This window comes from Cajanus cajan, chromosome 5, assembly GCF_000230855.2.
Source record: "Cajanus cajan strain Asha chromosome 5, NIPB_CcT2T_4, whole genome shotgun sequence".
In the NCBI taxonomy this organism is placed as follows: Eukaryota; Viridiplantae; Streptophyta; class Magnoliopsida; order Fabales; family Fabaceae; genus Cajanus; species Cajanus cajan.
The window spans coordinates 58,986,276-59,107,838 of NC_138521.1; the positions used below are offsets into that span (position 1 = coordinate 58,986,276).

The window sequence follows — 121,563 nt, forward strand, 5'->3', positions numbered from 1 at the left end:
GTACGTACGTAACTGCCTAATAATCTAAAAAAAATTATGGTGGTGATCAGGTGGCCTTAATTTAATATCCACTAATGGGTACATACAGTGTGTTAAAATAGTAGTTTGAAGCCAAGTTGTGGAGAATAGTGTAAGGTTGACCATTATTCGTCTGATAGATGAAGATTTCAGATTTAGTTTGCATTCATGCATGTGGCCCTCATCCTTTGTGCGCTTCAATATATTTTCAATATAAAACAATTAATCATATATATACTTGATACACCTATATGATTAAGATTTAATTTGTATACATAATATTTGTTAGAAGATAAATTTCAGTATCTAGAAAGCTTAGTTTTTAATTTTTGAAAAAGAAAAACCTTATATATATTAATAAAGATAAGGGAGTAGCTAGCCCATGTGTCGGAGTTGCATTAGATGAGATTAGAAAATGGTTGGTAGTGTAAGAAGTTTGTCTGGTAGCTGCAGCTAGCTCAATTTGGATAATATATCATACCTTCACTCTTTGGATTCCTATTTGGGGTTTTCTTCATCTCAGTTGCTATTTCTGTTTTCGTTATTAATGCACACTGAAATATATCTTGTCAAGTTTGATAGGAACACTGTAAGAGACATACATATCAAATGGTAATTTATTATAGGGATGTAAATGTTATTTTCTACGTCAATAACATCTAATTTAGGACAATTTATTACATAATTTTATAATATTTGTTTGATTGATGTAATTAACACCAACTAATAATACAAATTAGACACGTGCTGTTGTTCATATCCGAGTGTTTATGGGTTGAGTTGTAGGGTTTAGGTTTTAATTTTTCCCCCCATATGAATCCATCTTTTAGCTTCTTTTCAATTTTAGGTTTTATTTATTATATTTATTTATAAATTAAATTTTAATATATTTAAAATAAATTATTAAAAATCAATAATAATCTTATGTTACAATATAAATTATTTGTTATAAATATTAAATATAATTTATATGTTTAAAAATATCTAATTGTATAAGCTTTAAATATAATTTGTATATATATATATATATATATATATAATATTTATTTATATTTCTTTAATCTTGTGTTAAAACCTTACAAGTAAATAAAATAGAAAGAAAGGAATATTGTTTAACTTCAGTTCAACAGAAAAAAATAGTAATATTCCATAGAGGAAAAAGATATGGTATCAACAAGGATATCATAATAAAATTCAATCTAATAATGCTTTTTCTTTTGTGGCTATTGTTCTACACGTTTTATTAAATGTTTAATTTCACATCTTCAACGTGATTTTTCAAATCTGAAATATAATTTTATAAAATTAATAATAATTATAATTTTGACATTAGAAACTTGAAGGGTACTTGATTTAGATTTTTTGGGTTGGATATTTAGATTGACATAGTTAGTTGTGCTTGAAGGACCTAATAATCTGTGAGTTGGTATTTTTTGATACTTTATTTAGGATGATAACTTGGTAGTTACTCCATAGTGCCTAACGTGTAGGTTTGTAATACAAAATAGAAAGTTATGGATCCTAGGTAATGTGTAGCATAAGTTGCGGATCTTTGTAAGAACCTATTGGTTGACGAATGGTTTATAATTATATTTACTTTTTGGTTCCATTGTATGACATTGTAATTTGATTTAAGATCTTCACATCCAATGATTTTTTGACATATGTAATTCAGAATCGAACTCAAAATTTATATTGTCGCCTCTTTTCATAAAATCGATGCCTAATGACAGGCCAGGATTGGCTGTAAAGTGTCCTGTCATCTTTATTTTATTTCTACTTATGCCCACAATCCATTAGTTTAAATATGTAATATATTTTTTTACTTAAATATAATTTTAATATCTTAAATTTTTTAATAAATTTTATGCTCTTCAAATTTTATAACTATTTTTTATTTTTGTAATTAATAAAAAAAATTTAGGTGATCGATTTATTAACAATGTTTTGTTAGAAGGATTAAAATAATTTATTTTTAAATTTGAAAAAAAACTTAGAATAATATCATATTTAAGTCTATATTTTAATATGACATTTTAAAATTAATTTTATCAACATTTAAAATAATTGAAATACTAAAAAATAACAAAGAGAAACTTTATTTAGCTTTAATATAAATACCTTAAATTTTTAAATTTTTAAAATTAAATCTCTAAAGTAAAAATAATTCTTATTGAATATTTGATTTTATACAATTTTATTATTGGATTCCTGGAATTAGATTATCACGAGTTGAAAAAGATAAAAAAAAATTTATGGTGATTTTACTAATTCTAAAAACTTAATTATAATGGTGTAAAAAAACTGAATTATAAAAATTATAATAAAACAATAATTCATTTTTTAGCTTAAAAATAATTTAAAAAATTTAAAAGATTCATGCATTAAAACCCCTCAAATAGAAATGTGGAAGAGCTTAGCCATAATTGTTCAATATATTACCGTGGAAATATGGTTATATCGAAGGTTTTACAAACAATATAAACCTAGGATTTTTCCTTGTCCTTTGCTACTCTAACATTGTCTGGCGTTCCTCTTTAATAATGTCTTAAACCATTATTTTGTAAAAATGAGTTTTGTATCTCACACATATCAATTTCACGGATAAAATGGAATATGAGAATAAGTCATTAAAATATTATTTTAGTTATTTTTAAATTAAATTAAAAATTAAATATTATTTTTTTGTGTATCTAAATTTACTTAGTTTATAATTGTTAATTGAGCATGAGATTAATAAAATTAATAAACGAATATAGCAAAAATACTAACTTGTATAATAAAATTAAAATTTAAAAATTTATATACTACAAAAACTCTTGAAATTTTTACAATATTTCAAAAATCAAATTGAGTGTTTACTATTTAATATTGTTGAGTGTTTCAAAAATCAGTACCTAAAATATTTTATTGATTTTTTTTTAATGTAATCAGTGTTAACTAAATTCAGTTTATATTGTAGTATTTTTAAGTAATAATGTAAATCATTCACTCATTTTATTATTATTATTATTATTATTATTATTATTATTATTATTATTATTATTATTCATTAAAAATAAAAAGAATTGCGTAGTATGACCATAAATGAATGGATATATTCGGAAACTGGTTTAAAATTAAAGAGAAAATTTGCACGAGATAGTAGGGGTGAGCAGAAATTCCGTCCCCGACCGAATCCGAAGTGCCCGCAGGTAAGTTCCTTTGTGCGGCCGGTTTTTTGCGGTTTCTCGGTTTTTCGGGTTTGTTAGAGTCGGTTTATTATGGGTTTTGTTGGTCGGGTTCGGATTAAAAAATTTGAATCCGTAGATATCCATACCCGACCGACCCAAAATAATTCAAAGGTGTTGTTGAGACCACTCGAAGTGAGAAGACTCGAAAACAGATTGACTAAGGGCATTACCTCAAGGCTACCATACATGAAAAACTTATAACCAGCCCTAAAAGGGGATACTTGAGACAAGGTCGAATTAAGATTCAAGAGCATTCGAGTTGAAAACAAGATTTTACATGGGAGACATTCAAGATAGGGTCGAAAATAACGCACTTTGGAAAAGTCGAAATGGCTAAGCCATAAGCGGTTATCAAGGAAAAGGATAAGAACACGTGGGAAGAGCGGTTTAAGGAAGTTATTCTGAACCACGTAGCAAATGTAGTGGGTAGCAGTTATGGGTTAAGAATATACGTGTACAGAAGTAACTACCCATTACATCTCTATAAATACAAAGATCACGGACTTCTTCAAGGTCCGAAAAACTCATATCTAATAGAACTCCCAAGCATTCACTGCCTGCGAACATGGCTTCTGCGCGAGGAATCATCTTTGGGTATGATTGCTTCTGGACCATTTTTTACTTTGCATTTTAGGAGTAGGGTAATAGTAGTTTTCCATTCTTGTACTCACGTAGCGTAGTTATATGGTTCGATCAAGGTACTTTAACGTGAATGTAATCAACCTTCAAATGAATCATGATTTGTATTGCTCGCATTATGATTGTTCATTCGATTCATTTAAGCATTCATGTATGTGAAAATAGTTATATGTTAATCATTGATGAATGTTGGGAAATGGGTAATCATTAATCGCTCTATCTCTCTGACGTAAGTAAAACACACTTAAATTGAAACACTCATTGTGCTAGTCTAAATAAAAAGAACTCATAATTCCACCGTAAACAAATTGGCACGCCCGGTGGGACTCGTTTAATTTAGAACATAATTGGACTAGTTTTAGGTGTGTGAATTGCATGAGATTAAGGAGTGGAAGAACTATGTCTACGTCTGATAACATGAACGTAAACCATAATAATGTAGATGTAGAACAGCCTAACTCCAATCTTGATAATGCCACCAATGTGACCAGGGGGGCAAGATCTCCTCCTGTGTTGCTTGAAAACCATGCTAGGCATAATAATACCACTCAAGAGTTAGTAAATGTTACTAGAGAGTACCCTTGGGGTATGCCACCTAATTGGCGAAATACCCAACCTGCGTATGTCGAAATGTCAATGCCTTTTATAGGGCCAAATTCACAAATGAATATATCCCCACAGGGATATAATCCTGGGCCAAGTGGACTGGGTTTTGTTATGCAAGACTCGTATCAACATGTAGGAACAAGTCAGGAGGGTTCATTAATTCGACAAGGTAGTTACATGCCCACGGGTATTAGTAATCAAGCAATGATGGCCCTTCGACAACAAATGGACCATAGTAATCATGACATGGTCAATTTGTTGTCTACTCAGATGCACAACATCATGACACCCCTTTATGAGCTAATAAACAAAATAGGAGATAAGTTGGGTAATGGGCCTCCTTCGAGAGCAATGAGTGTGAATTTGAACGATACAGAAAACCCTGGGGGGCATGGAAATTTGCAAAACATAGTTCGACCTAACAGGAACCCTAATGATAATTTAGATCAAATGGTAGAAAGGATATTGAATAGACATGGATTTGATGTAGGTCGAAATGAACGCCCATACTTTGTGTCAGCCTTTCCAGATTATATTACACAAGTAGAATTACCCCGTGGAGTGAAAGTCCCAAAATTCTCGAAATTTGCAGGAGAATTAACTGAGTCAACAGTTGAACACATAGCTAGGTATGGGGTCGAATGTGGGGATTTGGCTAATAATGAATACTTGAAAATGAAATATTTCCCAAGTTCGTTGACTAAACATGCTTTTACCTGGTTTACTACCTTACCTCCTAATTCGATACATACTTGGGTACAGCTAGAGGGTAGCTTTCATGAGCATTTCTTTCGAGAGGAAACAAAGGTTAGTATAGTCGATCTAATGAATATCAAAAGGCAAAGTAATGAAACATTAGATGACTATTTAAATAGGTTTAGGCAATTAAAATCTCGATGCTATACTAATATTCCAGAACATGAATTGGTTAGAATCGTCGCAACAGGTTTAGACTTCTCAATACGCAAAAAATTAGTAAACGAACAATTGAGGGACATGGCTCAACTCGCTGAGAAAGTGAGGAGGATTGAACAAATTAAATTAGAAAAGGAAAAGTTGATGAAATTCAACAAGTTCGTTCGAAAAGAAAAGATAGCGTATTTAGAAAGTTCTGAGTTAAATGAGGATTCTAATTATGAAGTTGTAAGTGAAGATTTCGAGATTAATTTGGCAGAATTACGCCCTGGACCTACGTACCAATGTCAAATGCTAAAACCAGGAGGTAATATAGAAGGGAATTCGACTAAGAAATATAGTTTTGACGTTAGTAAGGCAGAAAAGATATTCGATACCTTGTTAAAAGATAAACAGATTATACTCCCAGAGAATCATAAAATTCCACCTTTCGAGCAAAGAAAAGGAAAGAAATTCTGCAAATATCATAATATGTATGGACATTGGACTAACAGTTGTGTGCGTTTCAGGGATTTCATCGAGAAGGCGATTACTGATGGTCGCCTGGCTTTTGAAGAGAAGGAAATGAAAGTAGATGTTGATCCATTTGCTGCCCATACTGGCTATGTCGAACCAGTTTCGATGTCCATCAACATGGTGGAAGTTGCTGCTGAGGACGATGATAGCATTGAGCCCATTTCTGACGAGAAGCTCGAAGAGTTAATGGAGGATTTTGCTAAAGAGCAAGAACCCATGTACCCAAAGGAAGGGGATAGTCTGGTGGATTTTCTATCGAAGAAAAAAGAAGCTGATAAAGAGGTCATGTTGTGTCCTCGATGCAGTGCTGTCTTCGACAGAGCAGCGGTTAAGGCTTTCGAGGAGTCTGAAATAATGAAGAATTACAAAGCTGAGAAGCTGCGTGAAAAAATGAAGCCCAATGCTAGGTCGAATGCTGGTTTGACCATGAGGCAAGTTCATATGCCTCAATATAATGCCCCGGCCGGGAAGATGGAGATGTATAACTCGTCTAGGTTCGGCAATACTTTTGTGCCGAACGCGAATGTACCTGTCGGGAGATGGAATGCACCACCTAGGCCTATGATGGGTCGAGGTAAACAAGTAATGACTAGCATGGGAAACCCGGTACAGAGAAATGAAGGAAAATTTTCGAATTTGACTACAGGGAATGTTAGAATTCCAGTTGGGGGATATGGACGTGGCTTTCGACAGCCATTTAACAACTTAACCAAAACCCAATGGAGGAGGCAGCAAAGGATGCGCAAAGCAACCTTTGAAGGTATGGGAGGAAATCGTTTTTCGATCCCAGTTCCTCAAAAAGGGGAGTCTTCTGGAAAGTTCATCGAAGACGATGAAGACATGATAACAGACTGCTTCGAGAGCGGTTTCGAAGATTCTTTGGAAGATATTTGTGGGGTAGTTTCCATTCTACCTTCAGAGTATAGTGGTGCTATGGAATCCGTGAATGAACTAGAGGACATGCAACGAGAAGATTTCTTTGATGACCCCAATTATGAATCCAAAATCATATGGGTCAATCAAATCTCGAGGGTCATCCCCAAGTTTAATTCTGCTGTCTTCGACTCTCCCACAGAGGAAATGAAAGGACACCTTAAACCCCTATTGTTAACACTGATGATTGAGGGGCAAGAGGTAAACAAAGTCTTGGTCGATGGAGGCGCAGCTGTGAATATTTTGCCTAAGACAATGCTAAAAAGGTTTGGGAAATCCTTGGCTGATCTGAAACCCCACAACATCATGATCTCTGACTATGCAGGCAAGTCTTCACATCCTGAAGGTATGATTCTGCTCGATGTACAGATTGGAAGTGTGAAGAGGACTACCATGTTTATAGTGACACCTTCCAAGGCAAACTTCAACGTGTTGCTAGGTCGGGAGTGGATCCATGGTGTAGGTGCTGTTCCTTCGACCGTACACCAGAAGGTTTTCTTCTGGAACGATGATGAAGGTTTAGAGGTTCTCGAAGCTGATCAGAAGACTTATGAAGTTGGCATGTATTTTGCTGATCAACAACTGACAGCATTTGCCAAGACCAAACCTTTCGACGCTTACAACTCTGGGGTGATGGATGAAGAGGAAGGTGTCAAGAAAACCTTTTGTTGGGATGTAAAGAGAGGATTCGTGATTCGAGCCGAAAAGAATTCGGCTCCACTGGATACATGAAGGACGAAGATCCTTACTCGAGCTTCTTAGCTCGAATATCGGCCTACGTGGCCGATCAAACGGCCAACTTGGCCGATAAAGATCAATTTGACAATGAGGTTAGCACGGCCATGTTGGCCGAAGAAAAAAAAAAAAGAGATGGATTTCGAATCAATAGAGAAAAAAGAAAAACAACAAAAAGAAAAGGATTTCGAAATCGGGAAAAAGAGGGAAGAAAAGCAAAAAACAGAAAATCAAAGGGACGAAGGAGTCTTAGATAAAAATGAAAAGCAAAAGGAAAAAGCAGATCTAGAGATCGAAAGGACAAAAGAAGGTAAAGAGCAAGAGCTAGAACTCAAACTGGACTGCATTTTTGATGATTCACCTTTGGGTTTCGAGAGGGCCGCTAATGAAGAGCATAAGTTAGAATCCCAAGATCCGCTCGAAGAGGTTAATCTGGGAACTATCGAAAATAAGCGGATCACTTACATTAGCAAGTTCTTGCAAGGGGAGCTGAAAGGGGAGATAATTCAAGTTTTGCATGAATACAAAGATTGCTTCGCATGGGATTATGATGAAATGCCAGGTCTGGATCGAGAATTGGTGGAACATAGGCTACCAATGATCCCAGGAAGGAAGCCCGTGAAACAAAGTCCTCGAAGATTTGCTCCTGAAGTGATCGAGAAAATCAAGGGGGAAATTGAGAGATTGCTGAAGGCAAAGTTCATCAGAACTTCGAGATACCCTGACTGGATCTCGAATATAGTGCCGGTTATAAAAAAAAATGGGAAACTCAGAGTTTGCATTGACTTTCGAGATCTCAACATGGCAACTCCCAAGGATGAGTACCCTATGCCCATTGCTGAAAATATGATAGATGTCGTTGCAGGTAACGAGATTATGAGTTTGTTAGATGGTTATTCTGGATATAATCAAATTTATATTGCAGCTAATGACGTGTCGAAAACTGCCTTTCGATGCCCAGGTGCCTTAGGCGTCTACGAATGGGTGATGATGCCATTTGGTCTTAAAAACGCTGGTGCGACTTATCAAAGAGCGATGAACTTAATCTTTCATGATTTGATTGGTAAGTTCGTGCAAGTTTATATTGATGACATAATTGTTGGCTCAAAACAAAAGAAAGACCATTTATATCATTTGAAACTAGCCTTCGAGAGAATGAGGAAATATGGTTTGAAAATGAATCCACTGAAATGTGCTTTTGGTGTCATAGCAGGCGAATTTCTGGGATTTATTATACACCAGAAGGGGATCGAGGTAGATAAGAACAAAACCAAGGCTATCATGGAGACCAAGCCTCCATCGAACAAGAAAGAGCTTCAATCTCTCTTAGGTAAGGTAAATTTTTTGAGGAGATTTATTTCGAATTTGTCTGGTAAAACTAAAGCATTCTCTCCTTTGTTGCGTTTAAGAAAGGAGCAAGAATTTCGATGGAATGAAGAGCACCAGAGAGCATTCGAAGAAATTAAAGCTTACTTGGCTCATCCTCCAGTGCTTGCACCAATCTCTGAAGGGAAGCAACTGAAGTTGTACATTTCAGCTAATGATTCGACTATTGCGGGCATGCTGGCGCAAGATGATGAAAATGGCATCGAAAGAGTCATTTACTATTTAAGTCGAATGTTAGTAGGAGCAGAACTTAGATATACCCCTTTAGAGAAATTATGTTTAAGTCTTTATGTTGCGTGTACTAAGTTGAAGTACTATATTAGGACTCGTAATGTTGTAATACTTTGTCGAAGTAATGTGATAAAATATATGTTGTGTAAACCTGTGTTACATTCTCGAGTCGGCAAATGGGCACTCGCCTTAACCGAATACCCATTAACTTTCGAGCCGCTAAAAGCAACTAAAGGACAAATAATTGCAGATTTTCTTGCAGATCATTCGAATGAAACTGAAGAAGTTAATTACATAACCACCAAGCCTTGGCAATTATATTTCGATGGCTCGAAACACGAGTTAGGCGCCGGAATAGGTCTTTTAATCATCTCTCCCAAAGGGGTCCCGACGAAGTTATCATTCAAAACAAATACAGGATACTCGAATAATGAAACTGAATACCAAGCACTGATCACTGGACTTGAGATTCTTAAAGAATTAGGCGCTAAAAATGTGGTAATTCGAGGAGATTCACAACTGGTCATCAAACAATTAACTCGAGAGTATAAGTGTTTAAATGAATAATTAATTGAATTCAAAACTCGAGCTACACAGTTACTTGACACGTTTGGTGAAGTAGAGTTACAACACATTCCTCGGGACTCAAATCTTATTGCAAATAAATTGGCCCAAATAGCCTCTGGATATAAAATCAGTAAAGAGTATCTCGAATATCTGATTCATACAGAGAGTGAAGTGTTAGACTATCGAGAAATTCTAAGTATAGGTTCAGCAAGTCAACAAGATTGGAGGAGCGAATTGATCGAATACTTGCGAAATCCTAACATAAAGGTCGAAAGGAAGATTAAATTCCAAGCTCTTAATTATCTCTTACTAAATGATGAATTGTACAAAAGAGGCTTCGACGGAGTTTTGTTCAAATGTCTGGGAGACCATGAAGGTTATATAGCAATGGCAGAAATTCATGAAGGCATTTGTGGAGCACATCAAGCTGGAAAGAAGATGAAATGGGTTTTGTCAAGGAAAGGCTTATATTGGCCTACTATGATTAAAGATTGTATCGAATTCGCAAAAAGTTGTGTGGAGTGTCAAAAACATGGACCAATAAAGGTACCGGCAAGTGAGTTGCATTCGATCATCAAACCTTGGCCATTTCGGGGTTGGGCAATGGATTTAATCGGACAAATACACCCACCTTCCTCGAAGAACCACAGGTATATACTAGTTGCCATAGACTATTTTACAAAATGGGTTGAAGCTATTCCTTTAAAAGAAGTCGAGCAAAAAGATATAATTGATTTTATCGAAGACCATATTATTACAAGGTTTGGAATTCCTCAAACAATCACTACTGATCAGGGTACGGTTTTCACGGGTCGAAACGTTGCTCGATATGCAGAATCAAGAGGAATTAAGTTGGTAACTTCAACACCATATTATGCCCAAGCTAATGGTCAAGTTGAGGCTGCTAATAAAGTGGTAATTGGTTTAATCAAAAAACACATATCAAATAAACCTCGAAGTTGGCATGAAACTCTCGTCCAAATACTATGGGCATATAGGAACTCACCTCGAGATGCCACGAAAACAACCCCATATAAATTAGTATATGGCCATGAGGCTATTCTTCCTATCGATATTAACTTACAATCAATTCATATACAAAAACAAAATGAATTACCCGTGGAGGATTATTGGAACTTGATGTATGATGAGTTGATCTCTTTAGAGGAAGAAAGATTAATTGCGTTACAGAATATTGTTCGACAGAAAGAAAGAGTCGAGAAAACTTATAATAAGAGAGTGAATATGCAACGTTTTCGAGTCGGAGAATTGGTATTAAAAGTTATACTTCCCATGGACCAAAAATCTTGATGTTTGGGGAAGTGGTCATATAATTGGGAAGGCCCATTTCTAGTCGAGCAAGTATATTCAAAGAACGCATATGTAATTAAGGAGATAAATAATTCAAGTGCAAGCAAAGTCATAAATGGGAAATATTTTAAAACATTTCCATAAAAGAGCAGAAGAATAATTGTTCAATACAAGGCAAATATAAACTGAGAGGTTGAAAAAATAGACAAGAAGAACGAATTATTGCAAAAATTGCTTCTTGAAATCCTCGAAAGCTTTGTAAGCCTCGTCCAGATTCTTTTTGCGAGAGGCACATTGAGCCTCCAAGTGCTTCTTGTGTTCCAAGGTCTTTGCCAGCCGAGAAGAAATAGCCTTGCCCTCCTCTTTAAGTCCTGTTTGGTGCTGCTTGACCTCTTGGCTCTTCACTTTCACACCGTCCTTTTTCGAGCGAGTGTTCTCAAGCTCATGTTTCAGAGCCTCGATAGCATGCTCAATATCAGCTTCATCCTTCTGCAATTTCTGCAAGTTAGAGATCAGTTCTTCTGTAGATTTCCTAATGGAAATCAATTCATCACGGAGTTTCTCGAGCTTGGCACGATCCCCCTCAGTTTCGACCTCAATCTGGGCTACCTCTTGATATGCAGTAGACCACTGAGATCGAAGCTCCCAGGCACGGCTGAAGGGCTTGATAAACGCTTGAAGCTCCGAAGATATATTAGAAGGGAGGTCAGAGTAGCTGAGCAAATCATCGAGCATCTGCTGCACCTCTGTTTTAAACTCAGGGACGAGGAAAGCTTGGTCAAGATCTTCAACGTAGGCTTTCGAGCGAAAAGATTCGAGCAGAGGCTGATAAGAAGGTGTATTGGGAGTTGGCTCAGCAACCTGCAATTTTTCTTTTTCTGACCCAGAGGGACCGCTCGTCCAGTTATCCAAGACCTCGAAGATATTATCGAGATCTTCGTCCTCATCGTTGAAAAAGCTCATCAAATCCAAATCGGGAGAAGGGGTAGAGGAGAGGTCTTGGACAGAAGAAGTGGCACCTCCTTGGGTCGAAGGAGAAGTGGTAAAAGGTCTTGGAGACTCAGTGGAACCTACACAAGGAGGAATACATAAGAGATCTTCATTAACAAGTTATCATATCAAAAAGTAAAGTCGAAAGAAATATACCCTCGTGTGGACTCAAGGGAGGTCGTAACTCAAAAGAGGGTTCACCTTGAGCAGAGTCTGGTTGCGTCTCCACATGGGTCAAAGGCTCTAGTTGGAAAACCCTATCCTCTTCAGCCTGAAGAGGAACCTCTATCGAAGCCATAACTGAGGCCAAAATTGCAACATCCGCCGGGGAGGTAGGCAACTGATGAAATGAAAGGGCAAGTTAAAAGATTAAGTTAAAACACCAGAAAATTCGAAGTCGAAAGGTATGAGAACATGAACCTGTTGAGTTACTTCAGCGACAAGAGGTACGTTTTCCTGTATCTCTCGAGACATATCTTGAGAGGAGTCCAAGGGGATAATCTCGATACCCTATTGAGTAAATGTTAGACAAATCAAAAATACAAAGTAAATGAAAGTAAAAATCGAAATACCTTTGGAACAGATTTCATGGCGTCGCTGAGTAGCTTCCCGCCAGAAAGTTTATGGGATTTCTTGGGAAGAGGTAAGACCATCTTCGCTTTTCCCTTGTCCTGCTTTTTTGTGGTCGAGACCTGAATTGAAGAGAATTGAAAGGTAAGTAATTGATTATGAAATATGAGCATGAGAATAACCTTGTTGTTCGAATTAAATTACTTACAGTTTTGGTACTGTCCGAATCCACTCTTGGCTTTTTCGAGGTTTCTTGTTTCTGTGAGGTTTCGATATTCTGTGAAGTTGAAGCTCAAAAAGAGTGAGATAGAATAGAATATTAATGGAGAAAGGTTGCAATCGAGATAAGTCGTACCTTCGAACGTAAAGAAACCTTGTCAGCAGCGGTTTTTCTTTTCCGACCTTTCTTCGAAACACTTTCGTCTTCATCACTCTCCCAATCGGGAGTTGGATCAGGATGTTGAGGAACACGCTGAGGAATAGCAGCTGCAAGGTTGGACCAAAGAAGTGAGACAGGTTCGAGGTATACTCGAAAAACAAGTAAATGAGAAATATTTACCAGGAGGAGGGTTAATGTTATTGACCCAACATAATGGCCACCACTTGTTTCGAGGAAAATCGTACACGGAACATCGCGCGTAGGTAACTTTATCCTTTACGGGAATTTCTTTGCGTTCAAGGTAAAACGGGTCGAGTGTTTTCACCCAAGGAGGATGAGATACATGTTTAACCAGGCCAAAAAGGGCATTTGGAAGAGGAGGTATATACTTTGGACAAAATTTTTCGAAATTAGTTTTACCGAGAGAGTTTATTACCTTTTTCGAGCGTATGTTCCGTTGTACCATTTTCGATAAGGACACAGAAGCGTCAAAGATGGTGTGGTGTACGTTGTCAGGTCGATAACAAACCTTAAAAAATTGTTCAAATTGATAAATGATAAGTTGATTCTTGAAAGTACCTGGTTGTTTAGGCCCATGCGAACAAGAGAGAGGAGAGTTGATCAGCTTCTTCAAAAAGATATCGAAAGAGATAAGCTTATCAGTACAATACTGACACCACCAACGAAGGTAACATCTAGAAACTAAGAAAGAAGGTGAGAAGTTGCAAGGGGTAAGTGTAAGTTTCTTGTCAGGACGCAAAATGAATTGTAGAACCTCTTCATAGTTCCCAGATTCGACGCAGATGTCAGCGTCTATGCCTTCTTTTCGACGAAGGGGAAGAGGTTTCATTTGGCACAATCCAAATTGTCGGGCAAAGAGTTGAGGGTGGTAAGGGTAAACTCGAACATCTCTTTGCCTCATACCAGAAAAAAGTAGATCCCATGATAAAAAGCCAAACCAAGTCTCAATCATATCTGAAGCAATATCCCCCACTTGGTTGTTTTGTTGAAGCCAAGAAGGACCTATTAGGGTAGGTCGAATGAAAGGAGTTAAGTCTTCACTGAACTCCGTGAAGTCGAGGATAGTCTTTACGTAAACTCCAAAGTTATTAACAGAACGTTTTCGAGGGGTCAGAGTGGTCAGTCGAGCCCCTTCAAGTTCACAAGTAGAGTTGAAGGTCGAAGACAGAGAAAGCTTCTTCTCAAAGATGGCATTGAGCCATAGTTGAAGTAACCAAAGTGGACCAGAAAGGTTTCGAGGGCCTGATTCACGAAATAGACTCTCCGAGGCTTCATCGAGGCAAGTATAAAGAGAAGCCAACAGTAGTTTACTCAGATAGATTCTCTTCTTTAAGTATAAGGCTTGAGCAAGAGCGTAATAATACTTGGGTACTTGAAGGGAGGGTGTGCAAAAAACACAAGCTGACAACCAATATAACAAAAATGCAATGTGTTCAGAGGGCGAAACAGGGGTCCCAGGCTGTCCCATGTGCGCATTGATGAAAGCCAAATAGGTTTTCTTATCCCAAGTGATAGAGAGATCTTTAATCGAAAGTTCATCTTCGAAAACATCAGGGTAAAATCTATCGCCTAAAGGGGACAAGCCAGTTATAGCAGCGATATCCAGAAGAGTGGGGCAAACGAAACCACAAGGAAACTCGAAAGCTCTTGTTTCCCTATTCCAAAAGAAAATAGCAGAAAGAAGCATCTGGGGATCGAAGAGATGTAAATCGAATTTCGCGAGTTGGATGAATTCGAGAATACCCGTTTCAGCCCAAGAAGAACTCATATCATCTTCCACACGAAGTAACCATTGAAGGTGTCTATCTTTAATAGGAGGAAAAGCTCGAAAAATCTTGGTAGTATCTTTAAACAGAGAAAGGTCTATGGAGGGTGAATGGATAAAAGGTAATGTAGAGGAGTCCTCAGGGAGCAGGGTATTACCAAATTTTTTCTTGTTTTGACCTAGAAATGACCCTAAGAAAGCATGCATATTACCATTCTCAAGAGAGAAAGGAAGGAGTACCTGAGAGTTGAAGATCTTGAGGCTGGCCTCTTCCATACCAGGGATGGGGATGAAGGTTTCAGTGCCCTCTGGAATGGTATGTACTCGCGCGTTAGCCATTAGCAAAGAACTTGGTTGGGTGGAAGTGGCAGTAGCCATAGTGGTGACCGCGGTGGTAGCCATAGTAGTAGACACAACCGGGGATGAAGCAGCCCCAGTAGCAGTGACAGGAGACACCAGTGAAGTAACAGGGGAAGGGGTTGAAGCAGTAGAAGAGGCCATGATAGCGGAAGTAGTTCAGCAAAGATATCACCGGAGAGAAAGAAGGAAGCTTGGGCGTGAAGAAAGCAAGTGAGGAGCAAAGAAAGAATACCAACGAGGAAGAAAAAGAAAGTGGAAACGTGAAGGAAGGTAAGATGGTAAAAGTTAAAGGTAAGTTTAACCCTAGGGTAACAAGGTATTGGGCCTCAAGCAGAATGGGCTTTTGGAGTAAATTAGAACTTGATGATTGTAACGGCCGCCAAAACAATTTGGTAACAGTAAAAAAAAATAAAAAAAAAAGAAACAGGCACCGTATTTATCATCAATACCTCAATACAATCTCAACGATCAGAGGCAGTAAATGTGATAGGACAAGGGAAAACAGGGTTTCATCGAAAGAGAATACTCCTCTTAGAGATATTAACTAAAGGGGGCTTAGATAGGAATTCAAATCTTTCTATAACGAACAATCAAGATTGAATTCCTAGGGGGGCATTTGTTGAGACCACTCGAAGTGAGAAGACTCGAAAACAGATTGACTAAGGGCATTACCTCAAGGCTACCATACATGAAAAACTTATAACCAGCCCTAAAAGGGGATACTCGAGACAAGGTCGAATTAAGATTCAAGAGCATTCGAGTTGAAAACAAGATTTTACATGGGAGACATTCAAGATAGGGTCGAAAATAACGCACTTTGGAAAAGTCGAAATGGCTAAGCCATAAGCGGTTATCAAGGAAAAGGATAAGAACACGTGGGAAGAGCGGTTTAAGGAAGTTATTCTGAACCACGTAGCAAATGTAGTGGGTAGCAGTTATGGGTTAAGAATATACGTGTACAGAAGTAACTACCCATTACATCTCTATAAATACAAAGATCACGGACTTCTTCAAGGTCCGAAAAACTCATATCTAATAGAACTCCCAAGCATTCACTGCCTGCGAACATGGCTTCTGCGCGAGGAATCATCTTTGGGTATGATTGCTTCTGGACCATTTTTTACTTTGCATTTTAGGAGTAGGGTAATAGTAGTTTTCCATTCTTGTACTCACGTAGCGTAGTTATATGGTTCGATCAAGGTACTTTAACGTGAATGTAATCAACCTTCAAATGAATCATGATTTGTATTGCTCGCATTATGATTGTTCATTCGATTCATTTAAGCATTCATGTATGTGAAAATAGTTATATGTTAATCATTGATGAATGTTGGGAAATGGGTAATCATTAATCGCTCTATCTCTCTGACGTAAGTAAAACACACTTAAATTGAAACACTCATTGTGCTAGTCTAAATAAAAAGAACTCATAATTCCACCGTAAACAGGTGTATATTTATTCTTTTAGCACCGCGAGAGGAACCCTAGCCGCTGCTCACGAAAGTGACGAAACCTTCTCTTCTTGTGCGCAGAAAACCTAACCACCGCCGCTCAGCCTCAACGCCCTATTAAGCTTGTTCTGAAGAACAAACTTGTCCTTGATTTCAGTGGCGACCTTGAGGCGGTTCAGAAGATCGCCAACATTCCCACCGCGTCCTTCCTTGTGTGTCGGAGATATAAAGCGAGTGCATCGGAAGACTGGGGAATGGGTTGAGTAAACTCCCCTGGGGCCGGAAGGGAAGGAGGTCCTCATACGGAGTCGCACACTTACTTGAGCAGTGCGGAAGACTGGGGAATGGGTTGAGTAAACTCCCCTGGGGCCGGAAAAATAACAGACGAAGCCGCCTTGATTTTGGCCATCCACTTGAAGGCGTCGTCTAGGGTTTCGGCGTCGGTGAAGCTCTGGAGGAGGTGCTGGTAGCGCTCGAACTTGCGCTCGAATCCGACTAGACCGACCCGGTTAATCCGAGACTCGACAAATCCGAACCCGATAAACCCGAAACATTGTTAGGTCGAAAATGGGTTAAATTTTTTTTGGTCGGTTTGGATTGGGTTAAATATTTTTTACCCGAACCCGTCCGAACCTGACCCGTGCTCAGGCCTACGAGATAGTAGTGTTTCTGTTTATTGTTTTTCAGCGTAGTAGTTGGGCTTTTATTATTAGGTTGTAAATTAATATGTTGGCTAAATTATTTTTTGTTATACGTTTTTGTCTAATTCATAATTTTAGTCCTACATTTAATTTAATAAACATTAACAGTTAAAAATTTAAAAAAAAAAAAAACTTATGAACTATTAAGTTACCTGATATGTAAAAATAATTTATTTTAAAAATATATAAACAAGGTTCAATAATAAAATAAATATAAATAAATAATTCCTGCATATATTCTTATATTTATATATATTATATTATTAAATGTCACCTATAACAATTATAATAACCTATCATAATCGTTACATTATGTGGGATCACTTCTGTTAGTAGTAGTGAAAATTAGATAAATAAAGATATATCAATTTTATAGAAAAACTAAGTATATGTGAACATATATAATATAACTATAAAAGTTAAATACTCGTACTAATATAAACTAGTTATATGAACTTATGTACATTAATCCCAAAATGGATTGTATATCTTAATGTCGATCAAGCAAGTAAAATTATAAAATAGGGTTTATCAACTGATCGCAACCACTCCTTCAACTTGGCCCTGATTTTCTTCTTTTTATGGATAATTTATATATTTGTTAGATCTTTAGAATTTATGAATCGTCATAGTTCATGCACTATAAATTGTAAAATTGTTAGAAATATACTGTCCAAGTCAATCTATTTGAATATTGTAATTATTATTTATTATTATAGAAGGATTATAAAAATTAATCAAAGGATAAATTCAATATCAAACAATCACAATTTATATTTCAAAATTTTAAAAAGTTAAAAGATTTCATATTTATTTAACTCTCTTTTTCAATTTAATAACATTCTTACGAATTTACAATAAAAAGAAAAATTAAATATTAAATAAAACTTTTCTAAAAAAATAAATATTAAATTAAATTAAATTAATAATGTATTTATAAAAAAAATAGGATAAAAGACACTAACCTCGATAGGACAATTTGTTATGACATCTTTTTTTTTTTGTTGGTTCGTCCATGGAATATCCACCACCGATAACAGTGACTAATCTCCTCACTAGGTTGGAGGCACCTCAAAAGGTAAGATAGCTGGCCCCACGTAGCTGCATACACAAGACAGGTTGGAGGCACCTCAAAGGGTAGGATAGCTGGTCCCACGCGGCTGCATACACAAGGCAGGATTCGAACCCCTGACCTTGCTTAAGCGTGGATCAACCCCTACTACTGAACCACACATTTGAGATTATTTGTTATGACATCTCATATGCTTCTTTTGCAGAACATTTTCATCTACATGATAATTTATGCTTCTCTAATAAAAAACTTAAAAGAAGAAAATAATTAAATTATAGGCATAATATTTTCCAGACTCAAAAGAAAAAAAATTAATAAGCTTAATATTTTTCATTAAGCTCTTAAATTCTTTTACTATAGATATATATATGTTTCCATTAGTCCCAATTTAGATACCCAACTGTTGAAAATTTTGTTATGTATGTTCAAGGCTTAAAGTCTCTTCTTTATATAAGAGGAGGAGGAGGTGCATGCTATTATTATAGAAAAGTGAGACTTTTGATCGAGAAAAAAATAAAGAGAGACTTTATCATATTTTAACAAACCACCTACTTTAAGATTGATTTTCATTAAAATAATGATAAATTATATTAAAAATAACAATTATCAATTTTATTGTCAAAATTTACAACAATATAAAAAAACATCTTAAATACATAATTATAGTAAAAACGTTGACATTGTGAACTGTTGAATATAAAAATTTCAAACCATTTTTTATTTTTTATTATTTTTTTTTTAAATTATTCACAAGAGTGTACACACATTTTACTAATTATATTTTCATTTTTATTATATTTTATATTCTTTTTTTAACCCTTTTAATTATTTTTTTTCCCTTTTTAGTGTTTTTGTGAACGAAATTAGATTACTACAATTATTCCTCTTTACTTAATTTTGTCAGGTAATATCAACAACTCATTCACAGTAAATTGGATGATCCAACATTACATTTAGACAGTTTAATTTTAATACATTATTATTATTATTAAGGTTATTTTTGCATTATCATATTCACTTTGAGTATTTAATTTTAAAAATAATGAATAGAAAAGACAAGAGTGTAGTATTATTACATAAAATAATTTATAAATTAAATTTAAAAACAGCAATAATATTTCGATGAGTCAATCTTATGTGGCAATATACGATAAGGTAATTAAGTGTTAAAATAACAATTAAAAAATTTATAGATAAAATGATTTGGAATTAATAAATGGATGATGCATAATAATGAAAGTCGTAATTTATGGATGAATAGCGAATAATAGTGTAATTAAAATTTTGGGAAAAAATTATTGTCCACATGGTTGCCACCTCATTGGCGTGGGAGAGTGAGTTATATTAAACACCACGCACTCATCTTCTTCTCTTCCTTGCCTCTCCTTCGTTTTCTCTCTCCCTCTCTCCGAGTCACGCTCCGCCACAACCACCGCCCGATCTCACCATGTCTCGCGCATGCGCTGCCGCAGACTCCGCCGCCTCCGGCGAGATCATGCTGTTCGGCGTCAGGCTCGTCGTCGATTCCATGAGGAAGAGCGTCAGCATGAACAACCTCTCACAGTACGAACATCCTCAAGACGCCAACTACAACAACAACAGCAACAAGGACGCTCTCGCCGCCGGTTACGCCTCCGCCGACGACGCCGTTCCTCAAAACTCCGGCCGGCATCGCGAGCGCGAGCGGAAGCGAGGTTCGATCCGTCTCTCCGATCGGTTATCGTATTTTGTTTTTGATATTATTGTTTTCTCGTGTTTAATCGATTGATTGAAACTGTGAAACGCGATGATCGATTATTAGGTGTTCCGTGGACGGAGGAAGAGCACAAGCTGTTTCTGGTGGGATTGCAGAAGGTAGGGAAAGGTGATTGGAGAGGAATCTCCAAAAACTATGTCAAAACACGAACTCCGACGCAGGTTGCAAGCCACGCGCAGAAGTACTTTCTCCGCCGAAGCAACCTCAATCGCCGTCGCCGTAGATCCAGCCTCTTCGACATCACCACCGACTCGGTAATTAATTAATCAATTCCATCGTCATATTCCTTTCATGCTGTTACTTTATTTTAAATATTCTCTCTAAATTAATTTCTCAAAAGAACAGTTTCCATTTAGAGAATATTGAGATGCGTTTGATCTTAATTCGTGTTGGATTAGTTATATTCCTAATCATAGGGCGTTACGGTCTTGCAATATGTCATGGATTGTTTCTCGCTTCTCAGCAAGTTCTGGTCAATATTCAAGCCTTGAATAATGAATACTGTTACTCTTACCATATTAGGGATTTGACAAAAATGAAGCAAATGAAGCTTCTGCTGTCACGTGTTTCTCGTTGTGAAAAAATTAGTGTGTAAAATAGATTTGGTGATTTGGTTCCCTGTATTCTATAATTGGAAGAGTTGACAAAATTTTCATGACCTTGTCAATTTTTGTGCCAGGTTTCTGCAAACCCCATGGAGGAAGAACAGGTCCAGAATCAAGACGCGCTGTGTCATGCAGTGCCTGAAACTAATGGATTTCAATTTCCAATGATGCAAGAATATCAGTTAGGGCTAAACTCTGGAGTCCAAGGTGGGAATCGAATGGAAGAACTGACTCTGGGACATGGAAACGTGGAACAGAATGTTGCAGATCCTAAGGGTTGCACAGTGTCTCCCAGTTCTAGTTCAGTGGTTGAGCCACCGACACTGTCCCTTGGGCTCTCCTTCTCATCTGACCAGAGGCAGACATCGTCAAGACATTCAGCTTTACATGCCATACCGTGTTTCAACAATGGAGATAGCATCATTAGTGTTGCCTGATTGTTGAGTACCTTGGATTCACAGATTAATTAAATATATTCATCTCTAGTTTCCTGTCTTTTTGGTGGGAGAAAGAGAAAGAGAAAGGGGTTGAAGGAAAGGGCGATGGATTAGAGAAGGCAAGTTTTAACTAAGTGAATGAATTTGATCCTTCTGTTCCTGTTGTACAGACCCGGGAAAGGTCCTGTCCTGTTTCTTCTTGTTTGGTTATGACTTTAGATTCTTGTTTATTTGGCCGTTTATGTTTGTAGTTGATGTAACTGAAAATAACAAAGTACTCTCTGTTCTGTTCTTTGCTTATAATGTATTAATGTTGGATATGGACTTCACAGATGAGTGGTGAGTGGCTGTTTGGGATAATATCAAGTTGGGTTTAATGGTTCGCAGTTAGGCACGTTTTTCTTTTCCGATGCCTAAATTTACGCCTACTCACTTATGGACTGTGTCTGTGCTAGTATCATAATTGTTTTCTTCCACCAAATGGATTATCTTATCTACACCGAACTCTTCCTTTCATCTACAACTGAAATTAATTTAAAACTTTGTGATTCGCTTTTCATTGCAGGATTTACCGTTAAAATTAGTTTGAATGCATATTTTAATTATGATTAATAATCTAAAATTAAATTCATTAAAATTTAAAATAATCAGTCACCAAGTATTTGGTGTTTTCGGTAAAAAAAAAAAAAAAAACGTATTCGGTATTTATTTGCTTCATCGGATTATTAGATCTTTAAAATTTGATTCAATCTTTTTAAAATTTGATTTCATTAAATATATTATTTTTAAAATTTGTTATATAGAAAAATTTATTAAATAAGATTACGTAATGAACTGTCCTAGAGCTGCTAGGATTGACCTAATAGGGAAGTAGTAGGTATGGATCTACATTAGTGGATTTAGAGGTAATTATGAAATTTTATTTTTTTTCTTGATATAATGTATACGATTTTTTCTATAATTTGAAGTATAGTTAAAAATATAAGTTATATTTTGAGTATTGTTTCCACTAATTTATATACGTAAGTATTGCTTTCACAAATTAAAATTTAAAAATTCACAATTGTTATTAGAGTTGTACGATTATGAGATCATATGTTTTGATTTCAATTTATCATTTGGAAAAGAAAAACACTAATGCACATAGTCATTACAAAAAAAACAAACACTATTGCACATTGACACGCAAGTTTAAGTTTTTGATAAATTAAAAATATGTAATTTTAAAGTATTGTATAAATTTAATATAATTACATAATTATATTATCATCCTTGCATTATTTATATTTATTTAAATAAGTCAGTTTATTACATTTTAAATTTTTTTTCAAATGACCTTGAAGTTTGACTTTTGTAACTAAATAATTTTTAAAGAAGTATTGACCCTATTTATTTAACAAATAGGTCTAATTTGGTTTGGGATTGGATTATTTTGGTTATAGTTCCGACGAGTGGTGGAATTTTTTCTTGATAATAATATATTTCTTAACATATTTTTTTAGGAATTTAATTAGAACTCGTCGATATCTGAAATGATTTTCAGATTTTTATTTATTTATAAATTTATAAATTATTATATCTGATATGATTATTTATTAAATGAAATATGTTTACCTTTTACTTGATTTTAAGGAAATTTCTATATCGAATCGATAATTTAACATTTGATCAATTTATTTATCGAATCGATAAATTTGTCTCCGTAAAATTAATTAAATATTTATTTATATGTCTAATCAAATTTTATAAATTTATAAATTATTATATATGATCTTATTTTTTTTTATTTTTTTGATAAAAAAAATATAATATTAAAGGAAGGAAGTACAAAGGTATTCCAAACTATATACAAAATTAAGGCATATGATCAGATTTTTTATTATATCATATTATAAAATTTAATGATTTCGTCATTAGATGAAATTTATTAAATGAAATGTGTTTACCTTTTACTTGGTGAGCAACACTGCTTCCTAAACTCTAAGCTTTTACATGAATTTCATTTGTTGTTTACTGCAAGGGACGAGAGCCACGTTTGTATAGATATACCCTTCAATATATATTATTGTTTTATTATATAGGGATCACCTTAGTAGCAATGGGATTTATTAGTTACATTAAGAATTATAGAATTTTTCCCCCATTCTGTAATGTCATTATTTTACCAAAGGAGAGGATTTGGATTAGTTATTCATGTGAACCTCTTCAAAACACTAATTTCAGGCACATGGCTGGTGATAATCTCTATTTTACTCCATTAACTAGTGCTTCCTCTTAACAAAATTTTAGTTATTAAGAATCAAAGAATTTACAACAATTACTCTAGATATTTTCAATTGATTTTAAGGAGACAAATTTATCGATTCGATTCTAATATCAATTTAATCCGATCAATTTAACATTGAAATTCTTAATAAATTTACAAAAACTTATTTAAAATAGTATCATAAGTGCATCTCTTTATTTTAGTGTAGCTGGATCCGAGATGGTTTTTTTATTTTCTTTCAAGTTAACTATTAAAAACATGATAGTTAAAAACTAGTGTATACTTTTAATTTAAGGAATTACCGTAACACAGCTGGATCGATTTTTAGAATTGAATTAAAATCCTAATCAGTTCTAATAAAAAAATAATTTTTATATTGATACCGTCATTCAATAAAAATAAAAAAAAAGAGGTATTATTTGAAAATAGTTCTTTTAAAAGTTAATAAACATAAATATCATGCATAACAAATTTGATCGAAAAAAGTAAAAACTTTGATGCTGTATAAATTGTTCTCTTTAAAATAATGTTTTTATATGTTTTAGTTTTTAATTTTTCAGTTATTTTTGTTATAGTTTACATAAAGTTAGATTGATTCAAGAACACATCTATTTTTGACCTGATGAAAGACAAGAGGTAATTAACACATTAGTAAAGTGACAAAAAAATTTGAAGACTTTGTGACTCACCTTTTATTTTGTATATGTAAGCATTTTTCTATATTAATTTGGTTTCATTAGTTTGAGAATTATTAGCTGAATGGAGATGTTTTGTTGGGCTATAACTATAATGCTAGGTTCGTAGGTGTTATTATTTCACTGAGCTTTACCCATTCAGTCAGCAGATTTTATTAATTCTAGTTGGTAGCTGTTTCTGTGTCATTGTCAAACTTGGTACGTTTGATTATCTGGAAGGACAATGTCCAATATTATCAGTTGAAATTTGAAAAGTTGTAGAAAAATAAAAATAAAGAATCTTATTACTTATATGGTGCCTCATCCTCATGAGTCATGTTGGGATGTTCATGTCTTGTTTCATTCAAATCACTACAATTTCACTGCTCACCTCACATTGCTGCTCCACTTTCTTCATTCAATGCTCAATGTTTCTTCCGATTAACAAGGTCACTCCAAAGAGTACAACTATTCTTCAAAAAATATATAAATAAAAAAAACACTTTAATAACCTCTTATTTTGTTACTAGTACTTGTCAAGGAAAGAATCTCTCCGTCCCTCTCTATTTTTTTTAAATCTAAAAAATATATATATATATAAAAAGAAATAAAAAATTTAAAGAAGTAATAAGGAATAAAATAATTAAAAAATAAAGATATTGTTTTTATTACTAGTATAAACTGGCTTGGGTTTGCATGCAAAATTAGGCCCAAAAGAATAAATACCAGGTGGTCCGTGGCCCACTCACTCTAGGTCCTTTGCTTGGCTTATATATATATATATATATATGAAAGATTTATTCTATGAGTAAGTCTATCTAGATTTATTTTATTCAATAACTCATATTTTACATCAAATTTCAACCGTTGAATTTAAAGTTCTTAATATATTTAAAAAATTTGAAAATCACTTAATACTTCATTTCATTAATTCAAATCAATGTATGAAATAATTTATAATTATCGGTCAATTTGAATTAATGAAATAAAGTATTAAATGATTTTCAAATTTTCTTAAAATTTTCATATTTGATCTATTCTTTAAGAGTTTTAAATTAAACAGCTAGGTCGTTGAAATTTGATGTAGAACATAAGTTATTGAAATGGAGTAAGTCTAGGTAGACTTATTCATAGAATAAACGGATTTCTCCTTTTATATATATATATATATATATATATATATATATATATATATATATATATTGAAAGTATATTATTTTACATATTTTCGTTCCAAAACAGTAAATTTAACGTTCTAAAAAGTATTTTTCAAAAGTGCTATTTTACATTATTTTAAAAAGTACTTTTCGAAACACTAAATTTATTATTTTGAGAAGTACTTTTCGGAAGTATTTAAAAATACAATTTCGAAAAATATTTCTGGAATAATAATTTCACTATCCTAAAAAATACTCCAAAATAGTGAAATTAGTGTTCTAATAATATTTTTTTATAACACTAAATTTAATGTTAAAGTTTTAGAATTGTGAAAGGAGATGAAATATTAAAAAAAATGTGTGTCTATATCAATAGAAACTATCAAAGAAGTCGCACGTATTTATTCTTTTATCGCACCGGTTCTACAGTTTGGATATATATGAAAAAGTGAAAAAAATAAAAAAAAAGAGAGAGTAATGTAAAAATCGAAAGAATTAAAATTATTTATTTATAAGTGAAAAGTCAGACAAAGACAAAAGTGATATGAACATTATAAAAAAAATGTATATAAAAATTGAAAAAGAAAAAATAAAGAAGATGTATTTATTAAAAAAAAAAGTGTATACACCATGAAGGCATGAACCCCTTCGCTTATAATTATATTTTGGGTAAACAGGCTTTAGCCTTGGTAGAATTAATAAGGGTGCTATCTGCTTACTAATTCTTTTTTCTATGAAAACGACAAAATTTAAGTTCATTCTATAACCACAAATAAATTGTCCAAGGTTGAATTTTTGCTGGTGACAACTGACAAGTGCTTGTATTTGGTATCCAATTAAGATTATCTTCAAAGAATATGAAAAACAGAAAAGAAAAAAAAAAAAAAACAATCTCTTGCGGACTTCTAAAATAAAACCATGACAGTCAGTTAAACTAAATTTGTTTGTATTTAGATCATTTATATAATAAAAAATTGTTAGATTGAGTGATTTGATTCAACACTTATTTTCTTTAATCGAAAGTTTAATTTTGATTATTGTCTTGAAAATGGAGTTACCAGTAAAAATACTATTTCATCTTTATAAGAATTGATATCGTGAAAAAGAATTACATAAGACTTTCAAATATTATACATAACACTCAAATCTTCATAAAATGTGGGAAGCAGATTTGTTGTGAGATTCACGTCCATCTGACAAAGACTTGTGAATATGATACTCGTAAAGTCCAATTAATTGCTAGTGTTTGAAATTCAGACAAGTCTTATTAAGTGCGTGTTTGAATTAAATTTTGTAACGTGATTTTTCAAATGAAACAGAAGCAATTCTTAGTAATTTCTGCGTAAATATAAGATTTAAACGTAAAAATTTATCACAGAATTAAATTTTGTAACATGATTTTTCAAATGAAGCAGAAGCAACTCCTAGTAATTTCTGCGTAAATATAAGATTTAAACGTGAAAATTTATCACAGGACGCGGAAACAAACACGCACTAAATGCACTATACCTTTTAGTTTTATATAACGCCTTCCACTTTTACATGTAATGAGTGCTACTTCTCATTTAGTAGGTATTAGAAATTAGAACGGGTTTTGTTGTTATTATTATTATTATTTTTTTAAAATGACTAATAAACTTCGATTTTAGCTTAAAAAATAGTAAAGCATTAATGATTAAAGTAAATACCTTGTACAAACGACAATGGCAAAAGACATTTTGTATAGTAGAAATTAAAAGTGAAATTTGCATATATTAAAGGCTAAAATGAAGTACACTTGAAATTGAAAAGAATAATGGACGTACGAATGATGTAAAAAAAAATTACATTGTTTATTTTATCTTAACTTATTATCAACATACTTTTGTCACATGAAAATAGATTGAAAAATATAACTTGTCACGTTTTGACTTACCAAATGTTAAAATAGTAGTATTAGCAAGTCATGAAATGACATGTTAAGTCATCAAAATTCAAAATATTTAAAATAAAAGAAAAATAGCAAAAATATTAAAAAGAAATTTATTTCTAATACATCACTCATTTTATTTAATAAATATGTACAAACAACTTATTTAAATAGTATAAAATACAAATTTATTATATATAAATAATTATATATCCATAGATTAGGGATGGTTTAGAGGAGAATTAGACATGTCAACCCTATCAACTAATCTGTCCCACTAACCAATCTATTAAATTGATAAATTACGATAGATTAGTGAGTTAAACTATATAAATTATCTTATTATTTTTTATAATTAAGCAGATTGATCTTATGAGTTTAACCTATTTAATCACATCTAACACAATCATTTAATTATAAATTGACATGTATGATAAGTTTAATATATACTAATTACTTTAAAAGTTATTTACAATATACATATTTTTAGTATAAAAGATATATAGAAATTAAAGTGAGAATTTACTCCTTTTAGAAATGAATGAAGCAAAATGCAATTGCTATTCCCTGATGGTGTGAAATGTACAATTAATGTAACCATGAACGGAATATAAACAATTTTCCTATAGATTCTCGTGAAAAATTTGACAAAATTGTTGACTTACTTCCCCTAATTCTGTCCAAGAACAAAAGGTGTAGATTAGCTTTCTTTTACTTTCTAACCGAACAAAAAGAAGGTAGGATTAACCGAATGCATTATTAAAGAAGAAAATGAATAAATGTGTGAATTGAGATGGAAAAATCAAACGCTATAGCAGTATTGGTGATTGGCTCCAATATGTGTTGATGAGGTAATGACATAGATCATCAACAATCATCATATGCTGATGTAATTGACACTTGTAGTGGGGATTGTGGAAGATTTGGTTCAGTATAGAAGATGTAGACTGTAGAGTAACCCATCACTTAGGACTCGGATTCCCATTTGGCTACAGCCATTCCCTTCAAAGGCATAAGTTCCTTGGGCACACATGCTGCATTACTAATTATTCAATGTTTTAAATGGCAGATATTTCACGTTTAATAAGATGAAAATAATATATATAATTAAGACATAATTCTTATTTTCAAAATTAGTTTTATATATAAAGTTAAATTATGTTTGAAACTTGTATGTTAAGATAACATTAAAGTTTATTTAAATGATTGTTGATAAACTTATCATATTATACATTAGAGTCAATGACATATGCACCGCCACTATTTGATAAACACACGTCTCTTCTATTTTTTTTCTTCAAAAATTTCTTAAATATTTTTAATTTTATTTTATTTTTTAAAATAAACTTTATTTCTAAAGATTATCTTTTTCGTCCATCTCTTTTTCTTCACCCTTCTTCATCTATTGATTGCTGCTGTATCTATTTAACATTTTTTTATTGTTGATTTTTCTCTTTTGTTTTTTTCTTCTTCTTGATTTTTCTATTCAATATAATAATTAAGATACTCACACCTCATAATTCCTTAAACTCTATTTTTTAAATTCATTTTCACTGTTGGTGAATGTTTTGAAGGCACTCCCGATGATTTTCCAAGGTAGGATCCTCGTTGATTTTACATGATACGATTGACTACAATCAATTTTTTTTAATATTACCAAAAAGTAATTTTTGAAGCCATGTATTATGCCTGATAAAATATACTTTCATAAAATATTTTTTGAAATAATATACACACATATATATCAAAAAATAATTTTGAAAATTATATTTTAAAACATATTTTCAAAAAGTACTTTCTTAATAGTATAAATATTATTTTGAAAAATATTTTTTAAAATTGTGCAATATTAGAAAGTATTTTCCAAAATAGTATATATATTATTTTGGAAAATATCTTTTGAAAAAATACACTTTAAATTATATTTTCAAAAAGTATTTTTTAGAATAATATATTATTTTAAAAAATATTTTCTAAAGCTTTACATTTTCCTTTAAAAAACGGTGTCACATATACGAATTGGTATATTAATAAAGGCAAAGAATGTTGTTGAGGAGAAAGGAATTAGAGGTGTGGATCCAATGGAAAGAGGTGTGTGGAGGAAAAAGAAGTGAGTATTTGAAAGAAAATTAAAAAAAGGTTTGAAATAGTTTATGAAAATCTCAGTTAAAAATAAAATATTAAGATATTTATGGAAAATAAAATGAAAAGGGAGATATATTATTAAATATAAGATGTGTATATATCAAAAGTTCATCCAATATTAAGTTGTAATTAGATCACCACTATACTTAGTCTTATAAATTTCGTGTTCTCTCATCTTCTAATATGATTTTAAAAAAATTTAAATATGATTTTCGTTCGTATAATTTATCACTTTTTACTTTTAGTCCCTATAATTTCTTTTTGTTGTTTCATCCGTAACCTTTTATAATGTTTCAAAAATAGTCTTTGTTGTCAACTTTCGTTAAAAAAAATCCATATAAGAAACATAATACATATTATATTCGTTATTTCTATTATACTATTGTCATGTAGATAAATTGATTTTAATTTTTTGACAATTTTAAAATGCACTTAACTATTATCACTTCATCATACTTTTCGTGGAATATCTTGTCTTGTTAGTCATCAATGATAGAACTAGACCACTAACCTTCCTTCTTCAATTAGGTGTCCCACTCATCGTTATTGTGGCGGTCATGATAGGTGGCAAGTGTCTTAATGATCTTAAGTCAACCGGCACAATTTTCCTTAACTTTGGAGGATGCGACATTGGTGGTGGTGCTAGTAGAGTGGTGAATGCTCTTGCAACACATGAACTCTTGCATGATAGGGAAATAGTCGAGTGTGAGGTCGAACTCCTCCATGGTGGAATGATAGTTGGTGGTAACCTTGCAGAAATAGGAATTGTTGAGGATGAACTTAGTGTCATTATCGAGATCATAGATTTTGAAAAGTTGCTCCTCATCGGGAGATTGAGAGGTTTAGGATTTGCAGTATCAAATTTGGATCAGAGAGAGGAAGCGCAATCACAAGGGTGGAGATGAAGATGTAGTAAAGGGCATTTTGAAATTGTCTAAAAAAAATTAAAATCAATTTATTTACTGGTGAAGTAGAAAATAACAAATATAATATATATTCTTTTTGTTATGTAGAATTTTTTTTTAATGATAATCGATAGTAAGAAATATTTTTGAAATGTTATGAAAAAATGAAATAAAACAAAAATTTAAAGGGACTAGAAGTAAAAAGACGATGAATTACATAGATGAAAAGTATATTTAAACCTCTTTAAATATTGAACAAATGTTTGTAGCTGACATCAGCAAAAAAAATTGAATTCAAGACATGCTATGTGTTGGTCATAGTGTATACTACTTCTCACAAGATGTCACAAGAAAATATATATAGCTTAAGGTGAGATAATTCTATAGAAATCGAGGGAGCATGACTCACGGGATTTTTAATAGGCAAGACAGTAAAATCATTTTAAAAAATATAATCATATAGTCAAAAGAAAAAAGATGCTGAAACCTATAGTGAGTGGAAAGCAATGGTTGGCTGGTGAAGTATACGGCAAACAAAGTAGCATCTCTTTACTGGTAACTTGAAAGGATTAAACCAGCTTATCGCATAAGGCATCTTCATAAGCTTTTGACTAAATTTGTTTAAATAAGTTGAGTGTTTTAGTAAGTTTATGCAAAAAAAACTTACAGAATTAACCAAAATTATGTGAATGTAATGAGTCATTTTTGTAAGATAAAACACCTCCTAAAACTAATAGGTTGCTATATGGTTCCATGAAGCCAGCGCATGAATTACTGCAGTTACTACTTTTTTACAGCATAACGGTCTTAAGTTCTCTCTCTCTCTCTGTCTCTGTAGTCTATAATGATATATATACCCGTTTCAAGCTTAACAAAATTCGGGGATTAATTAGAAGCTTAAATGTTGGGGTACCTTCCATCAGGAGGTTTAGAAACCATATTCTTGAACCACTTGTTCACGATTTCTTATTACTTTATCTTTTTATCCACATGTATGTTGGACCACCACTGTGACTGCAACACTCATCAATATCTATATTTTATTCAATTTCCCCGTTGAATAAATAATATCTTTTTTGCTAAGAGCCTAAGCAGCTATTGAGTAAGGAAATTATTTGGATAGATGTTACCAAAACTAAATGAAATCATTAATTTAATTCATACAAACTCGTATGTTGAAAACCATCATCTGTTGTATAAATAAACTAGCCTGCATATAATACTTGTCCATCCAGCAAAGAATATTAAAGAAAGCATCAAGGAAAAAAAAAAAGTTGAGTTAACCACATCATTTCTTTCAGCTAGAAATCTCAACAACTAAGTTTGTAACAGCTGGTTAATGCAAACCAAAATGTCTGCTTATGTAAGTAGTAGTATGTTTGATGATACATGAAGCACATAAAGCTGTAAGACAATAATAGTTTTACTAGGGAGTACACAAAAGAAGATCTTCAAAACCAAATCTATTATACACCACGCCCTAGCTTGTTACGTATCTTACTGATATAGTCAGAAGCCAATCCATCAACACACTGCTCTTTCTTTTGGTTAACATCACTAGGGACTCTCTCTTGATAAATCAGATGTTCAGTTGATTCATTGCTCCCAACTGACTTGATCACATATGTGGGGTTTGCACGGCTTTGTGGCTGTTGTGACCTTTTGCTTGTAGTTGGGAATGGATCAGGAACTAGTGCTTCCTCATCAGGGTCCATATCAGACCCTGAACCAGCCTTTCTTGTATTGGTAGCTCCAAGAGTCTTTTGTGCTATAGAGAAAGAGGATAGCCTAATCACATTTACTACAACCTTCATTGATTTCTCACAAAGAGACTTCTCACTCTTGGACTTGATTCTATCCATAATCTTTGGCTTGAGAAATCCTTGGTGTCTCAAGAGATGCTTGTTGCAACATAAAAGACAAGGAAGTTCTATTTATAAGCATAGGATGTAGATGGGTGAATTGGTCTTTTTTGGGTTCTTTATGGTTTCGTGTAAACTCTCATCCGACATATACTAATTTTAGTGGGTGGATCCCTTGCTCGTTCAGTTAAATGAAGGTTCTTTTGCAAAGAGTAGAGCCTACGTAATATAGACAGAATCTTGTTGCATTCTTGTCTGAATGACAAGTGAAAGCATGAAGTAGCACACATATCATTGATAATTGGTTTCCGAGTTTGGTCCCTGGTTGCACCATTTGTAAACCCATCAAGATTCTTGGCTTTATAAAACTAAAAAGTAGGTTTTAGTGACTAGTACGTGTACATGTGCCCAGAGATTTGTAACTAAGAATTTACCATGATCTTAAATTAATCACGTAATTCACATGTTGCTGAGGTTTGATATTTTATTATGTTTGTGTTACGCATAGTCTAAAGTCGAGGAGAATAAGATTCTTTGAAACTGCTAATCTCCTAGATGTGTTTTCAGATTGCTTCTCTGGTTGTTTGTTTCTTAATGCTTGACTTTATAACTTAATAGCTTAAATTTAGAGTAAATATTTTTTTGTCACTCAAATCTAAAATTAATATTTTAATATTTCTAATTTCAAAACAAAATTATTTTAATTCCTTAAATCACCGATTCAATACGTAACCGTCACGTATTTAAACAATTAAAAGACATACACTAAATTTAATAAGATATTTTCATTTATAAAGACAGATGAATTTTGTATGATAGTATTTGATACTAAAAAATTAATTTTAAATTTGAGAACCAAATTTGAAGAATTAAAAACAAACATAAACTTATTTTAAATAATAATTTTCATCTCATTCTGGTCTCTCCTTACTCGTGACGTTTTTGGGGAATCATCTCTTCCTGTGTATCTGACTACTTGTCAAACATGCAGTGTTGGACGAAGCAGGTCCATCCAAACAACCACACAAAGACATGACCTTGTTAGTTAGATTAGACAGAAGTTTTGTAGATACTGTTATCTTGTGTGTTCCTACTGCCTAATAAAACGTGCGCTTTCGAAAGGAAGGGGACACAACCGAAGATATTGGGGCCAACAACTATCTATCTTACAAGATCTTATAATCAGAACATTTGATAGTCACGTGTTCAATAGCTAATAGTTACATATAGATATACATAAGGAACTGCGATAAAATGCATCAACCTTTGAGTTGCGTTGCTGCCAAAAATAGGACAAATTTGACAAGTGCAACTTTTTTGATGAATAAAAAGTCAATATGCTAACTCTTTGCCCCTCTTTCAGGCACTAGCGTAGTCAAATATGTTAATATTGACATGGATGGAATTGGAAGACAAAGCAGTTCAAACCTTTTACCTTGGTTTAAAATAAGAACTAAACCAAGCTGCACAAACATGAAAGGTCATATCAGAGCCACTCAACATTCTCTATTTTGTGCAATGAGCAATTACAATTTACATTTAAGAGTTAACTTTGAAAAACATAAAGGGTGGCATCTTTGTGAGAGAAGATTTGGATTACTTGCAAGCTAAGAAAGCTTACAATCAGAAGGTTTGGGTTAGTTATCTTATTCAGGTCATACTTTGATTCTTTCATCCATGTACAGACTTTCTCTTTCAGTCTAGTGTGCCAGATGAAAGCCAAGGGTTGGGTGCCACGTAAGTATAGCCCTGGAAATGGTCACCTGCTGTAGGTGTGGGTGCTGGTGAGTCATCAGCAGGCATTGCTGTCCAACATTGGTCAAAATTAGCTGTACAGTCTTTCCCAGATACATCTGGTTTGAACTTTGGTTCCAGTTCTCTTGCCTCCAATTTTTTCCAATTGATTGACCTAAACCATTTATGACTTTTGATCTGGTTATCTCCATTTGGCCCACTTCCTAACCTTGCGGATGGATCCTTTTGCAGCAACTGTAACAAGTAAACAAAAAAGTGCAGTCTTTAGCATTGGACCCCTCTGTCTCTCCTTAACAATTTTAATCTAAAATATATAATAAATATTTAGAGAACATGTCCCAGAGCAAGACTTTCACTGCATCCCTGCGTTCTATTATCTTCTTTTTTCAAAGTTATCCTTTGAATGATCACGCTTTGTAATGAAACAGAAACTACAAAAATGGGGTCATCAATGTTTTTCTTTTTCTAGAAGTTGTCATTAGGTTAGGAAGTTGATATATATTCACAGACCGAAATGACAATATGCGATTAAATTTAAGGACTTATTTGACATTTTAAAGATTTATTTGACAATTTGTTAATTTCAAAAAGACTAGAATGACAGTGTCTTCCAAATTCAAGGACCAAAGTGAGTATTTACTCAAAAATAAATAAAAACATTGGCATTAGAAAAGGATACCGACAAAATATCATGTTTAGGAAACAAGCATATTATAGTTGTACGTATACTATAACAGGAGAGGAGAGGGTAGAGAAACAAAAAGGACAAAAACCAGAAATACTGTCGTCTACTTACTCCTTTGAGCAAAGAGTGAGCTTCACTGGTAAGGAATGGTGGAAGTTTAACTTTCTCTTTAATAATTTTCTCCTGAAGTTTCTTTCTGTTAGTGTGTGTAAATGGTGCCTGCCAAATAAAACTCAACAATCAGGTATAAAACAAAGTACACACTTTGTAAAATAGCAAAAGCCCTTTGTCAAGAGAGAATCTGCAAAGTGGTGCTAGATGTCCTAGAGTAGAGAGCATTCAAATGCTGATAGTTTTACCTTGTTCTATTACATAAAAAAAAAAAAATGAAATAGAAAAGGTCCCTAAACAGCAAATAAACAGATTCATTAAGATGTCAATTTCGAAAGAAAAGATTGATCCTCAATAAGGTCCACCTTGAGATAATGCAGTTCACAACTTTCCATTATCATATAATTTGAACTTACATCAACCTCATCCCTGTAAGGTAAAATCCAAAGTCATGTGCATCTGCTGACTCTACCATCATCTCACTTTTTTCATATTGCATAAGCAACAAAGCCTTGGCCAAGACTTACCTATATCGACTCCTAATGTTCTCTATTCAAGACTTGATTGCCAGAGAGTAAGAGACATAATAGATTCTAACTTTTAACTGTGTATATTGTTACTGTATACCCACATATAATTCCAATTATTAAACTTTGTGTACCTTGACACACAACCTACACATAAATACAAATAAATGATGCAAGATTTGGCATTACCTTCCCTGTTAGCATTTCATACAACAGAATACCAACACTCCACCAATCAGCATCCTTGTTATGGCCTTTACCCAGAAGGATTTCAGGAGCCATGTATTCCACAGTCCCACACAGAGAGTTGGATCTTCCCAATTCATCAATCTCTTTTGACATTCCAAAATCAGTTAGCATGACCTACACACGGGCAAATACCAAGGTTGAAAATACTAAAGCAGGAGCACAAGCACAGAAGGTGAGAGAGAAAAAACAGAAAATGAAAAGCATGAGCATTATTATTACATGGCCATCCGCATCCATAAGAATGTTTTCAGGCTTAAGATCGCGATGCACGATGCCGTTGCTGTGAAGATGCGAAACAGCAGACACTATCTCAGCAGTGTAAAGCCTTGCCTGATCCTCACTACTCAAGACATAAAGGAAAGCAAAGGCATAATTAAAAATAATAATAAAAAAAAGAAAAAGTTGAAAGGAATATGCAGTAGGTAGCAATAGTTAAGATGGCGATGAAGAAGAAGATACCGGAAGATACCATGGCGATACAAGTGAAAGAAGAGATGGCCTCCGTTGATGAAGTCCAAGACCAAATACAATTTAGATTTGGTCTGCAGAGAAACATAATGATATTGCTATTGTGTGAAATGATGAATGAATTAGGTTAAGTTAAAAGGACCTGGAAAGAGTAACGGAGCTGAACGATGAAAGGGTGAAGGACTTTGGTGAGAATATCCCTCTCGGCTCGCATGTAATCGACGTGGTTTTTCTTGATGATGGTGTCCTTCCTCATGACCTTCATGGCGAAGACTCCATCGCCTTTTTTTGTGACGAGAAAGACCTTGCCGAAGGAGCCCTGGCCCACCACGCGGAGAATATGGAAATCGGAAGGCCCAATCTTAGGGCCCGGGCCCAGTGGTGGTTGTTCTTGTTCTTCGTCGTCGTCGTCGGCCTCGTGGAGGAAGAAGAGAGGGGTGGTGGATGATGGGTTGTAGCGAGGGGATGGGCCCACGAAGGAGTGGGTCCTACTGTGGATGACGTGTGGGCTTGTGATGGATTGCGATGGGGATGGGGATGGGGATGGGTTGGGGGATGAAGAGGAAGCGGGGATGATGAGGTTGCTTAGGTTCTTCTTCTTTTCCAAAGTCGACACCATTTTTATTTTCAGTTAGTTGGTTCGTTATGTCAGGAGGATCATCAATAGGAGGGATCACATTCGGATTCGGTTAATTCAATTCATTCATCCATTAACATTGGAATTTGGAATGGAACTGCAACTACAACTTCAAAGGGGTCCACGCCTCCCATCAATAATTCATCTTTGCTTCTTCGCTTTCTCCTTCTCCACTCCACCACCAATAAATCATTTTATAAAAATTTCATCATTTTTTACGTTTAAACCTGCATCTATATCATCAATAAAAAATAATTATCCACATTTTATTTTACAATTTTACTTTCATAAAACTTACAAAATTTTTATTTATTTATTTTTTACATTTCATTCTATAATTTCATTTACTATTATATAACTTTTATTATTTATTGTTTTTTAAAAATAGTTAACAGATATATATATGCGTATTTTTTTGCCTTTTTTATGGAAGTCAAACATAACGCTACTTATTGTAATTGTAGTTTTTGCGTCATCGCATGTCAACAACATGCTCTTCTTCTTAGTGCCGTGAAAACTTGTTTCCAGTTTAACATTTGGATTTTGATCCTTATTCTTACTTCTTTTATAACAATGCAAACTTTTGGATAATGTGCTAGCAATGTTTATGTAGCGTTCGTCTAGCAGTACATGTGGTTTGTCTCTATTAATTTAATGTGAATTTCTTTCTTCTTCTTTTTTATTCTAATCTTGACCTCTGACAAAATAAATATATTCTCTTTGCATGTTTCTTCATTTTGCTCATTTTCATATACACCCAACAGTTATGCGTCTTTTACTTTAAGAAAGAAAACCCTTTGGGTGACTAAATTTAGAAAGAGCAAGTATTAATAAAGGCGATGTGTTGCAATGTAATAAAATATGTTGGCAACATCGAGATCAAAAAGAAGCAACCAAACAATGAAAGTGAGGAAGAAAAAGGAGGCAAGTATTATTCTGAACTCATTGTTGAACCAAAAATAGATTTTGTGCATCGATATTGGAATTTTCAAATTTTATTTTATGTGAATGGTGTAATTGTAAAATCCATGTTTTGTGATCGGAAGTTAATGTTAGTTACATGGTAATTAAAATTATTTTAATAAAATTAAATCGATTTAAATTTAAAAGATAAAAGACTAAAATAAATATTTCAATAAATAAAAGACCAAAATGGATAAAAATAAAATAAAAGACTAGAAGTATAATTTAACCCAATTTATATAAATAAATAAAAAGTCTAATTTATCAAAACTAATAAAATTAATTAAATTGATCAATTTTAATTAATATTATAATTTTAAATATTATTTCAAACATTCCAAAATCACCTTTGAATTATATAATTTATTACACTTAATAACCCTATACCTATTGATTTCACCATAAATAGAGTATAATTTTTTTTTGCAATTATTACATGACGAAGACATTTATTTCTTATATAAAAGAAAAAGAGTATGATTTAATCACAGCAATGGCTTATTCATTCTAATTTTTAAAGGCTGGTGAGCCGGCACATGACTCCTCAAGAGCTTAAAGTGTACTTTCATATCATCAAGTCATCAATAGCAAACTAGTAATAATCGGATCCAATCTGAGTCGATACAATTCAATCATTTTCTGATCCAATATGCCCATATTTACATCTCAAAGTCCGCCTTCTTTCATTTTAACATATTAGTCGAACGAACTGAAACACAATCAAGTGCCACAGATTGCAAAATCGATATTCATTCCATACATAAAAATTTGCAGCAACGTATCAATTTACTCTATTTTCCCCCCACTTTTTTCTCTTTTCATTAAATTACAATTGTATACCATGTAATTTCCGCCCCCCAAAAAATGTCAACCGGGACAAACATCACTCACCAATCCCACATCTCAAGAATAATATAAGATACAACACCCTATTTAATTTTTTTCCGGCCAACAAACAGAACATTTAGGGGCAAATTCTCCTAAAAAATTGGAGAATGATAATTGATAAAAAAAAATGAATATAACAGATAGATAATACACAACCAACTAGCCTAATCAACAGACAGGACCTAAACAAAATGGCCCTCTCTATCACAGGCATTTACCAATCCTCTATGATACATTCGCCATATTCAACTCAAGCGGTCTCAAAGCTTCTTGAACTATTTCCTGAACTGCTCTGTTCCGTCGGCAGACATCTGAGAGCTCTTCAACGGGAATAGTTAGTCCATTAGTATCACCTCCGGATGCTGCATCAGAAAGCGCTTTTAAGAACCTTGATCGCTCCACATCAGTAACAGCTGTTGATGGAATTAACAAAACACTCTTTTTTGCCCATTCCAGCGCTTGCATCCCATACGTTCGAGTTAGTGCCAGTAGTGTATAAGATACCTGGGGGAGGTACAGGTGCACACAAATTAAAAGGAGATAGTTGCACTTCATCCCGTCAAAAAAGTGAATACACACGCAAATGAAATACAGTCAACGTAGACTTAGAAATTACCACTTCCACTCGAGATTTTGGAAGTGCTCCGGTTAATGAAGCAACCAAAATTCTGGTGATGCTGGCACCTCGAGGAATAATTACACTATCTCTTATTGGTATAAATTGCTCCCCCACAGAGGAGCTTGCAAGATCAAAAATATCAGCCAAGAAATGCAATATGGAATTGGAAGCCTCCCTGAAGAGAAGAAAACAGAAAAAATGGTAAACCACACTATATAGAGGAAGTGAGCCATGGAGTATCATGAAAAATTGTTATTACAGGATTTCTTGACTCTCCACAAAAAAAAAAAAAGGATCAAGGATACACATAACACACTTTCAGAAAAATGGAGAATGCTTTTAAGTGTTTTTTTGTGAGTCAGAGAGAGAGAGACTGTACCTATGATGTACTGTGATCCCAATCATAGAGCAATCAACTAATGAAGGAAAAACAGATGACGGAATAAACAGTTGAGGACAGTATCGAATACACCTTGAAGCCAACAAAAAACAATCATCGGCTATATCAGGCCGGGCTGTGAATTCCTGCAGCAAGAAATATAATCAAACATCTATGCACTATCAACAGTGCTCAAAGGAAGTGCTACAGCAAAGTTACATAAATCCCACCTGAATATTTGTGAGAAGGCGTGTTGTGTGCTGGAAGAGCGCCTCAATCAAATTTTTCAGGTAGTCAGCACAAGATGGATCAGAACCAAATATCTGAAATGCAAGACACCAACCACCAAAGTTATGGCAAACTAGATCATTGACCACACCATGAAGGAGAAGGATTTTGTATAACCTATAGTTGATGATGGGATAATTAGATGTATATCTACCAGTTTTTCTACGGATAGGAAATTTTATTAGGAACAAAAAATAGGGGAGTAAATTAGTTGAGGAAGAAATCCACAAAGAAGCAAGAATATACAAGCAGAAGGGGAAAGACAGAAGAAATAGGTAAAGCTCTTTTTTTTTATATATCTATCAAAAAGAACCAACACATAGGTAGAATAAGAAACTGGGGGATGATGAGAAGCATAGCCATCATTTTTTTTTTAATTTAGAATAAGAAATTTTATTAGGAAAAAGAAAGTGCAGGAGTAAAGTTGTTGAGAATATGAAATCCTCAAAAAGCAAGAACATACATATACATGCATACAGAAAGGGAGAAACAGATAAAGGAAGCTCATTTATCTTGATATCTATCAAAGGGACCCCTCTATAGTCTATACAAAGTACAAACCATAGCTGACACCATAAAGAAGCCAAAAAGTGTTACAGTAATTCATAAAAAATGTGGCAGTAAAGAATTGTCTTTGAAAATTCTAGTTATTTCTGGAAGCATAAGCACAACTGCACAAGATAGCAGTTCATCATACAATGCCAAAGGACTCTTCTCTCTTGTGAAAACTATAAAATGACATAAAAGAAGTTCAAAGATTGCAGCACAAAACATCAATTTTCTGGATATTAACTAGCCCATACTAAAATACATAGGAGGCCAATGTAGGAACATATAACAACTCATAAAATAGAGTCTAGTATTAGGGGGTGTAAATGGCTCAACTATTTGTGAACAATTCGGACTCAACTCATCGATTATTTACTCAAACTTGTTTTTAAATTAAATAAACAAACTCAAGCTTGAGATCAAGCTTAATTATTTAAATGATTTGAGTTCAAGCTTTCAAAGTTTGATATTAAGAGTCGTGAATAGCTAGTTAATGAAAACAAAATGCATTGTTGTCTCTTAAAAAATGTTAAATTAATTTTGAAGTTTCTTTTAAGCAATAGTCAATATGTTATGATTTTTTATTTACTAAATTATGAAAAATTAATAATTTAAAAAAAAATAATTCACCCCAATTATAAGAACTGTTTAAATACAAAACAGGGATAACAAGTAGCTCATAAACTCAATAATCGCATAATACTCCCCAATTCTTTAGTATACATGACAACAAAGATCCAATAACATATCATGTGGTAGAGCAAGGTTATCAAATTGGGATTCAAATTGAGAATCTCCAAGGTAATTTTTGAATTGTGAATCATAATTTGTACCAAATCATAAGATTCAGAGACAATGAAAAATTACTCCAAATATATCATATAGATGATTATAAGTGTTAAATGTATAAAACTTAAACTAGAAATACATAAAACAACTTGAGCAGAAATCTTGTGGAACAAAATAATTAATGAGCTTGAGAAACCTTTTCTTTAGAAGAGTGGAAATGAAGCAAGTAAATAAGTAAATAGAGTAAATGCATTGAATGAGTGACATTAATTTGATAATCAAATAGGATAGCTTCAAAAGTGTTTCTTCAATTAGATTCATCTTATGATACTCTTGTCGATCGGTTGTCGAATTGTTTCAAATAATAAGATTTGAATCGTGAATGGTAAGATTTTGATAACTATGTGGTTGAGCACAATATGGCTGAGTAAGAGCACAATCACTAACCAAATCAAACATGGTTTAGAATGTTTCCTTCCACTTCCTTAGTCCAATCCTCATAAGCCCCTAGTGTGTTTTGTTTCTGGCCAACTAGAGAGCTCCAGAGTTATTTCCATCCAACCCCATAGATTGCCAGCGTTTTTTCCTACCACCCCTGTTCATGCATCACAGCTGTTCCATGCGGTTGTCTGTTTCTATAATTATTTTGTGTTGTGTTATTTCACACTTATGTCTATATTTCCTTAATTGGTCTGTTTTTTCCCAACTCCTATGGTCCCTGTCTCTGTTTAAACATCTGTTTTTTTAAAATAATTCCATCATTCTCATCTTTTCATGGCAGCCATGGCATCATCAACTCAACTCTAACCACATTATTTTTGCTATAAACTTAGATTAAGGATGACTGTGTGCTTAGAATTACATCATCACTTTTGATTATTAATTATAAATGTCATTAATTTTCAGTTAATTTTTTATTTTTGAGTATTAATGTGTATAGAATAAAGTTTAAATCATGTATCTGTAATCTACAGTATTGTGGCCATACTTCCATTGGCTATCCATAATGGTATTTTTGCGCTTGGTCACGCAATGCCACTCATGTTCACCTAGGGTAAAAAAGATCTTTATTTAAAATTTGAAAGTTACTTTTTATACCACTTCTGCTTGCAGACTCATTCGTATAACACAAACATTTACTTACATGCACAATAAAGATACCAATAGAGCTAAAACCAAATATAACTTTGGCAACATTTGGTTATCAGGAATGAACAGTGACGTAGCAAGATATGCATACCTTAATAACTTCACTGGAGAGATAAAGAAAGCATGGTTGGTGGTGCTGCCTATACAGACTCTGAATCTCTTCCAGCATGGCACCAATTGTGAGCCCCATGAACCTTCCAGACGTTCTCACCTAGAAACATGTGATAGAATATTGCTACATAGCATTCAATAATACAAACTAATCTTTTCAACGTTGATAATGCATAGAACCAGAGTTGAGCTTGTACAGACTCTTTAGGAGGAAGAAACCACCTGGGAACTGGCATTAAATTTTAAATTTGTATCACTGACATGGCTGACAAACAGCCAACTAAATAACATAGCATATTAAATGCCCAGAAAAACACAATATCCTAGTTATAGTGTGTTGCGATCCCACAAAAGTTAAACATGAACATATGACAGATTAAGCCATAATAAACATGGGTTGCAACCACACAGAAAAATTGCAGTAAAAAGGAAATATAAGATTAATGCCTACTCCAAATTGAATGACTCAATACCAACTATTGTCTCAGCATTATTAATTATTTCTACATATTGTCATTGTGCAAATGGAGCTGAGTTAATGGTCAAGTTTACTCACTGCATATTTACATGCTCGGCAGAGAGATTCCATTGTTCTCATGTCCCAAGCACGACTGGCACCAAGATCAGTATAAACATGTTTTAGATAAACATGCTTCAAAAAAGAAATGATAGACGTCACATAAGCAATTAAAGACTACTTACAGATCAAAAATAGTCTTAAAAATTGGCCACAGCCGTTGAATAGCATCTGCTACAACTTGAGGATGATTTACATATCTAGAAGCAGATTCAGTCACATGTTCAGGATTGTGATCAAATTGAGTTAAAAAAAAGGAGGTAGTGTTCAGGTGCATAGACATGACAATATTAATTATGGAACACACCTAAATATATAAGCAAATCGGTCGATATGAACCGTTAACTGACGAGAAGGTCTTTTACTCAAGCTTTCTGCACCTTGATTGATAGCTTCCTGATGGAGCAAAATATACAAAGCAAAATCATCAAAAGCTGATGTATAACTAAAAAAGAATTCTACAGAAGAACACTAACCTGTAAAGGAGTTATGACTGGTATGCATAATGCCTCAAGAGCTCTCTTAGCATCATCTGGAGGAAGTTCAGTAACAACCACACTGCAAGGAAATTGAAGATGTTCAAATCAATAACTCCCATTAAAAAATAGATACAATAGCAAACAATCCTAGATGTAAATATTACCAAATTACCTTAATGCTTCAACCAGATGCAATGAGTCTTCAGCAGGAACTTTGAAACTATCTTCACCATTAACTGTCCTATTGTAGATGTGGAACAAACCCTCTAAGCATCCACAAAGCTTTTTCCGGCAGTCTGAAATCAGAACAAAATCATATTGAATAATGATTGATGTATCAGATAATAAAAACTTTAGAAATTGCCAACTTGCCTCCTAAGGCAAGAGCCCTTTGGGCCTGAGGCACTTCTATTTAAAAGAATGAGGACAGTGATGATTGAATTCCCGACCACATGGTCATAGGGACTCTGATGTTATGTCAAGAATCAACTATCACCAAAAGGCTTAAGTTGATGGTTGAAGGCTTACAAAAGGCTTTATATCAAACAAGAATCATATAAAATCTAAAGTTAAAATTAATAATTTGATCCATCAAATATTCTGTCTCAGTTAACAGGCCACAGCAAAAATAATGGAAATAAATTATTTCCTGTTTTCACAATCCGATATTCTCTTTTTTATTCATCTTCTGAAAATTCTAAGAATCATTAAAGATGTTATTCAATAAAAGCAGATATAAAGGTAAAATTAGCTTCTTTTCACTTTTTTGTTGGATAATTAGTTTCCTGCAATACTTTCTCGCAAAACTATAAAAGCTTATTTAAACAAGTTAATCTCTAAAAGCACAAGTGTTTTCACCAGTGTATGAAAATAACAAAACAAATGCTCCATGCGACACTTCATAATCAAAACCTCAAAAGTTCAGAAGTTTATTTGCTATCATTTAAAGTAGGGTCACTCATCTTTAACATGTTTGCACTGAATATTTTTGCAACTCACCAAGCTAACTCTTCACCACTCCAAGGGAAAAAAATCGAGTGCACAAATATACTCAAACAGAATTTGACTATACCATCACAGATGTGTCTAAATGCCAAAGCAGCAGCAGCTGCACATTCTTCAGATGTACCCATGCCATTCATTAGAATATCCAAAACTGATGGCAGGACAGACAATCCACAAGATGCAGAATCAAGCCATTTTGAATAAGCTCCAATAGTTAAACACACTGAAAATACGGCAACAAGACATAACAAGCATTTTAATAGTCAGGTACCACACAAATTGAAATAGAGAAGGCACAATTTAAATTTAAATTAGATATACAATTACAAGGTGGGAAGAGGAACTAAAAAGGTGAGTGGGAAATGGGAAGAGAATTGAATAATATTTGTCAAAAAAAAAAAAGGCAGTATACACATTACCTGTCTGAAGTAGTTGGGGTTGATGAGGAAGTTTTGGTAGCAAAGCCATGATCTGAATGACGGCAAAAAGAAACAGCAAATATAAATCAATAGTCTTGTGAGCTTGAATTAAGAATGGACTTGTAATAGTGTCATTGTACTGGCCACTGAATAAAGGATGCAAAATTGAGTCATTTCAGATGATATCATTGTACTGGGCACTGAACGTACACAAATCAAACATTAAAGGACACTAAATTATGCAAAAATGTACTGGAGTAGACACTGAAACAGGGTACCAAGCATATTAACATGGTCGAAATACACCTTAATAATTGCATCCCAAATTTCAAAAATAATTGGTATACCATAACCATATATCAAGAAAGACCCTCCCACATTTTAATAGTAAAATCCACTCTACTACTGCCCACTACCATATAGATAGAATACCAATTGAAAAACTAATAAATATAGTACTAAACCCAAATCACGCACAATACAACAATACACTTGCTCTCCCAAAGACAATAATCTCCTACAGAGAATATTCTTTATTCACCCACTTGCCTAGTTATGCACCATATCACCAGTTATACACCGTATGTACATAACTGCCATCAGTTATTTTTTATGAATAACTCAATCATGCAATTTATAATACAGAATTGCTAATACAGTGTTGTCAAATAGCCGTTTTGGATCCCTCTGCCATTTACCATCCTTTATTTCCCATTGTATGGTGCTCTCTACCATGGCATTTGCCAAATCCACCATGGGGTGGTTTGTGACACTCATGGTGAAACTTACCCTCACCCTTTTTTCCTTCTCATCTTCTCACTTGTGAAGCTCCAAAGTTGCAGCCAACAAATCCGGCAAACCTTCTGAGGCTACCACCCTTACTGGCAACCTGAACCATGGCAACCTGAGCTCTGGAAAGCTTTTCCGACAACCCATAACAGTTATTTTTCCCTTTTTTTACCTTTTTCCTTCCATTTCTTTTTGTTTCTGTTTGTTTTTCCTCATTTCTTTTTATTTCTCTGTTTTTTAATCATTCTTTCAGATGTTCCTAATCTCTTTTTTTTTTTCTCTCTCTTCATATTCTCTGCCTGATTGTTCTTGTTCTTCACCTGTTCAATGCTTTTGAGCTGTTTTTTGCCAAAATTTTGGAGTTTAGTTATCTGATTATAGAATTTCATAATCAAGCTCTTTGTTATATTGTTCCGAATTCTTTCAGTTATAGGACAATGTTAAGCACCAGAAATTGAAGTCATGCATCCTAAAACTCTTTACAATTTATTTTTTGCTTTCAAATTTTATATAAATATACATCATTTTTTCTCCACCGTGGCTTCCCCCATAAGCCGCCACACCATCCACCAAATGTTTATGGCAGATTGTTGGCTCGTCACCATAGGCCATTATTTGTTATTGATAACCTTGATAACAACTGCCTCCAATCCATCAATGAACCCTTCCTAACCCACTAGGAACTCTGAACTTCTCATCATTAACATCTGCTGAAAAATCAGTCATATCCCCATGGCTGAAAGTAGGAAGAAGCTTCTTCGTTATTCTCTTCGTCCACTTACATAGCAATTACCTCCCCTTCATTTAGAGCTTCATTATCTCCAAAATAACCAACCTTAACTATTTCTCCTGGCATTGGTGTAAAGAATGGAATTTCTCTCCACACAAAAACGTAACCTTTAGTTTTTCCCTACATAAGTTCTTGACAAGTTAAATGTCACAGCCCTCATTTTTTTCAACAGATTTCCATTTATCTTGCTTCATTATTCGTTGTTGACAAGGAAAAGGAAACAAGGTCTCTGTGCTGAGAAAAACTCAAAGCCATTAAACAAAAATTCATTAATTTCTCTCATTCTAAGTTTCTAACTGGCATTTGTCTGAGTTACAGCAGTTCAGAAATATGCTCCCAATTTTACATCCCAGCTCCAAACTAAAAAGTATAACTGCCAACCTCGTGATGAATTTCATCCATTTCTATTTCAATATATCTAACAAATTATATTGTTTGAAAGGCTCCAAACAGGACCCGTTTCAGATCCAGCAGATCAGACCAAATGATAACATAAAAAACTTAGGAATGGGAAAGAAAAGAAAGATTTTATTTTTCACATAGAAAAAATTAAAAAGAGAAAATAAACAATAAAAAAAATTCTATAATTAGTTTCATTTACTTTTTCAGTTTCTTTAAAATAAATTACAAGACACTCTGGTTCTTTGAACATAGTTATCCACTAAAGGAATTAAATACAGATAGAAATTCATCTGTGTAGACAGAATTGTATAAATTAAGGGAGGATTTTAAACTGTGGCATCAAAAGCAAAGAATGAATTGTAATATTTCAAAATCAGTAGGAGATTCTAATCATTTGGCTACAGTCTAGACAATGCAGAACTATTAAATAATTATTCTTACAAATTTAAAAGTGTAACATACCTGAGGCATTACTTCTGCTTCAACAACTGACACATAATTTGATATAGCTCGAATACAAAATAAAGCAGCCTCTGCAGGACGCCATTCCTTATGTTCACTATTACCATGGCCAGATACAGCCTAAACCAGGGGACAAGGAAGTTCAGATACAGTGAAGAGGTTCACGAAATAACATTTACATTATTTAGCAAAAGCACATATAAGAAGCAGAAAAATATAGCCAATCTACAATCTACTTACTAATATTAAGGTTAAACAGATAGACCATCTTCCACCATTAAAAGAATCTTATATTCATAATAGGTAAAGCATATTTAAATTAAACCATTTCAAAACATAATCCGCACCTCAAGCAGTTTCATGTACAGAATTTTAAGTGTGGCATCACCACCAAGAACTGATGATGCATCAGTTAATACATCCGCAACAGCTGAAACAACAATTTGCAGTTAGCCTGTTAGAATATCATCTTATTCTGGATGAAATTAAAATGTTAAATTAGCAACCTATAAACCATAATATATGATACATTAAAGGAGGAAAACAAGCAAATGTGTCACAATACCACCAACCCATTACCATATTTAGTCTGCTTAAATTCCTTAAGATCCTCATATGAAAGGTCTTGATAATCTTCAGGATACTGAACCCGAAAGATAACCTATAATATTCCATGAAAGAAAATAACATAAAAACAATAAAAGCTACAAAATCCAGTCATGACTGGAAATAACAAATGTTATGCATAAATGACGAACGCACTAAATCATATTTCCTAATGCAACAAGTATTTTGAGAATAATTATGTAAAGAAGTAAAAAGTCAAGCTATTTTTTATTGGATATAACTGATTTTAAGTTAGGTGGCACACGTGAAAGCCGGAAACCATGCACTGCTGAGGGTGCGTGACATTTTCAGAGGAAAACTTTACTTTCAGCTTCCAGTGCCCGACCAGGAAGACTCACCAGCGATACAAGTGACTCATATGCAGGACGGAAAACCTGCAGCCTTCTATTTCTCTCAGCTTCAATGCATGCTTCATTACCGTATGAAATATAGGACTCCCTGTCAGATCATGTAATAATCATATTTCTAATAAATGAATGCCATGTAAAAAACAGTATTTTCTAGAGGGGAGAAAAGTCACCTTTTAGTCAAGTTTAACTGAAGACTATGCCAAAAGTTAAAAGTCATAGAAGCAATATCATATTCAGGATGTGAAGCAACTTCCAACAATGCACGCACTATTAACATTGATTCATCTGAACCTGGAAAATTCATTTATGACAATGCAGACTCAATAAATTCAACACAGCCAAGAACCATGAGTAAACTTGCCAAAGAATCAAAGTTATTCACACAGTGCATGAGGAAGCACCGATTTTTCTCAAAGGGAAACCAATGAAGATTATATATGTATATATATATATATGGACAAGTACCAGTTGCAATCAGTTCCACATATGAATCACCCATATCTGCAAATAACCTAGCAATCGCCTTCACATCTTCCTCATCCTAAAGGCAGATAAGAGGATCATGAAAAGAAGACATGTAAGATGTATATCATGCAACTGTCTCTTAAACTAAGATTATCAATATCATATATAATGGACAAAACATCGTCATGATTGGAAGATAAACTGATCATTTTTTATGTCCATGGTCGTTCACATAGTCACACAGTTTAAACTGAAATTTTTAAAAAGAATTTTGGATTAAAAACCATTGCCTTAATATTGACATGATTTTTCTTTTAAGAAAATCTCACAGATTATTCAATTTTTTGGTAACAAAGACATGTCAACAAATTATATAGAATAAATGCCACCCACTGATAGCAATAATGGATACACAAAGAAAAAAACAACAAACAATAATTTAGCAAAGTAATTTAAATGTCTTTATCTATAAGGCAAAACAAAAAAATGCATATGAAAGAACAAGAAAAAACACTCAACACTTAATTGACCACTGATTTTGAAACCTGTACAGCCTAAAAACCAAAAGAGGATAATTTAATAGGGTAAACTTAAAAAATATTCAAACTGGAACTTGTGAACTTGCTTGTAATATCATCATGCATCATAAAAATATACAGTGTATGGTAGTTGACGACTGACGTTGCTCTTATAGCAGTGTCACCTCACCTAAAACAGCCTGGCTGCTAAGGTATGTCACCATGTAATGATTTTGTGAAGCAGCCCAATAGAAGCTTTCATTAAAATCAAATCAAAGCCATCAACCATCTATGATTGATGGACAGAAATCCCTGTTTTTCCCTGCTTTAGTTTGACTACCACTCTGATCTTAAAGAGGCAATTTTTGAAATTCCATCCCTCTCCTTCCATGTATGAAAATAGGATTAAAAATCCCTTTCAAAGAACATTACTCCAGTGTTTGGCTACTGCTCTGTTCCTTTGAACTTCAGCATGACACCAACAGACATACACACTTTGATCGTGCTCACGGGTGTCCTCTTTAACTTTTTTTAATGTGAACTAAATGTCTGTCAAACAAGGTGGCTTGGCCAAAGAATCACTGGGTTATGGGAAAATGTCCTAGGCTGCTGGATGTAGGAAGGTGTTATGCCCCCCAATTAACAACGTCTATAGAAGGAACAATAGGTCCATAATAGAAGAGCACAGTCCTGTTAATGATAGGATCATTAGCTAAGATAATGAGATGAAACAGAAAGTTAGTTACAATAACAAAGAGGGAAATAAATAGCAAAGGGGAGAAGAGGGGAGGAGTTTTGGGGAGTAGTTGAGATGTGTGATAGGAGGAGGTGCTTCGAATTTCTCTGAGTTGTATCATACATTCTTTCCTATCCCCTGAAGGATGCTTCATCCTGGGAGATTGGTATCTGAACAAATGTCTCCTTTCTATTCTCTCTTCACTTTTTTCCCTTTCTTAAAGAGTATCTTACAGAATGGTATCTGCAAGTGCAACCCAGTGGTTTGCCAACAAAGCCATTCTTTTTTTAATGTCCCAACTGTTGGCAGACTTCTCATATGTTGCATTTCCCAGTTGAATCCTTGCAGCCATCCAATTTTCCAGCAAAGCCCACCTAGGTTTCAACCCGAAGTAGTATTTGTAGTCCCCCTATTGCCTCACCCAGTACTGTGCTTTTCATTTTTTTCATGCATGTTACTGATTTATTGGTTAGATTAATTATGATTGACTTTTGATATGATCTATAATTATTAATAATGAGTATGACTTCATTTTTAAGTGTTTTCTTTTAGCATTTATACATGTGCAGTATAAATTATTTTCATTCTTTATATTTTCTTCAGTATCATGGCTATAGGTTTCTTAGAGTCAGCTGCTCAGTCAGCGCTGCATTTAAGATTGACAACTATAGTGAACACATTATATTTGCACCTTAAATTTTGTGTGAAATTCTCAAATACAAGAGAACAAAACATTTAAGTAGCTGCCTGTTAGTTGTCCACTATATACAAAAGAGAAATGATCAGAGGCTGACATGATTCACTAAATATTTGGTATTCACAGCATGCCTCTAGAATCATAGCTGATACTCCCGATCAACCAAATCAGCACCAAGACACCATTGCAAACAAAAAAACTAGGGAGTTTAACTTTTATATTACTGTTGACTATAACCATCAAGTAAATGCCACAGAGAACAGAATCACCAAATCACAAAGAAAAATTGTTCCAGTATGCCTTGTAATAATCAAGTAAGAAATCTTTCATACCCCAGAGCATGCAGATTGGTACTACAAAAAGTGTTTACCTTTGTAGAATCACTAAGCTGGGCTTTAAGATTCATAACTTGAGGTACAATAACTTGAATTAAGGGCATATTTGCAGAAACCCCATCAATGTTTCCAGCTGCAGTGTGGTGTATTAGCTCAGAAATCACTGCAGAGAGCACACACAAAAAATATGTTGCCAAATTAAAAATACAGGGAAGGCAGCACTATGATTAAATACCATGTGACAATAACAAGAACCACAACAGCAATAATCAAATGGTAGTAATAATACGCCAAAATTGAAAGCGACATCGATCATTAAAACATCAAAATTTTAAGCAAAGGCAACACAGATACTGCTGCTGAAGGAAGGAAGTGGGACACATGGAACTTCTATTCAGATGTCATGCCACATAAATTAAAATGATATCATACAAAAAGTTATATTTGAAAAATTTTACTTTAATACACATTTTGCAGGTTCATCTTGCAGTTCCTTACCATCTCTTATGATATTCCTAGGGGTGACATTAATTTTTTTTTTTATTCATCCGTTTTTTAGAAGCATATCTCATTACAGCAAGATTGAAAAAAATAAGCTAGCAAACGGCATGGTTGTCAATCTCGAGTGACAACTCGTAATAACTACTGGTTTATGAAATTGGTCAGTCTTACCTATACAACTCGAAAGCAAACTTGTTTTTTGAGCAATCTCACCCAATCTCAAACAATCTCGCTTCCTCTATTGCTAAGAGAAAAATTAGTCTTAGTTTTTTTATTTGTTGTCATTTTAAGAACTAGTGTCTTGTGTGAAATTTTGCATGACTTGCTATTAACAAGGCATTGCTACTTTAATATAGTAATTTGCTATTTTACTTATAATGGAGTTGAAATGTTGAGTTATTATTTTATTTATAAGTATTATAACATATTTTTTATATTAAGTAAACTCTTACAAGTTTACGATTTGAGTTTACGAAACCTCAACAAAATTACATAAACTCTTGAGATTGACAACCTTTGTTAACAATAACAATTCCATGTTAAAATTGTAAACTGTAGAGTGTAGCGTAGGATATACTCAAATGTTAATTAACCTAAACCCTATGTAATTTCTAGACCAAACATGGTGAGAACTCAATCCAACATATAAAACTAATAGGGTTTTAATATCTACAGGCTCCAAGCAACACTTAATGACAAAGAAAATGCCTAGTTTATTTACTTTAGGAAGCGTATTATTTATTTATTGCGAACCAGTTACAATGTGACTATTTTTTTTTGTGTGGGGGGTGGGGATGGGTAAAAAGGCCATATTAAGTACAAAGTATTAAATACATTATTGAAACTTCATATCACAACAAACAGAATGCAATATGAATGTTTTCCCTGTTATCAACTTGTCATACCATTTACAGATGCCTCTGAAAGCAACTCAGAATTCAAGCTTGACAATGCTGTGAGAACTAGCGGATGAGAACTAAGAACAGATCCGGGAATCCTGGAGAAGAAGAAAGAAATCGGCCGATAGAATCACATGCTTTTTCCCCAACTAAAGGATTGAGAGAATAACAGGCTCAATTAAGTTTATAAAGAAGATATATAATTCCAAAAGCCCATCTATGTTTCATCAAGTTGTGATAAAAAGTTTCAAAACCTTTTATGAATGCAAACTAAGCCCCATAACCATCAATTTTAGATATGTTACACACCTTCTACCACCTTTACTTATCAAAAACAGTATATATGTAGAACTCACATAAAGTATTCAATCCCTGATTTTCTTCTAACATTCTTTCACGTGAAAGCCAACAATTAATGTTTATTAAAAATTTAAAACACAGTGAAAAAAAAAAAAAAAAAAAAAGACCTCCAAATCTTAAATAGGGGACAGCAGAGCATTCATGTTATTTTAATAAAAGCATACTCTCAATCATTATAGGTTTAAAGGAGTCTTTGATGCCCTAAAAATTCTTAACATATAACATTGAGGAAGAATAAATATTACAATTATCAGTAATGTGCAATTTGATAAACAAAATTTAGATAGAGGCCTAGACAAAGACAAATTTTGTACCCATGCTTTAGGCGAAGCCACGAAGCAAATGCCTCAAGAACCTGAAATTTTAACATGAAAACATCAGCATAAACACCTCACAAGAACCACGAGATGGACAGTGAGTTAATACATGAACAAAATACACTGCTTACCTGCTCCTTAAGTTCAGAAATAGTTAAACAAGCTGTCAAGATATTAAGAGCAACTTCCATTTGAGATGTAAGCTCTTTTTCAAACTGACGTCGCCTTTCTGGGCGAGCTGCTATCTTATAATTTAATACTTCCTGCATATAAAGATAAATTATGTAAAAGGCATAATATGCAACGCAAAAATACAAATTGTTAACAAACTTACTTTAATTAAAATATTTGTTTACAAACATTTATTGAATAATTCATGAATTGTATGATGTTAAGCTACATAAACAACAATATCCGAGTCCGATAAAGCAGAAACTTCGTAAATTATAACAACTTGGCGTTTAGTCATTCATAGTTTTCAGGCATTTGTCTAATTAATAAGATGAAAAGATATCCACACATGCCACTGATGTCAGCTTATATACCTCCGGTAGAACTGTAAGTAACTCCAAGAATCCCGGTATATATTCTGGATGGGAATCCATCTCATCCCTAAGCCATTTCACTATACCACCATCCCCCCAGTCTTCTGCAGGCACGTGCACAGCCAACGCAGCCACTGCAATGCTAATCTACAGGTGCAGACAATTTTGAACACATTTGGGTACATTAAGTTTCCATATAAAAAGCCCAAAAGTAACCAATAAAACAAACAACAAAGAAGACAGAAGGGTGCAAGAGACTTCTATTTGACACCTGTGTTCTGACTTTTGGAGGACCCTTGTGGAACTTTTTCAGCAAGGTCTGCATTCAAAAACAACTATGAAAGTAAAGCACATAAAGCATTGTTTCTACTTAAACACCTGCATGGTCATGGCAGGGAGTCCATAAACCAAACAATTTTTCGCAGTGCAGGTGAAAAACAGGAGTATATACACAATCCTTTTAAGAGGGAATCAAATACACATCCCAAACTTAAACACCCTATGAATAGCACCAAAAATACATAGACCCTCACTCACATTCAATGAGTCACGCAACGGCCGAAAAGCTGTGGAAGGGAGTTCCTCAAAGTCCCTTTGTACCTAAATCATACCAAATCCAAGTACTCAAAAACCACAAGAAGAAGAAGCCCTCGGGGTAAGTATTTAGCATTCTCAAACACCAATAAGCATTAACCAGACATCGACAGGAAGTAGAAGACCACAGTTACCTTGCTTCTCAAGGTCTGAGAACAAAATATCAAGGTTTCTAGATTGCTACTGGGATCATGAAGTAAATTATCAGCCACCTGCAGAAAAACATAAGTGCGGTTCGAAATTTAGTTTCTGCACCGAATTACTGAGTTCACAATTCGAAGGAAAACAAAAATAAAAACCCTAAGTCTCAACGAAATCCAGAAGACACGGAAATAGAAACATTCGTAAAACACAGCTAGATAGCTCCCAGAGAAGTTCACAGCTCCAGAAGCAACGACAATGGTCAAATCCAGCACCGGAAAAGGATAACATCGACAAACCAAACAATCATCGAGTCATTCAGTGAAAATCAAACCGGCGCGCGTGGAAGATAAAGACAAATCGGGAACGAAATGAAGCGAATCGAGGAAGCAGAGAACGGATTGAAGGAAGAACCTGCCACGCATCCAAAGTTCGCTGGAAATCTTGGAGATAGCGATCGGCTTGCATGCGCACGGAGTCATCGGGGTGATGGTACAGTGCATTTAGGGCTTCCTTGACAGTGTTCTGAAGGTCCATGCTGAAATCGAAACGAAATGAATCGAATCGCAGCAGCGATATATATAGGAAGAGGAAAACGAAGCTCAATCTGATTTATGGGTGGCCTTTTCAATCTCGGTGTTCTGGTTTGGGCACTGCGTTTGAAATGAGAGAGTGAGGTTTGCTGATAAAGCGACGAAAGGGGTTTTTGGCGCCCGGTGGGAAAGGGTTGGGGCCGTGCTGGAGGGGTTTGATAAGCTATGATTAACGATCACGGACCCGGAGACTTTCTCAGCCGTTTGATCCATTGACGCTAGGTCAACTTACATGTCTTGTGCTTTCAGCAGAAGGGTTAAATTACATGATCTTGACACGTGGCCTTCATCATTCCGGGGCCCACTTTACACACCGTCAACGTGTGAATCCTCGTGCGACGAGGACGCCTGATTGCTGTTGATTTCTTTTATTTTATTTTTTTACTTTCGGTTCTTTAACTTTGGCATCACATTTTGTTTTAATTGAATTTCCTCTATGCAACCAAGATTAATATTTTTTTTTATTAAATTTACAATAACCACCTTAGTATTCTAATTTAAAATATAATGTATTTTATCCCAACTTCCACCATTAAGAATTACAAGATTCATATTTTATCTTAGGTAAATTGCATTTTGTCTCATTATAATGTTTAATTTGAGATCTTCTCATCTAATTTTAATTTTGAAATTTTAATCTTCTAATTATGGTAAATTTTAATTTTAATTTAATAGTTAAATATTTAAACATGGATAAAAAAGTATAATATTAATAATTATTTAATATTAAATAAATAATGTAATTAATACACATATTTTAAACATCATATTATACATAAAAATAAAATAATGTGATATATTGTTAAATAATTTTAAAATTATATAAAATTTGATATACATAATATTAAATATAATATTATATGATTTAACATTTGGATTGATTAAATTTATATTATATAAAAATTTATTGAATATATAAGGTTTTGTGTAAGTTTTTAGACGAACACATGATGTTAATGAATCCTACCTATGTATACAAAATCAAGATCCGTTGACGATCAGGTATAAGTCTGAAAACTTACATCAAATTTTATACTGTCAATAACTTTTTATATAATGTAAGTTTGAGCGATTTAACTGTTAAATTTTATAATATTATACTCAAGATTGTGTTATCATATTTCACATAATTTATAATTTTTTAGATATGTTATCTAAAAATAAAATATTTATACATATTTTAAATATCAAATTATACATAAAAATAAAATAATATAATAAATTACTAAATACCGCTAGAATCATATAAAATTTGATATAAAATCTTAAATACAATATCATATTATTTAATAATAAAATCAATTAAATTTGTATTATATAAAAAGTTATTGATAATATAAGATTTTAGATAAAAAAAATGTATGGGAAGAAGGGTGGCGAGAAATTTAACACATGATCAAATTAATGAATGTGAAAATATATGACATAAGACATGAAGAGAGAAATTGTAACATTAAACTTAATATATATATATATATATATATATATATATATATATATATACTGTGTAAATGTAAAGGTAAGAGACGCAAACTTGAAATATATACTAAAAATAAAATAATAATAATAATTTATAACATATAATATATAATGAAGAAGATTATTTTTTCTGTGTATATATTTTTAGACAAGTTTATTCTTATTTAATAAAAATAATATTAAAAATTACTCATTTGTATATAAAGATGATAATGGGATATTGTGAGATCAAGTAATAGGATACTCTATCTATTTCACAAATAAAAGTTTGTCTCCTCTTATCCACTTAAGTGTCTACTTAGCGGGTATTCATGAATTTTATAAATATCTACAGGTATCTATGGATATTTATGAAATATTTTAGAAATAAAAAAATATTATAAATAATTTTAAACTTATATTTAATATTAAATACAGTGAAATATTACATATAGATAATTAGTTTTTGAGCTTGCAATTAATGATAATTTTTATATTAATTTTTGAATTTGTAATTAAAGATAAATTTTTTAAAAAAATTTAAATAATATAAAAGTGTAAGATAAAAATATGAATATTTAAGTAATATATTTTAGCAATTACATGTAAGTATGAATATTATCATAACCGCCTTATTTATAAATGGTAAAAAAAAAAATACTTGTATTCATTATTATAGGTATCCATTTATTATTCATGATGTATTTTATTCGTGGATATTAATGAGTACGGGTAATTTTGTAATCCTCATTCATACAGAGATAATATTTAATTTAAGACCTTTAAGTTTGAAGATCAAAAATAACATCAAACCACCAATTAAACCACCAATTGATCTATAAAATATTATTAATTTTTAAACACTTTTATTAAATAAAATATAGAGACACAAAATATCTTGATGTAATAATAATAATAAAATAAAAGTTAGTTTGTTACTCTTTTAACCTTTAATCGGTGGAATGTTCCATGTTTTATTTTTTTAAGTATAAAATATTAACAAATTATCGGATTTTAAGGAGGTGGCCGCCCGTGTTTAGCTACACCGAGTTGACTAGGTCAGTTCATGAAAATAGTTATCTTAAACAAATGGAAAGCTCGAGCAGTCTTTTTAAGAGATTTTTTCTTGAAGTGTTTTCAGATTTTTTTTACTTTTCACATATAAACTGAATTTCAATATTTTTAAAAAAGTAATTAAAAATAATTTTGTGTAACAATAAATTGTATCACAAAAACTAAAATATTAACTTTTAATAATTTTGAAATCACAATTATGAATTAAGAAATATAAATTACATTACATATTATTCCCATCTCTTAGGTTAAAATATATAATATAATCTATTTAATTTAATGGCGTCAATATAAATTACATTTATTTTTTTGAGAGATGTACATATTATATATTCCATTTTTAACGATAAAATATAAAATAAATCACGCTTTTATTCTTAAAAATATAAAATTATATTATCATTTTTTATTATATTAATTTAAGATATTTAACTTAATATCGTTAAAGAATGATTGTTATAAAATTTTAGAATATACTTTTATTATAAATTAACACACATACTATATATATAAGTATTAAAATTTTAATAGTTATATCTTATTTAATAATAGTTTTAATATAAATATATTTATTTAAACATTATATAATTAATTTACATATTTGAACATTATATTATCTAAATATGATAAATAATACTTTATCATAAATTTTTTAGGATTTATGATTTATAGTTTAGGATTTAAAATTAATTTATTTTGTATATTTTCAAAATATTTTATTAGTAGTATCAATTAAATAATACCTTAATACTTCCATATTATCTTTAATATATATAATTAATACTAAATAATGAAAATATAATCTTATTTAACTATTTATAAAATATTACAATAACCATATTAATTAAATACTATTTTAATATTTGTATTTGATTTTACTTATATATGTGTATATATATTATTTTATTTTGATATATAACTTTAAAAATATTCTTTAAAGATAATAGAGAAAAATATTTTTTTTAATATATAATTAATTTTATAAAATTTATAATAATTTTTAAAATAATAATTAAATATGTAAATCAATAGATTAATTGTTGAAGTATAACATATTTGAATTTGTTAAGGGAAAAATGTTTATTTTAGCACAAGAAGGAGAGTGGTGTAATATTTGCATTTTTGTAATAATCTTTTAAAATTTATAATAATTTTTAAAATAACAATTAAATATAAATCAATAAATAAATTATTAAATTATAACGTATTTAAATTTATTAAGGAAAAAAAATTGTCTATTTTAACACCAAGAGGAGAGTGATGTAATATTTAAATCTCTAAAAATATGTTATTAATAACTCTTTTGTAACAAAAGTTAACAAAATTTTAATAAAAAAATAAATAAATAAAAAAAGATAAAATATCATATATTTTAATTTGTCAAAAAAAGATAGTGTAATTTTTACCATAAAAGAATAGAACGATCTAATATTCACACTCTCAAGGAGAGTGTAATATATTATAAATTTTAGTAATATAAAATAAATATTTATCATGTAGTTTACAAAATTAAATTATTAGTTTTAATATTTTTGAAAGAACAACTATGAATTAAGAAAAACATGAAATATAAATTAAACTTTGTAATTGAGCATACTTTATATCGTCCCATCTTAAGTTTTTATCTTATCCTTTAATTATACACACAATAATTACAGTAAAAACTCTTTAAATTAATAATGTCAGGACCCGAAAAATTTATTAATTTAGAGAGTTACTAATTTATCGATAAATTAATAATTATTAATTTAAAGAGTTTTTAAGTAATTATACTGTACATACCAAACAAAAAGGTAAATTAGTCTATGCCTCTTAGAATTACGTTGCAGCAAACCTTGGGACTCAACGTAAATTAGTAACTTTTGAAGTACATATGCATTGAAAATCAATACGTAATGACTTTTGAAGTACATATGCATCGGAAATCAATAATGACTTTTGAAGTACAGTAAATGTAAACAAGAGGAACAAATGTGTTCAATGTATTCTTAAGCAAGTTTGGCATATATAAATTACATGAATGTGTTAGAGTATTCAAACCATATCTCACAAGATGGCTTCTCATCTAAAAGGTGTTGCAAAATCAACTATGTCAGATTAAATACGTAAGGAGTTGTGTGAGTATAAGAGAGATAATCCTGCAAGCACACAAAAAGACTTGCAGAGATGGCTTGAGGGAAAATTTCATTTGAAAGTCAGTCAAGGAACAATATCAAACACACTTAAGTGGTCAGATGACTATCTCTCTGCTTAAATAGAAAAGGGAAGAGCAGAGATCAAAAGACACAAACCAGCAAAATATCCTGACATGGAGAAGGTTGTTTATGAGTGGTTTCTCCAGCATCAAGAACGTGTGAATATCACAGGAGAATTAATTTTGCAGAAAGCAAGAGATACAATGAAACTCGTGTACCCTCATGATGATTCAGATTTTAACTTCTCTATAGGATGGCTTGGGAAATTCAAGCACCGACATGGCATAAAGTCATTTCGTTGTTTTGGCGAGAGTGGGTCTGTTGATGTACAAGACATGGAGCAGAAATTGGTATCAATTCAAGAGAAAACTGATCAGTTCCCTATGAAAGATGTTTTCAATATGGATGAAACTGGGTTGTTTTATAGGCTACAAGTTGATCATTCACTGGCAACAAAACAACTTGAAGGAAGAAAACAAGATAAAGAAAGGCTGACGGTAGTTATTTGTTGCAATGAAGATGGCTCTGAAAAAATCCCTCTATGGATTATTGGGAAATATGCAAAGCCTCGTTGCTTTAAGAATGTCAACATGAATAGCTTGAATTGTCAGTATCGAGCTAACAAAAAAGCATGGATGACTAGTGTGCTTTTTGATGAATATGTTCGTTCATTTGACCAAATGATGCATGGTAGAAGAGTTCTACTTGTGGTGGATAATTGTCCAGCACATCCAAGAAATATTGAAGGGCTAAGAAGCGTTGAGTTGTTCTTCTTACCACCCAACATGACATCAAAGATTCAACCTTGCAATGTTGGGATAATAAGAGCTTTCAAGATGCATTACCGTAGAAGGTTTTACCGCAAAATATTGGAAGGTTATGAGGTGGGACAATTTGATCCAGGGAAGATAAATGTCCTTGATGCTATCAATTTGGAAATCCCAGCTTGGACGATAGATGTTCGAAAAGAAACAATAGCGAATTGCTTCCAACACTGTAAAATTTGTTCAGCTAGTGACGTTGCAAGAAATTTGGATGAATCCACTTTTGATGAAGAAACTCAAGACCTCGAGACTATGATCAATCAATGTGGCTATCGTAATAAGATGGATATCGACAATCTAATGAACTACCCAGGTGAAAATGAAGCATGTTCGGAGGTTCAGAGTTTAGAAGATATTGTGGGTACTATCATTGAGAACAATGCAGAGGATGACAACGAAGATGATACAGTGTCTTTGGAGCCTGTTACGCGAAAGGAAGCACTTATGGCGTCGAACATTCTTCACAATTTTATGATACAATACAAAAATACAACACCTGAACTATTGAATGCAATAAGAAAAGTTAGAGATGAGCTCCAAACAGACTTGAACTTTAAAGGAAAACAGACAACTATTGAATCATATTTCAATAGAGTGTAATATATTTTTTTCAGTTTCTACGAATTATTAATTTATGATTTTCTTGGGACCGAAAATTATAAAGGGATCTTCCGAAAAATTATTATCTTATTATTTTATCGAGTTTTTCAATTTTTTACATTGGCCCAAGTCGGGACCGGACAAATTTATTATTTTAGAGAGTTTATTAATTTACCGAGTATTAATTTAAAGAATTTCTGCTGTATTATCAATCAAAATCTAAAAGTTTTTCAAAAGAACTCGAGTCAATGAAAACCCCCTACTTAGAAAAAGAAAACTTTCAACATCGCCGGCAACAAACAAAGACGAATGTCTCAATTTCCTCACTTGGAGAACACTGAGATGTCGATTGATCAACTCACTCCAAATTCAATCATTTTATGAGAAGACCAATAGATTAAAACACACAACATAAATATAATCTTTAGCTTTCTGAAATGCAAAAGTTTTATAAATTACGACCCAATAATAGAAAATTCTAAGAGATAACAAATTTCCATTTAACATCCAATAAACATAAAATCAACCAATTCATAGATTTTGATCCAACCATTCACTACAGTCAATAGATAATCTAACAAAACAGTAAAGAAATAGCCACTCAAAATTTCTAAGCAACGAAACGATCCATAAATTTGGATCTACATAGTCTAAAAAAGCGACATAAAAACAATGCTTAACTTGAACAAGGTGAAACCAGGGTTGGTGTGTAATCCATATCAAAGATGTGTCTTATGTCGGCGGAAATCTTAACATACTCTTGTTGATTATCTCTTTGATTGTACAATAGTGCATACTTTCCATATTTTGACATTATGAGAATACCACCATTCGGAGTCAAGCGCAACATTGGAGAGTTAATATTTAGATAATTAGTTTCAATTCTAAATAACTGAGTCCATGAATTCTGATATCCCAACTCCTTCATTTGCCATGCAACAAAATGGGTCATGGAGTTATAAGAGAAGGATAAAGAATCATTAAAAGTCCCCAAATTCTCTAGCATTGGACCAACAACATCATGATAAGGAGGCAACATGAAATGTGTAAATGTCTCGTTGGTTAGATCAAGTGAAATACCCAGATATTGATTCTCACGAGAGGGGTGAAATGTTAACCAACTAAGAGTACCCCTCAAATATAAACCATATGGGGTTATCAAATGGAGGCAGGTAATAGGCAATTGAATGTTTCTCCAACGAGCATCACCCATGTTACAAACTTTCACCCGGACTAAAAAAGAACTATTTATACAATGATCACTGTAAATAGGTACTACCACCTTGTAAGTGTCTGATAAGCGATCATAGCCAAAACCAAACGTAGAAACAAAGTGATAATGAAGTAATAGTGGGGGAGAATGTTTGGCTGTTAACCCAGTAACTGGGTTCCACAAATAGAACACATATTTTTCACGTGAAGGACTACTGATTGCATAACAAATCAACCCATTGCAGGAACCAATGATGCGATGTTCATGGGATGGATGAACGACGAGAGTGGCGGATGATGATGGGTTCTCCATAGAAGAGCGGAAAAGAGGAATGTGATGTACCAAAGAGTCCCTCATCTCACACAAGAGGTTGGCATTTACGTGTGATCTTGACCTCTCCAGTTGCAATTTCACAAGACTTGGATTTGAGATTAAGGATTTGATCAAGGATCTTAAGGATTTGGATGCGCACATGAACCGAACAAGAGATTTCACCGGAAGCCATGGTAGAATTTCTGCAATGAGGTCGTTGCAGAGGATTCGTGGTGGCGCTATATTATTTTTGAGGTCAAGTAATGAATAAGGCAGAGCCATGTTGATGTTGGTTGAGGGGATTCTTATTCTTATATTCTTATATTTGAGAATATCGTCAACAGAATAATGAGAGTATCAAAATAGATAATTGGAAAATGTTTGAGATCAGTCGGCTACTGATTTTATGGTAATCAAATATCTTTATAGTATATAAAAAAGTTAATTTTTTTTTTTTTTTTTTTTTAAATTTCGTTTCTCTTAAAAATCAATTTTTAAAATCAAATTGGTATTTTATATAAGAGTAATTTTAGAGATTTTTCTTACAAATGATTTTTGTAAATTCTTTTAACTGATTCCATTTTTATTTATCATAATTGTTGCCTAAATTTTTTATTTAATTCAATTTTTTTATTTATCACTTATAATTATAAATTAAATTTTAATATTTTTAAAACAAATTATTAATAATTTAAAATAATATTGTATTATAATATAAATTATTTATCTTAAATCTAAAATATTATTTATATTTAAAAATATCTATTTATACAAATTTTAAATATAATTTATATATTTAAATAAAATATTTATTTATAAATAATTTATTATAAATTTTAGTTATATATAATACATTTAAAAGCACATGTTAAAATACTGGTACTTATAAAAAAAAATTATCCAAACAAATTAGCATCTATCTTTTTATATAACCACGAGCTGAGGACGTTGGTAGAAATATTTGAGAATTAGATAGTTCAATTTTATTGTCCAAGGTACCAAGCTCTTGCATAGACTGTTTATAACTGGGTAGCGATTATCTTTTAGCCCTGTGCTTTGAAGTAGATGTTTCATCATTTTCGTGGTTTATATGAATGGTGATGCAACAAATTAGGAGAGAAGAATCTCATCACAGAAGACTTTTGAAACGAAAATCACAATAAGATTATTTCAACTGCTTACGTATTGAAGGACTACAAGCCCAGTCAGATGATGCGCAAGGAGATTAGATGCATTTCTTACGATTGATATCATACTATGACAGAGAACATACGGACCTTACAACATTGTGCATCAAATGACCAGGTTGATAATAGAGCAAGCTAACAAACCAGCCTCAGTGACTTTCCTTTTCAATGGAAAACCAACCACACTGATTGATCTGTCATTCGCAATGAATCTTCGTCGAATTATGTTGCTTTCTCAAAACCACCATCTATCTGCATATGCAACCATGCAGGTTGTGATCCTTGATCATATCCCCTGGCCGGTTGTGATCCAAATATTATTCCTGCAAGGTCAAATGGCTGAGTGCCAACCTGACACAACAAACAGCTGATCAAAATCACAGTATTATGAAAACAAACAGTCCTTAAAAACAATGACGTGTTATAGGTTCAGGCAACAATACCAAGTCTGAAGAACATATTGTCCTAAGAACATTATCACACACTATTATTCAATGAATCCATGCGGGACTTAGTCCTGATTTATTGCAACCTACATTACATGAATTTGACTCAATCATAAAGAATGTGTTGAGAAGAGTGAGTATAGTGTGTAACTAGCACTCTTCTTGTCCCAATTGAGATTACTTCTTTGATAAAACACTTCAAATCTTCCAAAATGGTAGGAGGGTTCATTAAAATATTAAAGTAGTCTTTGGAGTTGAGTTACTAGATTACTTTCAACGACTAAAAAAAGTCATTTTGCACTTGCACCTAGTGCTATGTTTGTAGAATCAATTTGAAGCTAAAATTATTAAATTCATTATTGACTCACATTACTTGCATAGAAAATTTAATTTTGCTGTGACATGGAAAAGCATTTGGCATCATCATCGATTGACCTTCTTTTGGGCATAATTCATTTTGCAGTTAATAAAACAGGAAAACTAATTTTATATTTCTCATAATCTTTTAAAAAACTCATGCCATTATACCATAAATAAGTAACGTGCTAACGTGTACAAGAATATCTAAATTCTTTTGGGAGAGAAAATCTCATGAATGATGCAGAAAATTATGCAGCAAGCATACATAAGAATGGACAGTAAAAAGCCAAAGATATTATAACTTATGAGCAGCAGCAGAAAAACACGAATCCCAAGGAAGTTAATAATTAGTAAACCAAGATGCAGCACCGGATAAACATGAATCCCAAGTAAGTAGGCAATTAGTAAACCAAGATGAAGAGAACTGGAGTGCAAGATTATAAAAGTTTACAGAACATCCCCTAGAATCAGGTAAATATACTTTGCAACCGGGTTCATTTGAGCTGAGGATTCATTCATCACTGCACACTGATGCATGTAGATCACTGTATAGTAACAGTGATAATTTACCTTTACATGAAACCAATCTGGATACTTATCAACTAGGTCAAAGGATTCTGGGTTCACAGAATTCACAAAAAGATTCAACTCATTTTCTTAAGCCACTGCTACTTCCGTTACTAGACACCCCAAAAAGTTTGCAGTGTCTCAATAACTAACAATAACTGCCACCCCTGCTTGATTTAGACATTCAAAATCTCAATTTCAAATTGATCAATATTTCCCATCAACTTATTTTGGTCGGAAAATGAATTTTACCATATCATTTCAATTTTTATCAATCTTACTATTTTTTCCCACTAGCTTGCATCGGTGTACACCAAACTGTTGTATAAAAGAGTCAGACACTCAGTTTTAATCGTTAAGCCTCCTTCCCAAACAAGCACGGTGCATTTTCCCGGGTGTTCCACAACGCCAACCCCACCCCCCACGTAAATTTTGCTCAACATATTCTAAATGGAATGAATGGCTTTGGCTTAGATTAACATATTTGAGTCAATAGACTTACTTCTTTTGAAGGAAAACATTCAATAGCAGGGCTCAAGTTCAATCTCGAATTAACTGCCTCAAGCTTCATTGAAAGGAACTGAAAAAAAAAAAAAAAAAAAAACAGAATCAAGTTATTTTGCATAAAATTAGTACGCATTTGGATTCACATCGAATCATTCAAAATCACGGTGAGTAACAATTGAATTAAATACATTTTTAGTCTATAAATTCTTTGTCGAATTTTATTTTTAATTTATAAATAAATTTTATTTAGTCTTATTTTCTAAAAGTTTTTTCCATGAGCAAAAAAAATTTTGACGCTAAAAACCAAAAATGTTAATTAGAAAAAAAATTCAGGAATTAAAAGCATAAAAAAAAAGCTCGTATTAAAACTGTTAAGAAAATTATTTAGAAAGTAAAAGTTAAAAAATAAAAAAAAAAAGTATATAAAATTTTAATGTTAAATTATTATTAAAATATAAAGCAGTTCATTCTAAACCAAAATTAATTGGAAATAGACGGTTAGAGATAGAAAGAGGAAGAAACAGACCTCAATCTGACGCTGCAGTGACTGGATATAATTAATTATCTCATCGAGGACAAGTGCTTTACCAATTACCTGAACGCAGAATGATAAAAATAAAATAAAAATGGAAAATAATAATATAGTTGCATGAGCATAATAGTTACCTTGTTGCAGCCAGGGACTAAATCTTGAAGAATTTTCATCCTCTCACTGATTTTTTCTCTTCTAGCCTGCGAAAACAAGTGTTGTGAAGATTGAAGAGAAGAAGAGAGAGCGAAATATGAATTACTAAGAACTTACTCTCTCGGCGAGGCTGTGGCTATCGGTGGCTTGGCCCCTTCTAGCTCGCACGTGTATATAGTCTTGCTTTGGCTTAGCAGGTGACTTGTTACCGGCTAGGGAAGTGGCATCAGGTTGAGAGTGAGGCCAAATCTCGGACAGGGAAGGGTTAGCCGAAGAGAATGTGGAGTCATTGATGAGGGGAGCTTCCATTGAGTTTAAGATTCAACTTCATTCACTTACATATGCCAATAGTTTAGGTTTTATGCACTCAGCCTGAGTGTTGTGTGTTGCCAATTCAGAGATACATCACAATGACAATGACACAGTCAGAGGTTAGTTTTCTCTTCTTTTCGCCCTCACTCTCCCTCTTTCACTTAATAATTCATCATATATAATTTTCTCTTATTTTTAATTGCTTTTGGATATAATAATTTTTTTATTTATTATTTTTGCTATCAGAAATTATTCCTCAATTAAATGAGAAAATGTTTTGACAAAAGTCAAAATGTAAAAAAAAAATAAAAAATGAAAGAGCAAATTAAGAAAAGGGAATGACACGTGTCAAGTAACTAAAGGCAAGACATGAAAGGAGAGAACAGAACCGTCCATATTGTTGTGTTGAGAAAAATTGTAACGCAAAATGGAATGAGCCTCCTATGATATCAGTGCTTCTTCCTTTTGGACTTGAATTCATTATCCTTCATTCACTTCCAACCATACCAGTTGTCAAAAGACTCACGGCCAGGTCCAAGGTTCCATATTGTGCTTAACACAGACCTAAACTTTTTTTTTTCAAAATATTATTAGTCGCTTACATATCAATCAATTGGATAGAAATGAAATGAATAGACCCTTTTCTTGATTCTTCTTGTTATATTCATATTCCTACTGTCTATGGTTAATGCCTAGCAGCAGAGTGCTATCTTTCATGCCCAAAAATATATACACAACAAAATGAATAAACAAAAAGTGGACAAATTTCTACTTTCCTTATCGCTGTATATATATTAATCTCCTGAATTAACATTATTAGTAATAATATTATGAGAGTGTGATTCTTAATAATGCAATGTTCATATGATAATATCAACCGACTTTATTATCATAGTAGAGCTTTCATTTCCTCACAATTTAGGACATTCTTAAAGGAGATAAAAATTGTAAAATCTGATGCCAAAATTCGGACCCTATCAAAAAATTCAAATAATTTTCTCTCCGCTACATTTATGAGAGATGCAACAAATATGATGGCCCTTTTAGTTCGCAAAGCTCACAATTAATCATTAATCAACAAATCTTCAAAAGAACACAAACAAAATAAAATATCGGATTTGCATCCTTACAATTAATTGATTGTACCGCATAAAAAAAATTACGTAGTTGTGGAAAGAAAATTTTTAATTAATGGTAGAGGGGCTACTTCAATATAAAATGATGGGGTAATATCTCATAAACTAAAAAGAAATTCAAGACATGAAAAAATGATGTGCACCCTCTTTATGCTGCAAAAATAATCAGCCAGTAGAGAATTAGATTAGATTCTACCACAACTCATTGTCGTTTATCTTTGTATTGTTTTCCAGATGATTTGAGACAAAAAGCTAATCGAAAATGAAAAATCTAACCATTAAATTGGTTCTGCTTTAACCATCAATTCATCTTTGCTGGTGTTTGAACCCCATTTTTTTTTTTTCATGTTACTTTGTTAAATATCAGTAATTCCCATTCAAACGGCAATGAATTTACACTTGTTTATATACTTTGTCATGCAGTACTTTAGGGAAGTTGATCTAACTAAATTTTGCTGTTAGGATAACGTATGTACTCTAATTTTTATTTTTTTATTTAGAAAAATGAAAAGCAGATAAGTTATTTATATTCTCTTGATTAATTAATAACCTGACATAAAGGTGTTGATATATAAAAGTCATTCACCACACACTGTCTAGATTAATTGATGTGAGATTATTATAATTTAATTAATGATTTTAAAGTTTAGTATTTGATATGTAATTATATTAAATAAGGAGAAAATAATTAGATTAACTGATGTGAGATTATTATAATTTAATTAATTAAGGATATCAAGTTTGAGTACTAAATATGTAATTATATGAAATATAGAGAAGAAAAATATATTTTAAATTCTAAAACTTATTTTGGTTGACAATGAGAGTTCATTTAAGAAAAAAAAACTCTTAAAGAATATTAAATATTTTAAATTCGTTGATTATCATTATTTTTTAACCAAAATTTTATATTAATATAAGGTAAAACGATCAGAACAAATTACTAATTTTTAAATTTTTTTTTTTGATGAGATTACAAATCATTTATTCAATCTCTAATGTACGAGTATACAAAGAAATATATAAATGAAAAAATTAATCCCAAATTTTATGTAATAGTGGTAAATCGACTTAACTAAATATGTTATTCTAATATAATCATTTATTACCATTTAATAAATTTAATAGACCTTAATCAGTTATATCTCCACTGCAATAATATTGATAATGATCAATAATAATATTTTTTTTATAAATTGTATTTTCTATCCTTGAAAATATTTGGAAAATAAATTTTAGTATTTATAAAAGCTCAATATGTATTTGTTAGTTTATATATTCCAATAAAAATACATGTTTTTTTATTCTTGATAACTAATAGGAGACCCATAATAAGTAACTTTGAGCCTCACCCATGTAACCATTGAATCAGATTGTAAATCTGTCGTTGACGCTCTATTTAGGACTCAATCACATCAATTGGAATATGGGTCTCTTCTTAATAAGTGTAGAAGATTGCTACACAATCATCCGAACTTATCACTAAAGTTCATTTCGAGGCAAGCCAATCGAGTCGCTCACTATTTAACTAGGGTGTCACGACCGTTATGCTAGCTCTCACACTTTTGAATTTATTCTCTCATATATTATTCCAATTATTTTGAATGAAATGACAATCTTATTCTCCTAAAAAAAATAAAAATAAAATAGGGAACCCATAATAATAGGTTTTTTTTTTGGTAAAAATGTGTTTTTTATCCCTTAAAAATACTTGGAAAATCAATTTAGTTTTATAATTTAATATGTATTTTGTTAGATTATATATTCCAATAAAAATACACGTTTTTAATTCTTGATAACTAACAGGGGACTAAAATGATACCATTTTTAGGAAACCGTAAGAATAAAAAATTTAAAACTTTTTATGTGGAATAAAAATGATTTTAAAGATACTATGAGAAAAAAAATATTTCATCCAAATTTTTTTATTTACTTTTCATAGAGACCTATCGATCTGTCTGACGCGGGTGGTGTTCTCAAATTATTGAAGGATCAAATCTATTACAAATGCTCTAATCATTTTTTTATGAAAGGATCAAATCAACCTATCCAGCTCTGCCAGTTTGGTTGATTGGATGTTATAAGACAATAGTTCACAATTAAAATAAAATGTTATGCGACAATATGCACTTTACGCAACCACTTAATTAAAGTTATTAACCATTGAGTACACCATCTTATATATCTAAAGTTTAAATTCTATTGGGACCAAATCCAAGTGAGATATAATTTGTGAGAAGAGGATAGATCATCTTAATTTGCAACTTTCGAACTTTATATATGGCCTATTATATGATAATGATTTTCTATAAGAAAATGATCGAGAATGATTAATCATAATTCATTAATTAAAATTAATGACTATACAATAATTTAGCTCATTTAAGTTAATTTACCATGTATATAAGTTATTGTGGACTCTTTTAGTATTAAGTTTGATTTTTATAAATAAAAAATTAAATAAATAACTTAAATTAAAAAATTCACTTAAAATTAAAAATACTAATATTATTATTTTTGTTATCATATCATTATTATTACTATTATTATTATTCATATTATCATTATCATTCAAGAAAATTAAAAAATAAATATTTATATATTATTACTGTTATTATTATTATAATAATCAACTTTTTTATCGTTATTATAACAATTATTATTATTATCATTAATAATAATGATAACATGAACAATAGTGATAACGTGTGTTTTAGATTTTAATTTTTAAATAAATTGTTTAATATAAAAATATGTTTGAATAAATAATATTTTATTTAGAAAAATCTTTAAAAATATTTCTAACTTATATTCACAATAAAATATTATAACTTATCTTTTTAAAAAAAGAAAACAATGTTTCCATTAACAACTTCTAAAATTCAATTTAGTATAAATATATATTTTTTTAAAAAGAAGGTTATTTAATAATGTTTTTATATAAATTTACAATATATTTCTTTGAATTTAGTTAAAATATATGAATAGTTAAATATCCGTACATTGGCAATCAAATCATAAACTGTCATATATAATAAAACTAATTATTTTAAAAATCATATTTTCTATAATTTTAATTTTTTAGCACATGCATCATGATTTCAACCAAAATTCATCTAAACCCATTCATTTTCAACCCCTCATCATGATAATCCATCTTTTATGTGTTTCAAAATGTGGGTTGCTATAAAACTGATTTATAAAGTAAAATTGTCTTTAATTTATATATTATATGTCAGTGGTATCTGTAATGGAGCAAGATTTAAGTTTGGAAACCTATTATTGAGTTGAAGTGGGAAAGAAATTGGCAAGGCATGGTGTTAAGGACAGCGAAGGAAGTTGGTGGCAGTGATAAATGCTACCCTCATTATCAAATGTCAAGCTTTTCACACAATCAAAAAGAAGTTTCCAGCTTCAGTGTAGCATTATTGCCTAACTAGTCAATTATGAAGAAAATTACCTACGAAACCATCACTCGCCATTGCCTAACTTGCTTAGCCCAAAAGTGATAATGAGCCAAGCATAATTAAACAAACCCCAGAAAGTATCTGTTTGCCATGCCCACAAATAGATTTTCAATTTCATGGCCCCCCAAGTTATTTCCACTGGGTTTTCCGTCTTCATTGGAACTATGCTCTTTGGATTGGATCGTGAAGCTCCCTAAGTCACAAGTCCATACTTTTCCAGCACATGTTTTAGCAACAAAAGTGATGGACTACCCATGCTTAATGCCACTTTCCACGCTTACATCAAATGAGAAGATGTTGGTGCTTTAGTTTGTTTAGTTCAGCTTAAAAGTCTTTACACGAATTTTTTTCCTTGCCATGCGTTATCTTATTATACTATATTAGAGACTAATTTTGTTTGTAATAATATAATTATTACTTGTTTGACAAATTTTTACATATGTCATAAACTTTCGTTGACTAAATTATCCATATTAATTTGTGAGCACAAAAATCTTAACTACTACACCAAATTATTAAGTTTCTTTGGAAGAATTTACTTAAATTTATAAAATATTTTTTTAAAATTCAAGAATAAAATTATAATTTTATTTAATTTTTTAAATTTATTTTGATAACATTTATTAATAAATTTATGAACATGTTTTCATTTAATAAATTTTAAAATAAATATGTAATGAGTTATTTATCAATTTAAGGATATCCATTTTACGCTTTGTAAAACTTAAGTACTTATAAATAACGTAGAATAATTAAAGACTTAATTGTATTTTTAACCTTTCAAATTTTAGTAATTATTTTTTCTAGTCTCTTAAATCTAAAACAAATATTTTCAGTTTCTGTAACTTTAAAAATATTATTTTAGTCATTGTATATATTTTTTTGTCTCTCAAATTTAAAACATGTATTTTTAATCCCCAAAATATTAAAATTATTATTTTAGTCTTTCAAATTTAAAATCTATCCTTTTAGTCCTTAAATTTTTTTAAAAAATACAATTTTAGTCTCTCAAGGTCATTAATAGTATAACTAACAATAACATATCGAGATAATTTTGTAGTATTAATTAATTTAATGTGATATTTTCACTAATAATAACATCAATAAAAGAATTTTGTACAAAAAATTATTAATAATATTTGAACAGAAGATTAAAATAATACTATATATATTTATTTATTTATTTTGGGACTAAAGCAAACATATTTTAAATTTGAGGATAAAAAAATATGTATAAGAATTAAAATAATAATTTTTAAAATTAAAGAGACTAAAAAGATAATTTTTAAATTTGATAAACCAAATTAATAATTTTTAATATTTTAAAGACTAAAAACACAAACTTTAAATTTCATTGACCAAAACAATACATTACCCAAATTTAAAGAATTAAAAACATAAATAAGACATAATTATAAATCATCGTTACTTTATTTAAATAGTTTTTTTATTTAAATAAAATCTCATGTTGTTTAGTACATTTTTAATATATTTTTATTATTTTTGTAAAAAAAATCATATTTCATTATTAAACATATTTCATCTAAAGTTCTATTAAATAGAAAATAAAACCAACATGATTTAATAAATTTTATATAGTTATCCTAATAATACAAAAAAAAAATGTTTGAAAACTATTAAAAAATATATATCACTAACCATTCTATATATTTGATATTAATAGCACTTGCAAATTAATGTTATTACTCCACCAAGCTTATTGACAATTCTAAATCGATGGCCTAATAATATAAACATGTTCCAAAATTGCTTGCATTTTTTCCTTGTGAGGATCATATATGTGTTGATTGAGAAAAAGTTTCAGTAAATAAAATTTTAATTTTAGACTCTTAATCAAACAACACATATTATAAATAAGGTATGATAAATTATTTTATTTTAATTTATTATCCAGTGATTTCTATTATCATATTACTTAATTCAATATTTATTATATAAAGAGAGTCGAGTTAAAAAAATAGATAAAAAAATATTTTTTTTATTTTTTTTACTACACTTTTAATTTTCATAGATTTGTCAATGTTATTAATAATATTATTTTTATCATTATTATCACCGTTATAAATCTCAACAATCACCATTTTTACTATTATTATTTTAATAATAATAATAATATTATTATTATTATAATTAACATTGTCATTATCTTTATTATTTGATTATTATATGTTTTATTACAACTTCCATCACCATCGTCCTTCTTTAGTTACTATGGTTGTCACATATGTCTCCAGGTAGAACCATCACATTCAACAGTTCAACTTTTTTATTATTATATTATTATTGTAGTTTTGTTATTTGCATACAAATATCATTATATCTATTATGTTATACAATACACATTAATTAGTTAAGACCATATTCTTCGAGTTTCCAAATTCCAACACCTTTGAACCTTGATTATTTATCAAGCAGTAAATCTTCCTCCGTGGATAATAGTTATGGCAATAAGTTGGCAACACTAGAACTTGGGAAAACTTAGATTATTCAACATTTACAAATAGGAAAATAACACATTAAAGTGTTTATAGATATATATAAAGGCAAGCTATGATATTGTGGAATGTTATAAATCTAAACATATAACGTAAGGATTCATTCAACAAGTTGACATTGACTTCTATGACATTTCTCATCCGATCGCAAATCTTACCACTATGGGAATGTTATTGTATGTTACAACTCAAATTAAAGGGAATGTAATTTACTTTAACTAAAAATAAATAATGCATTTTTTAAAATAGGGAGTTGCACGAAGAATTAAATAAAAAGCTTCTTCTTGGTTATCACGAAAAAGCTACAACTCAAATGCCTCGTGACAAAGTTACAACAAATTTTCCTCTATCATCATTTGTCAACACTATTACACGAAAGATATTTTATATATTGGTTAAAAAACACTTCATACATATTATGTAACCGATGTAAATGCTATTGATCTATTCTAGATATTTCTTATTATGTTTTATTTCTTAAGATACGTGATTATTTAATCAGTTTGACAATTATGATATACATTTTATTTTAAGATTTTACTTTAAATTCAAAAATTCTTATACAACACATAACAAAAATTATCCAATAATTTTTTTTAATGAACACTACAAAAGAAATGATATACAACAAACAATATGTTAGTCTTTCTAAGGGAAGGACTATTCTTATCTTGCTTAGGCTTTTGACATGTACTTGTCCTCAAACTTTTTGGGAAAAAATAAAGTGAAGATTAAGTGGAAGAACCATAACCTCTTTGCTTAGTATCAATCAACATACACAAATTATTAAATCAGTTGAGTGTCGTTATCACACAAAGGAGGATTTGATGAAATTGATTATGACAATATTCAATCAATGGAGAGGAGATTGCAAAATTGCAAAATTGATTTCTGAAACGTGGCACTTAACAAGGATCGATGATCGCAAAATGTTAAACGTGAATGTCCCAAACCACGGTGGGGAATGTGATGTGAGTAGCCAAGTTCAAGTTTGTGGCCCTATCAGAAAATTTTTTAGCGTCTTTCTAAAGATGGACAAGTTCCTCCAAGATAAGATTGCCTAATTAGGATACAGATTTAATTCTGTCAAAGAAAGGTGTGGCGTGAACCAAAAAGTTCAAAGAAAGTTCATAAGCTCGCTTTCAAGGTTCTATCAACAAAACATGAGATTTATTATTTAAAATTTTAATTTAATTTATATATTACCAGTAATATTAAATGTATATTTTGACCATTGTTCCACATAATCTAATATCATCTCTCATTGTTATCAAGTGTGACTTATCCTTACCAATATTGACATTATTAGAGTTGTGTACTTGCACGCTTTTCACACTTTTTTTTTTTTTTTTTTTTTTTTTTACGAAAGCAACATTGAGTTTTGAATTTAAAATTTCATTATCAGGGGTGGAATTTTTTCTTACTTACTTACTATCCACAAAAAAAAAATCCTCTTGCTTTCAATTCATTGTTCTTACCAAGTCCTAGTTGTTAAACCACCACAAAATACAAATGCTCGGTAAATTGCACTCAACTTTGCACGTGTTATGTAGTACTAGAGTAGGCAATTAAAATTTTGACTAGTTAAATCTTTTTTTTACCTTAGGCTATCCCCATCTTAGTATCTTAAATGGGTCTCACATTTTACACAACACTTATTTTTATTTTCTATAATTTAAGCAATTCTTTTCTCCAATTCAATATTTATTTTACACATCTTAAATGGGTCCCATTTCTACCTATTACACATTACATGAATATTATTTATTATTATAAATAAAATATTGACCCCCTAACATGAGATTTTTCATGAATATTTATAGAAGAAAAAATAAAAATTGAACTTCTCATATAAACTAAAATTAATATCAACAGTTGATTTTTATAAAAAAAAATTATTCTTTTTTATTTTTTTATTTTCTTTTCCTATGAACGATTTTGAAGAAATATAAATTGGGAGTATCCTATTCAACTTGGAATGCCAACTAATTTCAATAGTCCATTGGAACGACTAACTTTGCAAGGACCAAGCCCATACAAATGAAATGGGTTGAAGATTGGGGTTGTTTGATAAAGAAATGTTCTGTACTTCTGTTTCAGTTTGTGGTTTAACCTTTAATGGTGTAAGGATAAAATTATTTTAATTAAAAATATATTTACAGTTAACGATGTGGCAGAATATAAGCATCGGAATATAATTATATTAAAGTGCAAAACTTGTTTACAAATATATAATTTTATCTGGCAGAATCAGTATATTAAACTGTTATTATTTAGTTTTTAAAAGTGTAAATAAATTGAAATGAAAAGGGGAATTTGTGTCTTTAATCCCTATACTTTCGATCAAACGTGATTAAGGTCCTTCTAAACATGTTAATTTAGTCTCTCTTAACTTAAAAATAAAACATTATGAATTTTTGGAGAAAAAAGACTAAATTCACATATTTTTTAAAGTTTAAGAATCAAACTCATGGATATAAAAATATAAGAATCTTGACCATATTTAAGAAAAAGTATACTATATAGTGACTAAAAATACATTTTTCCCAAATAAAAAATATTTTTGTGCCAACCATATTTTGTCGTTCACCCAATAAATTAAGCTCTAGATTGTGACTGGGAGCCAACAAGAGCCTGTGCTTAAGCCTATCCAGGTATGCTGATACCAATTAATTTGGTTATATTTACACATTACTAAAAGCAGAACCATGCAAAACTAGTGCAACATGATGCTAAATGCACTAATAACAATAGAATGTTTTTTGACTAATAAAACGACGTGACACTTGATGTGTGTATTTATTTGGACGAATCTACGATGCATCTCCATCAACTTCAAAATAAAAAATAAAAAATAAAAAATAGAGAGAGAGAGATCCATTGGCACCACCATCCATATTGCACTTCACAAACCTTGGAAGGAATCAATCAATCTATTTTGTTATAAACGGTATTAGAGATCATATAATAACTTGAAAATGTTTTAATATGTGAACATCATTCCAAGAATGAAAATATGCCTTTTTCGCAAAAAAACTAGATAATACCAACGCAAAGATTATCATAGATATAAACTGGTTGAAGCTAAAATCTTTATTTATGAAACAAGCATTATTCATTTTAAGCCAAATCATCCAAATAACATGAACCAATGATGACAACACCTCCCTAACTTGAGAGCTCCAATTCCTATCCAAAAAACTCAATAATTTATGTGTTACTTTTTTTTGTTTCCTTTAATTTAATGTATTTCAATCAATGTCACAAATGAATTTTATTATTCTCTCTTTTATTCTTAAATATAATTACTAAATTCTATAAAATAACAATTTTAATCACAAAATAATAATTTTAATACCAATTTTCACCACGAGCTAATTAAATTAAATTTCTAAAATATAATTCTTAAACTCTACAAAATAAAAAAATTAATTATAAAATAATAATCTTATTCACTAATTATTTAATTATCTTTCAAAAGTTAACTTAATTCAAATTAATTTTTAAAATTTAAATTTAAAATTAGAATTAAATAAATTAAAATAAAATAAACATAAAACTGCTTTGAGAAAATCAAATGGTCAATTCCCATTTCTCAGCAACCAGTTTGTGCAAAAAAAAAAAAAAAAAATTCCCCAGCACAGTAGAATGTGGTACTTTAGTAAATACTTTATAACTCATGTAATTGTTGTACATATTTAATTTGATTGTAATAAAAAAAATAAAAGCCTAAATATGTAACTAAAGTTTGTCGTTTATAATAGCAGCGGTGGGATGAACTACAGGGTTTGTAGGGCCATAGGAGGATGTGCCAAAGATACCTTTGGATATGAGTAATGGACAAAACGGGATCGCAAAAGTGTAACATGAACACGAGCATTTAGGAGATCTGGGTCACCCTTTTTAGATCGTCGTTATTCTCGATAAATTTTCTCATACAAAACAAGGGAAATCCAATTTCTTGCCTCAATTATTTGGTTAACAATTTGCATTAAAGTACAATTGATCTTCATGTTCGGTTATAAAACCACTAATTCTACTTCATATCATTCATATAATCATATTCATACATTCTTCCTTCCACCCTTGTAGTGCTTTAAGTCTCTAACATTCACACGTTCTTCGACTTTTCCTTCTCCAATTTTCATGATACCAAAATCTTAGATCCAACACAATCATGGCGACACAAAAAGAAAAGTTTATTACCAGTAAGAAGTTCCATGCGAATCACCTCCAATACGCTCTTTACGGAATGTTGAAAGTTGAACATCATGTTTATTATAACTTCGAATATCTTCTTGCTACAAAATATTACTCAAATTTGATCTGATCATTACATTACTCGTACAATATACACAAAAAGGGATAAAAAAACGAATGTCACATAATGCTTGTAAGATGACAACACGGACACTTGGATGAAGTGATTTACATACTTCAATCTCCGCCCTGTCACATTAGCATAACCTCAGACTTGAGATATGTGAAAATTAAGGAGGTGTATTGGAATAAGATTTAAAAAAAAAATTTAATTAGAAAAAGTCTTATGTATTTTAAAAGATTTTACAAAATTTTTATGACTTTTAAAGTTTTATAAGATTCTGTAAGACTTTTAATCAGAATTTTAATAAATTCTACAAAAATTTTAAGGTTCTACAATTACGAAAATTGCATGAATACTTACCCATGTAAAGCAACAATTAGAAGATCCCCATCGGCAACCCACATTTGAATTCCATCCTCTTATTAGCTCTAGAAATTGTAAAGCATACACTATCACGTGTGAGTGCCATTCGTGTAATAGGAGGGATTGCTTATCAAAAAGTTTAATATATGTTACTATCAGACCAGCTGCAGTTCTGCTAACACACGGAGAAGAAAGTACTAATTTTCTAAAGGAATAGACCTTGAGAAATATCATTGCAGAAGAATTACACCAAAATCCACAACTTTAAAGTTCAAACACCTCTTGTAAGATTTGAAACTATACAATTACTTACTAACAGCCTTGACTTTCCCTCACTCAATTTAATAGAGACTAATGCAAGATTGATCTTCTTATAATACTCAAGTCAAAAAATAAAAAAGGTTATATATAGATTGTTCGAGTATCACCACTGTTTTGATTCAATACATGACTCCTTAGATCAGGGACTGGTCGAGTATCCTGCCTTCAACAAGCATTTTTTAAGCAAAGGAACATCAATAGATTTAAATATTCTATTCTCACCAAATTTGAATCTTTTTGGAAGCTATAGTTCAAGTCAGAAAACTTTCAGTAGTAATTATGTATAAGGAAGATTCTTTTACCAAAGTTTAGAGAATTCTTCGAAGTTGGCCTTTCCTTTTGGTATCCAAGGTATATATCACTCCTTGAAAAAGTACCTTTGAGATTGATTTGCATCCAGATACCAGAACATTATGAACAGGGCCAAAGTCAACACACACGGATAAACACAATCAGAGCCTTAAAACTCATGCAGATTGTTTTGGAGCTTGAAACCATTTCAAACAGAAAACACTCAATTTTTTTTTTTCATTCAAGTGACAAATGCATGGAATAAACAAACATTTTGGTTTCATCCCACGCTTCAGCAGGGAAATGGGCCTTTAGATCTGCATCCGACAACCCCCTCATGTCCCCAATTTAACACTCATGGAAGTGAAAGGAACAATGCAAGTTCAAATTTATCTTTTAGCCAGTGAAGAAAGGGTCTCTCATACTTGTAATAAAAACCTCCAATCAAGTACCTGCTCTCTACTTACAAATCTCTGTCAACCTCAAGCATGCAATTCAGTCATAAAAATGATAAGTTTATAAGCATCCCAGAATATTATATTTGTCAAATTCATTGTTAATCATTAATGTAATTTGGGACCAAAATCAGCAAGCCTTCAATTTGGCATTCCTTCCATCAAATCCTGTATTACAGAATCCCATTGAATAAAGATTCATCCGCATTCCTCAAGTTAATCATCCGGGTTCAACTCATTCACTCACCTTTGTCATAAAAAACATTACCGAAACATATCATTACATTTATGGTCTGCACTAAAACTAAACAACACCAATGCAAAATGTCTGTCTAACCCATTCTACTCTCTCTCAACCGCAGCACCTTCCCATGAACATATTATAATTACAAACATCCCATTTCATAACTCTGAAATCTCTCTTACAATTAAGAATCCAACCCAACCACGTTATAAAACTAAATTCTGCACTTTAGGGTCCAAAGTTGCAGTATGAACATTCATAAGAAGTAAATTCAGCACAGAACAGAAAGAAACACAACAATAGAATACTAATTAAACACGTGCAGAGTAAACACCACAACAACCACTTAACAAACTCAATCCGCACAGATTAAGACCTACATTCACAGAAGAGAAAAGAAATGCCATAAACACGAGCAAAGAACCAAACACCAAACTCAAAGGAAAACAAAAACCTTTGAGTTTGCGACCATTGCCTTCAAGTTGAACCTGCTTTTTGTACCGCGGTCTTAAATAAAAGAATGTATAATTTTTGATCCATGGAGAAATATAGAAAGCCTCCAACGGAATGCGTGACAAAGGACTCAAAACTAGTCGCCACAATACAGTGCCATGCCGGCCCATACACCCCATTAAATTCCTGCAACCACCCATCTAACATCATTGAACAAACAACCATAGAAATTTTTTTGAAACACTAAACCAAGTCCCAACACAAGAAGAAGCATAGATTAATTAATTAATTAACCTGTAAAATAAAAAAAAATGATTTTTTTTATATAGAAATATCCTTTACTACGATTCACGTAATTAATAGAACCCACCGAAATTATTATTCAAGTCACAGACACATATTGTGTGAGTTGGAAGACATAACATCAAATGAACCTTTAACAAACACCCCTGTCCACTGCTGCCAACATTTTCCTTTTTATTCGGGTGGATGTAATATTTGAATAAATTTGAGTTAAACTATGAAATAAAAGACAAGATTTCAAATTCTCGATCATAGGATTAAGAACTTGTACCTAAATTAACAAATGGACAAGAGCGAGAATGGAGGGTCTGGCATGGACCCCAATATTTGTGAAAATTGAATGAATGCACAAATTTTGCAGGCAAGAAGTAGTGAGCGAGAGCGACGTGAGAATACTAACAGCACGTTCTGTGACCTTTCATGACTAACAACAAAATGCCTTATCATTTCAGATATCAGATATCTGATATATATCCCAGCAATTTCACTTTTCTCCTTTGGTACATTAGCTAGGGACACTACTCGCCATATTTTTCCTAGTCATCACAGATATATAACAACTAAGATGAAAGTTACCCCTAGCAAAAATTGTAACTAACATAACAAGGCAAGATCACGTGCTAGGTTCTAGTTTAATAAAGACAATTATTTAGAAGATCTTAACTTCAAACATAATCGTTAGGCAGAAATTTGTTGTTATAGTTTGTAGCAACTAGATACAATTAATTGAAATAAAATAATTTAAAAATTAAAATTTTAATAATTGTACAATCAAATTAGATTTCAGCCAAAAAGTTAGATACATGACATGTAGATATACCCAACAACAATTGAGGCATGTCCCTTGTAAAGTCGATTTCTTCCATTTGTTACACACCGTTGAGACCCACAAAGAGGGAAATAAAGTGGGTGATCCCTTTTTTAATGTACAGAGTATGGTTCCACTCTAAACCTTTGTGACTTTGTGCAGCAAAATTCTTGCCACCATTGCCTTCAAGTTGAACCTGCTTTTTGCACCGCGGTCTTAAATAAAAGGATGTATAATTTTTGATCCATGGAAAAATATAGAAAGCCTCCAACGGAATGCGTGACAAAGGAGCCAAAACTAGTCCCCACAATACAGTGCCATGCCGGCCCATACACCCCATCAAATTCCTGCAACCACCCAACAAACATCATTGACCAACCAACCATAGACAAGTTTTGAAACACTAAACCAAGTCCCAACACAAGAAGAAGAATAGATTAATTAATTAATTAGCGACTAAAATTAAAAAAAAAATGATTTTTGTTTTGTACCTTCTTGAGGGAGAGCGCAAGGGTCTTGGATGTGAACTTCTCCATGCTATCTAAAGCTTTTCTGGCACAGTCCACAGCATGGATCTGCATAAACGGTGGCATATCAACCGAAACCATTTTGGCACCATTGATCGCAAAGACATCTCTTAAATCAGCCTGTGACCCACGGAAGGATCTCCTTCTACCCCCACCGGGAGCAAGAGACATAGACACAGACACGGACATTCTCTCAGCAACATCGTCATCATGTTTCTCCAAATGAGGATTCCTAGTCCTGGTTTTCTCGACCTCGACCACACCCTTTTCAGTAGGTTCATCAAGTTTCCTCCTTTCCAATTCCAAACACGCCCTTTTGGGATGCTCTTTGTGGGTTTTCTTGGCAGGCACAGTAACTATAGCAGAGGTCGTCATGGCCTTGGCCTGCACACGGGTTTCAACAAGAGGAGAGTGTTTTCGGGGTGGACGGGTTTTGTGAGCGTGACTCAAGTTGAGGCTGGTCAATTGTTTAACCAAAAAAGAGGGTTGGTAGGTCTGAATGGGATCTGCGTTGGTGGGATTGGGTTGTGGAGGGTCCAAGTTGCGACGTTGGTGGGAGGAGCGGTGCGCCATGGAGAAGGTGGAAGGTGGAAGGTGGAAAGTGCGAAGTGAGTTTGCAGTTGCAGAGAGTGAGATATAGAGTTGGGGAAATAAGTTAAAGTGAAGAGAAGAAAACAAGGATGGTGGTGGCCACTTTGCGTGTCTTCATGCTACTTACTACTGTGCACTAGATGGGGACTTGTGTGGTGACTGGTGAGTGAGATCGGTGGAGTCGAGTAAGCTAGTTTAATTCTCCCACGCGCCATGGGGACTGTGGGACCCACGATGAGGAGTTCTTGACCGTTGACTGGATACGATAAAGATCTTACGTATTGGAAATAGAAATAGTAGGTTAGGATAGGGACAGGGTACACAATAACATTGTTCCTATTATTCATTCATATTTTCAACGAACCCTAACAATTCCTTCATTGCTGTTTGCGTTGCCGTGTTAACGTTATCATGTTTCAAATTTCTGGGTTTGCGTATGCCTTCTTACAAAATATACTCGAATTTTTTTACACATATTATTTTTTTTTAAAAAAATTACTCAATTAACCACTGTGCAGCTTTATTTACAGGGATAGAACCATTCACTTGTTTTAGAACAGCCTGTTCCAAAATAGAAATTACACAGTTTTTTTAACTCCTGGAACGGCCCATTCCAGGAGTTGTTTTAACAAAGGGTTTGTGATTTGGAACAGGCCGTTCTGGTTTTAGAACGGCCCGTTTTGGGTAAACAGTAAAACTTGCGTTTTTCTATAAATAGACCCCCTCCCCTTCATTTTTTTATGCAATTTCAGCTGAGTTTGTCTTTTTTACTCCTTTCTTGTACTGCTTCTGATTCACCTTGATAGTAAGAATTTTTTTTTGTTCAATTTTCATTAACCAAATATCAAAAATGTTGTTGTGGAAGCAAAATGAGCATAGGTATGCTTTCATTGGTAGAACGGTAAGTTTAGCACTTTCGTTATTTACTTTAAATTTCAATTAACTTGTAACAAATTAGTACTAATTTTGGTAATTATTGCAGGAGACTGAGAATATTATTTGTTCTTACTGTCATTCAATACCAGAACCTCACCCTCTAATTGTTCCTATACTAGAGGAAGTGGGTTTTTCTGGGGTTGCAAAGCTCAGACATCTAAAAGTGGATTACGCATTAATCACAGCTTTGGTTGAAAGATGAAGACCTAAGACTCATACATTCCATTTTCCAACGGGAGAGTGCACCATAACACTGGAGGATGTTGCACTTCAACTTGGCTTAAAAGTTGATGGTTTACCAGTCATTGGCCCAACATTATATGACTGGGAGGAAATGTGCTCCACCTATCTCGGAATCATGCCAGTTAAAGGTGAGTCACTAATTGGCTCTATGATTAAGTTAAAGTGGTTAAGAGATAATATGTTAGAATTACCAGAGGAGTCATTTCAAGAACAACTTGATGCACATTGTAGATCATATATATTAGGTTTAATAGGAGGTGTTTTGATGCCTGGCAAAACAGGCAATAAGGTACATCTTATATATTTATCTTTATTAATAAATCTTAGAAGAACAAGACGATATAGTTGGGGATCGGCTTGTTTAGCTATGTTATATAGGGAAATGTGTAGAGCTACAAATGTTAGTAGCAAAACAATGGGTGGTTGTGCATCTCTGTTACAGTCTTGGGCATGGCATCGCATGCCATATATTGCGCCTATTTCCAGGTTACCAGCATCATTCCCTCTAGTCTGTAAATGGAGTAGGGGCAGAGTTTTAAACTTTCAAAATGTACTCATAATGATGTTGTTGGATATAGATCAAGGTTTGATCACATTCAAAATGACCAGGTAACTCTTTAAAATCAAAGTTTTATTATTTTTTTTATTTTCTTTTGTTTAGCATAATATGTTAACTAAAGAAGTTTAATTTTTTTTGTAATTTTTATGGGCGCCATATGGAGTATTGCAAACAGCAATACCGATGCAAGCATATAGAGATGCTCTACTATGGACATCATGCACCTCCATTATTTGTTTTGCAATTGTTGAATGACACCAATTTGATAGAGTGAAATTGCAATTTCGTCTCTTCCAGGATGTCCCTTCTCCACCAAATAATTTGGATAACATGCACAACATTGACATGAGGGGAAGACAAGATGAAAATTGGGTTACAAGACATGCTCAGTGGATCGACATATGGAACAATAGACGTGAGCACACATTGATGGGTCATCCAATGCAAGGCCCACTGTTTCACACACGAGAATACATGGAATGGTACATGGCCAATTCCATCTATTTTTTATCTGTGCCACGACTACTACAAGATCCAAGGACCCATCAACAACAAAGGACTTCCACAACATTTGAGACTGGTCGAACTTCCATGCGATCGCATGAAGAGACTGGTCAGCATGTATCAAATCCTTAGTACGTCACTCCTGAACAAAACATAATTGACAGACGACATTCATTTGCAACAAAATTCAAATATACTCCCTATGTTAAATAAAGCTGCACAGTGGTTAATTGAGTAATTTAAAAAAAATATATTTATGTAAAAAATTCAAATATACTCCCTATGTTGAATTAACTGACAACTGCTATGTTTTTTTAATATAACTCTTTCCAATCAAATCTGTCTTTACATAAGTAAAGTTGTATTTTTGTGACTCCATGCCCACCGAAGATTCATATATAACTTTTATTAAGTTCGAATGTTAAATGACTTTAACCAACAATTTTTTTGTATAAATTTTATGATTTTATTAAAACTGTATTTTAATTTTCTTCAATAAAATATTGAATTAGAGAATGATGAGTTTTTAGAAAAATGTAATTGAAAGAAAAGATACATACCGATCTAGTTCTGGGCTTGGAAATTAGTGATCAAAATACTTTACAATAATAATATAATTATATTAAAAAAAATTGTTGAATGTTGGTGGGAATGGTGTTTCCAGTATAGTCTCTGGTGGTGATAGGCTCATAGGCATAGCACACTGCACACATGCGGGTCGTAATTGCTGTTGGGTCTTTGTTAGTAAAAGCCTAAAAGGCCGAAGAGGAAGAAAAGTGCCACCATGTGGGGTTAGTGTATGATTGAATTAATAGTTAAAAATTTAAATAGAGTTGATTTCAGTTTTTTAAATTTAAATTTAATTAAAACTGACTTTAATTTAATTTATTTATGTTTACATATTTTTATTTTAAAAGATTTTTATCAAAATAAAAATTTGTTTCAGTAATAGTAATTAAAATTACTTTAATAATATAAATATTATTTATCTAATTATTTTTCAGTTATATTTGAATTGTTAAAATATTATTATTATTATTGTTAAAAAATAATATCATAAATTAAATTACAAGTAATACTAAAATAGTTTCATAACAGTCAAATAATACAAGAGCCCAAAAAAAAAACGAATAATCAAATCAATATATTCACTACTATCAATAAAAAAATAAAACAATTCAAGTTGTTAAATATACAATGAAACTTCTATAAATTTAATAGATATCAGTACCTTACATATCAAACAATCAAATATTTTTAATAAAATAATATATTATATACATAAGTAATACCTTATATATATATATAACAATATTTTTATTTTGGTTGAGAGGTATGTTAAAATAGAAATATCATTCAACTTAATAAGAAAAAAATTTACCAAATAAATCAATTCAACGTGAGCGTCAAATTAAATATTTAAATGGTAAACCAAACATAACATTAATATTGGATTTGAAAATTGCAGAAATTATTGTGAACATGTCTTTAATTGGAAGGAAAATTTGCTTTCCCCCTTTAATCTAACAACTTTTTTTTGCCTCAACTAAATATTCTTGCAGACAATCATTAAAATTTTGAACTAGTAATTTTAAGATAGCATTTATTATCGTTTAAACATTTATATCATTAAAAGAAATTTGGCTCCTCTAAAATTTCCGGCAAAGTGATATATGTATTTATTTTCTTCGATTTAAATTAAAGTATTCTAGAAACTTAATATGAACGATAATTAATTCTTTTTATTTAACATACTTTTTATTTTAAATTAATTAGATTTTATTAGAAGTATTCTAATGAAAAGATTTAAGAAAATATCACTAAAATGATCACTTAGAGTTTTTGACAAAAATCAATCATTAATAAAATAGATAAATATTTTATACTAATAATATAATGATATAATAATATATGCTTATATGATTCTCTATACATTTATAAAAAATGTCAACTTGATATATTTTGCTTTTAATTTTATTTTAAAATCGTTTATTTTATTTTTTAAACATAAAATAATGTCGTTATAAATTAAAACAAATATTGTAAAATAAAATAAAAAGTTTATTGAAATAAATGATAATTAGGGAGAAAATATGAGATTTCATTCAAGTGTTTGAGAATGAGAATCATAGTTTTAATACACTATTAGTTATAAGTTTTACTGCTATTTTAAATATAACTACAAAAATGAAGTCAATCACACAATGCAATTGGACTGTGACCCCTAGAAGTGTTTTTGTTTTTTTTTTGTACAAACTACTTTTATCGATTATTCTGCCATTTTTTTCTTAATTAGTGTCACACTAATATTATATTATATTATATTATATTATATTATATTATATTATATTATATTATATATATATATATCTATATATATATATATAATCATTTGATATCCTTTTTGTTCTTGTGTGGTCACACATGTATCTACATTTGTTATATTCATTTTTTTTCTTCTTATTATTATCCCTTTTAAGTCTAACTTTCACTGCTGTATTTTATAGAGAGACATCATACGATACGACATAAGTACTTCTCTCTGATTGGGGTAGGTACTTTACTATAACAAACAATTTTTTATGTTTTTCCTCCATTTAACAATTAAACTTACATATGGTAAAAAGATGGATTCTATAATTTTATCGCATCTATAAAAATTATTCATTAATTTATTTAGATCATTTAAAAATTTCATTCATCTAATTTATTTAAAACAAAAGATTTATCAAATTTATCTATTAATAATTTTTTTAATGAATGAATATTTGATCTATTCATAAAAAAAAAAAAATCTAAATATCATTTTTTAAATTTTTTTCTTTTATATAAATCATTACATTTTTATATATATATTTTTTTAAAATTCTTAAGATCTTTTTCATATGTTAAAATAAATTTTTTTAAATCTCAATCTAATAAATATCTCATATTATAATCTAATAAATTTTTAAAAAAATAATAAATAGATCATTAATAATTCATAAAATAAAATAGATAGATTGAATCTAATTTTTTATTTTTTATTTTATTATATAACTTAAATGAATTATTTAATAAATAAATCATATATATAATAAATAAGTTGATTCATTTGTTACCTCTAATCTTATTTAAGATATCCTTGTTAATGTTTTTATCATTTTGTAATGTTATCCCAAATATTTTAATTAAAAAAAATGTAGTGTGATATTTCTCCCTTTTTACTTCCAAGTCATTTGCATTGCATATGTCACACTCCTACTCAATTGAAAATCAAATCATTTGATTTTGAAGGCTATCTCAAAAGTTCAAGGTTAGGGTTAATTATTTGCTTTTCTTATTCCTCAATAAAACTATTATATATATATATATTTATTTATTTTCTTATTCTTCAATTAAAAATAAATATTTACAGTAACATAATACAATTAAAAGATATAATTAATTGTCAATATAAATTTTTTTTACACAAGTAATGTATAACTGATTAACTATATATATATAAAAAATAGATAGAGACAATCATTGTCTTTATCTCCTAAGCACGTCCAGGACTATATTAAACAAGTAAATACTAAAGTTTAAGCGTTGATGCAGTATTATTCCTACAGGAAAGTCCATAGCCACACCTCGTAAAGTTCTCACACTAGTAGTTACTCTATCATACGTGTTTTGTAAAATCGAAATATAAGTAACAGAAATACCTCATGTTTTTTTTCAAGTCAATAAAAAACATATATAAATTTCTATTTTTCCTTTGTACTTTTTTTTTTGGCGGCACTCACTGTGGTACTTTTCCATCACCACCACATAATTAAGAGATAAAATAACATATATATTTTAGACCTTTTTAACATAAAACCAAAATAAATATCGTATTCCTCGCTTATTCTCTTGACTTATGCTTAATCACAATTAGTTTCCTAATTTAATAATGTAGCCCATAAGTTTTACATCAATTTAGTTTATACAATTTTGATTATGGAAATTAATTATTAATTTAAAAGGTGATAGTTGATAGTTAACACTATTCCGTACTCTTCTTTTTGTTCACTAAGACACAATTCTCGTGCCTTGTTACATGATAGAGGATACCCTAAAAATTCTCTATTTATATATTGATATTGAGAGATTTGGAATTTGAGTCATTTAGTAATATAGGAGTATGTTCATAAAGCTCGTGGAACAAGCCATTAATCATCCATCTGATTTTGATCTAGGTTTTATCTAATTTTAAAATCAAAATTGTTTAGCAGCCATCACGATGTAGTTGCAAAGAGGAAACAATGTCTTGAATAGTTGGATGTTTTTAAACCTAAATATGTCTTCTCGTGGAGAGGGTGAGAGTGCAGAGAGAAAGTGCATTCACATCGGTGTTATTTTTTTATTTATATTTTTTTCTAAGAAAAAACCTCTGCGTAAAATATATATTATTCAAAAATGAGTATTTTTTAGAAAAATAATATAAAGGAGGTATGTTTATTAACTATGGAAGGCATATTTATCAATTTATAAATGACTTATGACGATTTACATCACTTATATAATATATGTTGAAAAAACTTTTCTTTCATTTCATGCGACGAAGAAAATTGTTATCCTCAAATTACATTCTTTTATGCATCTAAAACCTTAATCGTAAGATAAATGATAATTCACATTTGATACATGATGAGGTATGCTATTGCTACAATATGTATTTACATTTAATTTATCTAGGTATATTACATTATAAATAATAGATATTCAAATATCTAAAATGTTTATTTATATTAAAATCAATTAAAATATATAACATACATTCATATTCATCTATTAAGAGAGAAAGTATCATTTACTCTATTTTTTTAATTAATAATTATGAACTAAGAATTGAATTAACACCACATTATCAAATAATTGTTCATTTCTTTGAAATAGTTTAATTGATAACGAGTGTTTTGAAAATAAAAATGTTGTAAATTAAAATATTGAAAAAAAAACATTTGCCTTGCATAATGCGGACAAATGGAGCAGAATCTTTTACACTTTCAATGAATTCTCGAACAATTCTGTCGAGACCATTCCCCACCCCATTTCTGCTTTTCAAAATTCTCAAACTACATCTATGAATGTTCTGACAATAGAACAACGAAAATGTATAACTTATTCTATAAGTTGAAAATTTACTTCGGAACCCAGAAAAAAAACAAGAAAAAAGAAAAAAAAGAGCTGTGTGTGAGAGAGAGAGAGGGAAGCTTCGTAAAAGATCTGTAATGTATGACTGTATCCTTGCAAATTTTAAAGTTTAGGGTTTTTTTAAGTTAAAACTCTAACAAATGCATAACGTGCACTCATTTTTACCTCATAATATTTCACGTCTTAATTAATTGTCTTAAAAATTCTTAAAAATTTGAATTATTAATAAGATAATATATAATAATGGATCATAAATCGTTTTGAAAATATCAGAAAATAAATTGTTACTGTGTTAAAATACACACTTCAATTATCCTTGTTATAACGGGTCGGATCTTGGGTCTCGATCTTGTCGTTCCTATCCGGGTAGTCCGATGTGAGGGGGGGTGTGCCTGCAAAGACACTCCAACGCTCAAGTAAGTGCTCGGCGTAATAAATGCGGTAGTTAAAAATTAGTTACGTACCTCGAAAGGGGTCTATTTATAGTGTTCCTTATTGGGCCGTGATTAGGAACTGGGCCCCGGAAAATTAGGGGGTTAATCCGGCTCATTACTTAAATTAAACTGTCGTAATCGTATTAGGAGTTCCGTGAATGGGCCGAGTAGGCCGATCCCTACTATTTTGTGAGGGATCGGTATGCTCGGGTGGTCGGCACAATAAATATTGGTTTAGGACATCGGTCGATTCGGTCGGGTCGGTTCAAACCATTGATTCGGCTGGGTCGAGCTCGGACCCGTACGGTATACAATCCCCACAGCGTTGAGGATGTTAAAGACGAAAACGGTTAAAGAATGGCAAAAATTTACAGTTTGACTCGGAGGGATGGGTATTTAGTCTAGTGGCATGGGGGTACCGACTAATGAGGTCTCTGCCGGGACGTTGCTGGGACTTGAGGCCTCGGGTGTTGGGGATCATCGTCGAGGACCTGACAACTGTAGGCACGACCAATCGAGGTGGATTCGGGAGATTATACCGAGGTCTCGAGCACCGATGGACGAGCATTGAGGTCTCGGTAATAGGTGGGACTATGCCGAGGCCTCGAGCTTGGTGGATAAGTATCAAGGTCTTGGTACCATGCCGAGGCCTCGAGTACCGGTGGATGAGCACCGAGGTCTCGATAATTGGTGGCATATACACCGAGACCGTGAGTGGTGTGGTCAGCGTCGAGACCTCAGTAAAATGCATGGAATATGCTGAAATGTTGAGGTAGGGTGGATAAGCGTCGAGGCCACGGTAATTGATGGGGCACATACCGAGACCTTGAGTAGTGGCGGATAATTACCGAGGCCTCGGTAATTGGTGTGGATCCTATGCAGGGGCCTCGATTGGATTAGGCCTAGGCCAAAACATTGAGTAACCGATACCTTCTCTCGAGGTCTTAGGTGAGTGGGACCTGCCACGTTGGCCTCAGCAGTTACGAGTGTAACGATTACCAAATCTGGACCGTTGGATGGGAAAGATCGAACGGTCGTGATCCGGACGTGTCTCTTCGCCTCCCCCATTTACCTTGCCTATAAATAGGGGGGTGGGTGTGAGAGAATTTACTTGTTGTAATTTCTCCGAGCTCTCTCGAACAGAATAATTCCGAGCATACCGAAAAAGGTAAATTTTGTAATTATTTATTTTGTAATAAATGGAGAAGGGCTATTCCTCGGCTAGGAGTTGGACATCATCGGACGCGTCGGGCACTGAGTCAGATAGGGAGGGGTCGGGTTCAAGTGAGATATCTAGGCTACCCCCACTGCAATGTGAAGTTGTATTCCCTTCCGACCACCCCGAACCGGAGGATAGTGATGATGATGTGGTTGAAATAATGGACCCGGCGTCCTTGGCCGTGGCTTTGGCGCAAGCCACCGAGGTAGATGCGAGAGGCGTAGGCTGGGTCGATCAGTCGAAACCAAATATTGAGGTGGTTCAGGCCGAGGGCAACGAGGAAGAAGTAGAGCCCGTTGATGTGCGAGGCAAAGGCGTCGTCGGCTCGAGTACTCAGCCCAAAGCAAAGATCGACTACGGCACGGTGGAGATGCCGAGATATGAATGGGTCGACGGATAAGTCGGCATCTACTTCTCTAAGCTGTCCGACCAAGGACTATTGGATAAGTTTGTGTCCTTGGAAAATTGCTTCGGGATTGGGGAGGGTCACTTTCCGCTGCTTGCCGAGGCGTGTGTAGATGACGGGCCGGACACTGATTTCGTTTTTATGGAGCCGGGACCCGACGAAGATGACTACTTTTACGCATATATGTGCTGGTTCCAAGACCTCGGCATTCAGCTGCCCTTTGATGATTTTCAAATGGGGGTACTCCGAGTGCTCAACGCGGCCCCGACACAGTTGCATCCGAATGCTTGGGCCGCGATGTAGGCGTTTCGGAACCTATGCCTAAGTTTGGGTCTCACTCCCCGACCCCTAGCTTTTCTTTACTATTATACTTGTCGCCCGAGCAAACCGGTGAAATGGGTGTCATTGGCTCGAGTGCTGAAGCGGGGGTTCCTTCGGGCCTTTACCTCCTCTTATAAAGGTTTTAAGAGTGGCTTCTTTAAGGTTCGATGGGGATCGAATTTGAGGGATTGTTTTTATGGTTTAGGGTTTAGGGTTTAATGTTCCTGTGTTAGGATACACACTTCAATTATCCTTGTTATAACGGGTCGGATCTTGGGTCTCGGTCTTGTCGTTCCTATCCGGGTAGTCCGATGTGAGGGGGGTGTGCCTGCAAAGACACTCCAACGCTCAAGTAAGTGCTCGGCGTAATAAATGCGGTAGTTGAAAATTAGTTACGTACCTCGAAGGGGGTCTATTTATATTGTTCCTTATTGGGCCGTGATTAGGAACTGGGCCCCGGAAAATTAGGGGGTTAATCCGGCTCATTACTTAAATTAAACTGTCGTAATCGTATTAGGAGTTCCGTGAATGGGCCGAGTAGGCCGATCCCTACTATTTTGTGAGGGATCGGTATGCTCGGGTGGTCGGCACAATAAATATTGGTTTAGGGCATCGGTCGATTCGGTCGGGTCGGTTCAAACCATTGATTCAGCTGGGTCGGGCTCGGACCTGTACGGTATATAAATAGTTAAAAACATAGACGTAATTGTTTTAAAAAAATAATTATAATCTATACTTTCCAAGTATAGATGTAATTATTTTTAAAAATATACACTAGCCCATGTATTTTTTGATCATATAAAGTAGTAAACTGAATTAGTGACATTGTGCAAGTGGCACAATATGAAGAAAAACATGGTCTTGCACGTTGTAATTTAGAGATTGTGATGGATACTTTAGTTCTAAATTATTTTTTTGTAGCAAAATATCTAGGAGCTTTTTTTTATTTATTTATTTTTATTTTATAGTAATTACATTGTTTGTAAATGAATTGATATATTGCAAGTTTGTATAGGTTTGTAAGACTGTTAGTTAATTAGAAGCTGATGGCATGTTTAGGAATAAGTTATGGGTCATTTTAATGGCCTTATATACAAATAGGTTTGTTACAAGTATATTGCGAATAAATTGGCTTATTTAAAGATTTTATTATAGAATAAATTTTATATAAATTTTAAAATTAGGTCAGATTTATACATACCAATTAAGTTGGGTCTAGTCACCTCTTAAAAAAAAAATAGTTGGGTTTGGTCATAAACAAAACTTGTAACAAATAAATTAACCAAACTTTTGAAATTAATAATTTGCTCAGGCCAACATATTCCTATCTCTATTGTGAAAAATGTAAACACAAACATTTACTTTGTAACATACTAACATGATTTATGTTAAACTTTTTTGAAAACACTTATAAGAGAAAAAAAAATGAAATATGATTCTTCATAAGTTACAATTTACTTATGCATAATTTGATTTATAAAAATTTTATCCTATTAACTTCTTTAAAATCTTAATTTTAACTTACATACAAGTTAATTTTAGTTTATAAAGAAATTTATTCTTCTTATTTTTCTTTTCTATAAATGTTTATAGAGAGTTTATCCAAACATATTAAAAATATTTTTTTGTCTAGCAAAATGTTTTTTAACTCCTTCTCCCCCAAGCCTTTTTCATCAACATTCTTTTAGTTTCTTAATTCGTTATGTTATTAAGTGATTCATATGGATTTGTCTAAGTGGATAAGCAGCCTAGTTAGAAACGAAAGCCCAACTAAGAGCGACATGCTCAGAACAATTCTGGTCCAATGTCATATCTTCATCAAAATAATTGGCAGAAGAGTGGACATTTGGGGCTTGGTTAATCTTTCTTTTGTTTTCTTTAAGTAAACTTTATTTAGATACTTTTTTTCTAGGTATGTTACTAAAAGATTTAAATTTGTGTTTGGCTGCCAAAAAATAAATAGATAAAAAGATAAATAAATGAATAAAAATAAATAAGAAAGATATTAAAATTTAGAAAAGAAATAAAAATATTATGAATTTTTAATTTAAAAGAAAGGAAAAAAATAAAAACTTAAATTACTAATTTACGTAGCTTAAATTGTGATGGATGCATCATGAAAAACTTAAACCGAATTGGTGACGAAATGGAGTCTGGGCATAATTTTATAAAGTCGGGAAATTGCAATGATAAGAGATGCATGGCGGAGGTAAGGTAAGGTAGAAACTAGAAACGACGTGGTGATGATCGATCGGAAATTGCAATGCGAAGAGATGAAAAGAGGGAGAGTAGGCAAGAGTTTGGTGGCATTGAGCAGGCAACGCTTCATTTACATTCTCATCGCTCTTGCGCTTTTCTACCTTGTCTTCTTCACCCTCGAAATCCCCTTCGTCTTCACACTCACGCAACACCAACCCTCTCCCACTCGCGCCCACCCTCACGTTCACTTTCGCCGCCCAAACGGTGTCGTCTCCGGCTTGTTGCTAAACCACGCCGCATTCGATTCGGACCTCTACCAATCCGCCTGCCGTGCGGGGAAGGCCGTTTGGGCCGACCTGCAATCGCCAGCCCTCGTTTGGAAGCCCCAGAACCGATCTGGGCCTTGCCCCCGCTCTGTCTCCGTGTCTGGGCCTGAGTTTCTGGGCCGCGGGAGTGTCATGGTCATTCCCTGTGGCCTCACGTTGGGCTCCCACGTTACGGTGGTTGGGAAGCCCTTGAGGGCGCAACGGAGGAGGTGTCAGTTCGTGATGGAGTTGCAGGGGTTGGAGACCGTGGAGGCTGAAGACCCACCTAGGGTCTTGCATTTCAATCCCAGGCTTAAAGGGGATTGGAGTGGGAAGCCTGTCATTGAGCTCAACACTTGTTATCGCATGCATTGGGGTTCTGCATTGCGTTGTGATGGTTGGAAATCCAGAGCTGCTGAAGATACTGGTAAGAAAACGTATGTTTAATAAGCAAATTCCTGATAAATCCTTTACTCAAATTGCGTTTTGATGGTTGTGACATGTGTTTGATGCAGTGGATGGGTTGGTCAAGTGTGAGAAATGGATTGGGGGTGATGATGATGATAGGCATGCGGAGGAGTCCCAGGCAGCATGGTGGTTGAAGAGACTGATAGGTCGGACTAAACATGTAATGGTTGACTGGCCATTTCCATTTTCTGAGAACAAGCTATTTGTTCTTACTCTTAGTGCCGGGTTAGAGGGCTATCATGTTAATGTTGATGGGAGGCATGTCACCTCTTTTCCTTATCGCACTGTGGGTAATCATTAATCAATGTCCTTCAACTTATTACTTTGAACTTTGAAGGGCTTTTTACTTTTTACTTTTTACATAAGAATCTTCTTGTTTTAACTTCGACAGGGGTTTACTCTTGAGGATGCCACTGGCCTCTCTTTGAGTGGAGACATTGATGTCCATTCTGTATTTGCTGCCTCTTTGCCTTCGGTGCATCCCAACATTTCCCCGCAGCAGCATCTTGAATTTTTGACCAGATGGCGTGCCCCGACTCTTCCTCGCTTCGGTGTGGAATTGTTCATAGGGATCCTTTCTGCTGGAAACCATTTTGCTGAGCGGATGGCTTTGAGGAGGTCATGGATGCAGCATAGGTTTATCAAATCTTCTAAAGTTGTGGCTCGTTTCTTTGTAGCACTGGTACTGCAGACAAGTTTTTTTATTTTATGGTTATTTGGTTCGTCGTGTACATTTCTTAACTGTTGAATGTTTTAACAGCATCCAAGGAAAGAAGTTAATGTAGAGTTGAAGAAGGAAGCAGAATATTTTGGTGATGTTGTTATTGTTCCTTACATGGATAACTATGATCTTGTTGTGTTGAAAACGGTGGCCATATGTGAATATGGGGTAAGTTGTTGATTGTTTAAAAATCTTTCAGCTTAAAAGAAGAATTAATTTTAAGTTAATATATAAGATGTGCTGGACTGTTCACAGGTTTACACAGTTTCTGCGGACTATATAATGAAGGGTGATGATGACACTTTTGTAAAAGTTGATGCTGTTATGAATCTAGCAAGGAATGTTCCATATTCTATGAGCTTTTATATTGGGAACATTAATTTCCACCACAAACCCTTGCGCCGTGGTAAATGGGCTGTAACATATGCGGTAATCAGAACCTGTTGCCTGCTACTCTTATCATATACACATAGCATTCAATGAAAATTTCAGGGTCTGTTTGGTTCAAAGGAGGGGAGTTCAAAGGAGGGGAGGGGGGAAAAAGGGAAGGAAGCCAAGAGAGGGAGTTAGAAATTTTTTATTTTGTTGAGAGGAAGGAAAGAGAGGGGGTATAGCTTTTTCTTGTTTAGTTCAGAAACGAGGAGAGATTATAAAAACTAATTTACTTTTGTATCCTTATAATTTTAAATTTAATAATATAAAAAAATATATTTTGGGTATTATTTTAAAAATGTTTTAAAGTCTCCTCCTCGTCTCTTCAAATCCGGAGAATTAAAATTGGATCAGGAGGAATTTTGCTCCTTTTCCATCCCTCCTTAAAATTGAATCACACAAGAAAAAAATTTAAAAATCCTATCCCTCCATTCTCCTCCAACCAAATACTATGTTATTGAGCATTCGGAGCTCTTACTCTAATAGAATTGGTTGTGATTGATTTAAAACTGGCTCTCGTTTCCTTATTCTTGTCACATCTAACGTCTTGCTGGTGATAATTTTGGTGTATGTATTTATTTATTGCTGTCTTCTACTTTCAGGAGTGGCCACAAGACTATTACCCACCCTATGCTAATGGACCGGGTTATATTTTGTCTTCTGATATTGCACACTATATAGTATCAGAATTTGAGGTTCATAAATTAAGGGTTAGTGTACTAATTTATCATTGCACATTTTCTATATTGTCCTTTGATGTCTCAAGTATCTCCATGCTGGTGCATCTGGTGTCCATAGTGGTTGAAGTTGTTGTATTTTCTTCTTTATGCAGTTGTTTAAGATGGAAGATGTGAGTATGGGAATGTGGGTCGAGCAATTTAACAGAACGAATCCAGTTCACTATTTGCATAGCATCAAGTTCTGCCAGTTTGGTTGTGTAGAAAACTATTACACAGCCCATTACCAATCGCCTAGGCAGATGACATGCTTGTGGAATAAATTGCAGAAGCAGACAAGGCCTCAGTGCTGCAACATGAGATAACGTTGAGGTATAGGTTGCCATCTTTGAATTCAGTGAGGAACAAAGTAAATAAGTTTTGCAGTCATAGTTTAGCTTCAATGTTGTATATATAGTGGAGCTTGGATAGTTAAATGTAGCCATGTATAAATGCGGCCTTCTAAATTTCATTGTTTATTTATTTATTTATTCTTTTGGAAAAGAATGCCATTATTTAGGTTACTCGACTCTTACCTTTTACCCTGACGGGTCATATTATTATTATTATTATTATTATTATTATTATTAGTGTAATTAAGATATTTTGTGTCTCTATCTATTATTTTATTTAAATAAAAAGTAAAATGTAAAAAAAATAAGAAGAGATTCAGTTTAACACACTTTTAAATCAGAGTTGATTTAGATAAGTAGTTAAAATGGGTAGATTTTATCTTAAAGTAATTATTTTTGTATTTTAGGTTTTTTTCTTCTATATCACAAGTAAGGGTGTTAAAAATCTATTTCGAATTTAACTATTTTGAAAACTAAACTATGTTAGACTATGAGGGTTTTAAAAGTTGTGTAAGAAAATGTATAATTAATTTTTTTTGTCAGACACCACAAAAGTAGTCATGTGCGCAACAATATCTTTGTCTAATGTTATGTCAATAATTTAAGTGTTAATGATCAATTAATAATATCATATAAACAATTAAGAGATTGATAAAATATGTAAAATTTTAAAAGTTGAATAATAAATATACTAATAAAATAATTATATGTAAACATTTACAGAAGCACGAAGCACGAGTGATAAAATATAAGATCAAGTTCTATTTATACAACAATTTTGAGACTACCTGGGTTTGCAGGTTGTCCTTCTTTTCAATCATTTTCTTCTTCTAAGATACAGTCGTTTCCTCTGTGGACAAGAGATACCCCGCAGAAGAAAAAGATTTAAGAATTGAGAGAATTTAGAAAAGTAATATGTCAACCTTCTGAAAACAATAGTGGAACCTATGGCTTTTTCTTCACTTAGGCTTTGTTTGGATTTGAAGATAGAAAAGGGGGAGTGGAAAAGGAAAGATTTGAAGGGAAAGTGAGTGGAAAGTGAGGTTGTTTGGATTAAGGGAAAGTGAGTGGAAAGTGTAGAGAAAGTTTGTGAAAGTTTGTGAGTGAATTGATTGATGTGATAGATAAAAATAAATTTTTTAATTGATAATTGTGTAAGATTACTATTTTACCCTTAAGTTAAAAAAGTTTATAATTATTATAATTAAAAAATAAATATATAAATTTTAATTTAAAAAATTATAAAATATTAAAAATAATTTAATTTAAATATTTACTTTAAATTTAATGATAGATAAAAATTAAAAATTTAATAAATAAATATGATTTATACTTTTACCCTTAGATTAAAATGAGTATAATATTATTTATTATAAATAATAATAATTACAATAAAATTATATTAATAAGTATAATTTTTAAAAAAATAATAAATAATGATAAGAATAAAAATAAATATTAAAAAAATAATAAGAATCATAATAAACAATAATGATGCTAATTATAATAAATAATATTAATATTAATAAAAATAAAAAATATTATTATTTTAATTTTATAAACCGGTATTATTTTTTTTATATTTTCACTTTTTGATATTAATATTTAAATAATAGGATTTTCTTAATATAAAAAAATTGTATAATAGAAATAAACAAACTTTAATATATATAAAAGTGAAAAAATAAAAATATTAATATTTAATTTATATATATAAATTAAATATTAAATATTAAATATTTAAAAAATATATATAAATTAAATATTAAATATTAAATATATATATATTAAATATTTAATATATATATATAAAATATTAATATTTAATATATAATATATATATTAAATATTAATATTTTATATATATATACGATTATGTTATATGTATAACATATAACATAATCGATCATGTTATATGTATAACATATAACATAATCGATCATGTTATATGTATATAACATGATCGATTATGTTATATGTTATACATATAACATGATCGATTATGTTATATGTTATACATATAACATAATCGATTATGCTGTGTATATATACACAGCATAATCGATTATGCTGTGTATATATACACAGCATAATCGATTATGTGGCCAAGCATAATCGATTATGCAAGACTACATAATTGATTATGGCCTTGCATAATCGATTATGTAACCTTGCATAATCGATTATGCTTTCTTTGTATATGCTTCCTCTACTGCATGGCACACTACGCATGCATGCGAAGGGGCATTTTCGGGTTTTTATAAATCCTACGTGGCTTTCTTCTGCTTTCTTCGCTTTTGTGCGAGGACGAGAATCACGCTTCTCCCCCCTTTCCTTCACCTTTTCGTCGTCGCAAATCACCGGAAACGAACAACAAGTTTCTTCACCTTTCTTTGCTCGTGAACAGTAAATCCATGGAAACAAACACTACCTTAAACACGCGAGTGATAATGACCACAGTTTTGTCTACTTCTTCACTTCTTTAACCCTTACCAGCTGTACCATAGTTGATGTTACGGATTGAAGCAAGTGAAATTTATTTTTGAGAGACACTAATTAATAATAATGGCTCTATATAAGAAAGTGGCTTAATTTGTTCAACAATTTTATGTTCCGCTACCGAATTCCGCGTCCCATAACACCGGATTCATCTTAAAAAAAAACACAAACAAAATCTTAGGATAAAATAATGTAAAAGGAAACAAAGATATATAATTTATATGAACGACTTGTTGTAGTTCACTGCTTCAATACCACTTAATTTGGATAGTGTCCTTATTAATAATATTTTCGTTTAAAGAGGAGGAACCGAGGAAGGTTATACATGAAGCACAATTGCATAATTTTTTTATAATATTTGTTTATCCTTCTATCGCATCATCTATTTTATTCTATTCTACACTTATCTCTTCCTATTTCTTTCTTATTCATATAAAAAATATATTTAACGAAAAGAATTTCTCGTTAATCAAAGTTATTATAACCCCAAAAGGCCTATTCCCACTGGCCACGTAAGTTTTGGATTCTTTATTAAATGGGGCTCTATAATGGAGAATGGTTGTTAGATAATTGAATTAGAAATACAACTATCTAATTTCTACGAATAAAATGTTTATCTATGATCAATGGATTAGCTAAAATAAAATGAAAAGGGTATCAAGTGTCAACCCAGCCTGTTCAAATTTCAAAGGTGGCAGGTATGAGGCTTCACATGGGCATTACTGTAAGTGTGAAGAGATTCTGCTGAACTGTCCAATGCTAGCCTAGGGACATATCACACATAGAACAACTATGTTCAATTCCATTTTTTTTCTTTCAGCCAAATAAATATTCTCTTCAATATATTTCCATTTTAAGATATCTTTTCTACGGTGGCAGATTTCTTCTTTCTTCACCCCAGCAAAATTACAATCACATTATCTAATTTTCTTTCTTAAGTTACAAATTTAGTCTTGAACAAGATAATAGATTGACGATTAGATGTACTAGAATGTTGTCGTATGTAACAGAATCCTACTCTCTTAAACATTAATTCCAACTTTCATATTTAATTGTTCCACATTTGTTTGGTGATTCGCTGGGTTATTTACAAACTCAAGTTAAGATCTCAAACAAACTACTCACAACACACACCTGTAGGTTAACCCGTTTTGGTTTAGAAGCTGAAAAGTGAAGAACTTATTCAACAAGGCAGAGAAAAAGAAAATGAATTCGTTTTGTGTTCTAAATTCTTTTATTCTAGAAAAGGAAACATAATTACAAAAAAAAATTACTCTGGAGGCATTAATTTGATGACCTCAAGGTTCTTTGCATTATTATTAATAAGCGAATATCCGTCAAGCATTTTATTTCTTTATTTTTAACTTCCGCCATACATTTTGAACCGCAAATTTAATTTTATAATAACGGTTAGTGGAAAAAATTTAAAAACTGGATAAGAAACAAACATCTAACATTGATCTAATTTGGAAAACATTAGTGGTGTAACTTTATTAACTTGAATCATGCTTGTCTCTGTGTTATGTTTCAACAAGTTGAGGAAAATGACAAGAACTGAATGAAACAATAAGAAGTAGACACACATAATTACATGAAATTAAGTAATATGAAGTCGTCGGTCTTAGTAGAACTGAAATTAGTCCCCTTAAATAAAATAATCAAATTTTCTGACAGAAATGAATTATTAATAAAATTGATAAATTCTTCGAACCTATGGTCACCAAAAATAAAGAAAAGTAATGTGAGCATGAGAAGGACCCCATTATGTGTTATGTTGAGAAGGCCGTCAGCTCCATTGACAAGCAAGTAGTAACCTCAACAGAGAGTTTCACTAGTCAATTCAATAGTCATGATAGGGGCCACATTTGTTTTGTTATGGTATTTGCTGAGTTTTAGAGCTTTCTTTCCCTGCAGTGTCCAATAAGACACAACATACCATGAATCAGCTAATAATTTTAGCCTCTTGGACCACCTTCCACATAGTCCCACCAAATCAAAAACACCTAGTGGAACCTAATATTCTATCTCACTTGTCCTTTTCCCAATTTAAAAATACTCCACACTGCCTTCACTAGTGTCATTTGACTCATTTTGGTTATAAACACTTCTTTCTCAATTCTCATCCCCAACCCACTCACTCATTGCTTTTTTCTTTTCCCCTCACCTTTTCATAAACTAATTTAACTCTCACCCCTTCAAAGAAAATTTGATCAACTCGACCATGAAGATGAGTGAGATGTGGACAACAATGGGGTCAACCTTGGCCAGCTTCATGTTCTTGTGGACGATCATGAGACAATACTGTCCTTACGAGGTTCAACGTTTCTTCGAGAAGTACACACATAGGATCATGAGTTACTTCTACCCTTACATTAGAATCTCTTTCCATGAGTACATGGGGGACAGGCTTAAGCGCAGTGAGGCCTATGCAGCTGTGGAGGCATACCTCAGTACCAACACATCAAAGAGTGCTAAAAGGCTCAAAGCTGAGATGGGAAAGGATAGTAGCAACTTGGTGTTGACTATGGATGAGTATGAGAGAGTAACCGATGATTTCAAAGGTGTAAAAGTTTGGTGGGTCAGTAACAAAGTTATGTCACCAACAAGGTCCCCAATGTCTTACTATCCTGAACAAGAGAAAAGGTTCTACAAGCTCACTTTTCACAACAAGTATAGGGACATCATAACGGGGTCATATTTGGAGCATGTGATGAGGGAGGGAAAGGAGATTCGATTGAGGAATAGACAAAGGAAGTTGTACACTAATAGCCCTGGCTATAAGTGGCCAAGTTACAAGCAAACCATGTGGAGTCACATTGTGTTTGAGCACCCTGCAACTTTTGACACAATGGCCATGGAGCATGAGAAGAAAAGGGAGATCATAGAGGATTTGGTGACTTTCAGCAAGAGCAAGGATTTCTATGCAAGGATTGGTAAGGCATGGAAGAGGGGGTATCTTCTATATGGCCCTCCAGGGACAGGAAAATCAACCATGATTGCTGCAATGGCCAATTTGTTGGCCTATGATGTGTATGACTTGGAGCTCACAGCAGTGAAGGACAACACTGAGCTGAGGAAGCTTCTGATTGAGACCACTAGTAAGTCTATAATTGTTATTGAGGACATTGATTGCTCTCTTGATCTCACAGGGCAGAGGAAAAAGAAGGGAGAAAAGTTGTCAGAAGATGAGAATGAGAAGGATGTTGTTGTTAGGAAAGAGGGCAAGGACGAAGGAGGGAGTGGTGGAAGCAAAGTCACACTCTCAGGGCTATTGAATTTCATTGATGGAATTTGGTCTGCTTGTGGTGGAGAGAGGTTGATTGTGTTCACAACAAACTATGTGGAGAAGCTTGATCCTGCTCTCATTAGGAGGGGGAGAATGGACAAGCATATTCAACTCTCTTATTGCACTTTTGATGGCTTTAAAGTGCTTGCTAATAACTACTTGAAGCTTGAAACTCATCCTTTGTTTGACACTATTGAGAGGCTAATTGGGGAGGTTAAGATCACACCAGCTGATGTTGCTGAAAATCTCATGCCTAAGTCTCCACTGGATGATGCTCACAAGTGTCTCTCAAACTTGATTGAAGCGCTTGAGGAAGCTGCAGAAGCCGAGGAGCTGAGGCAGAGTGGAACCATTGAGGAGGAACTTGTTCAGCAAAATGGGTCCCTTAAGGAAAATGGTGAGGTTCCAGGGGATAAAGTAGATCAAGGAATGAATCAGTGCCATCGATGGATCGTTAATGCTACATGATGTTGTGTAATGGAAAATCTGGCATGAGGGCAGACACATTTCTCATTGTACTATGTATCTATGTTAGTCAAGAATCAAGACCATGAGATGATTAAAAAAGGAGGGGTTGTATACTTGAATGCTTTGGTTTGGTTCAGATTGTAATCTAGCATCTGAGATCTTTGGTATCCTTGTAAATCCTCCTACTTTTGGGATTAATTTTGAACTTGTATCAGAGAGTTAATAAAATATATTATTATTGGGATAGGTCCCTCCCTAATTGTTATTTTTTTTCCCTTGAAACAACTTGCTGTTATAGTGGCTTCAATATTGCAACATATAATATAATACGAAGATTTCGGCGGATAAGCAAATTTTAGTTTCATATTTTGTGAGAACATAATGGAACCTTATATTATATAGGATATTGCTGAATAAGAGAGGAGAGAGGTCAAGTTAACGCTGAAGAGGGAAAAACACTTTTTTTTCCTATGCTTTTCAGCAAATGTGTATAGAGATTGCACAAACGGAAAAACAAACATGCTCTGATGATCAGAGGGTGAAGGAGAGGGGTCTTAAAATGTCTCATTTTGATAAAAATATGGCCACAATATTCTGAGATTTGCACAATCCCACTTTCTTGAACAATTGTTTTAAAAATGAGCTATATATGATCGACCTGTCCTTAATAAAAAGGAAGAAAAAAAAGACAAAAATAACAAAATTTGAATGAAAGAACTATGCATTGCATAAACATTTTTTGAGTAAAATTTTAAAATATAAATATAAAATATAAAATAATTGAGATAAAAAAAATTAAATTGAAGAAATTTATTTAAGAATATATAAGTAATTGAGATATAGACAAACAAAAAAAACTAAGAAATAGAAAATAATTATTATGAGAGGTTGGATATAATATGGATGAAGTCCTAAAATTGAATAACAGCGAAATCATTATATACCAAAAGAAAGTGAGTATTTAAAAAATGATAACACTTGACATAGAAAGTTAATACAAGTAATTAATAATTTAAAAATTTAAAAAGAAAATGATATAATGGTGAAACAAAAATAGAGAGTAAAATATAAAAATATTCTTACTCTCAAAAATAAAGAGCTAGAGATATATTCAGAAGACAAGATTAAGAATCCTAAAAATAACTTATATGGTCATTTCACTGCTCACATCTCAATGTTGGTTCTACACAGTATTATATTCCCTCGTGAATTGAAATTGGTAAAGCGATTGTTAATCAACACAACTCTAATAAAGTAATAGTACCTTTGATAAAAAACAACACACGTATTGCCACTTGTATTGAGTACTTGACAACAATCTGTTAAGCAATATAGCATTAGACCGGCGTCATTGTTGATTGTGTTAAAATTAAAAGCGACATACAAAAAAAATTTAAACCTAATAAAACGTTACTATTGGAATATTAAAAATAAAAGACGAAAATCTATATGCTCTATTGTAGTGCTAATCAGAATAAAATTCAAGAAAAAAAGATAGTACAGGGAGGGCTTGTTAATCTGAAAGGCACATCTTTTTTAAAGTTACAGTATGTTAATAGTTATTGTACAGGGATTGGACGGGCTAAATAAAGCCCAGCAATTTCTCATTCATTTTGGAGGACCCTTTGAATGTAAAAATACTAAAAAAAATGACTACCTAATCTACATAACTCAGTATTCTCACGCTGCTTCTGGTTGTGCCATAGGAAGAGACCTGATCATAACTTCCTCTGGCGTTTATAACAAAATTTATAGTTCTATTATCATACACATTGGCTTCCCTGATATAAAACTACAATCCCAGCAGAATGGAAAGCTTCAGTAATCATTGTCTTCATCTTTCATTATTGAGTTTGGACCATCATCAAAACCAGTGCTAGGGGCAAGCTCATTCAAATCAAGGAAGCGTCTCTTTCCTGTGTTCTCAACTTCCTCCTGACCAGGACTACTTGATTTTTCAGGAGGTTGGTTTTGTTCATTCTCTTCTACTGCAGGATAAGTAACAGGCTCATCTACTTTCATTTCTTGTTCTTCATCATCACTGCCATCTGAATCTTCACTTTCCATCATGTATTGACCATTCTCACTCGAATCTGAGTGATCAACTGATGTATTAGACTTCTCAGATTTAATAAACTCTGTTTCTGATTCTGACGCCTCATATTGCCGGTAATTTATACGATTTTTAGTAGACCTCTTGCTGCGTCTTAGACCTGATTGAATCTCACCCACAGACCTGAGTTTGGTTTCTCTCCTAGTTCGGCCATGCAACTGTTTGACCTTGCGGGGTTTGTCACTATCCTCACTGATGCTCAAGGAATCATCATCATCATCATCCTCCTCCTCTTCTTCATCTTCTTCATTGTAGTCATCCCACTGATATTCTTCATCTCCTTCAGAACTACTAGAAGACTTTCTTTTCTGCTTGCGTTTCTTGAGATACTCTTCATCATATACAGCTTCTCCAACAATTTCTTCATCGCTGTCAGAGTCTGCCTCATTATCTGATAGTTCTTCAACAAAGTCTCTTTCTGAGTACCGCTTAGGTTTCTGTCTTCGACGATTGCTAATGTTAAAATGAAAAGATTAGTGAAACTTAGAAAGAAAACATCTACTTGAACATACTTGAAAGAAACAAAAACTGCACACCTTCGATCCAAAGTGTCAGTTTCATGATCTTCCTTATCATCATCAGATTCAGGTGATTCAGGAGATGATATACCAAAATTCAGATCTTGTGTGGCCTGCGGAGGACCATATTCACCATCAGTCAAAGCTTCAGGTTTTGCTACTGATTCTCTCCTGGGCATACGTTCTGGAGATGGCTGTTTCTGCCTGACAATGGAAGAAACAGAGACATAAGCCACGAGTACATGACAAGGGTGAACGAGTATGACCAACCTATCTCCATCCCCATAATACACATATCGAAGTGGGAAAGGATATAAGCACGTACTTGGTTACTTTAATTGCCTCATTGATTGATCGATCAAAATCATCTGCAACAAATAACAATAAATTCAAACGTTAGGTTAGAGTAAAAGAAGCACGCAGTGGTTTCTGAGTGTGTAAATTGATTCAAGTCCAATCAAAAAGAAAATCAAGGAGTTCAGACATAACAATTTGAACAAAACCACTAGGAGAGGGTTAGATGCGAGTGTTTTGGGTAATTTGCAAGACGTCATAGGTACAAGAGATCAAATTCAAAATAAAAATTAAAAAAAAATGGACACAATTATATCTTTGTTGAGTGTCTTTTATTCATGAATTACACTCAACTTTTGGTACTCTTTTTGGATAAATTGTAAATATATATATGATAATTTAACTCTAATTAGGAAGAATTAAGTTTATATTAAAAGATAGAAGAGTAGTAAAAAATTAATGATGATTTCCCTCATTTTTTGCAGAAAATTTAGGAAGACAAAATTCCACAGCCATAGCTGTGGTTCTGGAGCTATAGCTGTGGAAATCTGGGAAGAAATCAGAAGGTCAGAAAGTTGCAGTTATAGCTGTGGAAATCTGGAATGCAAATTTAAGGGTCCAGAGACTTGAAACTAAAGCTGTGGGCTCACAGCTAGAGCCATGGAACACTAGAGATTGAGAGAGAGCACCAGAGAGTCATAGCCATAGCTGTGAAATTCACAGCTAAAGCGTTGGAAGTTCCTTAAACTTGAAGGAGTTTCCACAGCTATGGTTGTAAAATCACAGCTGCAGCTGTGAAGCTTACTTCACCTTGAAAGAGTTCTCACAGCCATAGCTGTGAATCTACAGCTGCAGGGGTGAGCTTAAAAATTACAATTCTTCCCTTGTTTTAAAGTTGATATAAAAGGGAAACGAGGGGGATTTTTGTGGAGGAGGAAAACAGAGAGAAAAACAAGAGCTGGGAGCACACGAGGAAGAAAGAACAGAGTGAGAACGAAGATTTGGAGGCTGGATCACTTGGGAACGAGAATCAACTCCTTTTCTTCATCTCTTCCTTTGTAATTTCTTCTTCCACTCCTTTGATCTTGTAAATGGCCATGAGGGGCTAAATCTTTGAGGATTGGTTTGGATGTAACTACTAACTCTTCTTCTTCTTAAATATATATATGCATTTCATTTTCATTACTTGTGCTTGATTCTTCTCTTAATGCTTATATCGGCTTGATCACCCGTTGTATGATTTTTGATTTTTTAATCCAGTTAGAAAACGTTTTTAAAAACCCGAACTGAATCTTGCACCTAAACATCTCTTGCTCTAGGAATAGACTTGATTTGTTTAGTCACCTTGTTCAACTCATTGTTCTTAATGCAAAGTGTTAATTTCAAAACATAGAGGAATCATGTTTTAGATTAATCACTTTAGGATTCAACTTTGAGGGATCTTGTTGAATTACTAAATGAACGTGGAAGTCATGAAATTGAAATCATATTTATTTTAAGAAGATTTAAGAGTTAGTAAGTACTCCTGAGTCCAATCCTCGCTTCTTATAATTGTTCTTATAAATTTTACATTATCGTTTTATTTTACTTCACATTAATTCACATTCAATCATATCAATGTTTTTTTATTGGATCATTAGAGTAAGAATTACTAAATTCTCAAATCCTTGAGGATGATACTTAAATACTACATCGAAACTTGGTCCGCTTGTCAAGTGGAGTGATTGCAAAAACCTCACCAATCTTTCACAGAATGCCAATGTACGAAATTGCATCTTGCATAATAATGTGACAATGAAAAATCTACTAGGGAGGATACAACTGGTGCGACATTTTTTTGGATCTTGAACCACCATGATTTGAAAAAGTAAAATCTACAACCATTGCAATAACGGGGAGGGTGCATGTACAGTTTTACCTTCATGAGGGGAGTTGTTTCCATGCCTAAAACCAGGGACCACCAAATCACAAGGTCGAAATCTTACCATTACTAAAAGGCTTACCCACTTAAAGTACCCAAGAAATGAGTATGAAATAAAGAATCTACGTTTTTACTAAAAACCCTATAACATGTTGAAACAGAATGACTATGGTAGACAGGAAAAATTCAATAGGACATTATTTATCAGATTGGGGCTCGTTGGATGATCCAAAAACAGAGCCACAATCAGATAGTTCCACTGCAGTATCCCTGTTAGTAGCACTGGCAGCCCCCAGGCCATTGGGTTACTACTAAAACAGACATTCCCCAAGAAGCATAATATAGATATGATTTAAAGGATCCAGCCTAAGTGCTTTCAAATAATAGGAGGTACCTGGGGCCTAAGTAAAATCACAGATACTCTTCTTATTTTTATTTATTTATTGTTGAAACTATAATATTTAGGTAGGAAAAGGGGGAAATAATATTATTCTATTAAATCAATGAATTCCAATCATTGATCCAGCCTAAGTGCTTTCAAATAATAGGAGGTACCTGGGGCCTAAGTAAAACCACAGAAACTCTTTTTTTTTGTTGAAACTATAGTATTTAGGTAGGAAAAGGGGGCAATGATATTATTCTATTAAATCAATGAATTCCAATCATGTTTTACAAAATACTGATTCAAAGGCCCTATTTATTCTAAATTTCTAATAATTAGGTCAAGTACTAGAATAGAATTACTAGAAGAAGCCCAAGCTCAATAATACAACAAATTTATTATTCTTAATTAAATAAGAAAACAAATCAGGAAATATCAGGAAACAACTCCCCAGATTGCTCCCTTGATATAAAGATCACGTGAGATGATCTAAAACATTCAATGATAGAATCAAGATACTTATGAGATTTTTAAGATGTTCCAACATTTATAAAGAAGTGCGGACTAATAGACAAACTACAGTTGTTTAATCAAAATTCAAATCAACCTTATGTAAGCATCAACTATCAATACAATGAAAACATTGGCTCCAATTGTAATTAAATTTTCTTGCTCTTACCAAAAGTGTAGGTAACAGGTTTCCTGTCGCGAAGAGAACGCCCAGGACCAAGCCCATCCACAACCAAGTAATTATCAAGAAGAAGAGCTTCTCTTTGTTGCTTTTTCAGCAACCTCTCCTTCTTCTGTGCCAACCAAATCAATTTGGTATCAGTTCAAAATATAATTAAGAACCTACAAGGACCATAAATCAAGATTTTTTTTTTATTTAAAAAGAAAAGGCAATTTCGAATTCAATTTTACAAACACCAGTTCTTCTCAATCTTTTCAACCCTAGAATACCTTATGAACTTTCTCAATTTCAGGAAGCATGTCTATCTTCAGCCTTTTCCCCACAGATACCTCTGTTCTGTTTTTACTTGAGAAAAGCTTCTCCTGTGGGAGCAGATGAAAGAATTGATTTAATTCATAAATGACACAGCTCAATGTAACGAAAAAGAAGATGCAATTCATAATAAGAACAGGGTAAGGGGTACACGATTCTTTGTTTTTTGTTCTTAACTTACTGAAAATGACAAAAATAAGGGTGAATCCAATCATCTGAATGAAGTTTTATGTACTAAATAACATCAACCAAAGAGCAAAATCATCAAACAATTGAACAAGACAAATGCTTCCACATTGAACATCTGATCTCATTAAACAATAGCAATAGCTAACTTTGACCTCTATGGTTTGCATTATAGATGAAGACCGCACTGAGTATGATAAAGGTTTAGCTACATAATGTTTGCTTGTGAGATCAAATAACTTTCTGATTGGTTTAGAATCAGGTATTATGAAACCTATATAACAAAGCAACAAAGATGTCTTGGAACTTTGAGAATCACCCATATGATTGAAGTATTTCCCTGCCTGTGTAGGAACTGCTAAATCCAATAAGTACTAATTAAAAAAAAGAAAAGAAAAGAAAGAGAAAAAACTGCATTTATTTAGCAAGTTATTAAATAAAAGAAAATCCTTGCAGAAATTTCAGAAATCAAACTTCATAACTTCATATGTTTGCTTCTCCAGTATTATTCTCAATGTCTTTTTCCTTCACAGATATCTAACAGTATAATTTTTCCATTTTCTCATTTATGCATGTATATCCTAAAGGGTGTCATTCATTTTCTTATAGCTGCTTATTTCAATCCACTTTAGTAAATTCCTCTCTCTAGTATAACAATAATATCATGCAAGTTTTCACTTGATTTATAACTGGATTCTGGTAAGTTGTGAATCTAACATATTCAGAATTCAAGGTCAATACATAATTTGGATTTCCAACTAAGTTAAAGTTTTGTACCTTAACAAAGAAGTATAATTGTTTTGTGTTTTCCAACATAACAAAGCAGTTATGTAATTTACTTTTAAACTTGTTAAGTGATCATTATCTAAACCCCAAATATATGTCCCAACTCTAATCAAGCCATCCAACAATTACATCAAACATGCTTGTTTTAAGTAATAAGTTACACGTTAAAATGAATGTAGATCAACCAGCTTTAGTAACTTACAGAAACATCTTGAAATTCATCAAGATTGGTAGCAACGGCTTCCCACTGGTATGATGTACTAGAAAGAACCTGGGAACCTCTTGCTTTCCCTTTCTTCATTTGAATCACTTCAGTTTTCCTTATTTCTCGATACAACCTATGACCAATAATGGGGTCACCTTCATACCTACACTAATCAAATTTCAAAATGAATAAAACCAGACTTAAATGTACAATACCTTCTAATATAACATTTCAAAATTTGACCATGATGACACAAAAAGAAAAGTTTATTACCAATAAGAAATTCCACGTGAATCACCTCCAATACGCTCTTTACAGAATGTTGAAAGTTGAACACCATGTTTAATTGAGTCATCAATATAACTTCGAATATCTTCTTGCTGCAAAATATTACTCAAATTTGATCATTACATAACTCGTACAATACAAAAACGGATAACAGAGTAAGACCATTTGGGGAATTGTGGATGCACCCAGTGAGTTTTGATCTTGGGGCCCAGCTTCCCTGACCCCTTAAAAAATCTTGACCTAAACAGACACAGAAGTCGTTGGCCCTTAAAGAAAGAAAATAGAACATAGCCACACGTATATGTGGATTGTAATATATAACATGACAATACATTGATGCTGACTATAACAACTTGTTAGAAGCACAAGCATATCAGCCTCGTTTATGTGAAAGATAGAAGAAGCAAAGCAAAATAAGCCAAAACAAAGAGACATTGACTTGCATAGAACATAAACAGCATACCTCAACACGAATGTCACATAATGCTTTTAAGATGACAACACGGACCCCTGGATCAAGTGATTTATATACTTCAATCTCCGCCCTGTCACATTAGCATAACCTGAGACTTGAGATATATGAAGATTAAGATTCTACAGTGACAAAAATTGCATGAATACTTACCCATGTGAAGCAACAATTGGAAGATCCCCTTCAGCAACCTACATTTGAATCCATCCTCTTATTAGCTATAGAAATTGTAAAACATACACTAATATCAAATATCAGCTTGCTGATTAAATGTAACTTATTACCCAATGCCACCAATCTCTCAACTTCCTGCATAATACAGTTATCCAAGTATCACGTGTGAGTGCCATTCGTGTAATAGGAGGGATTGCCTATCAAAAAGTTTAATATATGTTATTATCAGACCAGCAGCAGTTCTGCAAACACACGGAGAAGAAAGTACTGATTTTCTAAAGGATTAGACCTTGAGAAATATCATTGCAGAAGAATTACAGCAAAATCCACAACTTTAAAGTTCAAACACCTCTTGTAAGATTTGAAACTGTACAATTACTTACTAACAGCCTTGACTTTCCCTCACTCGATTTAATAGAGACTAATGCAAGATTGATCTTTTTATAATACTCAAGTCAAAAACAAAATTTATATATACATTGTTTAAGTACCACCACTGTTTTGATACAATACATGACTCCTTAGATCAGGGACTGGTTGAGTATCCTGCCTTTAACATATATTTTTTAAGCAAAGGAACATCAATAGAGTTAAATCATAAAACTTTACGGCATATACTATTCTCACAATATTTGAATCTTTTTTGAAGCTATAGTTCAATTCAGAAAACTTTCGGTAATAATTATGTATGAGGAAGATTCTTATACCAAAGTTTAGAGAATTCTTCAAAGTTGGCCTTTCCTTTTGGTATCCAAGCCAAGGTATCAAGGTTGACAATCTCGACAGTTTACATAATTTCATTGAAACCCCGTAAACTCAAATTGTAAACTAGTAAAAGTTTACTTAATATAAAAAATATGTTATAATACTTATAAATAATATAATAACTCAACATTTCAACTCCATATTAAAGTAAAATAGCAAATTAAAATATTAAAGTAGCAATGTTTAGTAATGAATCATGAAGAATTTCACACAAGACACAAGTTCTTAAACCCTAAACAAATAAGAAACTAGAAAAAGACTAATTTTTGCTTTTAGTAACAGAGGAAGCGAGATTGCTCAGAAAGAAGTTTGCTTCCAAGTTGTATAGGTGGGGCTGACCAATCTTGTAAACTCGACAATTATTATGAGTTGTCCCTCGAGATTGACAACCATACAAGGTTTATATCACTCCTTGAAAAAGTACCTTTGAGATTGATTTGCATCCAGATACCAGAACATTATGAACAAGGCCAAAGTCAACACACATGGATAAACACAAACAAAGCCTCAAAACTCGTGCAAATTGTTTTGGAGCTTGAAACCATTTCATACAGAAAACACTCATTTTTTTTCCTTAAAGTGACAAATGCATGGAATAAACAAACTTTTTGGTTTCATCCCACGCTTCAGCAGGGAAATGGGCCTTTAGATCAGCATACGACAACCCCCACACGTCCCCAATTTAACACTCATGGAGATGAAAGGAACAATGCAAGTTCAAATTTATCTTTTAGCTAGTGAAGAAAGGGTTTCTCATACTTGTAATAAAAACCTCCAATCAAGTATCTGCTCTCTACTTACAAATCTCTGTCAACCTCAAGCATGCAATTCAGTCACAAAAATGATAAGTTTATAACCATCTCAGAATATTATATTTGTCAAATTCATTGATAGGTCATCAATCATTAATGTAATTTGTGACCAAAAACAGCAAGCCTTCAATTTGGGATTCCTTCCATCAAATCCTGTATTACAGAATCCCATTGAATAAAGATTCATCCGCATTCCTTAAGTTTATCATCCAGGTTCAACTCATTCACTTAGAAAATGTAGGCAAGATCTCACCTTTGTCATAAAAACATTCCCGAGACATATCATTACTTGTATGGTTGCACTAAAACTAAACAACACCAATGCAAAATGTCTGTCTAATCCATTCTACTCTCTCTCAACCGCAGCACCTTCCCATGAACATATTATAATTTATAATTACACTTCCCCACTACATAACTCTGAAATCTCTCTTACAGTTAAGCATCCAACCCAACCAGGTTATAAAACTATATTCTGCACTTTAAGGTCCAAAGTTGCAGTATAGACATTCAAAAGAAGTAAATTCAGCACAGAACAGAAAGAAACACGACAATAGAATACTAATTAAACCCGTGCAGTGTAAACACCACAACAACCACTAGACATACTCAATCCGCACAGATGAAGACCTAAATTCACAGAAGAGAAAAGAAATGCCATAAACATGAACAAAGGACCAAACACCAAACTCAAAGGAAAACAAAAACCAAAAAAACAACCAACCTTTAGCAAAGGCATGTGAATATGAAACAAAGTATCGTTCGGAGTAAGAAGAGCTGTCTCGAACTCTTCCGCAGAGAATTCCAACGAGATATTCAAAAGAGGCCTAAACAGCTGCAACAAAGCACAACATTTCAACAAACACAAAAAACGCACAAACACTCCGAAGAGAAACATCACACTTCGAAGCTCACATGCAAGAAATTCAGCACGGAAGCGAACTCCCACATGGCCCGCAGGCCCCACCGCGGCAACCGCGACGGCGACGGCGGCTCCACCAGCGCCGTCACGATCTTGCTGCATTGCGAGGGCGGCGGCGGCGGCGAGACCTCCTTCTTCGCCGGCGAGGAATGGAGTCGAGAGGCGGCGCGCATGGTGCAGGCGCGGGACGGGCGGGTGCTCCTGGTGACGACGGGAGGAGCGGCGGCGGTTTCCTCCTTTGAATCGGAGTCGTGGTTTGGGGGATTGGGCTCCGGCTCCGGCTCCGGCGAGGATCGTTGGGCGGGACGCGAAGGAGAAGATCCGTTGGACATGACGATGAAGAATTGAATATCAGACGAGGGTTTAGGGAAATTAGAGTGAGATTACATGTAGAGGATCATGTTAGAAAGAGCAAAAAAAATGAAAAGAAAAGAAAAAAGGGAGAGGGAGAGGGAGATGGGAAGGACCAAAGGGTCCAATCCGAACCCTCAAATTCACTGGTGGTTGTACTCTATCAGATGAACATGTCACTGCTAAACTCTCGAGAGAGGGACTATTACTCCTCACTGCCACTGTTCCACCCACAACTCTCCTATTTCTTTCTTTCGTTTCAGCTTAGATTTCGTTTCACCTTTAGTCAATCGGTAAAAATAATAAATTCTACTCTCTTTTTTGGTTGTTATATGTTGACTGTGTTTACTTTGGCTTTCCTTACTCCTGCACTGTTTCTCTTTTTATAGTCAAGATTTCTAAGACCTTGTTTGGATAAGGTTTAGTATTTGAGATTTTTAAGCACGTGTTAGATAAATGTTACTCCACTATAAATGTGGAGTCAATGTTATTTACTTAACTTATCAAAAGCTAAAACCAAACATATTATTTACAAACAAGAAATTGTAATTTATCTGACAGAAAAATCTAATTGTTGAAGTTGAACAATTTCGACATGCGGATTTCATTCCCTTTTTGGCTTAGAAAGGAAGACAAGGTTGCAATATTTTTGCAAGCAAATTCATTAGTAGAATAAAAGTTCAAAGCTAGATTCAGAAAGAAAACAAGTTGAACCACCTTTTCGCCAAAAGTGAATAATATTATGTTGTATTCTCCTATGATGATATTCATAAGTCTTTCCCCTACGATCAATGTTTTGTTAAGTGTAAGTTTAATAATTGCAGAGGAAGGGAGGGGGGCCTATAAAACTACAGTTAACACTAGGTTTTCTCCTGTGCATGTGGGGCATAATATGCTCATCATCACCATGCACATGGACATAACTAGATTCACTTATGTGTTAGTTACTCATTACTGGTAATGATGCAGAAAAGAACCACATAATTTTTTTGTTAAAAAAAATGTAATTCTGGGAAGACCAAGTTTTATTCCCAACCCATACTGTGCTTCTATGTTTTTATCGCCCGTGTAATTAGCTTTACCAAGAAACTTGGAGACATTCCTTTTTTTCTTCTGTGTTAAAAAAAATGTATACTAAATTTGCTGAGCTTCTAGGATTGATAGATGGAGTTAATGTAGGAGACTTCCCCCAATCTTTGTCTTGAATTTTTTCTTTAATATGGGTGATAATAGCATATTTGGAAGTAATATATATGCACCCTAAATATGCATTTCAAACAAATCCACCATTTTCTTAAGCCCAAGCTTTTAAGAAGAAATGTAAATGATGAAAGCATGAAATTTGTTAGCCACTTTTTGGTTTATTTTCAAGTGGTAACTAGATTCCAAGTTCATTGTTGTGAATATTTTGAAACTGTGGAAGATGTTCCCATTGAATAAAAGGAGAAACTAGAGTCAAAAATGGAAAAAGAAATACTCATTAAAGCTATTGCCAAAGGTACGTACTAGCCTACGCAATTTGTTTGGGTCAAGTCAAATATTCTATTCGCGATATATATAATGGAACTTGACTGAACTTGACCGGGTGATCTCGGCAAGATTCTAGTAGGGTCACAATACAAATAAGTCCAAAGTATATTGGCTTAAATTAATAAAGACTTATTCTTATGTACTTTCGTAATAATAAAGTATTCAAAAATGCTAAATATGCATATTAAGTACAATATTTTAATAATAATATTAGTTAATATAAGTAGTAATAGTTTATGTCTCTTAATTAATATACACGAGATTTAAAAACTTAATTTTATATATGAAATAAATTATGTTAAAAGAGTAATATTTTGATGAAGATTAGTCATTGTATTTGATGGTAATGTTTCATATAATTACCATGATTATCAAAAAGAAAAAAGTGTTGTATTTTAAATACTTTTAACATTGTTTCTTAATTAAAATTGAAACTTTATTTTAATAACTTATGCACACCTTGAGTGTAAATGCTTATTTCCCATAATAAATTATTGATTTATATCACTATTATACTTAACTTCTTTATTATATTTGTCTACTTATATTTAATAAAATATTACTACAAATTAGGTTAATATGATATTGTAACTTTTTTTTTCTCAAAAAAATGGCATTATAGATAAGTTAATATTTTTTAATCTCAATATTATTTTTTCTAATTGTTTTCTAAAATTGAAATCTCATATCAAATTAAAAAAATGATACATGAAGAGTATATCTCTTTAATCTTTAATCTATTTATAATATAAAACATGATTTACGAAATAATACATAGTCATATCATAATATTATCTATTGCCACATCAACAAAATTATTTATGTGTCAATTTATGTGTAAATTTTTATTATATCTCTCATTTATAAATTGCTATACGCAAATCATCTTTCATTATAAATTTTAACCTAAATTATCTACTCATTTCATACTACAATCATCATAGAAAATCAAGAGTGGTATTTTCATTTTACACTACAACCATCATTAACCATCATAGGAAATGGAGGGACATGAGGGTGGTATTCTTTTTTTTTTTTCACTCTTAATTTTTTTCCTCATGCATGATTTGGGATTCGATAATCCATGTCATTTATAAGAGAAGGAGAATCACATAAGAATTTTCGCAACTAATACGACAATCAAGTTTGGGACATATAAAGATAAATTGACTAAAAAGTAAGATAAATTGATTACTTAAATCTTTTAATATTAACATCTAACATTGAAATTATAGTATTGAAATTATATGTTTCTTGAGATTTTTCAAGTTAGATAAATTCCTATACCCATTTCACGTCGAAATCATCATAGGAAATTGAAGGTAGTATTTTTTCTTCTTCACTCTTCAGTGTTAATTTTTTTCCTTGTGTATAACTTGAGACTGACAATTCATTTTGTAAAGAAAGGAAAATTACAATAAAACTACTTACATAATCAAAATCGAAACACATGAAGATTAATTAACTAAAAAATAAGGCATTTTAGTTACTCAAATCTTTTTATAACATATATGTACCATTCAAACTATTTGTTATCCGAAACTTTTTATATTAGATAAATTCCTTAAATTATGATTATTATATATATATATATATATATATATATTAATATATATTAATAATTATATTATTTTTCTGGTATTTTAGCATAAACTAAATTCAATTTTACCTTATGTAATATATTTTTATAATTTTGTATAGATTTATTTGTTAGATTTTCCAGGGAAGAAAAATTCCTTAAATTATGATATATATATATATATATATATATATATATATATATATATATATATATTAATGATTATATTATTTTTAAATATTTTAGCAGAAATTAAATTCATTTTTTTACGTTATGTACCATATTTCTTTAATTTTGTAGGAATTTCTTTTGTTATTGTTATTGAGATTTTGTTTCCTAACTTTAACTACCAATTTTGTTTCAAGAATGAATATATAAAAAAAAAATGGTTTCATGATCATTAGATATCCTGCAATGGAGTAGTGGAATATGAAAGAATAGATGAGTCAAAAGCACAAAAATGAAAAATCATCATTGGAAGAAATTTTATCAGATTTTTTAATCCAAATAAGAAAAATTTTCTAATTACAAATTAATAATAAATATTTAACTGTTAATTAAATTGCAGATGTAATTGAATATCCACTTATTAAATGTATTTAATAATTTATAACTGCTAATTAAATATAGTTTATAATTATCGATTACTGATTATATGTATGTTTAAAAATTTTAATATGATAATTGTCTAGATTGATTTTTATACTAAAATATTTAATACAAATTTTAATATCTTACATTTGATAAAATTTTAGAAAAATATATTATTAATATTTTCTCATAATTTGACAATATTTTTCTAATATTGCTAAAAATACATCTTATTGTAGTGATATTTACAAATATTTTTTAGCACATAATTTCAAAATAATATATCAACATAAATTTTTGCAACAAAAAAAAAAAAAGAGATCAACGTAAATATTTCTTTTTCTCCTAACTAAGTAAAAATTGAAAAGAAGATTAATTAAATTTCTTCCGTAAATTTATTGATAAATTAATTTAAAGAAGTTATTTCATTTATCTTTTTCAAAAGTTAATTCTAATTTATGTACAAATTAATTTTAATTTATAAAAAAATTAATTTATATTATTGTCTTTTTTATATAGTTGTGCTTATTGAAAAAAAAAATCTAAAAATGACCTTAAGCTTTTGCTTTTGTTACAAAATAAATTTATATCAGGGTAAAAGTACAATTACATACAAGATATAAGAAAAATTAAATTTTTAAATTTGACTCTAAGCCCTAATTAGTAAAAGTGAGGGAACTTAGCCAGTTGTATTACCTTTGTAGAATAATATAACTTGAGATGAAATATAGTAAAATAATTAAATTTTATAATAGCTACTTAAAAAAAAACGTAAATTTCAATCAATTGTTAATATAAAAATCTTATACATTGATGCATGAAAAAGTAAACTTAACCGGAGAAGTTTAATCCATCATTTTTGGACGGGTTAGCAAAATTGGCCTTAGTTCGAAACATCGGTCTAGTAATATGCAGCTCAACCCAACAATACGTAAGTCTAAAAGAAAATTTGAGATAGACTATTATGCTTAAAATATAAGAGTTATAAGTTGAGTTTTTGTAGCCTTTTTTACTTAACAAAACCTAATAGAAAATATTTGGCTAAAAACCTAATTTAGTCCCTTACAATAATTGTTAGTCCCACTTTTATTTTTTGTCTCAATTTGGTCCCTAATAAATTAAATTGTTGTAATGTTGGACTTCCGTCCAAATTATTTAGACGGAGTTAACTATTGACCATGTGAATGCCACGTGAAAGCTACGTAGATGTCACGTGAAAGCTAAATAGATGTCACCTAGATGTCAAATTTTGTCATGCATCTGGAACCAGAACGGGCCGTTCTGAAATCGGAACGGGTCGTTCCGGTTGCACTCATGGTGTGTAAATTTTGCATTGGAACGGCCCGTTCCAGATGCATTATTTAACACCAACGCGTGCAGCAAAACGGGCCGTTCTGGAACCCGAACGGGTCGTTCTATAACTAGAACGGGCCGTTCTAGATTCCAAAACGGGTCGTTCTGCATTCAAAAATCAAACCATTTACACATACACAATTTTTTTATCTAAAAAATAATATATTTTAAAAAATAAAATTATATTATAATATATATACTTAAATTATCGTATGTATAAAATATAAATTTCGAGGAGTTATTCATTTATTTGATATTTGTCAAACTTATGTACTTTCTATTTATTGTTTATGTTGATAAAAAAAATTAAAATTGTAAAAATTTATATCACATATTAAAAACATTTTTATATGAAATAAATTAAACTTAATTTTTATAAGATTTAACATATTTATTTATATGTTTTTATTAGCGTTAAATTATTATTAAGTAGGTTTTTAAGATTGTTATGTAACCAAATATTTTTAAAAGTGTCTATGACAGATAAATATATAATATTTATAACATGTATTTTTAACAAAAATTAGGTTTAAATCTGTTAAATTATAATATAACATAATCTGACCTAGTTTATTTTCATCCTTAATCATAATTGTAGATATAAAAACTTGTAAAAAATAACTATAATATATATATATATATATACTTTTAAAAAATATATGTAAAATTTTTAATATTACAAATATATGAATAAGTATTGTCCTCACGATCTAAAATTTCTGGATATAATCATCGATTGCATGTGTGGCATTCTGGAACCAGAACGGACCGTTCTGAGACCAGAACGGGTCGTTCCAGTTTCAGAACGGATCGTTCTGATACCAGACGCATGACAAAAATTTGATGCATCTATGTAACTTCCACGTGGCATCCACGTAACATTCATGTGGCCAACAGTTAACTCCGTCTAAATAATTTGGACGGAAGTCTAACATTACAACAATTTAATTTATTAGGGACCAAATTAAGATCAAAAATAAAAGTGAGACTAAATTAAAACAAATAATTATTATAAGGAAACAATTTAAGTTTTTAGCCAAAATATTTTTTACTTGAGCTTTAGTAGCATAGCATTATATGTGGACAAGTTATGTCAGCCCAAACCTTAGACACTGACTAGTTTTGGTGTTGGCTTTAAAACTAATAACAATGATGCATGCAATAACTTTTTTTCGGTATTTGATGCCATTGAAGGAGTTAGGCACTAGCATTAGCCATGAGGATCTCTTGTTATGCAGTATCTGCCATTCTGTTAGAGATAGCATTAACTTGATGTTAGTACAAAGTTGCATTATGCTGATTAAATGGCTTTTTATTCTTTGAAATATTTAGCATATTGGATGATGATTGGCCTTCATTGGTGTATGAATTGAAGTCCTGAATCCCGTAGGACATGAATTGTTGAAAGGAATTCAGTGTCAGGTTGACCAATGTTCTTTTGCAGTGGATTGTCAATTCTTGATTTTACCTCTTCAAGTAATTGCCATTCCAGCTGTACAACTATTATGCCACGTAAAAACTGACAGATGTATGGATCAGATCGTCAACATGCACATGTACCTTACCCTCCCTTGGTGCTGCAAACAGTTCCATTGCTCAGTCTCATTTCAATGATATCAGTAACAGTATGGCAAATGGTACAACTAAGACAAGCATCAAAAACTTGC

General features: G+C 32.3%; 10 protein-coding genes across 10 annotated transcripts; 4 read left to right on the forward strand and 6 right to left on the reverse strand.

Annotated features, from left to right (window-relative positions):
• The first annotated feature begins 19,760 nt into the window (after positions 1-19,760).
• Positions 19,761-21,526, forward strand: LOC109811676 (Homeodomain-like superfamily protein). The gene is made up of 3 exons (XM_020375471.3): positions 19,761-20,093; positions 20,201-20,409; positions 20,835-21,526. Exons 1-3 carry the CDS (start codon positions 19,847-19,849, stop codon positions 21,195-21,197), a joined length of 819 nt encoding a protein of 272 aa, XP_020231060.2. The 5' UTR covers positions 19,761-19,846; the 3' UTR covers positions 21,198-21,526.
• Positions 21,527-31,589: 10,063 nt separating this feature from the next.
• LOC109811693 (serine/threonine-protein kinase AtPK2/AtPK19) lies at positions 31,590-36,728 on the reverse strand. Its single transcript, XM_020375496.3, has 6 exons — positions 36,053-36,728; positions 35,902-35,984; positions 35,662-35,782; positions 35,383-35,556; positions 34,667-34,774; positions 31,590-34,104 (listed from the first exon to the last, which is right to left on the reverse strand). The coding sequence occupies exons 1-6, from the start codon at positions 36,527-36,529 to the stop codon at positions 33,811-33,813; spliced, it is 1,257 nt and encodes a 418-aa protein (XP_020231085.1). The 5' UTR covers positions 36,530-36,728; the 3' UTR covers positions 31,590-33,810.
• Positions 36,729-38,235: 1,507 nt separating this feature from the next.
• On the reverse strand, positions 38,236-55,037 carry MOS14 (ARM repeat superfamily protein). The gene is made up of 27 exons (XM_083075486.1): positions 54,705-55,037; positions 54,284-54,361; positions 54,093-54,155; positions 53,827-53,874; positions 53,556-53,702; positions 53,142-53,273; positions 53,008-53,048; positions 52,340-52,431; positions 50,969-51,096; positions 48,648-48,723; positions 48,353-48,473; positions 48,171-48,270; positions 47,785-47,866; positions 47,553-47,635; positions 47,206-47,325; positions 44,763-44,814; positions 44,411-44,566; positions 43,511-43,634; positions 43,336-43,417; positions 43,167-43,255; positions 42,985-43,059; positions 42,839-42,893; positions 42,263-42,382; positions 39,627-39,719; positions 39,397-39,542; positions 39,015-39,192; positions 38,236-38,902 (listed from the first exon to the last, which is right to left on the reverse strand). Exons 1-27 carry the CDS (start codon positions 54,825-54,827, stop codon positions 38,624-38,626), a joined length of 2,883 nt encoding a protein of 960 aa, XP_082931612.1. The 5' UTR covers positions 54,828-55,037; the 3' UTR covers positions 38,236-38,623.
• Positions 55,038-59,154: 4,117 nt separating this feature from the next.
• On the forward strand, positions 59,155-61,354 carry LOC145958397 (CENP-B homolog protein 2-like). Its single transcript, XM_083075487.1, has one exon. It carries the CDS (start codon positions 59,724-59,726, stop codon positions 61,032-61,034), a length of 1,311 nt encoding a protein of 436 aa, XP_082931613.1. The 5' UTR covers positions 59,155-59,723; the 3' UTR covers positions 61,035-61,354.
• On the reverse strand, positions 61,354-63,561 carry LOC109811664 (F-box/kelch-repeat protein At3g23880). Its single transcript, XM_020375460.2, has one exon. The coding sequence runs from the start codon at positions 62,839-62,841 to the stop codon at positions 61,711-61,713; it is 1,131 nt and encodes a 376-aa protein (XP_020231049.1). The 5' UTR covers positions 62,842-63,561; the 3' UTR covers positions 61,354-61,710.
• A 138-nt stretch (positions 63,562-63,699) lies between these two features.
• On the reverse strand, positions 63,700-66,778 carry LOC109811684 (transcription factor BHLH089). Its single transcript, XM_020375487.3, has 5 exons — positions 66,429-66,778; positions 66,293-66,358; positions 66,153-66,221; positions 65,622-65,699; positions 63,700-64,097 (listed from the first exon to the last, which is right to left on the reverse strand). Exons 1-5 carry the CDS (start codon positions 66,618-66,620, stop codon positions 63,969-63,971), a joined length of 534 nt encoding a protein of 177 aa, XP_020231076.1. The 5' UTR covers positions 66,621-66,778; the 3' UTR covers positions 63,700-63,968.
• A 14,444-nt stretch (positions 66,779-81,222) lies between these two features.
• On the reverse strand, positions 81,223-82,582 carry LOC109811687 (uncharacterized). Its single transcript, XM_020375491.3, has 2 exons — positions 81,796-82,582; positions 81,223-81,651 (listed from the first exon to the last, which is right to left on the reverse strand). Exons 1-2 carry the CDS (start codon positions 82,402-82,404, stop codon positions 81,490-81,492), a joined length of 771 nt encoding a protein of 256 aa, XP_020231080.1. The 5' UTR covers positions 82,405-82,582; the 3' UTR covers positions 81,223-81,489.
• Positions 82,583-94,299: 11,717 nt separating this feature from the next.
• On the forward strand, positions 94,300-97,536 carry LOC109811682 (hydroxyproline O-galactosyltransferase GALT5). Its single transcript, XM_020375480.3, has 7 exons — positions 94,300-95,135; positions 95,224-95,462; positions 95,568-95,858; positions 95,937-96,065; positions 96,153-96,326; positions 96,932-97,039; positions 97,162-97,536. Exons 1-7 carry the CDS (start codon positions 94,448-94,450, stop codon positions 97,369-97,371), a joined length of 1,839 nt encoding a protein of 612 aa, XP_020231069.1. The 5' UTR covers positions 94,300-94,447; the 3' UTR covers positions 97,372-97,536.
• Positions 97,537-101,947: 4,411 nt separating this feature from the next.
• Positions 101,948-103,897, forward strand: LOC109811681 (AAA-ATPase ASD, mitochondrial). The gene has a single exon (XM_020375479.3). The coding sequence runs from the start codon at positions 102,119-102,121 to the stop codon at positions 103,649-103,651; it is 1,533 nt and encodes a 510-aa protein (XP_020231068.1). The 5' UTR covers positions 101,948-102,118; the 3' UTR covers positions 103,652-103,897.
• Positions 103,898-105,161: 1,264 nt separating this feature from the next.
• Positions 105,162-115,190, reverse strand: LOC109811677 (DDT domain-containing protein DDR4). The gene is made up of 12 exons (XM_020375472.3): positions 114,486-115,190; positions 114,295-114,405; positions 112,104-112,190; positions 111,973-112,010; positions 111,811-111,892; positions 111,333-111,439; positions 111,057-111,222; positions 109,840-109,932; positions 109,559-109,682; positions 106,608-106,650; positions 106,301-106,486; positions 105,162-106,217 (listed from the first exon to the last, which is right to left on the reverse strand). The coding sequence occupies exons 1-12, from the start codon at positions 114,822-114,824 to the stop codon at positions 105,470-105,472; spliced, it is 2,124 nt and encodes a 707-aa protein (XP_020231061.1). The 5' UTR covers positions 114,825-115,190; the 3' UTR covers positions 105,162-105,469.
• Between the last annotated feature and the right edge of the window lie 6,373 nt (positions 115,191-121,563).

Excerpts from the sequence above, each read along its gene's own strand:
- LOC109811676 (XM_020375471.3), top strand. The coding sequence starts at position 19,847 with ATGTCTCGCGCATGCGCTGCCGCAGACTCCGCCGCCTCCGGCGAGATC. Across the intron at positions 20,094-20,200 it reads CGAGCGCGAGCGGAAGCGAG|GTGTTCCGTGGACGGAGGAA; the intron begins GTTCGATCCGTC and ends ATCGATTATTAG. Across the intron at positions 20,410-20,834 it reads TCGACATCACCACCGACTCG|GTTTCTGCAAACCCCATGGA; the intron begins GTAATTAATTAA and ends TTTTTGTGCCAG.
- LOC109811693 (XM_020375496.3), bottom strand. The coding sequence starts at position 36,529 with ATGGTGTCGACTTTGGAAAAGAAGAAGAACCTAAGCAACCTCATCATC. Across the intron at positions 34,775-35,382 it reads ATGAAATGCTAACAGGGAAG|GCACCATTTACACACACTAA; the intron begins GTAATGCCAAAT and ends TTTATTTGGCAG. Across the intron at positions 34,105-34,666 it reads CTCACTCTTTGCTCAAAGGA|TTGCTGCAAAAGGATCCATC; the intron begins GTAAGTAGACGA and ends TACTTGTTACAG.
- MOS14 (XM_083075486.1), bottom strand. The coding sequence starts at position 54,827 with ATGGACCTTCAGAACACTGTCAAGGAAGCCCTAAATGCACTGTACCAT. Across the intron at positions 54,362-54,704 it reads GAACTTTGGATGCGTGGCAG|GTGGCTGATAATTTACTTCA; the intron begins GTTCTTCCTTCA and ends GTTTTTCTGCAG. Across the intron at positions 38,903-39,014 it reads CAAAATCTCGAGTGGAAGTG|GTATCTTATACACTACTGGC; the intron begins GTAATTTCTAAG and ends TACCTCCCCCAG.
- LOC145958397 (XM_083075487.1), top strand. The coding sequence starts at position 59,724 with ATGGAGAAGGTTGTTTATGAGTGGTTTCTCCAGCATCAAGAACGTGTG.
- LOC109811664 (XM_020375460.2), bottom strand. The coding sequence starts at position 62,841 with ATGGCTCTGCCTTATTCATTACTTGACCTCAAAAATAATATAGCGCCA.
- LOC109811684 (XM_020375487.3), bottom strand. The coding sequence starts at position 66,620 with ATGGAAGCTCCCCTCATCAATGACTCCACATTCTCTTCGGCTAACCCT. Across the intron at positions 66,359-66,428 it reads GCCACAGCCTCGCCGAGAGA|GCTAGAAGAGAAAAAATCAG; the intron begins GTAAGTTCTTAG and ends TTGTTTTCGCAG. Across the intron at positions 65,700-66,152 it reads CACTGCAGCGTCAGATTGAG|TTCCTTTCAATGAAGCTTGA; the intron begins GTCTGTTTCTTC and ends TTTTTTTTTCAG.
- LOC109811687 (XM_020375491.3), bottom strand. The coding sequence starts at position 82,404 with ATGGCGCACCGCTCCTCCCACCAACGTCGCAACTTGGACCCTCCACAA. Across the intron at positions 81,652-81,795 it reads TTGCGCTCTCCCTCAAGAAG|GAATTTGATGGGGTGTATGG; the intron begins GTACAAAACAAA and ends GGGTGGTTGCAG.
- LOC109811682 (XM_020375480.3), top strand. The coding sequence starts at position 94,448 with ATGATCGATCGGAAATTGCAATGCGAAGAGATGAAAAGAGGGAGAGTA. Across the intron at positions 95,136-95,223 it reads CAGAGCTGCTGAAGATACTG|TGGATGGGTTGGTCAAGTGT; the intron begins GTAAGAAAACGT and ends TGTTTGATGCAG. Across the intron at positions 97,040-97,161 it reads TTGAGGTTCATAAATTAAGG|TTGTTTAAGATGGAAGATGT; the intron begins GTTAGTGTACTA and ends TTCTTTATGCAG.
- LOC109811681 (XM_020375479.3), top strand. The coding sequence starts at position 102,119 with ATGAAGATGAGTGAGATGTGGACAACAATGGGGTCAACCTTGGCCAGC.
- LOC109811677 (XM_020375472.3), bottom strand. The coding sequence starts at position 114,824 with ATGTCCAACGGATCTTCTCCTTCGCGTCCCGCCCAACGATCCTCGCCG. Across the intron at positions 111,223-111,332 it reads TCACGTGGAATTTCTTATTG|GTATGAAGGTGACCCCATTA; the intron begins GTAATAAACTTT and ends TGATTAGTGTAG. Across the intron at positions 106,218-106,300 it reads ACTGACACTTTGGATCGAAG|CAATCGTCGAAGACAGAAAC; the intron begins GTGTGCAGTTTT and ends TTTTAACATTAG.